This window comes from Rana temporaria, chromosome 2 (assembly GCF_905171775.1).
Source record: "Rana temporaria chromosome 2, aRanTem1.1, whole genome shotgun sequence".
NCBI lineage: Eukaryota > Metazoa > Chordata > Amphibia > Anura > Ranidae > Rana > Rana temporaria.
In genome coordinates, this window is record NC_053490.1 from 64748948 (window position 1) to 64890213 (window position 141266).

At 44.0% G+C, this 141266-nt stretch overlaps 3 protein-coding genes across 4 annotated transcripts in view; all 3 read right to left on the reverse strand.

Moving 5' to 3' along the window:
* Window positions 1-20639: 20639 nt before the first annotated feature.
* On the reverse strand, window positions 20640-30330 carry EBPL (EBP like). Its single transcript, XM_040340283.1, has 4 exons — window positions 30080-30330; window positions 26697-26766; window positions 24725-24863; window positions 20640-21002 (listed from the first exon to the last, which is right to left on the reverse strand). Exons 1-4 carry the CDS (start codon window positions 30257-30259, stop codon window positions 20762-20764), a joined length of 630 nt encoding a protein of 209 aa, XP_040196217.1. The 5' UTR covers window positions 30260-30330; the 3' UTR covers window positions 20640-20761.
* A 23239-nt stretch (window positions 30331-53569) lies between these two features.
* On the reverse strand, window positions 53570-118940 carry KPNA3 (karyopherin subunit alpha 3). Of its 2 annotated transcripts, none has more exons than XM_040340284.1 (17): window positions 118753-118940; window positions 89696-89740; window positions 89323-89412; window positions 86827-86856; window positions 85018-85070; window positions 82995-83090; window positions 80798-80883; window positions 78171-78260; window positions 77699-77868; window positions 71080-71124; window positions 70021-70152; window positions 65183-65311; window positions 63856-63960; window positions 63646-63717; window positions 62135-62297; window positions 58695-58789; window positions 53570-54270 (listed from the first exon to the last, which is right to left on the reverse strand). In XM_040340284.1, exons 1-17 carry the CDS (start codon window positions 118819-118821, stop codon window positions 54172-54174), a joined length of 1569 nt encoding a protein of 522 aa, XP_040196218.1. In that variant the 5' UTR covers window positions 118822-118940; the 3' UTR covers window positions 53570-54171. The 2 variants fall into 2 exon arrangements, with proteins under 2 accessions (XP_040196218.1, XP_040196219.1); XM_040340285.1 differs by having other exon boundaries at window positions 78171-78257; window positions 118753-118939.
* A 21882-nt stretch (window positions 118941-140822) lies between these two features.
* The window catches only part of SPRYD7 (SPRY domain containing 7), a 26535-nt gene continuing 26091 nt past the window's right edge, over window positions 140823-141266 (reverse strand). The window contains exon 5 of the mRNA XM_040340286.1: window positions 140823-141248. Coding sequence (XP_040196220.1) covers window positions 141151-141248 — 98 coding nt within the window. The 3' untranslated portion in view covers window positions 140823-141150. The remainder of the gene's footprint in view (window positions 141249-141266) is intronic.

Consider the following 141266-nt stretch of genomic DNA (forward strand, 5'->3'; position numbering starts at 1 on the left):
TGTTCTGTGTAGCCCTCAGAGGTTTGTTAGAGAACCTTTGTGAATAAACAGCATCATGAAGGCCAAGGAACACACCAGACAGGTCAGGGATAAAGTTGTGGAGAGGTGTAAAGTAGAGTTAGGTTATAAAAAAAAATATCCCAAGCTTTGAACATTTCACGGAGCAATGTTCAATCCATCATCTGAAAATGGAAAGAGTATGGCACAACTGCAAACCTACCAAGACATGGCCACCCACCTAAACTGACAGGCCGGGCAAGGAGAACATTCATCAGAGAAGCAGCCAAGAGACCCATGGTAGCTCTGGAGGAGCTGCGGAGATCCACAGCTCAGGAGGGAGAATCTTTCCACAGGACAACTATTAGTCATGCACTCCACAAATCTGTCCTTTATGGAAGAGTGGCAAGAAGAAAGCCATTGTTGAAAGAAAGTCATAAGAAGTCCTGTTTGCAGTTTGTGAGAAGCCATGTGGGGGACACAGCAAACATGTGGAAGAAGGTGCTCTGGTCTGATGAGACAAAATTGAACATTTTGGCCTAAAAGCAAAACGCCATGGTTAGCGGAAAGCGAATACTGCACACAAGGTGAAACGTGGTGGTGGCAGTATCATGTGGTGGGGTTGCTTTATTTAGCAGGGACAGGGAAGCTGGTCAGAGATAATGGGAAGATGGATGGAGCCAAATACAGGGCAATATTAGAAGAAAACCTGTTATGCTGCGTACAAGCGATCAGAACTTCCGACAAGAAAAGTTCGATGTGAGCTTTTGGTCGGAAATTCGGACCGCGTGTAGACCCAATCTGACATTTTCTGTCGGAATTTCCGACAGTAAAAATTTGAGAGCTGGTTCTCAAATTTTCCGAAGGGAAAAGTTCTTGTCGGAAATTCCAATCGTCTGTATTCAATTCCGACGCACAAAAATCCGACGCATGCTTGGACCATTGAACTTAATTTTTACGTAGTGTTGTACATCACTGCGTTTCTTGACGTTCGAAATTTCCGACAACATTTGTGTGACCGTGTGTACACAACACAAGTTTGAGCCAACATTCTGTCTGATTTTTTTTTACGTCAGGTTTTCTTGTCGAAAAAGATTTTCTTTTTATTATTCATACTTCTTTAGTAGGTGACATTAGCTCTGCTTACCATTCAAATATAGTAACGTGAAATAGTTACTATTAATAATACATAGCAAATTATATAATTTTTCTTAAAACACTAATAATTTGCGGTGGAATAGATGAGTTGGTTGATTACTATTTTCATGAACTGGATATTTCATTGCGTTTTGTTCACCAAATGTTCCTGGTGGTTGTTCTGCCATCTAGTGACAACTGTATCAGTTAATAAAACTGTTAGGCCCCTTTCACAGTGAGGTGCTTCTAAACTGCCAGTAAGGCCACGTACACACGGTCGATCCATCTGATTAGAATGGTCCGACGGACCGTTTTCATCGGTTCACCGCTGAAGCAGACTGATGGCCTGATGTGCGTACACACCATTGTTCCAAAAACCGATCGGGTGAGAACACGGTGACGTAAAACACACAACGTGCTGAAAAAAACGAATTTCAATGCTTCCAAGCATGCGTCGACTTGATTCTGAGTATGCGCGGGTTTTAAACCGATGCTTTTGTGTACTAACCATCGGTTTGGACCTAACGGTCAGCGGTCCATCGGTTCGATTTTAAAGCAAGTTCTCTATCTTTTGTCCGAAGGACGAAAGACCGATGGGGCGTACACATGGACGGTTTGGACCGCTGAAACTGAACTTCGGTCCGTTTTCATCGGTTTGGACCGACCGTGTGTACGCGGCCTGAGTCTGCTTTCACACTAAGGCGCTATAACGCTAAAAATAGCGCCTGCAGAGCACCTTGAAAGTGCCTCTAATTTTACTCCAATGTGAAAGTGAGAGTGCGGTGCGCTGGCAGGACGGTAAAAAAAAGCATGCAGCACTGTAGGTCGTGGATCGTCGGAAATAGCTAATTTGTATACTCGAAGAATTGCATCTAAGATCCGAAGGCGTACGAAGACGTACGCCTGTCGGATCTAACCCAGATGCCGTCGTATCTTGTTTTGAGGATTCAAAACAAAGATACAACGCAGGAAATTTGAAAGTACGCCGGCGTATCACTAGATACGCTGGCGTACTCTCTTTGTGGATCTGCCCCACAGGCTTTTAGCAGCGTTTAATGGCAGAGGCAGAAATAACACCTACTGGCAGTGCGTCCAGGAGCCGCGCCACGTTTTAACGCTAGGTACATTTTTCGCTTGAGCGTTAGTCTATTTCTGAGCAGAGTAGACTATTATTCTGGCCAATGAAATGAAGTTACGCCCAAGCGCTTCACACCTGTAAACGTGCTACATACTTTTACAAGCATCAGCTGTTTTTTCTGCCAGGAGGAAAAACTTCTAGGAGAGTTTGCAAAACATCCTGTGTGCATAAGGCCTAAAGTATATTTTTTACAACAAAAAAAGATAATAAAAGAATATAAACAAAGCTGTGCCGAGAGTGCGCGCCCTGCACGCTGCCAGCACAGTTACTGGCAGCTAACCGAGAGCTCCCGATCTCTATTTTTGCGAATAGAAGCTTTCCGATCATGTGATAGCCAATCGCAGCGGTCACATAATCAGAAACTCCGCCCTACCTTTAGAAACCTCTTCAAGGGCCAGGGTTAAGACATGCAGTGGCTCTCAGCACTGAATAGACTGTATGTAACCTCAGCTGTATACAGTATCCCAGCAGTGGGATGGGAACTTCCTGTCACGCACCGGGAGCAGCCATTCACAGGGAGCTTTGTATTTCCTGAATGAATAGAAAGCATCCTCTGATTGGCTGAGTTGGAGATTATGACACCATCTGCCTGTTCTCCAACTCAGCCAATCAGGGGAGGCTTTGTATGCATTAGGAAAATAAGGGAAAATTTATTATCATACTTACCGTAATTTTCCTTTCCTGATGGACTCCATGGCAGCCTACGTGTGGGTTAATTCCGCCTCCTCTCCAATGTTATAGGACCCCATACCCATAAGAGTTAACTCACCGCCCAGTACTGGTGTTCCGTAACTATCCCGACTCCATAATTTCAGGGTGGGAACTCCGTTTGCCATGGAGTCCATCAGGAAAGGAAAATTACGGTAAGTATAATACATTTTCCCTTTTCCTGACTGACTCCATGGCAGCCTACGTGTGGGAAATAACTAGCCAGACCACACGGGTGGGTATGCTGAACAAAAAGATATTTTAATTTGTCCTGTCAACCGACAGAATTCTTAAACCAAAATTCAGAGGAAAGAGATGCAGGCTCAACACAATAATGGGACATAAAGGTATTTATGGAAGACCAAGAGGCCGCTCTGCAAATGACATCCGGAGCCACGTGACGAGCTGCCGCCCAGGAAGCTGCCATCCCTCTGGTGGAGTGAGCTGTCACCGCCTGTGGAGGAGCCAAGCCCTTAGCCCTATAAGCCTGCTGGATTGTCTGGACGATCCATGCTGCAATTGTTCTGGTAGAAGCCTTTTTCCCTCTATTACTGCCTGAGTGCAAGATAAACAAATGATCGGAGCATCTAAAGGGAGACGTAATTTGGAGGTACTCAGTAAGGATCTTGCCCATGTCCAGAGGGTGAGTCTCGTTGGAATCCGGAGACCTGAAAGTAGGGAGGACAACTTCTTGATTTTCATGAAAAACCGACGAAACCTTCGGATTTGAGCCCAGCATAGGTATCAAAACCACTCGATCCGGGAAGAACGTAAGGAACGGCTCTTTGTGACCGAGAGACCCGATCTCCGACACTCTTTTGGCCGAGGTGATGGCGACCAAAAATGCAACCTTGGCTGAAAAGTCCTTTAAGGAGGACGGGGAAGGCCCCGACATACTGAGCCCACTCAAAAAATCAAGGACTAGTGGGAGATCCCACTTGGGGAATCTTGGCTTCCTTTGAGGTCTCAACCTTGATGCTCCTCGAAAGAACTGCTTGACTAGTGGGTGAGCTGCCCACGAGATCCCAGAGAAGGCTGACAGGGCCGAGATCTGAACTCTCAACGAGCTTACGGACAGGGGAAGATCTAACCCCGTTTGGAGAAAGCTCAGAATGTCTTGGATTTCCGGATTCCTGAAGGATCTGCCTGAGGCCGAAGAGAATTCCACAAATTTAGCCCAAATTCTTCCGTAAACTCTATTTGTGCTTGCCCTTCTCGAGCTCATCAGTGTGGAGATCACCCCAGAGGCGCAACCAAGGGATTCCAGCCTCTCCCTCTCAAGAACCAGACCGTTAGTTTCATCAGAGCCGGACAGGGGTGTAGAAGTGACCCTTGTGAGAGAAGGTCCGGTCTGACCGGCAGAGGTACTGGGTCCCGATAGCTCAGTTGGACCAGGAGAGGGAACCACGGCCTGTTCGGCCAGTAGGGAGCCACTAGCGTCACTTCTACCTCTTCTGCTTGAAGTCTCCGCAGGAATTTCAGGATTACTGGGATCGGGGGAAAGGCATATGCCCTCTGAAACCTCCACTGATCCGTCAAGGCATCCATCCCAATTGCCTGGCTGCAAAGACCTCTCGTATAAAACTTCTCCATCTTGGCATTGTGCGGGGAAGCAAAAAGATCCACTTGGGGATTGATTCCCAGAGACAAGATCCATCAAAATGATTGATCGTGGAGAGACCACTCGTTGATATCCACCTGAGTGCGTGGAAGAAAGTCCGCCTGGGAGTTCTGTACTCCGGGGATAAAGACTGCTGTCAGGTTGACCAGATTTTCCTGGGCCCACTTCATAATGGGTTTCGACCTCCTGTAGAAGAGATGAACTCTGTGTCCCCCCTTGTCTCTTGACATAGGACACTGCCGTGGTGTTGTTCATCCTCAACAGTACCGATTCTCCCTTCAGGAGTTGGGAGAAGGACTGGAGGGCACACCAAGCCGCTCGAAGCTCCAGGATGTTCGAGCCCGGATTGCGGAGGCGAGCATCCCACCTGCCTTGCGCCATGCTTGTACCACACAGGGCCCCCCAGCCGGAGCCACTGGCATCGGTCGTCACTGTGACCCAGGAGACTGGAGCAATAGAATGGCAATTCAGTAGACTTTTTGGCTGAAGCCACCAAAAGAGGCTGCTCCTCATAGATGTTGATATGCGAATCTGCTGATTCTTGCTCCCTGACTTCCACTGCCTGAGGAAGCCGGACTGGAAGGGACGTAGCCTCCATAATGCCCATTTCACCATGGGGGTTGTGGAGACCATTGTTCCGATAATCTTTAGACACTGGTACGCTTTCAAATGGCAAGTATCTAGAGCCCGGGAAATCCTCTCCTGAATCACAGGGATCTTCTCTAGTGGAAGAGAGATGGTCTTCTTCACTGTGTTGAATTGAGCCCCTAGATATATAAGACATTGAGTTGGTTCCAAGTGGCTTTTCGCTAAGTTCAGGAGCCATCCGAACTCGGACAGGATCGAGATAACCTGATCTCTCTGCGCCAGGAGATGAGTTCTGTCTTGGGATAAGAGAAGGAGGTCGTCCAGATAATGATAAAGGCGTACCTTTTTTAACCTGATGAGAGCCACTACTGCCAGAAGGGTCTTGGTGAAGACTCGCGGGGAGGTTGTCAGTCCGAAGGGTAGGCAAATAAATTGAAGGTGTTCCTGACCAACGTGGAACCTGAGATATTTGTGCAACTCTGCTGCCACTGGAACGTGAAAATAAGCATCTTTCAGATCTATAGAGATCATCCAGTCGCCTGGCTGTATGGCTTGCTGGATTGTCGACAGAGTTTACATTTTGAATCTTCTGTGTTTTATGAATTTGTTTAGATAGGTCAAATCTATGACTGGACGCCAGGCACCGATTTTCTTCTGTACCCGGAAGAGAGGGGAGTATACCCCATGAAACTGTTCGTCCTTTGGGACGCATACTACTGCTCCTTGGGATTTGAGTAGATCCACGTAGGTTAGAAGAACCTGTCTCTGTTCCGCTGACCTTGGGAGTAGGGTGGAAATTAACCTGGGAAGAGGAATGCTGGAGAAGGACCATGTGTGGCCTGATGTCACTGTCTTGATGACCCAAAGATCCGTGATCGAGGCCGCCCAAACGTGCCGAAAGAGGAGCAGTCGAGCTCCCACCCGATCCGCCTGGGCGGGCGTTATTTCAAAAAGACTTCGCCTGATCACGTCCACTTGACGCCTGGGTAGTTGATGCTGGTTTGCGAAAAGATGCTCGACCTCTACTCCAGTTCCTCCTGAAGTTCCCGCCAGGTCTATAGGCTCGAGCCTCCCTAGCGCGGTCCGCGCTATGTCTTCGGAACTGAGGTTTCTTCTTACCGGTCTGACGCCTATCCTGGGGGAGAAAACCCAATTTACCACCTGTAGCTTTAGCAATGGCGTTGTCCAGTTTGTTGCCAAACAAAGACGATCCCTCAAAGGGAATTTTACACCAATTTTGTTTAGATGAAGGGTCAGCAACCCAGGGGCGCAACCACAGGGCCCGCTTGGCTGTAACAGAAGACAGCATAATTCTTGCCAATAGGCGAATTAAATCAACGGATGCCTCCCCCAGAAAGGCGACCGCCAGCTTCAGCTCTGCCATTGCAGAACTCTTGGCCAGGTCTTCGGAAACTCCCTTGAGAAAAGAGTCCACATTCTCCGTCCAGGCCTCCATTGCCTTGGATAAAGCTGCCAGGGCTAGTGCAGGTTTGCAAGCTGTACCAGCAAGGCCATAAATTCTTTTGAGATCTTGATCCATTCTCCTGTCAAGACCATCTTTGAAGGACACTGAATCAGCAAGTGGCAGTGTGACATGCTTAGCCAGTCTTGTTACTGCCTCGTCTACCAAGGGTATGTTCTCCAGGTGCTTAACATCATCCACCTTAAAGGGATACAGTCTGGAAGCCTTGTTGGTCATAGAGGACTTCTTGTCCACTTTACTCCACTCCTCTTCAAAGATGCCCTTTAGTTCAGATAGAAAAGGGAAACTAGGGCACTCCTTCCCCAGACGTTTGAAATATTTTTTCTGTTTAGCTGGGGAAGTAGATTGCTCTTCCCACAAGAGAGCCTCTTTAACTGCCTTGATAAGCAATGTCACTTGGGAGAAATCAAACTTTCCTCGTCGCTTTCTAGTTCACCCTCCAGGGAAGCCGGTGAAGCAACGCGAGGCTGGGAAGGACCTGGATCCTCATGGACCTCCATGGTCGGGGAACCAGACCTGACGGTACCGGTCTGACTTTGTGTGTGGGAAACATTCTCTCTCAATAATCGTTGTACCACACGTTCCACTAGAGACTCGATGCGATGATCTTCTGTCTCCTTTTCCCCAACCGCACGGCCATAGCATCGATCACACAATGACTTGCCCTCTGGGACATGAGTGTCACATCCCCAGCAGACTCTGCGATCAGAGCGGCTATCGTGGCGGTGGGAGCGGTGTCTGGAGGAGGAATGGGAACTTCTCCTCTGGTGGGAAGATGTAGATGGAGATCTTCGCTTGTTCTTTGATTTGGACGAAGAATAATGTTGCGGCCTGGCAAGGTCTCTGGATTGGATTGCGGCATTAGGATCTGGATTGGTAGTGCTGAGAGAAGATATTTTAGGGGGGGAAAATGTCAGACAAAACATACTGAATGTGACTTCCAAACCCCACGCCCCACCCCTCTCCCGCACATACCTTGCGCGTGAGGGCTGGCCACCTGTAGACGGTGACTGGTCCATAACTTCTGGACCTGTGTAACACAACGATACTTAGGCCAAAGAAAACGGTGAAGAACCTATGGTGCCGGACAACAAAATATAAATACACTGCCCCTTTAAGAACAAACTTCAGGGGTTCCCGCGGCGCCATCAGGATGGCGTGCACGTGAGGACGTGGCGCGCTTGCAGGTGGGGGGAATGAAGAGCGATGGGGCTGCCTGAGGGGAAGGACGGACCGCATTGAAGGGAGGAGACGGCTGACGGACGGCTGACGGACGCCCCTACGCTGCACGCTACTCACTGACAACTGTACCGTATAGTGGAGGACCCGCACGGACACCAGCGTTAGGTAGCGGAGGCCCAGAGCCTAGCATCTGGCACTGCGGGCTACGCTGCACGAACGGGGGACGCGGGGGAGACTCGAGAGAACCCGGTGAACACCTGGTGAGTAGCGAGGACAGACGAGCGGCAGAGAGGAGGCGGGACGTGCGGCGGGAGGATCGAGCAGACCGAGCCCCGACAGACGAGCCCATCAAGGCACAGAGAACAGAAAGCTACAAACCGTGAGATCAGCACTGGGAAATCACCCACACACAGACAGGAAGCACGGAGGTAAGGCAGGGGAAACTCCTGAAGGAGGATCGGATAGGACTGCTAAGGAGCTGGAACAGGTCTGTTATACTCTATTTACCTGTCTATTCTATGTGTTGGACTAAATAGAAGTATCAATGAAGCCCGCAGGTACGAGGACTTTCTACTACTGGAAAATTTAATACTACTACTATTCGTTTTTTTGTTTTTTAACTGAAGGGGACTGTTCCTTGATATTAAGTACATAAAGCCTATAAAGCCTACTAAATTAGAGATGCACTAAGTGAGGGCCATCTGAGAACTGAGCGAGAAAAGAGCTTTGGTTACAAAGTTTAAACCCTCAAAGTATCTCAAAACGGTGCTCTTAAACAGATACCTGGGTCTATGATTTCTGTGCTTAGTATACTGAACAAATGCATGTTATACATCTAGTACAGACATGAAAATTAATGGTACGGTTTGCAAATCAGCACCTGGGGTTATCTGAACTGTGAAATCTGAACTTTACTGCTCTTTTGTTGTTGTCTTTTTCTCTCTCTCTCTCTCAAAAGAGGAGAGAAAAAAAGGGGGAAAAAAAAACCCTATGATACCCCTGATACCGGCCCGAAACATCATAGAAGAAAACTACAGATATATGTAAACAGGGGAGGTCAAGTTATTAAAAGGAGATCTGAGGATTAGTGTAATTAACAAGAGGACCCCCAGATGAATTTGCGTCCTCTCAGTGATATTACATCCCAAATCATTAACTCTCTCCCACTTTCTTCATTTTTTTTTTTTTTTTTGTCCGCCGCATGCCCTCTTGCGCTGTTACTGCCTGATTTTTACCCTAACCCCCTGACTCGGCGAGTTTTGTAGAGCCGGAGTGAGTGGAACGTAAGGGGTGAGGGAAAAAATATACCCAATCGAAAACATTCGGAAATGTATATCATCCGTAAGTAATAAACCCCAAATAAGCCTTGCTCTCCAATACGAGAATAAAGACACGGAAAGGGCGTTCTCTTTAAAGCTTTAAAGCTGCCTAAATATAGGAGATTAGAAGAGGTGGTGGCTAAGCTGAAAGAAGGAAATAAATAAATAAGGGGGGAGAAATAGGGGGTCGAGCTGGGGAAGAGAATCAGAAGAGGGAGGCAAGCAATGCACAGAATGGCGAGTAGATCCACAAAAGGGGGCCCCCCGAAGACACCAAGCGATAAAATAGCAACAAACTCCATCAGATCGTTTATGGTCAAAGACGATAGCCCACGAACACAGGGGGCTACAAAGCAACAACAGATGAATAGGGATAAAGAGAAGAAGAAAGAAAACAAGAAACCTCAGAATGGAGACTCAAGAGAAACATCAATAGAATTAAGAGAGGGGACGGCGGAGAGTGACCCAGAAAATAGTAGGACGGATGAACAGCGGGCATCAACACAGCCCATCCTAAAGGGAGAGATGGAAGAAATGTTGCTGAGATTGGAGAACGCGATCAAGGGAGAAATACAGACCCTACGGACAGATCTCGGACATTTACTTTCTAGAGTAGAGTCAGCAGAAGAGAAGATAGATCAGCAAGAAGTAGAATCAAACATTTTAAAAGAGCAACTGGAACAGATGCAACTCAAACAGAGACAAATTATGTACAGACTGGAGGACCAGGAAAACAGAAATCGGAGACAGAATCTGAGAATAAGATCTTTACCAGAGGAGAAAGGGGAGGAGCTTAAGATAATAATGCAGAAAATATTCAACCCCCTATTGGAACGAGCGCTAGAAGAAACAATCGGGGTAGAAAGAGTGCACCGAGTGGGAAATCCTAAAAGAGCAGAGACAGAGCGTACCAGAGACATTATTGTAAGGTTCCAGCTATATGAAGACAAGGATAAGATTTGGAAGAAACTAAGGGGGGCACCCCCGTTAGTGTATAATGGACGAGAGCTCCAGATCTTTGCAGACCTGGCTCCCGATACATTGACAAGGAGGCGGCTCTTAAAACCACTTATAAATCAGCTCGTAAATCAGAAAATTAAATATAACTGGGGGTTCCCCGCCTGCCTAATAGCAACGAAGGAAGGGAGGTCCGCAGTATTGAGGTTTCCGGAAGACCTCAAAGATTTTTGTAGCAGACTAGAAATACAGACCCCTGACCTGTCCGGATGGGAGTAGCGAATGGGCAGAAGTAGATAAAGAGGAAAAGATAAACAAAAATAAAAAAAAAAAAAAAAAAAAGAAAGAAAAAAAAAGGATAGATGAGGAAAAAAAATGCGGCCCGTACCGTACCCTAGATAGACGAGATAGACCCTCCACCCCCCTGACTCGAAGTAGTCAGGAGGGGAGGAGAGAAGGCAATCCCAGACCCCACCTGGAGAGATTCGAACCAAGATATGTTAGATGGCCAAGTGGGGGGGGGAGAGGAGGAGGGGGAGGGGGAGGGAGTGAGGGGGGAGGGAAGAGGGAAGGGCAGGGGGGAGGAAGTTCTCTCTCACCAGGACAGCCAATAGGAAAAAACTCAAAGGAAAATAAGATGTCAGACTCGAAGATGAAAACAAGGAGGAAAAAAAGATGACGGTAGTCAAATGTGTATCATATAACGTAAAAGGCCTCAATAGCCCGGCAAAGAGACATAAAATATTGAAAGAGTTGAAAAGATTGAGAACCGACATAGCCTTCTTACAAGAAACCCACCTCTCAATTAATTCAAATATTAGGTTATACTCCCAGGACCATCCAACATGGTACTATGGAGACACGGTCTCCAAGAGAGCGAGAGGAGTGGCGATTGGAATCGCCAAGGGGACGCGATTTAAATTATCGAGTAGAATGACAGATCCAGAAGGGAGGTTCCTGTTTTTAAAAGGGAGGATCGAAGAGAATGAATACACCCTTGTAAACATATACGCTCCGAACAATCGCCCTATAAAATACGTAGCTGAGATACTGGGGAAGTTAAAAGATTTTCGAACAGGAAAGGTAATATTGGGAGGAGACCTAAATTTCTGCATGGACGCAAAAATTGACAAGACACCACAGACACAGGAAATTAAGAATACACAGATAAGAAAGTTAAAAAAAAGCCTCCATGGAAACCAATTGGTGGATGTGTGGAGAACTTTATATCCTGATCAGAGAGACTACACGTTTTATTCACCGGTACACGGAAGCTATTCCCGGATCGACTACTTTTTAGTAGATCATAACACCCTAGAGATAGTAGTTGAAACTAAAATTGAATCGATCACAGTATCCGACCATGCTCCAATTAGCATATCCCTGAAAATAGAGGGAAACCAGAAGCCAAGACAAATCTGGAGACTCAATGGGGAGCTATTGATGGAGGAATCCAGCTTAACGAGGATAAAAAAAGATCTTGAAGAATACTTTAGGCTAAACGACATAGAGGGAATATCGACAGCAACAATATGGGACGCACACAAAGCGGTAATAAGAGGGACCCTAATATCGGAAGGAGCAAGGAAAAAAAAAGAAAAAAGCCGCAAAAAGGACGAGTTAATCACGGAAATATTCAAATTAGAACAGAAACACAAAATAACGGGAATGAAACAAGAACTATACCAGGACTTGGTGAATAAACGAAATGAACTTAAAGAACTTATGGACCAGGAAACAAGAAGAGAGTTCAACATCATCGCAAAGGAAAGATACAAATGGGGAAATAAAACACATAAACACCTCGCCAGGATGGTTCAGAAGAAGAAAACAAGGAACTATATAGAGAAGATCAAAAAAGAAAACGGGCAGGAGGCATATACAACAAAAGATATTGCTGAAACCTTTAGAGCATATTATGAAAAGCTATATGCAGTCGAACAGACAATCCGACCAGAGGAGGAGAAAAAAGATAAGACCTCAGAATTCCTTAATGCAGCTGGACTGACAATAATGAACCAAAATGACAGCTTGACGATGGACAGACCAATTACAGAAAAAGAAATTCAAACAGCCTTGATAGGATGTGCGTCGGGTAAAAGTCCAGGGCCAGATGGCTTTACGGCCATATATTATAAAAAATGTAAGGAGATTCTCCTGCCGGTACTATGCAGATATTTCAATGGCCTAGGAGGAGACTTTGGCATGAGCAGAGAGGCCTTAGAGGCAATCATTACAGTCATACCAAAGGAAGGCAAAGATATCAAAAGCTGCTCCAGGTATAGACCGATCTCTCTCCTGAATGCCGATACGAAATTGTTTGCGAAAGTATTGGCAGAGAGAATCAAACAGAATATGGTAAAACTGATCCACCCCGACCAGACAGGTTTTGTCCAGGGAAGGGAGGGAAGAGACAATGGCCTCAGAGCCCTTCTGATTCTTCAAAAAATAAAAGAAAATGGATCCCCAGGTCTATTCCTGTCGATAGACGCGGAAAAAGCGTTCGACAGGGTAGACTGGGGATTCATGATACAAACCTTGGACAAAATGGGTTTCGGACGCAGGATGTTAGAATGGATCAAGACCCTTTACCGATCCCCAACGGCCAAGATAAAAGTAAATGGTAGCCTCTCAGAATCCTTTATAATGAAGAACGGAACAAGGCAGGGATGTCCTCTATCCCCCCTTTTGTTCGTCTTGTCTCTTGAACCTTTCCTGGCTAAGATACGTAAAAACGTTGACATTGAAGGAGTGAAGACAGAGGAGGAGGAACACAAGCTATCAGCATTCGCAGATGACGTACTCTTTTACTTGGTGAACCCCATAACATCAATCCCAAAGCTGCTGATCTTATGTAAGCAATATGGGGAAATTTCAAACTTTAAATTAAATGTCACAAAAACAGAAATATTAAACGTAAATATAAATAGGATAGAGGAAAGACTATTAAGATCAACTTTTCAATTCCCCTGGATGAGGGAAATTAAATATTTAGGAATTCGACTAGCAAGTACTATAAAAAAAATATATGAAACTAATTACATACCTCTTCTGGATGAAATAAAGGCAGAAATAAAAAGGGTAAAAAATAGACCCATATCCTGGATAGGGCGAATAAATTTCTGTAAAATGGTACTACTACCCAAAATTGTATATAAATTCCAAATGATCCCTATTGCTCTACCAAGATCTATGCTTAACACACTGAAAAAAATAATCATGAATTATATATGGAACTACAAGAAGCACCGAATCTCCTTACAGACTCTGAAACAACCTAAGTCCAAGGGAGGGCTCGCAGTACCGGATATTGAAAAATATTATGAGGCGGTCATAATATCGAGAGTGGTGGAGTGGGCCAGGGTCAACAAAGAAAAAAGGTGGGTCGGTCTGGAGAACACACTATCAAAGGTGAAGCTTGAAGCTATAATATGGAATCCCCCCCAATTTAGAGAATTAAGCACGAAAACACATGAGATTACTAAAAATGCACTTAAAGTATGGAAAACGGTCTATAAAAAAACAGAGAAGGACTTTAACTCACCCCTTATAGCACTGAAAAATAACGATTATTTTGCACCAGGGAAAACACAAGTGGGGGGAAATTGGATAAAGAAAGACACGGCACAATTAAAGGACATAATTAAAGACGGACACTTGATAACACTTTTAGAACTAAAGGCCACCGAATCTCCTTACAGACTCTGAAACAACCTAAGTCCAAGGGAGGGCTCGCAGTACCGGATATTGAAAAATATTATGAGGCGGTCATAATATCGAGAGTGGTGGAGTGGGCCAGGGTCAACAAAGAAAAAAGGTGGGTCGGTCTGGAGAACACACTATCAAAGGTGAAGCTTGAAGCTATAATATGGAATCCCCCCCAATTTAGAGAATTAAGCACGAAAACACATGAGATTACTAAAAATGCACTTAAAGTATGGAAAACGGTCTATAAAAAAACAGAGAAGGACTTTAACTCACCCCTTATAGCACTGAAAAATAACGATTATTTTGCACCAGGGAAAACACAAGTGGGGGGAAATTGGATAAAGAAAGACACGGCACAATTAAAGGACATAATTAAAGACGGACACTTGATAACACTTTTAGAACTAAAACAAAAAAAAAGTTTGATGGAAATCAACGAATGGAGGTATCAACAGCTCAGTCATTTTGTGCAAAAGTTAACACCTCCACTGAGATCAGGTGACCAGCTAACGGAGATGGAAAAATTATGCTCTACAGAGACCTCTAAAGGCACCATCTCAAAGGTGTACAGGATCTTGGTGGAGAATGACGAGCGGGAGATTCCACCATTCATTGAAAAATGGGAAAGGGAACTTGGAATACACCAGGATAGGACCCAACTAAAGAAAATGTTGAAACTGGTACACTCCTCCGCGGTAGATAGCCAAACCGCCGAAATGAACTACAAATGTATTGCTAGATGGTACATAACAGGACACTGCTGGAGGGGATGCGAGACCCCAGGAACCATGGCCCACCTTTGGTGGGAATGCCCCAAAATAAAGAGATTCTGGGAGAAGATATTGGAACTTATAGAAGCAATCACAAAAAGTAAAATAAAGAAGGACCCATGGACCATTCTCTTTCACGGAGGGGAAGAAGGGATCAAAAAATACAAGGACTCCCTGGTGCCGCATTTGTTGAACGCGGCAAAGAAGCTAATTCCTAGAAAATGGCAAGAGATAGAATGCCCCATGATATGGGAATGGATAGACGCGGTGGAACAAACATACTCGATGGAAGAACTAAGGGAAGGCATAGAAGGGACTAACAAGGGTCAAAGCAAGAAATGGGATGGTTGGAGAGCTTTTAAGAGGTCTTGGAGCTATGTCGAAAATCTAAGGGCTGACACTTGAGATTTCGGAAGAGATAGATAAAGAGGCTGAGTGTGGTGAGAGGGAAGATCTGGGGAGGGGAGGGAAGGGGAACAAAAACGGGAAAAGAAGATAGCATATTTTGAACTTTGTTAAAATAAACACATAAAAATTATACTACAACAAACTATTAAATTTTAAAAAAGAAAAAAAAAAAAAAAAAAGAAAAAGAGAAAATAATGATAAGAAATATACAAAAAAAAAAAAAAAAAAGCAAGATAAAATCCCACCTTTACTAATGATGCGAAGCCAAAATGGAGACGCTAAAGGGGCGGTGAGAGAACTTGTGCGCTCCAGGTAAAACTCTACTAGGTGGAGTCTGAAGTAAAGGGAAAAAAAAAAAAAAGAACAAACTTCAGAATTGTAGCAATAAATGAAAAAATTAATTAATTAATTAATTAATTGACCCTGTCCGTTTAAATTAATCATATATTATTAATACACATCATCAATACAACAGGACAGCAAGAAATAGCACCATCATAATAAAATAAAAAGAGATCTAACCCAGCAGGGGAAGATCCTACTCACTGACCTGGCAAGCCTAGAGGTATCACTCTGACAGCTGCTCGCCTGTTAGGAGATTCCCAATACAGACAGGCGAGCAGCTGCTTTTGAATCACCCGCCGGTGACGTCACCCGTCAACCACGTACGCGCCTGCGCAGTGGAAAACGACCCGACGGCACCTGCGCGGCCGCCGCGGGTCCGACAGACTGCGCATGCGCGAACCAAGCCTCACTCTGAGAGTGGGCATAGCGCATGCGTGGGGGCTCTGGCGCTTGCGACCAGGAAGTAAACAGGCGAGCTGGAATGCAGAAGCGCTCCAGCCGCCATACAGGCACAATTTTACAGACAACACATAATAAACAAATAGGCGACTGCCATGGAGGGACACAAGACCTTGCCAGCCGGGAGTCCAGGAGTCTTCAGCACACACAGCAACAACCACAGCGTGGTAGAGAAGTTGTTGCAAAAAGCTCCCCACCCGCCCATGGCTGGGATCCGAGCTGCACCGCTTAAGGTGTGCCATCCATTTTCCTTGCTTCAGTTGAATATTTCCTGGATCCATGGAGGAGGGAAAAAAAGGAACACCAGTACTGGGCGGTGAGTTAACTTTTATGGGTATGGGGTCCTATAACATTGGAGAGGAGGCGGGATTAACCCACACGTAGGCTGCCATTGAGAACAAAGTTTCCTGAATGGCTGAGCACTGCTCAACCTGACTCCATTTTATCCGGATGTGGGAGGGGAAGTTCCCATCCCACTGTCAGAACACAGCGCTGTATACAGCTGAGGCTACATACAGGCCATACAGCGCTGAGAGCCACTGCATGTCTTAGTGAAGAAAATAGTTCATTTGGTCCCGCTTGGAACTATTTAAACTTCACAAAAGCCAAAGTGACAATCTGACTTTAATACTATATACAGTAGGGATGCACCGATATATCGGTGGCCGATACATATCGGCCGAAAACAGCTGTTTTGGGGACAGGCCGAAACAGCTTAAAAATTGCCGATAATACTAGTGGTGCAGAGCGGTAAAACACATACTGAAATTGTCTCCGCTCTGCTCGCACACAGCCCCGTCTGCTCCTAACCCTACGCTGTGATAGACAAAATGCGGGTCTAATACTGAGTTCTATCACAGCATGGGGTTAGGAGGAGGCTGGGCTGTGTGCGAGCAGAGCAGAGTCAGTTTCAGCATACCGACGGCGGTGAGTTGCTTTCTTTTCTAGCAGCCATCCGTCCCCCCCCCCCCACACACATACCTCCCTCCAGCTGGCTCTATCTTCGGGACTCTGTCCCCCCCCCCCTCCTCCTCCTCCCCCGGCTGCCTAGTCTAGGTGACAGGGTTAATAAAGAGAACCTGTCACCTCCAATTGCTATCACACAGGGAATTATTTTCTCCTGTGTGATAGCAATAAAGTTAAGTGTAAAAAAAAATAAGAAATAATAATTAAATTAATAAAATAAGTAATTAAAAAGTAAAGAATAAGAAAAATAATATTAAAAATAAGAAAATTATACAAAAATAAAAAAAGTAGGGCTGTGCAAATTAACTTTTAATTAATCGATTAATCTTAAAAATTTTTGATCGATCAAAATCTTTGATCGATTAAAATTCTTTTGATTGGTACTCACCTCTCTGCCGGCTTCTGGGCCTTCAGGGAGTTCAGTCGGAGATCCAGTAACGTCACGGACACCGGCGGGGCTTGCCGTGTCAATGTGAAGGGCTCCTTTGCTGTGTCTTCATATCTGCATGCCAGCGGGACCTCAATATCTGCCACACGCAGAAACAGGTGAAGCTCTTGGAGCTCTCAAACAACTTAATGTCGGGAAAAGCCCGGGCCCTGACGGTTTCTCAGTTGATTATTTTAAAACCTTTAAAGAACTCCTAATCCCCCATTTTATAAAAGCATTTAATTCTAATCCAGCCCAATGGACATCGACCAAAGATCTGCTCGAAGCACATATAGTGATGGTCCCAAAACCGAACAAAGACAAAAATCTAGTTTCCAACTACAGACCCATTTCACTGCTGAACGTGGATGTGAAGCTGTATGCGAAAATATTAGCGAACCGCCTATTACCCCTTCTGAATAACCTAATCTCTTTGGATCAAGTGGGATTCACTCCTGGGAGGGAGGCCAGGGATAATACCATCAAGGTCCTTAACATTCAAAATTGGTTACTGGTATCGAAGTTCCCGGGATTTGTACTTTCATTGGACGCAGAGAAGGCCTTCGATAGGATAGCTTGGGATTATATGCACGCAGCATTGGGATTTATGGGACTAAACGAACGTATGCTACAATATATCAACCTTCTCTACTCCTCCCCAACAGCAAGGATCAAAATAAATGGCAACCTGTCGGAGGCTTTCTCTGTGTCCAATGGAACTCGACAGGGATGCCCATTGTCACCGATCATATTCATTCTAATATTGGAACCCCTCCTATGTAGGCTCCGAGCCAATCAAGACATTGTGGGGATAACCATTGGAGATAAACAATATAAATTAGCTGCATTCGCTGACGATGTGCTATTATTTCTGACTAATCCTATCATTACACTCCCCAATCTGTTAAAAGACTTTTCCATCTTCCAAGACATGTCCAACCTGAAAATTAATTTTGCAAAATCCAGAGCCCTCAATATCTCCCTACCTCCAGACCAGGTTAATCTATGCAAAAAGAACTTCCCATTTGTTTGGGAAGATAGAGTTTTGTCCTACTTAGGCGTTAATTTGTCCCCCCATTTAAATGACATATACTCTAATAATTTTGTACCATTATTGAATGTGGTTAGATCCGATTTAACAAGATGGGATAAGGGACTATTCTCATGGTTTGGCCGTGCGAATATAATTAAGATGAACATCCTACCGAGATTTTTATACCTATTTCAGACACTGCCTATTTGTATCCCCAGCTCTTTTTTCACATCCTTTCGTAAGATTTGCGTAAACTTTATATGGGGTGGGAAACAACCTCGAATTAAATGGGACAAATTGGTGGAACCCAAGCATCTGGGAGGTATCGGAGTTCCGGATTTGCGCAAGTACTACTGGGCCTGCCACCTATCCAAGATAATTGACTGGCAAGTGCATGCTCGATCCAAAGATTGGATAGCATTGGAAGAACTTTCCTGTTTTTCAAGTGCACCTATAAGACACCTACCATGGATCAACCCCAAAAAGATCCCTCGTATAACTAAAACACATCCCATGGTAGGAGTGTCCCTGAAGATATTCAGGAATTTATGTAAGACGAAGAAAGTGTCTTCCATGTATGGACCAGTTACCCCAATCACAATAAATCCTGAAATTTATCTTCCTGACAGTAACGCATCGACACCCGATACTCTTCCAGTAGCCCCTTTGCTGGCGATGTATGGTCTCGCCGGGAAGTTTGATACACATTTGGTGGGAATGCAATGTATTGGCTGAATTTTGGACGGGAGTACATAAATTGATAGTACAAATAACTACTTACTCTCCCGATTTCACGGCGGGACAATACTTACTACACTTGTCTAGCCTCTCTCACTCCGTTTACAAAGACACCATTATAATACACCTCATCAACGCAGCGAGGCTTTGCATCCCAGCAAAGTGGAAACAAAATCTCCCACCTACCATTCCGGAATGGATACGTAAGGTAAACCATATTTCCAAAATGGAAGAATTAATATATCAATCTAGAGACTCTTCAAGATCATATCTTGATAAATGGTCCTGTTGGACACACTTTGTGAATTCCGCTGAATGTCATGCCTTACTGGAGTCCTGATGGATTGTTCTGGATAAGATTGACCTTTTTTCTGGACGTTTTTAGTCAACACATAACAAAATGAAATTATAGAATATGCCTATTGATACGTAATATTATTTACTCATTTCAGTAAACAGAAAAACCTTTCTCTCCTCTCTCTTATCATTTCCCCTCCCCATTTACTTAAGTTCTGCTTTAAATATATATACTTATTAAAGTTTATAATATGTCTGTTCATTTAAACTTATGTAAGACAAGAAGTCGGCGTTTCTCAACGCAAAAGTTTGATGTGTAATGCTTTATTGAAAATGCTTGTACACTAATATTTTGAAAAATTCAATAAACATAATTTAAAAAAAAAAAAAAATATCTGCCACACGCAAGGGCTGTTACACTTCCCTCTATCAACCTGGGATTCTACAACCATCCACTGGGAGTTGTGATAGTTCCCTTCATGGGACATCTACATACCGACGGACTGATGTTAACCTCTCCTCATCTGGATTCAGCAGTGGTATCGTTGTACACATTTTTATACCAGTATCATACTTGGCTACATGTTTTTATGACTGCTTTTGGTACCATTTGGTATTACTCGCATCATTTTTACAGTTTATGTAGCTACATCGATTTTATCTCCAGTGCAATATTTATTTGGTTACCTATTTGAAGACTTTTAATGCTATTCCCATCGAGCGCTGCCTTTGTGTGTTTTTTGTATCCTGCTATCCATTTTTCCAGTGGTTGGTAGCTGCACTGGGAATCAGCCTGCAAGGAGATCAGCTAAAAGTAGTTGGATCTGTATGTGCGTTATAATAAATCGAAATTAGTCGATAAAAAAAAAAAAAACGATTAATCGAACAGAAATTTTTTGATCAGTAACAGCCCTAAAAAAAAGTAAAATGACAAGCTACAAAAAAAAGTGATAAAGTAATAATAAAAAAGAAACAAGAGGCGGAAATTGGGGGCACAGTGAGGCGGCAATTGGGGGCACAGCGAGTGTATGTTTTAACATACAATTATAAAAAATAAAAAAAAAGTAATTTTTTTTATTTCGGTTTCGTTTCGGTTCTGAAATTTCCATTTCGGTGCACCTCTAATATACAGTAATAGATCAGTAAACTTCTATGTGTAACTTTTATTTTTCATAGCAGCTTTGAGTCCAGTAAGCTTTTTGAAGAAACGATTTCTGCTGCTTGGGCTCCTATCTTGTTCTATCTCCTATCTTGTTCTATCTCCTATCTTGTTCTGTCATTGCCTTGCTTAGATATGTACTGTGGATAATTTTGTAAAGGAAACAGAACTGGAAAAAATAAATACCACTGAATACCAAGACATTTGTAAATTGTTTATAAAAAATATATAAAAATTACTTTCATTCCCGAAAATAAAATGTTACAAGGAAATTATTATTAAGTGATTAAAACTCCTAACATTTTGAGTATGCTGTATTTGTTATCGAGACTTCTTTCCAGGGTTTCTTTTGCCGACATGAAGTTTCTTCAGCTCCAACCAGGACTGCCACAGTAATAGGCCAGGGATGAGCACCCATAAGCCATTGAAGAACACCAAGTAGACCCACAGGTAGAGCCAGTTGGAGGTGTTAAGGTAGGGGCTGCCAGTTATCCACTCTGGGCAAAATGTCATCCATCCTCCATACAATTCACATACACACAGTGTGATTTGTAGAAAGTGCCTGAAACACCAAAAGGAAGATCAGAAATGATAGGACATAATAATTCCATACATTATTCACAAAACCAGTGTCTCCCCAATCGTGTGAAAGATATGGTTACCCACTTAAGGACCAGTCATTTTCCTGACACTTGTTGCGTACAAGTTAAAATCAGTATTTTGTGCTAGAAAATTACTAAGAACCCCCAAACATGATGGCCCGGATTCAGAAACAATTTACGTTGGCGTATCTAGCATGCGCCGGCGTATCTTCTTTCTGTATTCGGAAAGCAAGATACGCCGAAATTTGACTAAGATACGACTGACGTAAGTCTCTTACGCAGTCGTATCTTAGTTGCATATTTACGCTGGTGGCGCTTCCGGAGATTTACGCGTAGAATATGCAAATTAGGTAGATACGCCGATTCACGAACGTAGTTGCGCCCGGCGTATCTATATGCGTCGTTTACGTAAGGCGTCGGACCGGCATAAAGTTACCCCTGCTCTATGAGGCATAGCCAATGTTAAGTATGGACGTCGGGACAGCGTCTAATTTTCCGTCGTTTACGTAAACTCTTCGCGAATAGGGCTTTGCCTAAGTTACATTCACGCAACGCAAAGCATTGACTATTTGCGGCGATTAGGAGCATGCGCACTGGGATACGTCCATGAACGGCGCATTCGCCATTCGTAAAGAGCGTCAATTACGCAAGGTCATGATAGATTAACATACAACACGCCCACTACCAGCCAAATTTGAATTAGGCGGGCTTACGCCGACACATTTACACTACGCCGCCGCAGCGTAGGGCGCAAGATCTTTCTGAATACGGAACTTGCGCCCTAAGTTACGGCGGCGTAGTGTATCTCAGATACGCTACGCCCGCCTACAACTTAGACTATTCTATCTGAATCCTGGCCGATATATGTATATATATATATATATATATATATATATATATATATATATATATATATATATATATATATATATATATATATATATATATATTTTAGCAGAGACCCTAGAGAACAAAATGGTGGTAGTTGCAATATTTTATGCAACACTGTATTTGTGCAGCTGTCTTTCCAATGCAATTTTTTTGGAAAATGAAGAAATAAATAAAAAGTAAAGTTAGCCCAATTTTTTGGGTATAATGTGAAAGATGATGTTACGCCAAGTAAATAGATACCCAACATGTCACGCTTTAAAATTGTGCACACTCGTGGAATAGCGACAAACTTTGGTACCTAAAAATCTCCATAGACGACGCTTTAAAAATAATTTATGCATCACAAACAACAACAAATCACATAGAAGTTATCACAAGGTGAACTTTTCAATAATTCAATATGTGTACTCATTGAAAATTCATCATAGCTTTTCATTAACGACCAACAAGTAGATTGCACTAATTATCTGACAGCAATCAGTAGCTGAACTTTGGGAATAAGGCAGATGTAGCTCGCACTGAAAGGGTTAAATGCAGTTCATTCTGCACTCCTGTGACCCGCTGAAGCCCTCTGTCTGCTGACGTCACAGAGCTGGTACGGGCTCGGGCAAGATCGCGACAATGCAGTGGGGATCCGCCCACATGCATGAACCTTCACCTGGCTGAGCCTCTCAGCGAGCCGCTGAGAGCCTAAGCTGGCCGCTCCTGCACCCCTCCACAGCCCAGCGCGGGAGGGGTTATAGAGCAGAGAGTCGATGCTGCATCCACCTAAGTAAGTATGATTATTAAAAAAAAAAAAAAAAAAAAAACATATATATATATTTTTTTTTACATGGTTCTCTTAAAAAAACACAACTGGACCACCACTGTCCACTAATTGATACTCCCGACCCTTCTGAAATTAAAGTGGTTGTAAACCTTCAAGTTTTTTAATATAAAAATAAAAAACAAGCCTATAAGGGTTTTGCACAGAGCAGCCTCAATCCTCCTTTTCTGGGGTCCCCTGTCCTCTTCATCGGGTGCCCCCACGGAAAACCGCTTTCCCTGGGGGCACCAGCGCAGGCTCGCTACCAAGTCCCGCTGCTGCGTTCATTGACATAGACAGCAGGATTTGGCCACATCCCCCGCATCATAGGATTTGATTGACAGCAGTGGGAGCCAATGGCTCCTGCTACTATCAATCTGTCCAATGAGGAGAGAGATATCGACTGGAGCCGCTGCGATCATGCACATTGCTGGATTGGGGAGGGCTCAGGTAATGAAAAAGGGGAGGGCTGGGGGGAGCTGCAGCACAGAAGGTTTTTCACCTTAATGCATTAAGGTGAAAAAGCTTAAGGCTTTACAACCCAATCACCAGCCAGCAAATGTAAATTCTGCTCAGTGCACTGGGGCAGCGGCTTATTAAAAACGTTCCTACTGGACTATTAGAACATTTTGGAACTTGCTCTGAGTCATGTTGCACTTATGGCTATATTTTGTTTTTTTATCCACCTGCACTGATCTTTGCTTATGTCACAATTCAGACAAAGCAATGTTTTGCTCAAACCTGTTTAAAGAGGAAGTAAACCCTTGGTAATTTATTTATTTTTTAAATACACCTGCAAGAGAAAGGCATAATGAGCTAGTATGCACAACATACTAGCTCATTATGTGGCACTTACCTGAGATCGAAGCCCCCCGAAGTCCGCCTCGGTCCCGTCCACCGCCATGTCCCCTGGAGCTTCTTCCTGTTTTCGCCGCTCCGGCGATGCGATTGGCTGGAGCGGCGATGACGTCACTCCTGCGCATGCGTGCGGGACCGGCATGATCCCTGCGCATGCGCGAAAACACGGCATTAACCCCGCTAATGCCATTCACAAAAATGGCACCGCTGAGTGCGTCTGTGCCGTTGTCTACGGCGCGTTTTTGTGAAAATATCTCCTAAACGTGTAGGTTAAGGAGATATTTCTTGCACCTAGAGGTAAGTCTTAATCTAGGCTTACCTGTAGGTGCAAGTTGTAAAAGTGGGTTTACAACCACTTTAAGGCTGGCCGTACATTATACAATTTTCTTTTTCAATTTCCATTAGATTTCCCCTTAACTATCGTATTTATCGGCGTATATCGCGCACTATTTTCCCCTTAAAATAAGGGGAAAATCGTGGGTGCGCGATATACGCCGATAGCCGCGCTCAGTTTGAAATCCTGCGCCGACATATACCGAGTGCAGTACACTCGGGTACATTCGGCCAGGCTCGGCTTCGCTCGTGCTCACGCATAAACGTCACAGAGCGTGAGCGACGCCGAGCCTTGCCGAATGTACCCGAGTCTACTGCACTCGGTATATGTCGGCGGAGGCGTTCTAACTGAGCGCGGGAAGCGGGGACTCGACTTGAGGCGCGCGCTGGAGAAGCCGGGAGGACACCATCGAGGCCGCAGACGGACGCCGGACCGGACGATGGACGCTGGGAAGACACCAAAACTGTAAGTAATGAAATCATATAACATTTTTTTTACAGGAATTTCGGGGGCAACTTTAGGGGTGCGCGGTATACGCGGGAGCGCGTTATACCGCGATAAATACGGTATGTACTGTAGTGCAAGAGACTGTCTGATTGTATACAAATTGAAAGTGTTTAGGTTTGATCTCATGTTATATGGTTTTGATAACTCCAAAGGAAAATTGTACAAGAAAATTGTATAATGTATGGCCAGCCTTAGACTATTGCATATTAAGCACCAAGAAAGACTCCAAGGTCTGTGCCTGGGAAGAGAGGAGAACTACAAACCTTGGCGTACTACACAGCACTCACCTGTAATACTTATCCTTCACAATGGCATAAATTAATGCTACAGCCAACAAACCGTCCACAACTACAGTGAGGATTTCCAGAGATACAACGGTGGGGTCTGAGTGCAGCCAACGCTCATCTGCTTTCCCATACTCCTTCCCTGGAAAATAAGAAGAGAACCTCGTCTGCTGGAAGGGATATAAAGTGCAAACAAGACTAGTACAATTCAAAAGACTGCCATTGCTTAGCTAGCAATTAAACGTGAAGTTATCTGGCTGCCATAATGATTGAGCCCTGGTTCACACTGCTGCGTTTTGACATGTCAAATCGGCGGCATTTGCCGGCAATGAGACCGTCCTAATCGGTGCCATGCTGCAAAACTGGAAACACACTAAAAAATGCATTAGGTGTGAAGCGGGTCTTAGAAGGGAGCTCTGCAATAAAAAAAGTACAGGTTTCCTCTAAGCTTCTCCTATTGTAGTGATTCCCCTAATTTAATCCAATTTTAGATTTTATACAAAGGGTTTGTAAACCCTTGTTTTTTTGTTTTTAAATAAAAAACATGTCATACTTACCTCTACTGTGCAGTTTGTTTTGCACAGTGTGGCCCCGATCCTCCTCTTCTGGGGTCCCCCGGCAGCTCTCAAAGCTCCTCCCACATTGGTAAACCCCCTGGGGAGGGGTTACCTTCCGCGTGCGCTCCTGAGTTCAGAATTTGCATCTATTGACACAGAATGTCGGACTCGGCCCTGCCCTCCTCGTCATTGGATTGGATTGAGAGCAGCGGGAAACAATGGCTACGCTGCTATCAATCTATCCAATCAAGAGACGAGAGCCCCGGGCCGAGAGGAAGAGCGTGTCTCCGCCGAGGGATCGAAGGGCTCAGGTAAGTAAAACTGGGGGGCTGGTCACTGTCATTGATACGAATTATTTTTTTAAAATTCTGCCCAAAATATACTGACCGTGACCTTTGAACCTTATTTGACCCAAACACTAACCCTGGCACTGACCCCATACACAGCTTCAGGCATGGGCCCCCTCAAGCAGAAAACCGGGGGGGGGGGGGTGCTGCCGCTTGAAATTGAGAAGTGGGGGGGGGGGGCTTTTGCAAATTGAGAAACGGGGGGGCCTTTACAAAAGAAAGAAGAAATAAAGAAAAATATGTATATATAAAAAAATTATAAAAAAAGGGGGGTAGCTATCCGGGGCCCTGGGCCCTTTAATAAAAAAATAATATATAAACAAAAATTAAAAAATTAGAAAAAATAACCATTTATAAAAAAAAAGGGGGGGGTTGCCACATGGGGCCCTGGGGACCTCTGAGCCCTTTAATAAAAAAAAAATATATAAAACATTTTTATTTATTTTTTATAAAAAAAGGGGGGGTTGCCATTCGGGGGCCCTTTAATAATAATAATAAAATATATATATATATATATATATATATATATATATATATATATATTTTTTTTTATAAAAAAAAAAAGGGGGGGTTGCCATCCGGGCCCCTTACATGTGTACTGCCTGTACCCCCCTGATGGCGGCCCTGACTGACCCCTAGATCTAGGTATTTTTTTATTTTCCTTTAGTTATTTTTTTATTTTAGTTTTTACACAGTTGTTTGTTTATCTCTCTCTACAATATATCTTTCCTTTCCATTCACAGAGAGAGAGAATCACCGGTGTGGGCTTCACAGTGACTAATCGCCGTGATAGCCAATCAGAGGCTATCACAACGATCAGGTCCCGATCATTAGTATGGGACCTAGGGCTCCCAGTGAGACCCCGGTGTCTGTGCGGCGCGCTCACAGCACAAAGACAGATACGCATATACAGTCCCACGCAAAGCCCAGTCCAGCAAGGCCGCATATATGCATTAGGGTTAAAATGTGCAAATTTGGGGTAAATCACAATGTACAGTATGTAAAGCGCTGTGTGCATTGTGGTAGTAAAACAAATACCTGTAATAGATAAGTACAAAGAAACAAACTTACACAATGCGGCCAGCGCTCCCTCCGAAGTGGCCACCGTTCCCACTAGAGACATGTAAACAAAAGGTCCCTCCTACAAACAACAAACAACAAACTCATTAGAATCTATATTAGGAATAAGTGAGGCAATTTATAAGAACATTTCCCTTTGTTAACCCTTGGCAGGAAGATGCGCTTTAAATGGGCCAATGACCCCTGGGGCCGAAAAGAGGGGCTCCTGATCATGATTGGCTGCACAGTGCTAACATCATTGTGAGCCCGTCCTTCCAGCTCCCAATCATTGGTAGTTGACTATGAACTGTCCATGACAGCTCGGTCACAGTTCTTGGGGCACCAATGGAATGCGCCCCAGAACAAGACAGCCAAGCGTACCGTATATACCCGAGTATAAGCCGAGGACCTAATTTTACCACAAAAAAATGGGAAAACGTATTGACTCGAGTATAAGCCGAGGGTGAAAATGCAGCAGCTACTGTAAGCGGAAAAGAGGCTCAACAATGCTTATTTGCATGCCTCACTGTGCCCATTGCAGTCTCACTGTGCCATACCTCACTGTGCCCATTGCAGTCTCACTGTGCCATACCTCCCTGTGCCCATTGCAGTCTCACTGTGCCATACCTCACTGTGCCCATTGCAGTCTCACTGTGCCATACCTCCCTGTGCCCATTGCAGTCTCACTGTGCCATACCTCCCTGTGCCCATTGCAGTCTCACTGTGCCATACCTCACTGTGCCCATTGCAGTCTCACTGTGCCATACCTCCCTGTGCCCATTGCAGTCTCACTGTGCCATACCTCACTGTGCCCATTGCAGTCTCACTGTGCCATACCTCCCTGTGCCCATTGCAGTCTCACTGTGCCCGAGTACCTGAATTCTTGACAGGCGTCCATTTTTTAAAAGTCGCGGCTTCCTCGTGGCGTTCCGTTCCGTGATAGGCATTTGACACTGTGTTCCGCCTATCACGGAGGTTCTCTCATCTTCGGACAGTTTCCCAGCAGACACTGTGTTCAGTGTTCTGCCAATCACGGACATTCTTTCATCCTCGGACAAGAGGACGTCAGTGATTGGCTGAACACTGACAATGCTGGATACTCTGGGCAGGGGAGTATCTGAATCCAGGAACAACTGAAGTTCCTCTTCAACCACTCTGGAAGGTTTACCCCCCCTTCATGACCAGGCCATCAATACGGCAAGCATTACTTTAACTGACAATTGCGCGGTCGTGCGACGCTGTACCCCAATAAAATGTTTGTCCTTTTTTCCCCACAGATAGAGATTTATTTTGGTGATATTTGATCACCTCTGAGTTTTTTTTTTTTTGTGCTATAAACAATTTTGGGGAAACATTTTTTTGCTTTCTGCTATAAAACATTCCCAATCAAAAAAATCTTTTCAGGCGCTGCCCATTTATTCCAATGGGCAGGGCGTTTTGCGAGCGCTAAATACAGCGCACCCAGATTGCCCCAAAGATTATGCTTGCAGGACTTTTCTAAATGTCCCGCAAGCGCAGCGCCCCGGTGTGAAAGGGGTCTTACATGTATTACAAGCCCCTTCACTCATATGACAAGGTGTAGGCAAACATTATGCTAATGAGAAAAAAACATTTAATAAAAGTAGAGGGTTAACCCCTTAATGCCAGCAGCACAGTCGTGGAGCCCAATACCAAGCTGCCCATATATATGTGTACCGCGGTGTCCCTTGTTTGCGCTGGGAGTGCCGAGCTGTCACTGACCATTGTGGCCAGTCACCATGTTCAATTGGTCACTTCCAGTGGGTGAGATCTCTAGCACTCCCATGCATAGCCACTCCCAGTGGGTGGGACCTCTAGCACATCTATGCATAGCCACTTCCAGTGGGTGGGATCTCTAGCACATCTATGCATAGCCACTTCCAGTGGGCAGGATCTCTAGCACTCTTATGCACAGACACCCCCAGTGGGCGGGACCTCTTGCACTCCCATGCGCAGGTGTATTGTCCTCAATGTTCCACTGTGGGAGAAGTTCCTTCACTGACTGCGCAGGCGCAAACTTCCCGACGGAAATCCCCGAACCTCGCCCGACTGGCCACTTACCTCAAAATCCACGTCGCCCTGGATGCCGGCCGCCGTTCGGGGATTTCCGTCAGCAAGTTTGCACCTGCGCAGTGCTTGAAGGAACTTTCCCGACAGCTGGAACCAGCTCAGCGCATCAGTTTGCGCATGCGCTGGAACTTCCAGGACACCTGGAACCAGCACGGCAGATCACAGGCATTCCCAGTGGGTGGGATCTCTAGCACTTCTATGCACAGACACTCCTATTGGGCGGGATCTCTAGCACGCCTATGCACAGACACCCCCAGTGGGCAGGATCTCTAGCACTCCTATGCACAGACACCCCCAGTGGGCGGGACCTCTAGCACTCCTATGCACAGACACCCCCAGTGGGCGGGACCTCTAGCACTCCCATGCGCAGGCATTCTCAGTGGGCGGGTCTCTAGCACATCTATGCACCCAGTGGGTGGGATCTCTAACACTCCCATGCACAGCCACTCCCATTGGGTAGGATCTCTAGCACAGCCACTCCCAGTGGGCGGGTTCTCTAGCACATCTATGCACTGACACTCCCAGTGGGTGGGATCTCTAGCACTTCTATGCACAGACACTCCTAGTGGGCGGGATCTCTAGCACGCCTATGCACAGACACCCCCAGTGGGCGGGACCTCTAGCACTCCTATGCACAGACACCCCCAGTGGGCGGGACCTCTGGCACTCCTATGCACAGACACCCCCAGTGGGCGGGACCTCTAGCACTCCTATGCACAGACACCCCCAGTGGGCAGGACCTCTAGCACTCCTATGCACAGACACCCCCAGTGGGCAGGACCTCTAGCACTCCTATGCACAGACACCCCCAGTGGGCGGGACCTCTAGCACTCCCATGCACAGGCATTCTCAGTGGGCGGGTCTCTAGCACACCTATGCACCCAGTGGGTGGGATCTCTAACACTCCCATGCACAGCCACTCCCATTGGGTAAGATCTCTAGCACAGCCACTCCCAGTGGGCGGGTTCTCTAGCACATCTATGCACTGACACTCCCAGTGGGTGGGATCTCTAGCACTCCTATGCACAGCCCCCCCCCCCCTGGACAGGGACCTCTAGCACATTATGCACTGACACTCCCAGTGGGCTTGTTCTCTAGCACATCTATGCACTGACACTCCCAGTGGGAGGGATCTCTAGCACTCCTATGCAGACACACCCCCCCCCTGGACAGGGACCTCTAGCACATTATGCACAGACACTCCCAGTGGGCGGGGTCTCTAGCACATCGATGTAGACGCTCCCTGTGGGCGGGGTCTCAAGCACGCCTATGCACAGCCACTCCCAGTGGGCGGGACTGACACTCACCAGTGTGAAATGTACGATAGCATCATAGAAGAGCCACACCAGCACCCATCTGTCCGTCGCGGAGCTCCTCCCCCCCAGCCGCTGTGCCAGGACATAGCCCAGTGCCAGCTGTGCCGCACAGGCCGCCAAGGAGTACAAGGTCACCGAGCTCAGCAGTGCCGGAGCCGCTCCGTCCGCCATAGCTGCCAATATCGCTATACCACAGTATACTATACTGCGGGCAGCGGCTGGAATACGGAGGAGGCGGGGCGCTGTACGGCGAGGTACACACCCCCAGATCTCAGCCAATAAAAAGCGACTGCACTCAGGATCTCCCCATGTGTAGCCCGCCCACTCTTCATAAACGCGACCTCTGGCCACGCCCACCCGCCAGCCTGCTGGAGAGATAGCGAGAGATGTGATTATTGATTCCCCCCCGGGACAATGCAGGAGATCCGACTTCTGTAACAAGTTCCATTAACCCTTTCATTGCAAAAGGCGGTTTTGCTTTTTGTTTACATGTGTAAAAAAAAATTAATAAAACCCCCAAAACATTCTTGATTTTGTGAAAACAGACACCCCAGAGAATAAAATGGTGGCAGTTCCAATTGTTTAGGTTACACCATATTCACACAAAACTTTGGGAAACACAAAATGTAAGCAAAAAAAAATCCCGAAAGTTCAGTAAAGTAAATTGTACAGTAAAGAACCTAACATACCGCTATACACCTAGGGGCAGATCCACAAAGAAATTACGCCGGCGTATCTATTTCAAAGTTCCCAAGTCGTATTTTTGTTTTGTATCCACAAAACAAGATACGACGGAATGAGGGATCGATCCGTCAGGCGTACGTCTTAGTACGTCGTCGGATCGTAGGTGTAGATTTACGCTGGCCGCTAGGTGGCGTTTCTGTCGAATTCCACGTTGAGTATGCAAATTAGCTAGATACGGCGATCCATGAACGTACGTCCGGGCGGCGCATTTTTTTTACGTCGTTTGCGTTCGGCTTTTTCCGGCGTATAGTTAAAGCTGCTATATGGTGGCGTACTCAATGTTAAGTATGGGCGTCGTTCCCGCGTCAAATTTTTTTTTTTTTACGTCGTTTGCGTAAGTCGTTCGCGAATAGGGATTTGCGTAGAATGACGTCACCGTCTTAAGCATTGGCTTGTTCCGGTTTAATTTCAAATATGCGCACTGGGATACCCCCACGGACGGCGCATGCGCCATTAAAATAACGTTGTTTACGTCGGGTCACGACGTATTTACATAAAACACGCCCCCATCACATCGTTTTGAATTGCGTGCCCTTACGCCGCCAAAGATACACTACGCCGCCGTAACTTACGGTGCGCATTCTTTGAGGATTCTAAAAAAAAAAAAAAATAAGTTACGGCGGTGTAGTGTATCTTAGATACGCTACGCCCGGCGGAAAGATGCGCCGCTGTACGTGGATCTGTGTCGCTTTAACTGATAATTACGCTGTACCCAAACGAAATTGATGTCCTTTTTATCCCACAAATAGAGCTTTTTTTGGTGATATTTACTCAGCGCTGCGGTTTGTATTTTTTGCGCTATAAACAAAAGAAGAGCGACAATTTTGAAAACAAAATATATTTTTTACTTTTTGCTATAATAAATATCCCCCCAAAAAATGTAAAAAAAAAAATTCTTCATCAGTATAGGCCGATATGTATTCTTTTACATATTCTTGGTAAAAAAAAAAAATGTAAGTGTATATTGATTGGTTTGCGCAAAAGTTATAGCGTCTACAAAATAGGGGATAGTTTTATGGCATTTTTATAAAAAAAAAAAATATATATATATATATATATATATTTTTTATTATTAGTAATGGCGGCGTCCTGCAATTTTTAGCGGGACTGTGACATTGCGGCGGACATATCGGACACTTTTTTGGGACCACTGACATTTATACAGCGATCAGTGCTATAAAAATGCACCGATTAGCAGGGAAGGGGTTAACACTAGGGGGCGATCAAGGGGTTAAGTGTTCCCTCGTGTGTGTGTGTGTTTCTAACTGTGTGGGGATGGGACTGACAAGAGGAGGAGCCAGATCGCTGTTCCTATTTTGTAGGAACTCACAATCTGTCTCTCCTCCCCTGTCAGAACAGGGATTTGTGTGTTTACAAATCCCTGTTCTGGCTCTCGTGCCCACGATAGTGTGTGGTGATCACGCCCGCTGGCCAAGCACGACGGGTCTGCTATGTCTCTTAAAAGAGCAGCCATCTTCTCTAAAGGAGCACCTAGGAGGACTTCAGCACTTTCAGAGCATATTGCACATCAAGCACTTTTCACATATATATGGAGTATTATTTCATTTGATTTATTGATTGTTATTGTGTTTTTGGACATATTGGGCTGGATTCACGTAGATCTGCGCATTTTTACGGCGGCGTAGCGTATCGTATTTACGCTACACCGCCTTAAGTCAGAGAGGCAAGTGCTGTATTCACAAATCACTTGCCTCCTAACTTACGGCGGCGTAGCGTAAATGGGGCCGGCGTAAGCGCGCCTAATTCAAATGAGTATGAGGGGGGCGTGTTTTATGTAAATGATTGGTGACCTGACGTGATTGACGTTTTTTACGAATGGCGCATGCGCCGTCTGTGTACATATCCCAGTGTGCATTGCTCCAAAGTACGCCGCAAGGACGTATTTGTTTTGACGTGAACGTAAATTACGTCCAGCCCTATTCACGGACGACTCACGCAAACGATGTAAAATTTTCAATGCGGGAACGACGGCCATACTTAACATTGGCTACGCCACCTAGGGGGCAGCTTTATCTTTACGCGGCGTATCTCTTACGGAAACGGCGTATCTTTACTGCGACGGGCAAGCGTACGTTCGTGAATCGGCGTATCTAGTCATTTACGTATTCTACGCCGAAATCAACGGAAGCGCCACCAGCGGAAAAATTGCACCCTAAGATACGATGGCGCAGGCTGTTGTATCTTAGCTAGGTTTAAGTGTATCTCAGTTTGAGAATACACTTAAACTTACGACGGCTTAGATTCCGAGTTACGTCGGCGTATCTACTGATACGCCGGCGTAACTCTTTGTGAATCCAGCTCATTGTTGGCATATTACTGCCTAGAACCTGCATGTGGGACATTCAAGGTTCATATCACTGTTATTTTGCACATTATCTTTGTTTGCACTTCATGTATTAATTACAGTACAAAATTTATTTTTAAAAGAACAGCGCACTTTTTTTTTTTTTTGAGGATTTGCTATGTTGTCCAGTGCCAGGAATATATGTAGGCTGCAACAGTCCCATTAGTGTATTCATCTAAATCTTTATATTATTGCGACCTACGTAGATATATGTAGATATATATTTGTTGTTTTATGTAAACACCCCTTGTAATAGGAATAAGGCATGACAGGTCCTCTTTATGGAGAGACCCCACATCTCTCCTCTATGCTGGAAAGCATGAGATAAAAAAAAAAAAAATAGATCTCAGGCTTTCCAGCAGGGCAGTGGGTGTCCCCTCTTGCTGCCTGTAAAAGCAATCCAGCGGCTAATCAGCCATTAGGGTGGCTTTTACAACACAGGGGATGGCTGCCTGTACAAAAAAACATATCAGGATGATGCCCGTAGCTGCAGGCATCATCCAGATATACTATATTGTCAAAAGTATTGGGACACCTGTCTTTACACACACATGGGGCCAGATTCACAAAGAGATACGACGGTGTATCTACATAGAATCAGTTACGCATAGATAGGGCTAGATCCGACAGTGTTACAATGTGTTACACTGTCGGATCTTTTTTTCAATTTAAAAATGGCGCCGGGGCGTTCCCGCTGATTTACGATAAATAATATGTAAATCAGCGAGATACGCAAATTCACGAACGTACGCAGACCCGTCGCAGTGTTCTTACGTCGTTTCCGTAGCGGTTTTCCGTCGTATACTTACCCCTTCTTTTATCAGGCGCAGCCAATGTTAAGTATAGCCGGCGTTCCCGCGTCGAATTTAAATTTTCCTACGTCGTTTGCGTACGCCGATTCACGAACACGCGCGTCGCAAGTCCCGCTCACGTCGCAACCACTGACGTCCTAGTGACGTCAGTGGGAGCAATGCACGCCGGGAAATTCCCCGGACGGCACATGCGCATTTAAATCGGCGCGGGAACGTGCCTGATTTAAATAGTACACTCCCCTAGCCGCGGAATTTGAATTCCGCTGGGGGATTTAGGATCCGCCATCGCAAGTTTGGAGGTAAGTGGTTTGTGAATTAGCCACTTGCCTCCTAAACTTGCGGGAGTGGATCTTAATTCACGTAGATCGAGCGGATCTATAGATCCACTGAGCTACGTGAATCTGGCCCATGAACTTTATTGGCATCCCAGTCTTAGTCCGTGGGGTTTGATATTGAGTTGGCCCACCCTTTGCAGCTATAACAGCTTCAACTCTTCTGGGAAGGCTGTCCACAAGGTTTAGGAGTGTGCCTATGGGAATGATTGACCATTCTTCCAGAAGCGCATTTGTGAGGTCAGGCAGTGATGTGGACAAGAAGGCCTGGTTCTCTTTGTTCTCTTCATTCAAAGTCCAGGACATCATATGACCCAGGGGAAGTGGCTAAAAAGAAATATAAAAAAAAAAAACTAAAACACTTTAATTGGACGAGACGTTGTTGCCCTGCCTCTCTACCGCAACCATTCACAGAACACCTTGCATTTATTGAGAAAATGCAAGGTGTTCTCCGATTGGATGAATGCAAATGGCTTCCATACCAAGTGAGCAACCTCCTGTGGTTACTATGCAGCAGGAAAGACAGCAGCGATCACTGAAGTAGCATAGTATGACATTAGCACGCTTACATTTGTCCAGGAGATGAGTCAATGGGGTGATATGCACCTCATTGGACTTAAAGCGTTTGTAACCCCAACATTTTTCATATTCCTGAAATGTGCCTGCTGTACCATGTACTTGCTGTTCTCTTTGTATTGTATCTCTTTGTCCTAAAACACCCCCACTGCACAGCCGTTCACTGGGAAGCTCAGTGTGCTGCTCCTCCCCCTAGCTCTTATGTAGCTGAGAACAGAGGGAACGTGATCATTTAGAACAGGGGTCTCCAAACTGTGGCCCTTTTGTTAGCCTTTATCCGGCCCTTGGGCACTATTCCTCCCACTGACACCAACAATGTGGCACTATATCTTCTACCGATACCAATGATGGGATACTATTCCTCGTACTAATAGGGGCACTACTCCTTCTATTGACCATCAACCCTGAGGCCATATTTATTTTCACTGATGCTGAGCCCGTGACATTTTCTGCCCCTGCTGGCCACAATCCGGCCCCCCTAAATTGTGAAGGACAATAAACTGGCCCTTTGTTTGAAAAGTTTGGAGACCCCCTGATTTAGAAAAAAGTGGAAAAAGGTATTTATTAGGGTTGTCCCGATACCACTTTTTTAGGACCGAGTACAAGTACCGATACTTTTTTTCAAGTAGTCGCCGATACCGAATACCGATACTTTTTTTAAATGTGTCCCCAAATGCAGCCATGTCCCCCACATATGCAGCCATGTCCCTCTAGCCATGTCCCTCACATATGCAGCCATGTCCCTCTAGCCATGTCCCTCACATATGCAGCAATGTCCCTCTAGCCATGTCCCTCACATATGCAGCCATGTCCCTCACATATGCAGCAATGTCCCTCTAGCCATGTCCCTCACATATGCAGCCATGTCCCTCACATATGCAGCAATGTCCCTCACATATGCAGCAATGTCCCTCTAGCCATGTCCCTCACATATGCAGCCATGTCCCTCACATATGCAGCAATGTCCCTCTAGCCATGTCCCTCACATATGCAGCCATGTCCCTCACATATGCAGCCATGTCCCTCACATATGCAGCAATGTCCCTCTAGCCATGTCCCTCACATATGCAGCAATGTCCCTCTAGCCATGTCCCTCGATGCGGCGGCACGATGCGGCAGGAGCGGCGGGGGGGGGGAAGGGGGGGAAGTATTCTATCTTAGGTATCGGGGGTATTTGCGCGAGTACGAGTACTCCTGCAAATACTCGGTATCGGTCCCGATACCGATACTGGTATCGGTATCTGGACAACCCTAGTATTTATCATTTTTTTTCTTTTTATAACTATACAAAAATGTTTTCATCTGAAGCTGTAAAACACTTGTAATACAGTTCTAAAACGCTTTTAAAAAGCTTGTAAAAGGCTGCAGAAAAGCTTAAAAAAAACTGAAAAACGTCAATTAAATCGATACGCTCAGGTGTAAATGGAGCCTTAGGGAGGGTTATAAAACGCATCAGTTTTTTGCCATCTGTGTCCTATTGGGGAGATTTCCCTTCACTTCCTGTCCCATAGCCAAAACAGGAAGTGAGAGTAAACCCCTCCAAAAGTGAGGGAATCCCAGAACTAACATCCCCACTGGAAGAATTTTCCCTCTATAACTTTTCTGATGTCAACCCAAAATGTTTTCTTGTATTTTTACTTTTGATGTTAATGGTAAACCAAGGGCGGATCCAGAGTCTAGTCTCGGGAGGGGCACTGCCAGAAAATAAGGTGTTGCTTACAGAACTCAATTAGGTGTCCGGTGTGTCCGCTACAATGTTGCAGTACCGCTAAAAAATCAATGATCGCCGCCATTACTAGTAAAAAAATATTTAAATATAAATGCCATAAATCTATCCCATAGTTTGTAGACGATTGTCAGGGACTGCAGACATGGTACAAGAGATGGTCAGAGACTGCAGACATGGTCCAAGAGATGGTAAGAGACTGCAGACATGGTCCAAGAGATGGTAAGAGACTGCAGACATGGTACAAGAGATGGTCAGAGACTGCAGACATGGTCCAAGAGATGGTCAGAGATTGCAGACATGGTACAAGAGATGGTCAGAGACTGCAGACATGGTACAAGAGATGGTCAGAGACTGCAGACATGGTACAAGAGATGGTCAGAGACTGCAGACATGGTACAAGAGATGGTCAGAGACTGCATACATGGTACAAGAGATGGTCAGAGACTGCAGACATGGTACAAGGGATGGTCAGAGACTGCAGACATGGTACAAGGGATGGTCAGAGACTGCAGACATGGTACAAGGGATGGTCAGAGACTGCAGACATGGTACAAGGGATGGTCAGAGACTGCAGACATGGTACAAGGGATGGTCATGGTACAAGGGATGGTCAGAGACTGGAGACATGGTACAAGAGATGGTCAGAGACTGAAGACTTGGTACAAGAGATCAATGCAGCCTCATCAGTGCCCATCATTGCAGCCCCACTGTATATATGAACGCAGCCCCACTTTTGTATATTAATGCAATTCCACTTTTGTATATAAATGCAGTCCCACTTTTGTATATGAATGCAGTCCCACTTTTGTATATGAATGCAGCCCCACTTTTGTATATCAATGCAGCCCCACTTTTGTATATCAATGCAGCCCCACTTTTGTATATCAATGCAGCTCCACTTTTGTATATCAATGCAGCCCCACTTTTGTATATCAATGCAGCCCCACTTTTGTATATCAATTCAGCCCCACTTTTGTATATCAATTCAGCCCCACTGTATATATAAATGCAGCCCCACTTTTGTATATGAATGCAGTCCCACTTTTGTATATGAATGCAGTCCCACTTTTGTATATGAATGCAGCCCCACTTTTGTATATGAATGCAATCCCACTTTTGTATATAAATGCAGCTCCACTTTTGTATATAAATGCAGTCCCACTTTTGTATATAAATGCAGTCCAACTTTTGTATATAAATGCAGTCCCACTTTTGTCTATGAATGCAGTCCACTTTTGTCTATGAATGCAGCCCCACTTTGTATATTAATGCAGCCCCACTTTTGTCTATGAATGCAGCCCCACTTTTGTTAATTAATGCAGCCCCACTTTTGTTAATTAATGCAGCCCCACTTTTGTCTATGAATGCAGCCCCACTTTTGTCTATGAATGCAGCCCAACTTTTGTCTATGAATGCAGTCCCACTTTTGACTATAAATGCAGTCCCACTTTTGTTAATTAATGCAGCCCCACTTTTGTTAATTAATGCAGCCCCACTTTTGTTAATTAATGCAGCCCCACTTTTGTCTATGAATGCAGTCCCACTTTTGTCTATGAATGCAGTCCCACTTTTGTCTATGAATGCAGCCCCACTTTGTATATGAATGCAGCCCCACTGTGCATGGCACTCACCATAGCATTGCCTTGATGTGTGTCATGGAACAAACAGGAGCTGTAGGCCTGTGTTCGGCAGGGCAGTGTGCTCTAGCAAGGTCCCCCCCTAGACGGGCTTGTGTGATAGACAAAACACTGATTCAATCAGCGTTCCATCTCCATCTACTATCACACAAGCAGGTCTAGCACAGGCAGCACAGCCGAACACAGACCCAGCTCTCACACACAGCGAGAGATGCCCGGTGTCATACATGCAGGAGAGAGGGGGAGCGCTGCCGTCAGCTACAGCTCAAAGCAGCCTCAGGACAGGCAGCCTACCGGGCTGGGCCAGTCCGGCCCTGGTGATGAGAGAGAGAGTGAGAGACTCGGCAGCGGCAGCTGCAGGCACCGCAAAGCAGTTTTTTTTTTTAGAACAACGAATAATAAAATATATTGGTTGTTCTAGTCCCTCTCCACTCTATCCAAATCTTAAGTTACACTTTCCATACACCGTACAAAGCAAAACAAAAGTTTTGACTTTAGATACCTTTCAGCTATTTTGCAAGGTGATAACTATGGTAGTAATTGTGAGTATATTCTGGAAAGTAGAATAAATTGCCCTGCACTCAGTCCTTCATGGTGTCGCTCCTAGGCAGGCAACCTTGACATAAGTCACAAGGCAAACAAGCGCAGCAAAGATAACACAAGAGACCTTTACCCTGTGGGTTATAGGTTATTGCCGGTGCATTGGGAATAGCAGAATAAATATATCTGTTTATGGCCTTTGAGTACTACTACCGGTATGAAAAAAAGAACACTAAAATGCAAGACTTAAAATAAAAAAAAACAAGAAAAAAAAAAAAATGTTCGTCACAGAACCATGACTTTATTTTTAATGCAGTGCCATCGGTAGGCCGGAGGTTACGGGCATCCAATATTGTGTTTCATCATTGTCCCCGGAGTACAGAGATTTCTTCAGATTCTCTGAATCTTTTGATATTCTAGAATATCGCCCAGAGGCGATTCAGTTCGCATGTGTTGCGCTATATACGTTTCTCACTCACTCAGAACCTTCAGGGCCCCAATGTAAGAATTTAGAAAGGGCCCCTTCCCTCTGAGCCCAGTATTTGTTTTAATCATTAAATCTGAATCCGGCCCAGTGAGTCCTTGCAGTTTGGGAAGCAAAAGAGACCATATTACGCTGGATAAAAAAAAAAAAGAAATGCCGGCAAACTAAAAATACAGTGAGTGGGGGGGGGGTCCCCCCTCCCCTGAACCATACAAGGCACATGCCCTCAACATGGGGACAACATTGGGTATCCCCACCCTCTTGCGGGCCAGGCACATGCTAGGTCAATGATGTCACAAGGGTGCAGAGTCACCAATAGGTTATTTAAGAATTTTTTTTTACAATACACATTTTTTTTTTAGGTGAATGAGTAGGGGTACTATGTACAAGGATAATCCCTGCCCGCAGATCCCCACAACCACTAGCCAGGGTTGTGGGTAAGAGGCCCTTGTCTGGGGGGGAAAAAGGTACTTTGGGGGGGGGGGGGGGGGGGGGGCACCCACGTGTTTACACCAGGTTGTTCACTGGTTGCTGGTAGCAGCTGGTTCCTTAAATATCGCATATAACTACTTATTTACAGCATGCATTTTTTTTTTTTTTGTGTGAATTGAGTTTCACTCCTGCTTTATATGGTATTTACTGTGCATTTTTCCTTTATGCCGTAAATACCGCATAAAGCAGTAGTGAATTGACATTTTCAAAATCGCATGCCATATTTGGGGAAAAAACACCTAAATAATGCATGCGATTTAGTTCTGTGAATGGAGCCCAATGTTTGAACAATTTTTAGGTTCGCTAAGCCCCACAGCCACAAGTGATGCCTATCACAGACTGGATGACAGCTGTTGGTATCTTTTAGGTGTCTACACTTCAAACATTCAGCAGCTTGCCCCTTTACCCTGTTTCTTTAAAATGTCAACAGCTTTTTCCACCACCATAAAGCCCCATGCAAACTCTCCTAGATGCCTCTCCTTCTGGCAGAAGCGTTGTGGCAGCAACAAAATCCCGTTGCTTGTAGTGTCTAAAGCTTTCAGAAGCTTTTAGGCACGTTTATAGGCGTCAAATGTTTAGGCGTTAATTAATTTTATTGGCCAGAATTATAATTTATGCTGACTATGGAAAATAATACTCAAGCTCTAATCACATGTAGCAGCATCCAGTCGTTTTTCAGTCAAAATTCTGCTGCCCCCTGGACGCACTTGTTTTTCTTTCGGCCTCTAAAAGCCCCTGCATGGACACACATACTAATGTGCAGGGAGTTTCAGGAAAACAAAAACACCGACACCCCCTAGGAGCAGCTGCAGATAGTCCAATGTAAATGAGGCCTAAATACGGATGTATGGACACTTAAAGGTTGCATATTGTTTGTTGAAATTGAACTAGAGCTTTGAAACAATTCCACATAGTTGAGTAGAAAATTAAAGAGTATATTAAAAAAGTACATGGGGAATAATGTCCGGTATAACAAGCATTTTGTTTTCATCATGTGATCATTACCATCATAGGTCAGCTTATCATTGAATAAGGGAGCTGGTGGCAGCATGAAAAAGATTCTAGAAATATGGTAGACAACGGTGGAAGTGACCCGGGCATTGGGGGAACAGATTTTCCCAGAGGTACATTTGCCATAACATACAGAATCAATATTGCAAATTCTTATCGTGTGGGGGAGGGAATGATTTTTAGGTCTTTAACCACTTGCCGCCCGCCAATGACAGATTGACGTTGACAAAGTGGTTTCAATATCCTGAGTGGACGTCATACGACGTCCTCAGGATATAGAGCCGCCGTTGTTGCAGGGTGAAATCTGACACCCCGCAACACCGATCTAGGTAAAGAGTCTCTCATGGAGACTCTTTACCACGTGATCAGCCGTGTCCACGGCTGATCACGATGTAAACAGGAAAAGCCGGTAATCGGCTTTTCCTCACTCGAGTCTGTCAGATGCGAGTTGAGGAGAGCCGATCGGCTGCTCCTCTGACAGGGGGGGGGGGGGGTTTGTGCTGATCGATTATCAGCACAGCCCCCCCGAGGATGCCCACTGGACCACTGTAAAACAAAGGTATGCCACCCTAGACCACCAGGGATGACACAAATAATGGATGCCAATCAGTCCCCCCAACGGATGCCAATCAGTGCCCACAATGGTCATGACTGATTGGCAGGCATTGTTTGGCACTGATCGGCATCCATTAGTACAACACATACGTTAGTGTCACCTATCAGTGCCCATCCATGCCACCTATGAGTGCCCATCCATGCCGCCTATCCGTGCTGCCCATCAATGCCACATATTAGTGCCACTTCATCGGTGCCCATCAGTGACGGAGAAAACATACTTATTTACAATGTTTTATAACAAACAAAAAAAATCATTTTTTTTTCTAAATTTTCGGTCATTTTTTTTATCAGAAAAAAATATCCCAGAGGTGATCAAATACCACCAAAAGAAAGCTCTATTTCTGGGTACAAAATGATACAAATTTAGTTTGGGTACAGTGCAGCACGACCGCGCAATTGTCATTCAAAGTGCAACAGCACTGAAAACTAAAAATTGGTGCGGGAGGGTGTATAAGTGCCCTGTATGGAAGTGGTTAAACATTTGCCGTTTAGGTTTTCGCAACTCCGCCACCCATAATGGCTTTCCCAATGCTAAATTCTCTCATGCTAATCTTACTATGTCCGACGCTTTCATCAGAAACTTCCTCTAGAAGGTTTGAACCTGCCATCTATTCACACTTGTTAAGCCAAAGGAAAACACAGCAGCCCTTGCCAAAAAATTGACCCGTGTGAGCAACTGAAGACTATTTGATGACAAGGTCTGTGAGGATATTCGCTTGGCACAAAGTTCATCTGCTTTCAATATACTGATAGATTTACTCAGTTATCTTTAGTTCACGGAAGATAAATGACCCATTAACACTTGTATACTACATTTATGAAAATAATAACCAGTGCCCTAAATGTACTATTGCTGCAATATTGGGTACTTAAAGAGGAAGTAAACCCTGATGGGTTTTACTTCCTCTTAATTTCCCTGCAAAGGTAAAAGCATAATGGGCTAGTATGTGCCGTAGACACCGGCGCACAGCTCTATTGTAAAAAATCTCCTAAACCGTGGAGGCTTAGGAGATATTTCCAGCACCTACAGGTAAACCCTAAAGGGGTTGTAAAGGTAAATGTTTTTCACCTTATTGCATCCTATGCATTAAGGTATAAAAAAAAACATCCGACCGTTACGCGCGCGCCCCCCCCCCCCCATTTTACTTTGGATATAAAGGTGAAAGGAAAACCACGCTGTCAATGAATGTAAGTAGCTGCCTGCACAACAGATATACTGTATATAAAGAAAGAGGAAAAGAGAAAGTGCGGCGCTCAAAATATTACTCTTGGTATGCTCAAAAGATATAAGTGTACATAAAACCTCCGTGTTATACTTAATAAATAAATTAAATTGCACACATATGAAAACGATGCAAATGATTACTCAGTGATAATATAACGCAATCATTGACTGAACAAAATTGTGTTATTCAAAATTTGAACATGATCCAAAATAATGTGTAGGTTGAAAATGCACCACATGAATATAGTAAATAACCAGTATTATATAAATAAAATAAATACAAAGTGAAGCACCAAAGATGGAAATAAACCAAAAAAGGGCTAGTGAACAATGAAAATATAAAATCCAAAATTGATCCACTGTGATAAAAGTGACTCTGTATGTAGTTGTCTGTAGGAAATCCACCACCATGAAGATCAAAGGCTTCCCAGACAAGATGGACCCAGCAGTACATTTGCCTGAAGAATCGAATGAGCTTGTTGGTGTAACACACCCAGGGAGAGGTACAGCGAGCACAGCTTCCAATGGGGCCAGGCAGTGAGACCAGGCGACGATATTCCACTATATTGACATCACTGGGTATCCACCATAGGTTTATGCAACGTTACTTCATACACATATCCTCCCAGTGCAACATATGTTAAGGAGAGAAATTGGTCCACATAGTATAATTTCGTTTAAAAAAATGGTCATTTATTAAATAAAATATAAAATGGTCACTCACATTTGAGAAGACAAGTAAAAGCAAGTGGGATCAAAATAACGCAGTGGCATCAGCAGAGCCCTTCCCGATGCGTGTCTCCTAATAAGGCATCATCTGGGGCTCTGCTGTTTTTTTTCTTCCAGTAAGAGAGTGAAACCAGAAGTCTTTGAAAGAGAATGGACAAGGCCAAGATCTGTCTTTTGAGGGTGCTTACAGGCAAGTTCTGATCAAGACGGGATTGTAGGAAGGCAGGCATTCCCAGTATGATGGTAGATCTTCCTGTAGGCAGCTTTTCTTGTTTTTAATAGGTAGACTCACCCCTCCATCCGCCATGCTATTAAAGCCAGAGACTACAGCAGGATGGAATAAAGGACCTTGAGAGAGTAGATCTTAACTGTTGGGAAGAGGCCTGGGAACATCTGTTAGGGCCCTTTCACACATACGGACAAACGGTCCGTTTATTACAAGTCCGTTTACGGACTTGTAATGTATCCCTATGGGATTGCAGACGTTAGCGGATGATGCACCCACTAACGTCCGCAACCATCCGCAAAGATCCGCTTTTGTGGACGGAAGAAAACCCTATTTTTCCTCCGTCTGGCGAAACGGATCGGATGAATACGGACACACGGTCCGTATTCATCAGATTCCCCATAGGGGAGAGCGGAGGAGAGACAGGGCGGTCTCTGCACAGTGTGCGGGGACCGCCCTGTCCGCCGACAGCTCAGCGGGGATTTACGGAGGAATCCCCGCTGAGCCAAACGGGCTAACGGAGCGGATCAATTACGGATCCGCTCCGTGTGAAAGAGCCCTGAGGGATATATCTGTGTACCAGGTTCTTGTGGGGCAGTTCAGTGCATGCAAGGCAGGAAGGATCACTATGGCATGTGGAAGGCAGGATCACTAGGACATATTGAAAGCCAGAAGGATCACAAATAGGTATGATGTCTTGAAGCCCTGGGCAAAAAAAAAAAAAAGGGGGGGGCGTATTAAGGCTGTTATTTGTCTGAGGAATTGTAACAGATGCAGAAAATTCTTGCCTACCTGAAATAAAGTTGAATTGGATGGAGTGACCAATGTAAGAGCTGGTTCCTGTTCCTATGTAAGGAACACATCACTCGAGGTTGAGTATTTTGCAGGCCTTCAACACAACACGTTCACCTGCGGTTTTGTACTGGTTCCCTTTCGCTTGGTCTTTACCATGGCCACATGCAAGGGTAATCCCCTATGCAACCCAGGTGTTGACCTTCCTGTAGTGAATCCCAGTGGCGAAAGGGCAGGTGGAAGCAGTCCTGTGGTGGGACGTCTTATTTTGTCATCCACCTGAGACTGCACTAAGTGGTCAAGTTAAAGAACCCAATTTGAAATTCAAATATTGCACTGAAGCATGCAGGGTGACCCTATCTTATCTGTCCATGGTGCTGGACCTTCTAATCCAGGCTCTACTTATCTCAGTAGACAGACTCTTGAAGGGGTCCAATAGAGATGGACCACAACCCTGGACCTGTACAGTACCTTGCTGCTGATGACACACGCTGTATGTGCCAAGGTGAGCACCTAACACAGGATCCAAAGCAACATTACATGCCACAGTCTTGTATTTATTAGAATGGGCTCTGGGAATAGCTCCCAACGTTTGAGTTTGTACCGATTCAATTTGTGGTATAAAAAGACAGTGAGAAGTTGAACATAAAAATAGACATAAATAAAAATGGTTAAGCCAGCGGTAACTTTCTCCATGAAGAAGAGGTCCATCACCCCAAAACAAAAAGTGAGGACTCAAAGTGGCAAACGGTTAAAGGTTTAATGCCCAGAGGGCATGTTTTTGAAAGCTTTACCAGTGCCCAATCACCTGAAGGTACAAGACTTTTCAGAGTCTACAAATACTTTGCCTGTGTCCTGCACTTTGATTAAGAAGTTTTTTTTAAAATAAATCAATAAAATGTGCTTTTAAAAACACCTGAATTTGGTTTTGCCTTTTGTAATCCCATGTACAACTACACTCAGACTGGGAGATAGAAAGGGGCAACACTTCTAGCCAATCACACTCCACTACATGTGCAAAGGTTAGAGCAGAGATGACCTTATTAGCCCACTGCTGCTCCAACAAGAACAGAGAAATGAGGCGTAGCTTAAAGCGGGAGTTCACCCGAAAAAAATGTTTTAACATTAGATTGATGCTCATTTTGTCAAGGGGAATCGGGTAGTTTTTTTAAAAACGAAGCAGTACTTACCGTTTTAGAGAGCGATCTTCTCCGCCGCTTCCGGGTATGGTCTTCGGTACTGGGCGTTCCTATTTGATTGACAGTCTTCCGACAGTCGCATACATCACGTTACGAGAAGCCGAATGTCGGTGCGGCTCTATACGGCGCCTGCGCACTGACGTTCGGCTACTTTCGGAAAATTGTGATGCGATAGATGCGACTGCGGAAGCCTGTCAATCAAATAGGAACGCCCAGTCTTGCAGCCCATACCCAGAAGCGGCAGAGAAGATCGCTCTCTAAAATGGTAAGTACTGCTTCGTTTTTGAAAAAAATACCTGATTCCCCTTGACAAAATGAGCATCAATCTAATGTTAAAAATTAACATTTCCGGGTGAACCTCCACTTTAACTGCAGTAAAGCAGTCAGGCCACTAGGCTGGTTGTCCAGTCTGACACTGTTGAGTGGATGCATAGAAAAATAAATCCTTTGGCAGATAAAATAGCTCAAATATACAGTGATGAAAATAAGTATTTGAACACCCTGCTATTTTGCAAGTTCTCCCACTTGGAAATCATGGAGGGGTCTGAAATGGTTATCGTAGATGCATGTCCACTGTGAGAGACATAATAAAAAAAAAAATCCAGAAATCACAATGTATGATTTTTTTAACTATTTATTTGTATGATACAGCTGCAAATAAGTATTTGAACACCTGAGAAAATCAATGTTAATATTTGGTACAGTAGCCTTTGTTTGCAATTAGAGGTCAAACGTTTCTTGTAGTTTTTCACCAGGTTTGCACACACTGGAGGAGGGATTTTGGCCCACTCCTCCACACAGATCTTCTCTAGATCAGTCAGGTTTCTGGGCTGTCGCTGAGAAACACAGAGTTTGAGCTCCCTCCAAAGATTCTCTATTGGGTTTATGTCTGGAGACTGGCTAGGCCACGCCAGAACCTTGATATGCTTCTTACAGAGCCACTCCTTGGTTATCCTGGCTGTGTGCTTCGGGTCATTGTCATGTTGGAAGACCCAGCCTCGACCCATCTTCAAAGCTCTAACTGAGGGAAGGAGGTTGTTGCCCAAAATCTCGCAATACATGGCCCCGGTCATCCTCTCCTTAATACAGTGCAGTCGCCCTGTCCCATGTGCAGAAAAACACCCCCAAAGCATGATGCTACCACCCCCATGCTTCACAGTAGGGATGGTGTTCTTGGGATGGTACTCATCATTCTTCTTCCTCCAAGCACGGTTAGTGGAATTATGACCAAAAAGTTCTATTTTGGTCTCATCTGACCACATGACTTTCTCCCATGACTCCTCTGGATCATCCAAATGGTCATTGGCAAACTTAAGACGGGCCTCGACATGTGCTGGTTTAAGCAGGGGAACCTTCCGTGCCATGCATGATTTCAAACCATGACGTCTTAGTGTATTACCAACAGTAACCTTGGAAACGGTGGTCCCAGCTCTTTTCAGGTCATTGACCAGCTCCTCCCGTGTAGTCCTGGGCTGATTTCTCACCTTTCTTAGGATCATTGAGACCCCACGAGGTGAGATTTTGCATGGAGCCCCAGTCCGAGGGAGATTGACAGTCATGTTTAGCTTCTTCCATTTTCTAATGATTGCTCCAACAGTGGACCTTTTTTCACCAAACTGCTTGGCAATTTCCCCGTAGCCCTTTCCAGCCTTGTGGAGGTGTACAATTTTGTCTCTAGTGTCTTTGGACAGCTCTTTGGTCTTGGCCATGTTAGTAGTTGGATTCTTACTGATTGTATGGGGTGGACAGGTGTCTTTATGCAGCTAATGACCTCAAACAGGTGCATCTAATTTAGGATAATAAATGGAGTGGAGGTGGACATTTTAAAGGCAGACTAACAGGTCTTTGAGGGTCAGAATTCTAGCTGAGACAGGTGTTCAAATACTTATTTGCAGCTGTATCATACAAATAAATAGTTAAAAAATCATAAATTGTGATTTCTGGAATTTATTTTTTTGATTATGTCTCTCACAGTGGACATGCACCTACAATGACAATTTCAGACCCCTCCATGATTTCCAGGTGGGAGAACTTGCAAAATAGCAGGGTGTTCAAATACTTATTTTCCTCACTGTATGTACTGCAATAGTTATTAAACCTGTGTGACTTTAGTTCCACTTTGAAAGTTTGCATTATTGCACATTATTATGATTGCAAGTCATGGGGACCTCAAGTACAGTATATTTTTAGGTTTGGTTATCTGAAATGACACAGGTGTAATGCAATGAGTTTGGATATGAACGATTCCAAAATTTGTTTCATAGGAAATAATGAAAACACACAGAAAATGCATCAGTTTGCTAAATCTAGTGAAATGTTCCCAGGAAAAAAACACAAATCAAACACATTACACAAAGTAATAGTATATAGTATTTGATAGCAGCTTTTTATTGGTTACAAAACCTAAGCCCATATACAAAATTAGGAACACATTTTGATGCCTCTTTTGAAAGAACATTTTAGTCTATTTAAACAATTAAAAAAAAAAAGGAAAAAAAATGCATTTCAAACACTGTTCTGAAAACAAAAAAAGTGCAGCAAAAGTCTGTTTTTGTAACTATCAGATGATGCAATCCTACCAAAACTTCATAAGGTCACAAAGGAGAGCTAAACCAAAAACACAGAACAGAGTTACCTACACACACTAGCAGAAGCAATTTTGTGAACGGAGCCTGTAGCCTAGCAATCCACTAGATGCTAGGTTGGCTGTACAGCCCTAAAAAGGTGCTCTGCATCAGTGGCATCACTATGGGGGTTCAGACTGCACCTGAGGTGACAAATGCCAGAGGGGAGAAACCCAGGCTGGATTACCTCGGCCACGGTCACCAACACAGCAAAGCGGAGAGCAGGAGGCAGAACACTTCTGTACACACAGCGGTGCTGAAATAAGGGGGGAGCTGCCGGAGTTAACTTCCCCGTTTATCAGCAAGTAACTGTTTGCTAGGTGGTCCAAGCAACCAATCACCAGCTTGTTAATATGAAAAGTTAACTCCAGCCCTCTATACAGTGCTGCTGCATCTCCCGCTCTGTCTGCCCAAGCAAGGTAGGAAGGGGCAGAGCTGTGGAGGTTGGGTAATGTGTAGGGGGCAATGTATTGTAAAGGGGTGCCAGGGGCTGTGTAATGTAAAGGGAAGCTAGAGGTGCAGGGGGCTTTGTAACGTAAAGGAGGCCAAAGGTGCATGGGGCTGTGCAACGTAAAGAAGTGCCAGAGGTACAGGAGTCTTTGTAATGTAAAATGAGAGAGAGGTGCAGGGGACTGTGTAACGCAAAGTAAGAGGTGCAGGGGGCTGTGTAATGTAAAGGGAGAGAGAGGTGCATGGGGTGTGGAACGTATAGTTGGCCAAAAGTGCATGGGGCTGTGAAATGTAAAGGGGCCAGAGGTGCAGGGGGCTTTGTAATGTGGAGGGGTGCCGGAGCTGCAAGGAGCTGTGATGTGAAGAAGTCCCGCAAGCTGCATCTTGAGCGCACTTTCAGAAAATGGGGAAAAATTGATTGGGGGCGACACCATGTTTTACCACACCAGCCTTAGTGATGCCACTGCTCTGCATGAGTAGAGATCTTTAACCCACATCTTCCTCTGTGTCCTCCAGGCTCAAATAGTCTCTCTGCCATATGACACATCAAGTAGGGTCAGAAGCTTTTGGCCCCTGCCACACACAATAGTTGCATCCTCTGATCCCAACGTAGTGGTATGACACAGCAGAGACATAGGGATCGTAGAATGGAGCCATGGCGCTTGGAGGGCTCAGGTATCTGACAATCCAGAAGTGTTGAATGCTGAAATACAGGGGAGGAGACATGGGCCACTATGCCAGGTGGGTATAAGAACTCTTCTTTTGCAGGGCACCTTATATTAGGATGTTATGCTGCCGTAACAGAAAAAAATGATTAACTCAAAAAATAATAAAAAGGATAAAAAAAATGGCTGCTTCTGTTTCAGTAGGTGACCGGCCCTCTAAGGTATTGAGGTATAGTTGGAAGCTTTACTACAGATTAAAACAGTTTCCTGGAGAGGGGGGAAAAAAATAAAAAGTAGACCAATGCAGCTGATTTGTAACAAAATTTGAGAAATTAAGGGAAAAAATAAAAAAATTTCAGGAAAATTGATAAATTGGAAATCATAAAGTGACCGTATCAAGTTCTGCTATAAACTGTCTACGCTACGTAAAACACCACAGAATTTAGCCTATTATTGTGTGGATGGGATGCGGTTATGATATGAAGCCAGCTCTAAAACTCTTGGGATGGGGAAAGAAAAAAAGGCACAATGAATTTCAACTCATTTTTTTTTTATGTGCACAAGAGAGAGAGTTGAAAATGTTTTGAGCCACCTTAAAGAGAATTTTAATCTAAAATTTATAAAACCTATAAATAATCAGAGGCCAGACTGCTATATTAAAACAGATTCTCTAGCAAGTAAAAATCTTGCAGTTTAAACATACGCTTGTATCCTCCTGGGGATACAAGACAAACCCCACCCCCCTCTTTAAAGTGGCTCCACCTTGGCAGAGATATATATTATATATATTGTAATGAATGCACACCCACTGTGTTGTTCATAGGTGAAAAGCATTTAAAGGCCAAATCACCAAAGAACAAAACTTCAGTATTGTTTAAATTCTAGAAAGCTGCACATGCCGGCTGCCTATATCCCAGAGCTTCCTCAGTGCCCTTTAAGCCTTCTCCAGCTTAATGAATTGGCCAAGTTATTAGTCCTAGATGGACGTGAACAAGCCATTGTGAACTCTATGGGGTCGATTTACTAAAGGCAAATAGACAGTGCACTTTTTAAAGTGCAATTGATCCAGGAGGTAAAGATTCACTTTGCAAAAACAAATACCCAATCACATGCAAGGAATATTAACATCTTGCCGCATGCAGATATACGTCTGCAGAATGGCATGGGCAGGCAAAAGGAGCGGTTGTTGCGGACGCGCGCCCGCCACGATCTCCCTGAGCCCAACTGCGGGTCCTGCGGACTCGATCGCCGTGGGCATACCTGCGATCGTCTCACGGAGACATAGATCGGGGAGATGTTAGTGCAGGGGTCGACAATATCCGGGCGCCAGGTCGCAATTGTGACCTGGTGCCCGCCGGTAATTGAGGCCGCGAAGCTGCAGCCTCAATTACCGACCGCGGCGGGGGAGGGAGGTGGGGGCGCACGGAGGCACCCGTGTCTCCATGCATCCCCACCGCGCATTTGCGGCGGGCACGCAACGGCCGGTAATTGAGGCCACGGCTTTGTGAAGTCCCAAGCTCTTAGTTCTGTGAGCTGGCGCCATTTGGTGGTGGCCGTTGGCATTGCACGTTAAACAGCAATTCTGTGTAATTTTTTTACGATTTTCACTGCCATCTCATTCCCTCACATTAGAACCCCCAAAACATTATATAGATTTTTGATTCCAACACCCTAGAGAATAAAATGGCGATCGTTGCAATACTTTCTGTCACGCCGTATTTGCGCAGCGGTCTTACAGTTACAGGTGCACTTTTTTGGGGGAAAAAACACTTTTTTTAATTAAAAAATAAGACAACAGTAAAGTTATCCCAATTTTTTTTTATATTGTGAATGATATTACGCCAAGTAAATTGATACCCAACATGTCACGCTTCAAACTTGCGTTCGTTCGTGGAATGCCGACAAACCTTTACCCTTTAAAATCTCCATAGGCGACGTTTAAAAATAAATCTACATGTTGCATGTTTTGAGCTACAGAGGATGTCTAGGGCTAGAATTATTGCTCTCGCTCTAACGACCGCGGCGATACCTCAAGTGTGGTTTGAATACCGTTTACATATGCGGGCTCTACTCACACATGTGTTCGCTTCTGCGTGCGTGCTCGTCGGGACAGGGCGCATTTTCTGGCTCCTAACTTTTTTAGCTGGCTCCTAGATTCCAAGCAAATTTGTCAAACCCTGTGTTAGTGTAAACACAACATCTCCCCGTTCTGCCTAGTGACACCGTCACTAATTGTGTTCCCCGTCATCTGGAACAACGATCAGTGACGTGTCACAGCAAGCCACGCCCCCCTACAGTAAGAATCACTCCCTAGAGAACACTTAACCCCTATTGCGCCACCTAGTAGTTAACCCCTTCACTGCCATTTTCACAGTAAACCAGTGTATTTTAATAGAACTGATCGCGGTAAAAATGACAATGGTCCCAAAAAATGTGTCAAAAGCGTCCGACGTGTCCGCCATAATCTCGCAGTCACGATATAAAAAAATAATAAGCCACGTGTCCCACGACCGCACAATTGTCAGTTTAAGCAACGCAGTGCCGAATCACAAAAAGTGGCCTGGTCAAAACACACAGCATATTTGCTTGCACATGATTGGATGATGGAGCTTCTGCTCATTTACCAAGCTATGGAGCAACTGCACTTTTACTAAAGGCAAATAGACTGTACACTTTCCAAAGTGCAGAAGCTCCATCATCCAATCATGTGCAAAATTATATATATATATATATATATATATATATATATATATATATATATATATATATATATATATATATATATATATATATATATATATATATATATATATATATATATATATATATATTCCTTGAACGTGATTGGGTACTCTTCGCAAAGTGAATCTTTACCTCCTTTACTAAGCTCTGGAGCAACTGTAAAGGAGGTAAATTGCCTATAAGATTTGATTTACTAAAAGGTGGTACCCACCAACCTCTTCCAGGTAAAGATATGAATGGCTCCAAAAAGGTGCCTATGCCAAAGCTCAGCGGGAAAGACCTTATGGTTAGGGTCTCCATAAGATATAAGCAGCCACCAAGTGCCGTAACACACTAGCATTTACCAAACACTGAAGATTTCTATTTTGGGTAGACCAAGCCTTTAAAGAAAAGTGGATCCACAAATTTTGGATGGCATCTTTCATTATCACAGTAAACACGACCCAAGTCTGCTAACTAAAAAGTTTTTAAATTTAAACTATCCCTTCACATCAAATCATTGGGAATCTGTTAACACAATAAAATGTGTACCAGTATCCCTGCTGTAAAATGTTCCTAGTCACTCAGGCAATTGAGCTCCCACCACAAAAAAAAAAAAAAAATACATATTTATATAAAGGAAAAATGCACATTGGAAACTGGGGCTTCTGACAGCAAAAAAAGCCAAATATAAACACCATGTTGTCTTATCAGGGTCCAATTACTACCACTTGGGCAGACCTGCTAAAACAAATATAAATGAAAATATAGCTTCTTAAGCTTGTCAGAAAAACACGGGGTTATTGATAACAGCCCTGTACAGCCAAATGAAGAATGCTAGCGCCCCACGCTAATAGCATTACTGCCCAATGGCCAGAGATGTGATGCTGCCCCCCTTTGTACAGGTATATGCGTTAATGAGCCCTATGATTTGTAGCACACCTGCTTTCAGCAAAATAAAGCTTTCGGGGAGCTTGCATCCAAGGTCGTGTCTTGCCATCTAGTCGGGTTCCCACTAACCTGCAGGCATACACAGCCCCTAGCGCCACTTCAACTTCCTGTTATGTTACCAACCATGTACTAGAAAGCACTTATTACAAAGTAGAGATTAAGACTAAATTACAGAAAACAAGAAAAGCTCCACAGTCTGACCCCAAGTCAAAAATCACCATTATTCACCTAACATACCATCTCTACTGAAAAGCAAGGGTTCTCCCTCTACGCCCCCCACAGTATTTCAGGAGATCTTTTTGGAGAAAAATCTTCCCTAGACTTTTAGGGATGGTCGCTTTCATCTTCAAATCAGGTGTTCTAAGGAGAACATTAATTCCCATGCACAGCTTTTGGTTACTTCAAAAACAGCAGGAGAAACAAGTTGAAGCGGTCAAATAGGGCATGATGTTCAATAAAAATAAAAAGGAGCTTTGCTTTTAAATCCGTTCCATATTCCAATCATGACTTGGGAAGCAAGCTTGGGAAATACTAGAGAGACTTAACAGTTTTCTCTTACTTTTTTTTTTTTTTTTCTTCAATAATTCACCCAAGATAATCTTTTTTTATTCAGTTTCAAACAAAATCTTTTGGCTTGCATGATTTTTTTTTTTCCAATAAATTTATAGTTCCTCAAAATATGAAAATGTCTATGGAGAAGATGGAGGCTCAGAGGAGACTGTACCCTTTGCAGAGTCTTCCACAATGTATGCATTATAGCAAAGTCTTGATATACAGTGCACCAGGTTCAAGAAAAGCTACTTTTCCACAGGAAGCGGATATGCCATCACTATGAAATCATCTTAACAACAGAAAAAGAAACGTTGGATGTTGTGGCAGTCAGCACACAGTGCCAAATGGAAAAGGTAAAAAAAAGAAAAAAAAAGAAAAAACACAGCTGGGACTGTTAGGGTTTCAAAGAAAACCGAGCTCATGCATATGCAATTACAGTCCTTGTGAGTGTGACGTTTGGCAACTGCAAGTGACAGATACATGGTTTTGCTTTAGAAGCATCAAAATGAAGAGGCGTGTGTATCTTGAAGCTTTTAAGGTTTCTTCAATTGGTGGACATCTGGTGGTACTACTTGTCGTGGGATAGAGAAAAGCTGCACTGCAACACACTTAGAAGTTAAAGTCTTTAGTCTGAAGGTTGGCCGACGGCTCAAAGTTGTAGGTACCTCCCTGGGTGGCTTCAGGAATGAGGCTTTGATCTTCATCAATCTGTGAGGTGAAAAGGAAAACCATTAAATAACCTTGCACACTAATGCTGAATATAGACATGTAAAGGATGATCGATCCCCGATAGTAGGGTTGTCCCGATACCACTTTTTTAGGACTGAGTACCGATACTTTTTTTCAAGTACTCGCCGATACCGATTACCGATACTTTTTTTTAAATGTGTCCCCCCACAAATGCAGCCATTGTCCCCCCACAAATGCAGCCATTGTCTCCCCCCCCATACCCAGCCATTGTCCCCCCCCCCCATACCCAGCCATTGTCTCCCCCCCCACATACCCAGCCATTGTCTCCCCCCCCACATACCCAGCCATTGTCTCCCCCCCCACATACCCAGCCATTGTCTCCCCCCCCCACATACCCAGCCATTGTCTCCCCCCCCACATACCCAGCCATTGTCCCCCCCCCCCACATACCCAGCCATTGTCTCCCCCCCCCACATACCCAGCCATTGTCTCCCCCCCCCACATACCCAGCCATTGTCTCCCCCCCCCACATACCCAGCCATTGTCTCCCCCCCCCACATACCCAGCCATTGCCCCCCCCCCCCCATACCCAGCCATTGTCTCCCCCCCCCACATACCCAGCCATTGTCTCCCCCCCCCACATACCCAGCCATTGTCTCCCCCCCCACATACCCAGCCATTGTCTCCCCCCCCACATACCCAGCCATTGTCTCCCCCCCCACATACCCAGCCATTGTCTCCCCCCCCCACATACCCAGCCATTGTCCCCCCCCCCCACATACCCAGCCATTGTCTCCCCCCCCCCACATACCCAGCCATTGTCTCCCCCCCCCACATACCCAGCCATTGTCTCCCCCCCCCACATACCCAGCCATTGTCTCCCCCCCCCCACATACCCAGCCATTGTCCCCCCCCCCCACATACCCAGCCATTGTCCCCCCCCCCCACATACCCAGCCATTGTCTCCCCCCCCCACATACCCAGCCATTGTCTCCCCCCCCACATACCCAGCCATTGTCTCCCCCCCCACATACCCAGCCATTGTCTCCCCCCCCACATACCCAGCCATTGTCTCCCCCCCCACATACCCAGCCATTGCCCCCCCCCCCACATACCCAGCCATTGTCTCCCCCCCCACATACCCAGCCATTGTCCCCCCCCCCACATACCCAGCCATTGTCTCCCCCCCCACATACCCAGCCATTGTCTCCCCCCCCCACATACCCAGCCATTGTCTCCCCCCCCCACATACCCAGCCATTGTCTTCCCCCCCCACATACCCAGCCATTGTCTTCCCCCCCCACATACCCAGCCATTGTCTCCCCCCCCACATACCCAGCCATTGTCTCCCCCCCCCACCTCCCCAGCCATTGTCTCCCCCCCCACATACCCAGCCATTGTCTCCCCCCCCCACATACCCAGCCATTGTCTCCCCCCCCCACATACCCAGCCATTGTCTCCCCCCCCACATACCCAGCCATTGTCTCCCCCCCCACATACCCAGCCATTGTCTCCCCCACATACCCAGCCATTGTCTCCCCCACATACCCAGCCATTGTCTCCCCCACATACCCAGCCATTGTCTCCCCCACATACCCAGCCATTGTCTCCCCCACATACCCAGCCATTGTCTCCCCCACATACCCAGCCATTGTCTCCCCCACATATCCAGCCATTGTCTCCCCCACATATCCAGCCTTTGTCCCCCTTACCTGCATCCCGCTGCCGCCGACTGGTTAATACGCGCGGGGAACATTACAGCTTTGAATAGCTGTAATGATTCGCGCCGTGTATAGACACTCCCCCTTGCTCGGGATTGGACAGTTCACCCGAGCAAGGGGGGGGGGGGTGTCTATACGCGGCGCGAATCATTACAGCTATTCAAATGAAAGCTGTAATGTTCCCCGCGCGTATTAACCAGCCGGCGGCAGCGGGGATGCGGCGTAACGGCGACGGGGGTATTCTATTTCGGTATCGGGGGTATTTGCGGGAGTACGAGTACTCCCGCAAATACTCGGAAACGGTCCCGATACTAGTAGGGACAACCCTACCTGATAGGTAAAGATGAGATACATTATACAATTTGTTCTTTAGGTTTGACCTCATCTTATATGGTTTGGTAAATCTAAACACCTTCAACCCGTATGCAACCAGGCAGGTCCTTGCAATACATAAAAGGCAAATCTAAAAAGGAAATTGAAGAAAAATAATGTATGGAAAACCTAAAACTTGCAAGAGGAAGGCACAATAGAGATACACACGCACGCACATGCTTTTATTTCTTCCAAGGAAAAAAAAACCTTGTGCCTCTGATGAAAAACATAAAAAGGTATTATAATACAATCTACACAGAGTTCATTAACCACCTCCCAGACCTAAAAACCAGGAAGTATCTAATGCGACATGTAACAATTAGGCGTCTTGCACACAGCAGCTTATTTGTTACGGAGCCAATATACAACCCATTAATTGTAATGTACACAGGCACGTAAACAAGCGCTGTGTATTCTTCAGAAAACAAAAAAGCTGCATTTTTGGTCAGTAATCTCTGCTTCATTCGCATGCAAAATTCACACAAATTTGTGCATTGACAGTCAATGCGAGAACAAGCTTATGCGCAAACGCATATGCGTGTGAAAATTATATATATATATATATATATATATATATATATATATATATATATATATATATATATATATATATATATATGTCTGAAAAAGTAGATGCTCGAACAGGAGTATTGTGTGTAAGATGCCTTACTACAAGAAAATGTCAAACATGAATGAAAAAAAAAAAAAAAAAAAAAAAAAAAAGAAAATAAAACTTTCTTGAAGAGGCACGCAGAACACACAGGGCACCAGTTAAAGTGGAGGTTGTAGAATGAAAAACAGTGCAGAGGACAATAAAAAAAAGGCATAGAGGACATCAGCTATTACAGAAAGCTTTAAGTAGAACTATAGACAAAAAACACTTCATTTTGATAGAGCACCATCCGTGTCCCAATGCACAGATTTCCCGTCACTTCCTGTTCCATAGCCAAACAGGAAGTTAGATGAAATCCCAACAAATTAAAGGGAGTCCCTTGGGGACACCCAAACTAGTGTCCTCATTGAAAAAGTTCCCCTCTTACTTTTCTGGGGACAACCCAACATTTTGGGGTTTACTTTCACATTCAATAATAGTAAACAGGACAAACAGAGGGTGAAGCTCCCTAATGGGGGCACAGACATCAATAAAAACTCCCTCCCCACTCTATCCAAAAATAAAAAAAGTTTATCCTTAATTATACTTTAAACACAAGTGCATTTTTTTGCAACTGGGAAAGAGGGTTTTAACCCCCACATACAGTAAGGGTTCTTATTGTGAAGGCTATAAACAGGTGGAAGGGCTGGATGTGTTCCTGAACGCCCAAAACAAAGACTACAAAATATTTTTGTAAAATATTGATCCAGTGAGCTTGCCCACTGCCTCTGGGCATAACTATTGTCTAGTCCAGTAATTCTCAACCAGGGTACCGTGGCATCCCTAAGGTTCCTCTAGAGCAGGGATATGCAATTAGCGGACCTCCAGCTGTTGCTAAACTACAAGTCCCATGAGGCATAGCAAGACTGACAGCCACAAGCATGACACCCAGGGGCAGAGGCATGATGGAACTTGTAGTTTTGCAACAGCTGGAGGTCCGCTAATTGCATATCCCAGCTCTAGAGGTTGCTAGGGGTTCCTTCAGCATTGGGCAATTTCTGCCTCTCAGATAAGTTTCCACTGACACCATTGATCTTTTTTAGCCATCTGTAAAGGAGCAGGGCTTTTTTCAGCAGGATTTGGAGGAACAAAGTTCTGACACCTCCAGCACTGAATGTATGCAATGACAAGGGGTGCATGGGTATCGTCAGTTGCTGGGGAGGTCTATTATTGTTGCTAGTGGGGGGGGGGGGGGGATCGATTGTTGCTGGGGGTCAATAGTTGTTGGAAGTGCTCTACTGTTGAGTGAGGGGTCTATTGTTGCTGTGGAGGTCTATTATTACTAGTGGGGGATCTATTGTTGCTGGAGAGGGGGCTTAAGTTTCTGGGGGTTCCATTGTTGCTGGAAGGGATCTCCTATTGAGGGAGGGGTTTGGACGCCAATTTTTTTAGTCCGGGGGTTGAGTGGTTAAAGTGCATCACTTCCACCTATCAAAAAGTTTTAGCTGGAGTTGGGTTTTCAAGTCCTACTGCCTGTCAAGGACACAGATTTAAAATTCAAGACAAAAATGAACATTCTAACAAGCCTGTGAAATTTTACAATTTGCCAGAAACGGGCAAAGTAGCTAATAATTCAAACAGAACTATACGTTACACAGAAATGTCACTGGCATTTTATAAACCGTAGATAAAAAAAAGAAAAAGATCAAACTGCATAAAAGAGGAACAAGTGAGGAAATGTTTTCGTTTCAACTTACATCATCGCCAGAAAAATACTGATCTATGATTTCAAACGCTAGTTTGTAAATTTCTTCATTCTCATGCTGCTGCAGTGCTTCTATCTTTTCCAAACCTAAAAGAGAGAACCAAGTGAAAATACAAGATATAGAAGCTTACCCATAAAAGAGACCATTATCTGATGCCGCTTTTGAAAAGTAGCTTTTCTTAAACCTGATTTACGCATCTCCTGCCACTAGGCAGTATAATTCTTTATATGCACATTTACTGTGGATTGATACATTTTAAACAAGCATGAACCCAAATACATTTCTGTATGCATGGCCACACGCACCTAATCTGAATATAAAGTGCCTTGTATGACCCACCTATTACGAAGGCTGTGAAACCTCAAGAAAACAAATAACTGCTTTTCCAACTCGTCTTAAAGCTGAAAAGGAGGCCATTTTCTTGGAGTACATCGCAGGATACAGAGAGCTTCATATTTATGATGATTTGGGTTATGTTGGGAATCCCCAACCTGAAAAAAAATTCATCCTAGCTCAGCTAAGCCTATGGCTAGCAATTGGGAACAGACAAAAAGGGGAAGGAAGGATCTGTGTCCCGAGATGTATCCCAAGACATTTTTTTTACTGTTAAACCAAAAATCTTAACTACTTAATTGTACATCACAGAACACAGGGGACTTTATATTGTATGGGTGGGTGTGGGTATATTGGGTGTTTAGTGTGCTCCTGCTCCTTTGAGGGTTGGGCTTCCTCCAGTCATCTGCCCTTTATCCATCAGCATACATGTACTTCCATTGAGGAGACTTGGGACTACTTGGGATGTCTCAAAAAGCACTGAACCTGAGAGGTCAGCAACAAGGCAAACATGTCCAAACAATCGCAGGAACCTCTGATGAGGCTGAGATAGGTATGTGTAAATACGCGTCTGATATCGATGGAGGCTAAGAAGTCTCCCATTGGGAGCGAGGCTTGGATTAAAAGATGTTGGTTCAGGGATCTTGGGTCCAAGATGGTTTGGTTTTAGAACAGTGTGCTCCAAATGTCTGTAAATTGGAGCAGCCTTCCCCCCCACCCAATAGAGTGGGGGCATCCCCTCAAAGAAGGGCTTAATGCTGGGTTCAGAAGAGTTTGGGACCCAGGGTTTTTTCTGGCCCTGGGGCTTGCCCCTGGCTCCATCATCCTGTTGGCGGTGGAACTGCCTTGTCGCTGAAATACCAGAGAAAGTCTGAGGTTTTAAAACGAGGAACGTCTGGTGCTTCTCTTTACAGGAAGTAAAGAACTCTTTCCTCTGGAAATCTTTTGGATGTACTTATGCAGATCCTCACCAAACGTTCCCCATAGAAGGGGATCCCTGCCAATAACTTCTTGCATGGAAGCTCAGCTGACCAGTTCTTAAGCCACACAAGTGGTCTGTGCATGTGTACAGACAGGAGAGCCAAACAAGAGACTTGCTGTATTGAATCCTTTAAGGCATCTACAGCAAAACAAAAAGCACACAAGAAATATCTGCCCTAGTTTCAGCAAAATCATCCTCATGGTTAGCCTATCAAGCCATCTGACCTGATCTTTTAAAAAGGTCCAGAAAAGATCAGACATCTTCACTGGCTTGGAAATCAACAGGTTGGAATAGAACCTGTAAAACGTCTCCCCGTCCGGTACAAGTGCGTTGACCCCTTGGATTAGCATCCATTCCAGAGCCATTAAGAAAGCCGCTCTTTTTGTGGATTCAAAAACGCCCTTGAGTGCATAAAGTTTGGAGGGGGAAAGCAACAAAAGTTAAGCCTGAACCTCTGGACACCACGTTGTAGACCCAGTGGTCTGACTTCCTGGGTCCAGATGGTAGTGAAGGCCAATAATCACCACCACACCTGCAAGTGTGGGTGCCCTTTTCCACAAGGAAACGATTTTCCTCCAAAAACCGAAAACTTGGTCTAGTTATTCCAGAACAGGAATGTAAACGTTTGCGTTTAACCCAACACTTGTTGTTTAAGAAAAACTCTTCTTGGTTTCCAAAGGCGTTACTGGCTTCTGACCCATCACCTTCACTTTCAGGGGTAAGAATGCTTTTACCCAAAGTCACCTTTTCGGTGAAGGCATCCAAAAGGATGGTTCAAACAGTTTGCCTATTCAAAAGCCTCGGAGTTATTTTTGACTTAGACATGACTATGGACGCACAAATGGGAGCAGTAGTCAGCGGTTCTCACCACTTTCTCCGCATGCTACGTAGACTCATCCCCTTCATCCAGGAAGAGGATAAAGCAGTAGTGGTTGGTACAATCATCAATTCCCGACTCGACTACGCAAACTCCCTCTACTTAGGACTACCCAAATACCAGATTTTGCGTTTACAAGTCATCCAGAACACGGCAGCCAGACTGGTAACAGGTAAAAAACCGTGGGAATCTATCGCCCTGGTCTTAAGGTCCCTCCACTGGCTAACCGTAAAGGATCGGATCACATTCAAGACACTCTGCCTCACTCACAAATGCGCACAAGAAAGCGCTCCGCAATACTTAAACGAGAAAATTAAACCCTACGTCACCAATCGGTGCTCCGATCAACTAACCAAAACCTTCTCGAAATCCCCACAGTCCGCTACAAATCTAAGGGAGAACGTAGATTTTCAGTCCAAGGACATCGGCTTTGGAATGCTCTACCCACGACCATTCGCATGGAAGAAAACCATTGGGCTTTTAGGAAAAAACTGAAGACCCATCTCTTCTGAAGGATCAGCACGACTCTGGATACAAGTGCCTTGAGGCGATTCGGTTCGCATTTGTCAGCGCTATACAAGTTACTCACTCACTCAAAAATGCAGTGTCTCAATGTGCTTCTTGCATAGCAGTTTTGCCAACCAACACTTAAAGGGGTTGTAAAGGTTTTTTTTTTTTTTTTTTTTTTCTAAATCGGTTCCTTTAAGCTAGTGCATTGTTGGTTCACTTACCCTTTCGTTTGATTTCCCTTCTAAATGTTTTTTCCTATGTCTGAATTTCTCACTTCCTTTCACCTCAGTAAGCTTGCCCCCATCATCCAAGCCATTCTGGCTGGGGGTTAGTCAGCGTGTTCGCCCCCTCCCTTGGAACTACATCCCTGCGGGGAGATGCTGTGTTCACAGTTCACAAACTCCCACACCCTCCCATCTATTTAATTTGCACACAAAACAGCCCATGCTGCCCCTACGTAAGGTGATCACCTAACACGAGTTAAAAATAGGCCTAGTTGAGCGTGAATGTTTTAATAGTTGTGCATGGATTCTGGCTTTGTGTGGCCAGTGTTAACTCATCTGAATGAAAGCAGCATAACCAAAGCAATCATGAATATGACGTGCTCCGTGTCCTGTGATGTACGATTAAGAAATACAGTTCTTTTAGACAATTTCCACCACTGCTATTAACAGACATTAAATAAGCTGTAATTTCATCTAGGAGATATAAAGAAAAACAGGTCCTTACCTCCGCACTCCTCTATGATCTCAGCAATTGTGCTTGCTTCTTCCCCGGCCATAATCAAAATGTTTTTCAAGCCATCCAAAACCACCTGTACAACTTGGGAGTCTTTCACGGATAATAAATTGCAAAATGGTGGGATGACATTCTGTTGTACAAGGTACTCCACCTGATAAAAAAATAAATAGATAAATATTATACAGGCATGTTTGTTGTGTGTGGATAGTTTCAAGAATGACATCATACAGAAAGGGTGGTCAGATTTAGCAGCTTTCGCCATCTTTTCTGATATCCACAACAGGGATAAATTTGAACCCCTCCCCTTCATGAGCGTAAAAGAAATCCCAACGCCTGAACAAAGTTTTGCAACTTTGACATGCGTTAGTAAAACCCTACATATCACAACTACTTTATGTATCCAGGTGGAGAATACCTTGTTTTTTTTTCAGGGCAATATGGGTTTTCTTTTGGCAATAAATGGTAACTGACATTTCCTGATATAAAATAACAAAAAATTTTTATTTTTATTTTTTTTAATAACAAAATTTAGCTGTATGTTTCTTGCCATTATCATAACATACCAAACCAACCACAATAAATTCCCCCTCTTCTTTGACGATTGCAATACCACAAAAATACTGTAATTTTCTTTCTTTTTTACCTAAAACATTGACACTATTTACATTTTTTTTTTTTTTTGTTATTTAAATCCTACCCACCCTGATCAAAGCATCATCTGCCCATTTCTTGAATTTTACACTTTTTTTTTTTACATTTTTCTCCTAGCAGGAGAAAAAGATACAACATATTTTTCTCCATTAAAGAGGAGATAAAAAAAATGGGGGGGGAAATAGGCTGCACAGTGACTGGTTTACAGACAAGAAACACAAACTCCTGCGCACAAGTGGGATCCTTGATGATTGATCAAATATCTACATACAGATGTCCTTGAAAGTCAAAAAACCGTAGTGACAGAGGCCTTGCTGCCCTTCATGGATGGGGAAATCGCAGCAACGCACCTCGCCACCCCCCCTACATTCCGGAGTGTGGGTCGAGGGGTATTTTAATTATCGTTTGACAAGCATTTTATCATTCTTGGTTTGTGAGTAGTTTTCATTATTATGTTATTCCATTAAAACTGTCAAACGGTAGTACACGAGGCTGTACACGAGCCTTCCTTTCTCCCTTTTTGCACAGTGACTGGTCGCTGTGATAGCAAATCAGAGGCTAACATAGCGATCATGTACCAGGCTTCTTAATTGTTAGTATGGGACCGGGGGCTCTCAAAACATGTATGCGGCCCCGCGAAAGACCTGCCTCTATGAAGCTGCATGTGTGCACCGAATGTGGTGGGAAGGGGTTAAAAAGCAAACTTCCTCCAAAAAGACAAATGCCAAAAGACCATAGTGCACACCTGATCACTCTAACAGAGGAGTGACTGGGATTTTAACAGTAGCAAAACCTTGAGAGGGCCACAGCCATTTGACTTTTATATTGCGAAAAGAATTCCTTCTCACCTGGTCTTTTCGTCCGCTTATTGTCAAGTTGCTGATTGCCCAAGCAGCTTCTTTTTGAGTTCCAAAATCACCCTGAAAAAAAAAAGCAAAATTATTCTATGCCATCTTAAACACACACCACTAAGTTGCATACATTTATATTATTTACAGCATTGCCATTTATGACTGAGCAGTAGACTTGAGTTTCAAAATCAGAGGCCACAAACTCACCTTAGCCAGTTGATGTATGATCATTGGGATTAGTCCAGCATCAATAACCGCTTGAACCTGTTGCTGATTGCCCGCTGTGATATTGGACAGGAACCAAACTGCTTCCTAAAAAACGCAAAGTATTTAAACAGTAAGTTTATAGTAATAAGCAACAGCAAACTTTTCAAAAAGAGCTTTAATCACTTCAGCCCCTAAAGTCCCCCCCCTTAATGACCAGGCCATTTTATGTAAAACAGCACTGCGTTATTTTACCTGGCAATTGCACGGCCATGCAACGCTGTACACAGTGGTATTTAATCACCTCTGCGGTTTTAATTTTTTAAGGAAACCAAGGATTGGAAGCCACACATTGTGGGTGGCCGCGGACATCAGGTCCAACAGACCCGCCGATTGGCATCCCATGTCCAATCATGCGCCACCCGGTGGCTAGTGCGTGAAATGACTTACAGGTAGGCGATTTTGCGCAATAGAGCCGACCTGCTGCAGCAAACATACGGTAGGCAAGTGGTTAACCTACCCCACCTTATGTACAGCTCACTGAACATTCTTGGTTTGCCATGGTGCCAGGATAAATTAAAACCCAAGTTCACCTTTCACATGTTACACCATGAATACTCGTGTAACAGGTTATGAAGGGTGAATCGATCTTTTAACTGCCATGCACATGTGCCCTGGGAGGTTCCACACAGGTATCTTCTCCATGGGTACTTGTTTTTGGTCGTTGCGATTTAGCAAAGAGCAATGACATCACTCCTGTGTATGAGAGGAAGTGCAGTCCTGCCAGCATATCACCAGTGTGCTGCAATGTAATCCGACCGAGCTGTACATGCACAGCTCAGTGTACATTTTTCAGAGGACTGTATATTAGGCAAGTGTACTTTATTGCAATACATGTCTTCTGCAATAAAAAGGACAAGTATGTTTACAATTAGTCACAAGAATCGCAAAGAACCTGCATTTCAGCATTTTTATTTTATTTTTTTCATTGAATTCGAGGCATTCTCTGATTGGCAGAGTTGGAAAGGAGGGGCGGATGACATCACAATCTTTATTTTGCCAGACGAACCTGGCTTCTTTTGAGTGGCGAAGATGTGGAAAAGCGACCAGAAAAGGACGCAGCTTACTGTACGCACCATAAGTCACAACAGTGAATTCCAACTTCACCATCAGCCAGAGGTGACCTCTGGATAATTAGTTTGAGCCAAGCTGGCCTAAGCCGATGTTAAAAATTGCTCATTCTTAGAGTTCTCCTTTCAAAATTAAGACTATTTGACCACTTTGCTTTCTTGTATTTCTGGTTTCAGATAACTTGGACACATTAAACTACCTTGTTGATTTTTTCTTTAGGATGCGTCAGTAGATTTTGAAAATGTGCAAGGACATCGCAGTTCAACACCACCTGAGTCTGTTCATCGGTGCCCGTCACTATATTACCCACGGCTCTTAGAGCTGCTGTCTGAGGACAAATGAGAAAAGAAAATCATAATACATAACATATACATCAGATCTTATTATAGGGGTGTAAATACCACTAAAGTGGCTTCTCAAAGTTATATTGTATATAGACTGGGATCCTTTTACTGCCATGGGCCACACAGCACAGACTTCAAAGTGACAAAGTACACCAACCCCAATTCTTTAAAAGCACTTATATAAAAAAAAAAAAGTTTTTCCCAAGGCACTCATATGTCAAGTCTAAACTAGTAATAAACATTGCATACAAATTGATACAAAAAAACCCACTCTAATACAGTTTCTCTCAACTTCTTTTCCTGCTAAACTGAAATCCTTGGAGGTCAGTGGAAAGAACACCCCCTAGGACAAATCAACGTAAGGACACAGAGCACGTTTTCCATGTGACCTGTTTACCCCACAGGTGCATTAGCGTGTTGCGGTCTGCATTTAAACACAGCACAATACAATGTTCCAATGCACTGCACACCAGTGTGCACATTATGTGTGTGGGGGCTGGTATGAAAAGGCTCTTACAGCAGTGGTCAGCATGGCACCCTTACAGCTAAAAGGATAGAGGTTGTCATATAGATGGCTCTGCTAAATGGTGTTGGACCCAGACCTTTGCAGGCATCAAGAGATGGGAGATCAGCCATAGTTGGGGAAAACCCCAACAGCCTCTGGAGGAACCATGGTTGAGAAATGCACCAATGGCTACAAGGAGTATAGATTACCAAGAGGCAGGGGGTTCATTTGCGGTGTATATCTACTTTTTGTGGTTTTTATTTGACAATTTCATCTCATCACCGTCAAGGGGCAGATACACCCTATTAATATGCAAAGCTCCAAATTCCACAATTACGCAACTTTTGGGCTCTGGTTTGGTCCAAATTAGTGATCGGGTGGCCATAAGGTCATGTGATCACGGTCAGTGGCATGACTTGCACCTCCTCACTAAAGCCACCATCAGTGTGTTTGGAAGGAGAAGCCAAAGACCATTTAACGGCAGTTAGCTGGAATTTGTGCAGTTCTCCAATGAATTAACATCTTTTGGCAATGATGTGCTTTATGTATGAATATACAAAAGCATGCTTCCATCTATATCAATTGCACAGAGTTCAAGCCAAACACTATTAATAGCTGTAAATTTAAATCAATTCACGACCAGGCCAGTTTAACATATCTATACAGAATGATAAAGTCAAATTTGTTATTTTTTTTCAATAGCTTACCAAAAACACAATTTTGGGGGAACACCAAATTCAAATAAGAACATAATATCAACCACGATAAGTGACCTAAATCAATGTTTCTCAACTCCAGCCCTCAAGTACCCCCCAACAGGTCACGTTTTCAGGCTTTCCATTATTTTGCACAGGCGATTTGATCATTAGCTTCACTGCCATAGTAAATTACCACAGCTGTTTCATCTGAGAGAAATCCTGAAAACATGACCTGTTGGGGGTACTTGAGGACTGGAGTTGAGAAACATTGACCTAAATGGTAAACACAAAAACCTCCTGCGCTCTGGTGTTTCGCCAAACCGGGTACATCAGTATAGTCTAACGGCAAAGTCTGAAGTCTTGCAGCCCTCCACAGAACAAAGGGTGTTCATATGGCTAAAACAAAAAGAAAAAGGAGGGCGCACCGACCTTGTGCATTACCACTTAATTTTTTTTTATTAAAACAGAATAAAAAACAATGGTTTTAAGACAATCATACGTAAGCGCTTTTCAGACAGCTGGACTGGACCTCACGGCACCTGCCAGTAGAACTTCTGACATCCATGGACCATCTAGGCTTTGAAGAAGGGGGCACGCTCCAGAAACGCGTCAGCCGTTCAGATGTCAGAAGTTCTACTGGCAGGTGACGTGAGGTCCAGTCCAGCTGCATGAAAAGCGCTTACTTATGATTGTCTTGTGAGTAGGGACGAAACTAATCGATTAATCGACAACTAATAAATTATGAAGTAGGATCATTGCTTTTTATTCTGTTTTAATAAAAAAAATATTAAGTGGTAATGCACAAGGTCGCCCTCTTTTTTTTTTTTTTTTAAATGGTAAAGGCATTTCCTGACTATTTGTATGAAGTGATTCCTTTTTTGTATTTATATTGTTTTGGATTACTGTACACCTTTTTGGGACAACCATTGACCCAACAATGAACTTACGTACTTACAATTAAAATAAAGAAAAAAATTAATGCATCAAGATATTTGTGTATTGGCCTGGGTAGGGTATTGGTGTGATGCACTGAATAAGCTTACCAGTTGCAAATCCATTCAGGTGTCACTAGAAAGTGGTATCCGAGTATTTTGCAGCCAAAACTAACTTTCTCCACAAAACAGATTTTCAATCTGGCACCACCCCCCACAAGAGAGTCACTGTGCCTTGTGGCTGCTGGTCATCTCCAGTTGAAGGACAGCCAGAGTCATCCAACCCACTTCCTCTGAGCCCGGGCTGTCATGGACCCACACCTGGGGAAGCGCAATCACGCAGCCTGGGCTTAAAGTACACTTCGAATGAGCAGTGCTTACATATCGTTAAAGCGGACTTCCACCCAAAAGTGGAAGTTTCGTTGATATGCTTCCTCCTCCCCTCACATTTAGCACCTGTCAGTGTGGGGGCCGAGGGGGACAGGTACTCAATTCCAACTTTCGGGAGACTGCGCAGCCATTCTTATAAAGTTCAGACCCCTCCACCTCTTCTAGCTGCCGGGCCAGTTAAAAAGAGCAGCGCACTTCCAGCATTTGCAGTAGGGAACCGGCTGTGAAGCCGAAAGGTTTCATTGCCGGCCTCCTTACCACAAATGGCGGCAACCGAGAGGCGATATGAAAATCAGCTGGGGTGCAAACATTGCGGGCTCCCTGGACAGGTAAGTGTCCTTATAGGAAATAAAGAGCAAAATGGGGTACAGAATGAAGAAAAATAAGGGGGGGGTGGTGGTATGCATATACCACACATCTCAAATATTGTAAACAGATGTGCAAGTGCTTGAAACAGTTCTTAAAGTGATATCCATATTACTTTGGTTACAGGTAATAATATAATGTATAACTCATGAGCCAAGTGTCCTTATATTAAAAGGTGAGCAACTACAGTATTTGTAGCTGCTTACTTTAAAAGAAAAATTCCCTCAGGCATGAACACCGCTTTAAGTGAGCTACACTCTGTCCAATAGAGAATGCCCACCGTGAAAGAAAAGGACCCATGACAATCAGGTTTAAAAGCACCGACAAGGATGCAACAAGCATGGTAATCCTACACATTCTGGGTGTGTGCAATCAATGGGGGCATTTCTTCTTTTGATGCATCAATGTACATTATAGGGCCTATTTATGACAGTGGCAACACATGGAAATGCACGGTTGTTAAAAGCACTTTAACCACTTCCAGACCTTAGGTGTTTTTCAGATTCGGTGTTTGCAAGACTAAAACATTTTTTTCTGCTAGAAAATTACTTAAAACCCCCAAACATTATATATATTTTTTTCTAACACCCTAGAGAATAAAATAGTGGTCATTCCAATACTTTTTGTCACACCGTATTTGCGCAGCGGTCTTACAAGCGCACTTTTTTTGGAAAAAATTCACTTTTTTGAATTAAAAAATAAGACAATAAATTTGGCCCAATTGTTTTATATATTTTGAAAGATAATGTTACGCCGAGTAAAATGATGCCCAACATGTCACGCTTAAAAATTGCGCCCGCTCGTGGCATGGCGTCAAACTTTTACCCTTAAAAATCTTGATAGGCGACGTTTAAAAAATTCTACAGGTTGCATTTTTTGAGTTACAGAGTAGGCCTAGGGCTAAAATTAATGCTCTCGCTCTAACGATCGCGGCGATACCTCACTTGTGTGGTTTGAATACCGTTTTCATATGTCGGCGCTACTCGCGTATGCGTTCGCTTCTACGCGCGAGCTCGTCGGGACGGGGCGCTTTAAAAAAATTTTTTTTTGCTTTTCGCATTTATTTTTATTTATTTTAGAATTTTTAACACTGAAAAAAAAAAAAAAAAATTATCACTTTTATTCCTATTACAAGGAATGTAAACATCCCTTGTAATAGAAAAAAGCATGACAGGTCCTCTTAAATATGAGATCTGGGGTCAAAAAGACCTCAGATCTCATATTTGGGCTTAAATGCAAAAAATAGAAAAAAAATAAAAAATGTCATTTTTTCAAATGACCAAAAAAAAAATTTGTCTCTTTAAGAGGCTGGGCGGGACTGACGTTTTGACGTCACTTCCGCCCAGCCGAGCTATGGGGACGGGCGAAGGAGATTTTTCCTTCAGTCTCGTCCCCGCTCACCAGCCGACAGCATCCGATCCCCTCCGCCGCTACCGACGGCTCCGGTAAGTGGCGGAGGGCGCGGGAGAGCGGCGGGAGCCCCTCTCCCGCCACCGATAACGGCGATCTTGCGGTGAATCCGCCGCGGAGACCGCCATTATCGGATTCCAGACCGCGCACACTAAAGATGGATACCTCGGTTGTGACAGCAGCTGCTGCCGTTACCGAGATATCCGTCTTTAAAAATAGGACGTACATCGTCGTGCGCAGGTCTGGAAGTGGTTAAGATGTGCATCTAAAAAAAATAAAAAGTTCATTCAAAACCCTGAATATTGCCAAATCAATATGCAAAACATGATGGTTCTTTTTTAAATCAAAAATCACACCTCCTGCCTAAAGACAGAGCACTAAAGCGGTTTTACCTGAACTTTTACTTCCTGGTGGCTCAGAAGCGGTACTAGAAATGGCACAACTCCAGAATCTATCACCATCTGTATTTGTTCATTACCACCATCGGTTAAATAAGACAACGCCCATACTGTATCCACTAGAATCTAAAAGAAAAAAAATAGAAGGGACATTATAAACCTGTGCAGAATAAGCAACAGTAAGAAAGTACATGACAGCAGGTACTTTATGATCAGATTGAAAATAACATTACTCTCACCTACAATAGTGTCAGTACCAATTCAGATCAAATACCATCAAGAGAACACAGATGTTGTTCTATTTTAAAATAGGCTAAAGATATACTACTGTAACCAAATCCAAGTACAGTAAAACCTTGGTTTGAGAGCAACTTGGTTTGAGAGCGTTTTGCAAGACAAGCAAATTATTTTAATACATGTTGTCCTGATATACAAGTAGTGTCATGTCACGTGCCGCCCCTGTGTGAACCGGCTCTTAGCAACATATTGCTACACTTAGAGACGGCTTGCTTCTCTTTTATACTCTGTAGCTCCTGCAGGATTTTGCTTCTAATCCCCTTGTGGATGGACATTTATTTATGGTTACACAACCTGGTCACATTGCTATAATCTTTTTATATAGACTATAAACTGAAGAACCTATGAATAAATAGTTGTGGAACAAATCATTTGAGTTTCCATTATTTCTTATGAGGAAATTTGCTTTGATATACAAGTGCGTTGGATTACAAGCATGTTTCCGGAACAATTTATGCTTGCAATCCAAGGTTTTACTGTATACACTTCAAGGCCACTTGCATCAACCAGTAATAACCTAAAACCGCAAATGGATGGACTTCAATGACTTACTAGAAAGCAGTGACAGCGCGTAGACAAAGAAATTGGAAAAAGTTTTGAGCGTATTGGAAAAAGGGTGTACTTGCGCCTCGTTTCAATTACAGAACACAAAAAAAACTAACATTCGGCCACACTTTGAGGCACAGAGGCATCATCCATTTATCTACTACACATTAACCTGTCACATATTAAAACTGAAAACATTAACATACTTACATTAATATCTGTATGGTAGATTAGGACACACAAAGCAGGCAAAATCTAGGAAGAAAAAAATAAATAATTTAAATCTCAGACGGTAGTGAGAAAAAAAAAAGAAAAAAAAACCCACACACACACACACACTTACTAAATCAATTTAAATACAATTTTGGACAAACTGGTTAAATTTGTTCTAACGCAATCCTTTAATTATGGTCTTTAATTTAATTACAGATCTCAAGGAAAGTTGCTTCTGTTCCTTTGAGATATACTTGCATATAATGCACTTGGATATTCAGTATGTAAATAGAACATTGAATGACAGAATTGCCATCATCTTTGCCAAAACATAGGACCAGTAGGCACCGTCGCCAGGACAAAAGCCGACATGCTTTAAAGGCCTGCAGTGGACTTGTGTATGAATCAATGTGTTTTTTTCATTTCCATACAAGTCTATGAGAATGCATAACTTGCTTGAAGCAGTTCGAATGCAGGCCAGGAGGTTTACTGCAGGGTAAATACACCCGCCAATGAATTCAATGTCAAATCCAATCGGAATCTAAAAACTGATGCCATTAACACAAGCTCAAAGCCTATCAAAGTTGGTCCTTAGAGGCAGCATAAAATGCATCAGGAGTACAGCATTCTTATGGAGTTTAGACACACTGTTACCATGAGCAGTGTACTGCAAAAAAAAGTATGGGAGCAAAAGGGAGATTTCTCCCCCAACAATGAACAGCTAGAAGGTTTACCGGGAAGAGGAGTACTCTTAAAAGGCAAGAAACAAAGTACAGAAAAAAAATAAAAAGTATTAAAGCGGTAATAAAAGTTAGTGAGCAATCAAAGGAACCCACTTCCTCAGGGTGTCTCCTCCTGATCTTTTGGTGCTCCACCAGTGGTGGTTCGTTGATGCCCCTGGACTGGGAGGACGTGTGGGATTAGCCATTCAAAATTTTGGTTTCAGCAAAGCTAGTACATAGGGGCCCATCTCACTCCTCATTGCCTACATAAAAATGGAGCCTGTCCACTCCTCAGCATGCTGGCACTGCGACAGTCAGCAAGGAGATTTTTTACACATATTTTGATCCTGTCCTGCAATTACAGTATACTGGACACAAGTACTCTTATTCGACCAGTAGCCAATATTCTGGTTTCCCCTTCCCCCACGCTGTGCCCACTAGGCCTGGTGGAGGGTCTGGCTCCTAGAGTGGCGGACAGAACCTTGATTGGCCTCCTCTTGTTTTATGCTAGGAAATCCATTACGTGCTAGCTGAAAAAAGCAGACCCCTCCTAGTCTACCTTTCTGAAAGCAGTTGGTTAATAGGGCCGAAACTAATCGATTAAATCGACAACTAATCGATTATGAAATTAATCGATTACAATTTTCATAATCGATTAATCGGCCAGTAACATAATGGGGTTAAAAAAAAAAGTTAGCCCTTTATAGTACAAAAAAGCAAATCGCTACTGTAAATATTACTTTCACTGTCCCACAGTAAAAAAATGAACGCCTTACAGTAGCGATTATTTGCCCTTTGTACTTTTTTTTGTTTTTTTAACCCCATTATGTTACTAAACGTCTCAGGCCTGGGTTCACGCCTCTGTTTTTTTGGTGCTTTTTGCAGAAACACACTACAGTTCAGTTACATGTTTTCCTATGGGACAAATTGGCCGAAAATAATGTTTTTTTTTTTTTTTTTTTTAAGGCTATCCGATTAATCGAAACAATCGCCCAACTAATCGATTATGAAAATAATCGTTAGTTGCAGCACTAGTTAATAATGCCCTCCCCACTACAAAGATACATATGCTCACAGGGGTTGCCCCAGGAAGTACAATAGGGTCTGGGCCAAATGACTAGCAGAACCTACAGCAGCTGTAGATAGTTAACAAGTGTTCCCTATTGTTAGCTCGATAAATGCACTAAAATCTCCCGGAATACAGCGATTACTATTGGCTAGGGTGGTTGAAACACAGGTACTTGGAGTGGTTTTGTTTGGTTGGTACTACAGTCCTTAGGCTAATATTTATTGCCTCCAACGGCTCGTCTGCCTTTGTGCCCCTGCGTGGGCTCAATGCCTGTGACTGGAAGACTATTGTTATACTGTCTGCACTACATTAAAACTTAACAGAAAAAATTAAAAGCCAATGAGCAAAGTAAAGAAATCCAGGGGAGGGGGCATTGCCCCTAAGTAGTATATCCGTTTGTACATGCATTTCAATTAACAGTCTGTTTTCACCCTGCATTGAGTTACGGCTAATGACTGGGTGCTCTGAGGGATCTTGGATCGTGTGGTACCAGACAGAGGAAGCATTTACGGAGAGCAGACTCATCTTGAGTATGGGAGTCCGTCACACATTGCATTTGCAATACTATCCAAAACTAGTTTCACCTATACAGGCAGTTTGCAAGTTACAAACATCCAACTTACAAATGACTCGCTGGCAACAGGAAGGGAGGCAACAGGAAGGGAGGCAACAGGAAGGGAGGCAACAGGAAGGGAGGCAACAGGAAGGGAGGCAACAGGAAGGGAGGCAACAGGAAGGGAGGCAACAGGAAGGGAGGCAACAGGAAGGGAGATTCACTCTTGTAAGAGTTATCATGGGAAAAAGGTTATCACGGGAAAAAGGTATCTCCCCTGAAGCTTTATCACCAATCCTTGTTTCCGCAACAACCCCAAATTTTCAAAATCCAATTGTCACAGGGACAGAAAGTGAGGTGAAATCTTCTGAACAGGAGCAAAGACCCCAGCATCACTGCATTTGATTGACAGCAGCCAATGGCTCCCACTGAGTCCGTAGAGGAGAGAGCACTGCTCTTGGGCACAGCACTAGATCAAGATCAGGCAAGTATGAGGAGGGGGGGCTGCTGCACGTAAAAAAAAAGGTTTTACCTTAACGCAGAGTTCATCAAGATAGAAAAACTCCTGCCTTTACAACCACTTTAAAATACAAGGAAACAACGGATGCAATTTTAAGAAATAAGCCCAGTTAGTGTGCCATTGTGATATGCCGCTTTATTGAAACACGAAGGCTGGTGGCATATTATAGAATGTATGGCAAATGAACGTTCTTCGCCTTGCAAACAATATTCAAACTGTCCTTTCGATCCACTTGTCAGCAACAGAATTACTGCTCAACATACAGATCCGTTTTAGCCCTGGGTCACATTGGCACCGATTCCCAGAAGTTATTTCTGTACTACTTCAGGGTGCGATTTTCTATAGACATCTGTGCAGCAACCCACACAGATGTCTCTGAAATCGACCCCAACTGAAATGCGGGAATGGAATTGCGCAAGTTCAGCTGAACTCACAATTTCATTCCTGTGGTCAGTGTGAACCTAGGCTTAAAGACAGCTTGAAAACAATCTGTCACGCCAATCAGAAATGCCCAAGATATCCACTCCCTCCCACCTGATCTATGCTCACAGCTCCCGGTTTTATCCTCTGATCTGAGCCTTACATTGACAAGAATCCCTTCAGGACTGACAAGTTACTAAAATCTTTACAAGCTCTACATGCAAGTCTTAGAAGTGATGATTCCATACATATAGAACAGATTAGTCACGATGTCCCCTTGATCTTAAAAGAGTGATGAGTAAATCCTCTCATGGAGGTATCCGTAACAGAAAAACTATTTCACCAACACTCATTCAGAAAACTGTTAGAACAAATGCAGCGTGTCAATTCCAAGATACGTCAGTAACCTTAAAGAGGAACTTCACCCTCCCCTCCCCCCGCTGCTCTTTTCAGGCTGCACCAATACATTTATAGATCCAGCATAGTCCTCTATCACACTATCCTCCTACAGGTCCTGTGTCACCATATTTTTATATAATGGTGAAAAGGCTCACTCTTTCAGCCAGGGACACAGCACTAGATCTCACACATGCAGTCAGACCTGGCGATGTGTTTGCTTAGATATTAAATGAATGGTGGAACGCGTGAAAACAAAGTTGGGGGGGGGGGGAGCCTCAGTTTGGGGCTATAAACTAGAGCTGCACGATTAAACGTCAAGAATCGTTATCGCGATCTTTTTCCGTTGCAATTCTTGACACAGGGTTTCACAATCTTTGGCATGAAAATATTTTCTCTCTGCACGTTGGTATGCAAAGAATTTCTTGTCTGCTCTCAGCCAAACGTCAGTCTGGGCAATCTGCCAAGTTTTAAAAACATTCTTTATCAGTGGAAAGTCAAGTCTAAACATTGTATCACTTCAAAGGAATAAACTTCTGTATGTAAATTAGGGAACGTTTAACCACCAAACCTTTTTCTGACAAGTTAAAATCATTTTTTTTTGCTAGAAAATTACTTAGAACCCCCAAACATTATATATATTTTTAGTAGAGACCCTAGAGAATAAAATGGCGGTTGTTGCAATATTTTATGTTGAACTGTATTTGCGCAGCAGTCTTTTTAAATGCAATTTTTTGGGGAAAAAATTACTTTAACCACTTCACCCCCGGACCATATTGCTGCCCAAAGACCAGAGTACTTTTTGCGATTCGGGACTGCGTCGCTTTAACAGACAATTGCGTGGTCGTGCGACGTGGCTCCCAAACAAAATTGGCGTCCTTTTTTTCCCACAAATAGAGCTTTATTTTGGTGGTATTTGATCACCTCTGCGGTTTTTATTTTTTGCGCTATAAACAAAAATAGAGCGACAATTTTTAAAAAAAATGAATATTTTTTACTTTTTGCCATAATAAATATCCCCCAAAAATATATAAAAAAACATTTTTTTTCCTCAGTTTAGGCCGATACGTATTCTTCTACCTATTTTTCGTAACAAAAAAAAAATCGCAATAAGCGTTTATGATTGGTTTGCGCAAAAGTTATAGCGTTTACAAAATAGGGGGTATTTTTATGTCATTTTTATTATTTATTTTTTACTAGTAATGGCGGCGATCAGCGATTTTTTTTCGGTATTGCGACATTATGGCGGACACTTCTGACACATTTTTGGGACCATTGGCATTTTTATAGCGATCAGTGCTATAAAAATGCATTGGATTACTATAAAAATGCCACTGGCAGTGAAGTGGTTAACACTAGGGGGCGGGGAAGGGGTTAAGTATGCCTGGGTGTGTTCTTACTGTGGGGGGGGGGGGTGGCCTCACTAGGGGAAACACTGATCCTCTGTTCATACATTGTAGGAACAGAAAATCAGCGTTTCCCCCGCTGACAGGACCGGGAGCTGTGTGTTTACACACACAGCTCCCGGTCCCCGCTCTGTACCGAGCGATCGCGTGTGCCCGGCGTCGATCGCTCCCGCCGGGCACACGCACGGGAGTCGGGGGCGAGCGGGGGGCACGCGCGCCCCTAGTGGCGGCTGAAAGAGCCGACGTAGAATGACGTGCTCTCGCCCAGGAGAGCCAGCTTGCCGACGTAGAACGGCGGTGTCCGGTCGGCAAGCAGTTAATGAATTAAAAAAAAAAAATAGCCAGTAAAGTTAGCCCATTTTTTTTTTTATAGATATAAAAGATTCTTTCAGGGGGAGAAATGACTGATCGTATGTTCATACAATGTATGAACAGCAATCTGTAATTTCCCCTAGTCAGCCCCACCACCCCACCTTCAGTTAGAACACAATGAGGGAACATATTTAAACCCCTTGATCACCCCCTAGTGTTAACCTCTTCCCCGCTAGTGACATTTTTACAGTAATCAACACATTTTTATAGCACTGATCGCTATAAAAATGCCAATGGTCCCAAAAATGTGTCAAAAGTGTCCGATGTGTCCGCTATAAGGTCGCAGTACATATAAAAAAAAAAAAAAAAAAAAAACAACGCAGATCGCCACCATTACTAGTAAAAAAAATAAATTAAAATGCCATAAAACTATCCCCTATTTTGTAGACGCTATAACTTTTGCGCACACCAAACGCTTATTGCAATATTTTTCACAAAAAATATGTAGAATACATATCGGCCTAAACTGAGGAAAAAATGTTTTTTATATATTTTTGGGGGGATATTTATTATAGCAAAAAGTAAAAAATATTGCATTATTTTCAAAATTGTCGCTCTATTTTTGTTTATAGCGCAAAAAATAAAAACTGCAGAGGTGATCAAATACCACCAAAAGAAAGCCATTTGTGAAAAAAAAAAAAAATAAAAAAAAAAAAAAAAAAAAAGAGTACATTTTGTTTCGGAGCCACGTCGCACGACGGCGCAATTGTCAGATAAAGCGACGCAGTGCCGAATCGCACCAAGTGGCCCCGTCATTGACCAGCAAAATGGTCCGGGGCTGAAGTGGTTAAAGTAAACTTGCAGTAAGAGAAACAGTCTTTCATGGTGTACTCCGCGGAAAAGGTTTATGCTGATCACTGTTTTTTAAACTGGAAACAAATAATGCAGATCAGGAAAGTTAAAACGTGTTAGAAGACCTAATTTACATACCCGTTCTAGGTTTCCAATCTAGAAATATTCAAAGATGGTCAACATGACAGCCAGGCAACTTGCAGTTTCAAAAGCAAAGATCAGCAATGGCAGCCTACCCAGCTTCTTTTAAAACCAGTACAGTATGTTTTCTGAACACCAGTGGAGATTTTCTCTACTTCAAAAAAAAAGCTACTCAAGCGCATTTCAAATGTTCATTGTACACAGCAAAGTTCACATCTTTTTTACCTCCTGTACAGTCTCCATGGGTGGCGGGGGGTCCTTATTCCTGCACAGATTGACAATGACCCATGTGACGTTCCGAAGGAAAGTGATGGGGATGGAAGGGTTGATGAAGGACAAGAGCGGTTTAACAACTCCAAGTGAGATGACATAATCTCTACACTGTGGACCATCACCTACAGAAATGAAAGGGTTCAAAAGAAATTCCATTAAAAAATGGAAAATAAAAAAGGGTGACCTTGAAATGTATGCATGAGTAATTATTGTGTCTTGAAGAAATGCTGTGAAATTTTTCAGCAGCTAAAGTTTAAATCTTAAAGACTATATATTAGCAATTAAAAAGGGTACATTGGCCAATCAATGCATTTCCTTACCTTTTAGTATAGTACAAAGGATTAAAGATTTGTTGACCGATCAATAAGAATTTCTACAACATGACCACACTGTCCCATAATGTCAACCAAGAATGATTTCTTACCGATAATATTTCCAAGTGCCCACACTGCTTGTTCACAGACATTTTGATGCACGGAATGAAGGAGCCTCAAAAACAGCGGAACAGCATCTGCTCAAGAAATAAAATTGGAGAGAAGGGTTTATAGACAACAGACTAAACTTTTCATTCTAGACAACAGTCCTATCACTGGCAACAATTTTACTATCAAAAGTACAGCATTTACACAGCGTCAACAATTTACACAGTATTTGTATACATGCATAACAGTTCCCGCCCTCAAGGAGCTTACAGACTAGAGTCTGACCAAACATGCATACACAAACATACTAGGACCAAATTATCTAGGATCCAATTATACCAGCAGCATGTCTTTTGCATGTGAAAGGTACCCCGAGTACCCAGAGTAAACCCACCCAAGCCCAGGGAGGACATGCAGATACTGTCCTGAGCAGGATTCAAATGGAGAACCTCAGTGCTGCAAGGCACTGTGCCAATTACAAGTTTAAAAACTGATGTTTGAGATCTGATTTTAAATATAACATGTGCTTTCATGACAGCACTTGCAAAGCCTACCGGCTTTAAAATTCAGACAAGGCTTTATGAGCGAGGAGACAGAGGGGGGCGTGTCCCTCAGACATCTTCAGCTGTGTTTGTTGTCAAAAGACCTGAATAAAGCAGGACAGGCTATTCACAGCACTGTGGCCAAGAACTGCTAAAAGCAGCAAATAAATAGTCACAGTATTTCATAGTTGCAGGAATATAAATATATACACCGATCAGCCGTACCAATATTGAGTAGGTTCCCCTTTTTCACCAAAACAACCCTGACCCGCTGCAACATGAACTCCACTAGACCTCTGAAGCTATGCTGTGGTATCTGGCACCAAGCCATCGGTAGCAGACCCTTTCATTTCTGTAAGTTAAATGTGGTCTTCATGGTTCAGACCTGTTTCTCCAGCACATCCCACAGATGCTCGAGTGGATTGAGATTTGGAGAATTTGAAGTCCAAATAAACACCTAAAACATGTTCTGTTCCTCAAAACATTCAACCATTTTTGTAGTGTGGCAGAGCGCTGTATCCCGCTGAAAGGTCATCCAACAAATACCATTTCCATGAAGGGGTTACTTGGTCAGCAACAATGTTTAGGTAGGTGGTACGTGTCAAAGTAATGTAATAGTAAATCCACATGACTGACGGTATCAGGGTTTCCCAGCAGAACATTGCCCAAAGCATCACATTCCGCAGGCTTGCCTTCTTCCTACACCACATCCTGGTGCCATCTCTTCCCCAGGTAAATGATGGGCACCCACCCAGCCATCTACATGAAGTACAACAAAAAAACACGATTCATTGGACCAGGTCACCTATTGCTCGGTGGTCCAGTTCTGATGTGGCCACTGTAGGTTCTTTTGGCTTTGAACACGGGTTAGCATTGGCACCCTGACTGGTCTGTGGCTATACAGCCCCATACAAACTGCAATGCTTTTTCTGCTATGAACACAAAGTCAGGGACAACATTTCTACTTGCTGCCCAATGTATCCCATAGACTTTCAGATGCCATTGTAATGAGATAAACAGTGTTAGTAACCTGTCAGTGGTCAAGGTTATGGCTGACCTGTATATATGCCAAATAAAACCAACATCCTATATTGCAACTTTTGCTATATCCAGGTGAAGGTGTTAAAGCGGTTTTGTGGTTACTATGGTGCACGCAACTATAATAGATATATCTCTCATTGTCTTGACTATGCAATCTAAAAAAAAACAAAATGGCACTATGGCACTTAACCAGTCAGTGGTCATTACCACTTAAGGACCGGAAGGACTATGCCATTTTTTGCGATACGGCACTGCGTTTAACTGATAACTGTGCGGTCGTGCGACACTGTACCCAAACAATATAGGAGCTTTCTTTTGGTGGTATTTGATCAGCTCTGGTTTTTATTTTTTGCACTATAAACAAAAAAAGGGCGACCATTTTGAAAAACACAATATTTTTTACTATGATCAAGGTTCTGGTGGGAAACCTTGATCCTGCCAGTCATGTGGATTAACTATTACATTACTTTGACACGTACCACCTACCTAAACATTGTTGCTGACCAATACAAGGACATAAGCATAGCTTTACCATATGAATGTTACTGCTGGTCAAGTCCTTGAGAGGTCATATTGCCAAGGGAGTTGTCTGGGGCGGTGGGCTTTCAAAGTTTCTATATTACCACAGCCGAAGCCTATACAAGAGTTTAGTCTTACCCAGAATGGCCATGAGGCAAGTGTCTGGTCCCGATTACCTGCGCCATGCCATTTAATGGGGGGGGACGGGGTACGGGACCCATGGCCGGAGAAAAAGCACCTCTAGTTAAGCATTCTTGATGTTTTCTTTATCTGTATCGTCATTACTTTTAAGCATTTGTGTAATCGCTCTTTGCAAATATTGAACACAACCCAAAAACGTGACAAAACTGCATGACTGATTTTACTGTTGTAGGTGTAGTAACACTAAGTTATGACGGATTGATGTACACACACACACACACACACACACACACACACACACACACACACACGTTCCAAAACAGAAAATATATTATAAACAATCCTTTTTTATATTAGAATTGAAGCGGCAAAAAGGAAATACTTACTGGACTGGACCACCGCTTGAGTTTGTGCCGACGTCCCTGATGCTATATTAGTTAATGCCCAGGCAGCTTCGAACTGTAAAGAAGGACTGGAACACAAGACTTAAAGATCAATTTTGTTCAATATCAAACATTTCATCAAAAGTAAATCGGTCACGAGAAAAATGAGGAGAGGGGGTGCCTGCTGATGAACAGCCATTAAAAAAAATTACTAGTTGCCAAGCCATTATGCTTGCTCTGACCTTAAAGCGGGGGTTCACCCTTAGAGGGCACTTTTTCCCCTTAGATTCCTGCTCGTTTTCTCTAGGGGAATCGGCTATTTGTTTTAAAATATGTGCAGTACTTACCCGTTTACGAGATGCATCCTCTCCGTCGCTTCCGGGTATGGGCTGCGGGAATGGGCGTTCCTTCTTGATTGACAGTCTTCCGAGAGGCTTCCGACGGTCGCATCCATCGCGTCACGATTTTCCGAAAGAAGCCGAACGTCGGTGCGCAGGCGCAGTATAGAGCCGCACCGACGTTCGGCTTCTTTCGGCTACGAGTGACGCGATGGATGCGACCGTCGGAAGCCTCTCGGAAGACTGTCAATCAAGAAGGAACGCCCGCTCCCGAAGACCCATACCCGGAAGCGACGGAAGAAGATGCATCTCGAAAACGGGTAAGTACTGCTCATATTTTAATACAAATAGCCGATTCCCCTAGACAAAACGAGCAGGAATCTAAGGGGAGAAAAAAAAAAAAATTTAATAAATGGGTGAACTCCCGCTTTAAAGTGGAGGTTCACCCTATAAAAAATTTCTAACACTACATCCAGCCCAGTTCTGCCTATAAAATGACACTGACCTTTTTTTCCCCGTAGATAGCGTTTAGCTGTGGAATTCACCGCAGCTTCCGGGTAGGGAATCCCGCGGGAGTGGGCGTTCCTATTGACATGCCAATTGATTGACATGCTAAACGACGGCGCACACATCGCGTCACGACTTCCCGAAGGAAGCTCGGGTCGGCTCTATTCAGGAAAAGTGACGCGCTGTGTGCGCCGTCGTTTAGCATGTCAATCAATTGGCATGTCAATAGGAACGCCCACTCCCGCGGGATTCCCTACCCGGAAGCCGCGGTGAATTCCACGGCTAAACGCTATCTACGGGGAAAAAAAAGGTCAGTGTCATTTTATAGGCAGAACTGGGCTGGATGTAGTGTTAGAAATTTTTTATAGGGTGAACCTCCAACTTTAAGGACCTCTAAATCACTAACCCAGAACAGATATGCAGACTAAGAATCAACATGATTCATTGCCATGATGTTTTCATTGTGTTTCTTTACACATGAATATGGTCTACAAAATTACAAAGAAACTACAATAAATCTAAAAAATAAAAATTTCTTTAAAACAGTTGATTCTTCGCACTAAAGATTACAGCTGTAAAGCTGGCTATACACAGATTGCTTCAAACCTAGATCTATACTCAGACAAAAAATAAAAGAAACACACACATACATTTATATTATGTAATAAACTGCAGACGCCACAGGGAACTGGTATAAACTACTCACTTGTTACAATGCATACAGGACTTTTCGGAGCCCAACTTTAACAAGGCAATAGTATGCATCATTTTTCTTTTTTATTTAACAAAAAAAAAAAAAAAAAATTCCCCATGTTACTTATTTTTCATTATTCGTACAAGATCTAACTTGGATATAAACCATCAATACGTTGAGCTTTCATGACCCTTGCACTTAGCGCATACAGGAGCTTCTAATACGACACTACTGAAACAGACACTTTTTTCCAACACTCTGCATGAAACACTACACCAGAGTGTCCCAACACAGATCATTCAGGGCGACACATTTTACTTGTCACAGCATAGAAAATAAATATAGCAGCAAGCAGACTTTAGCATCCCAGAAAGCAAATCTGTACAGATTTCAAACGCTAGATAGGCCAAACTTCCTAAAAGATTTCTCTTATTCTTTAAATGCCAATTACCTGGCTGTCACGCTAACCCTCTGGCTTTAATACTTTCGTTTTTAGTCACCAAATCAGAAAAAAAAGGTATGCAGATAAAAGGCTTTAATCTTTTCCTGATCGGCATACCGGTTCCTGGGTCAAGGAAGAACAGCCAGGTAACATGTTCAGAAGATCAGTGACAACCTCCATAATTTTAAAAAACAAGTGAAATCAACATTTCATACTTACTTATCATCTGCCTCTAAACATTTCACCAATATGGGCAGAATTCCGGATTTTATGAGGTCATCAATGGGTGGATTTCTGTCACTGGATAACAGCTTTCTGCAACAGAACATTGTACAGAAAATGATCAGTGTGTGTGCATGCTTTAGAGACCATGTTCTCGTGTGTGGTCTGTAAATATATATGTTGAGTTGGCCATACTTGCACATTAGATATAAAGATTATTTTCTTTTGTCTATCTCCTTATCTCACCAATGCCAGCCATATTAAAGCGGTTGTAAACACCAAAATATATATAAAAAAAAAAAAAAAAAAAAAAAAAAAGACTAGCATGCTAGCTCATTATGAATTACTTACCTTAGATCAAAGCCCCCAAAGCTGTCCTCGTATCCCCCTCCGGCACTCTGGCCAGAGCAGCGATGACATCACTCCGTCAAAGCCGGCATTATCCATTGATAAAAACGCCATTCTCAGTGCAAATGCGCCATAGACAACGGTGCATTCTTTGTGGCAAATATCTCCTAAACCGTATAGGTTTAAGAGATATTGCAAACACCTACAGGCAAGCCTTAATCTAGGCTTACCTGTAGGTAAAACATGTCAGAGAGGGCTTACAACCACTTTAACACTGAATATGACTTGCATGAGTGAATGTCACATTGTTGGAAATTCTGTTGACTATCACCTTCCAACCACAGCATTCATCCATGGTTTAAATCATCTCCCAGTTTCAAGCGACTTAAATTTCAGGAAGATTAAGACAAAAAAAAATGCCTTTTAGTTATCACTGCAGTGATTTTGACTCATTTCAACAATGATTTAAAATTCTTGGCCTCTTAAAGCTAAAAGCAAAGATAAGACTGCTGTGGCCAAAAGGTCCAAAACATCTTAAAGCAGAGGTCAACCTTTTATTTTTTTAAATAAAGGACATTTGCATGTCCTGCGTGCCCGAAGCCAATCTATCCCTCAGCTCAAGGGTTCTGCCGCCGTCATCTTCGGTAAGGGAATCAGGAAATGAACTTACTGGTTCCCTACTGCACATGCATGACTCGTGCTGCGCGATCCCACTGGTCCCTGCTGTCGTCTGGGACCTGTGTGTCTCCTAGAAGGCAGTGGGGCGGAAAAGGTGCCGAAAGTGGCGTAGATACCTGCAGGTGGCTCAAGTATCTATGCCCGGAAGTGGGAGCAAAATACCTGTATTAAAAAAGGTATCTACTCTCACCCCTCCCCCCTGAAAGGTGTCAAATGTGACACCGGAAGGGGGTATCCGAAAAGCAGAAGTTCCATTTTTGGGTGGAACTCAGCTTTAAGCGGATGTCGCATTTGTAGGCCCTGATCAGTAAGTATATAGAGGGCGAACTCCCATCTGTTTGTACGAGTCATTCCGTTGCAAGCTTTAGCAGGAAAGCATTGCTCCCTCATTGTCAAATACCCAAACTGTACGTTGTCAGCGATACAAAACCTCCCTCATCACAAGCAGGTCAGTGTTTCACCTCCTTGCTGGATCCTCCATAGCGATATTGAAATAGGCTGGCCATATACAAAAATGCTAAACTAATCCACCCCTTGAAAATAAATGCACTTTAATGCAGGTAAAAAAAAAAAAAAAAAAAAGCATATTTTTTGTTTCTGGAGTCTCTAAAGCAGGGATAAGCAATCAGCGGACCTCCAGCTGTTTCAGAACTACAAGTCCCATGAGGCATAAGACTGACAGCCACAAGCATGACAGGCAGAGGCAGATCGCCAAGACATGTAGGTCTGTCAGTGTATCTGTGTACCCATACATCTGTGCTCTCAGAGCAGGGGGCGTTTAGATTGTATAATGTTACGCCACGAATATGGATGTAACATTTTACGAAAGGTGAACTTATCTTATCCTTTTCAAGTGGGGTGGCTGGGAGAACACAGTTTAAGTAGGGGGGGGGGGGGAGATTAGTGAATGTTATATGCATGTCATACCCCAAATATTGGTGTAACATGCCTTTATCAACAAATACAAAGTGGATCAAATTGTGGCATGTATTACCTTGCCGCCTGTACAGCGCTGAGTTGGGTTGTTGGATTATCACTGGTTGCATTCTACAAGATAAAAAAACAAAGTCATAAGTGCAGGAATTTGGACAAAGAGGTTCCTGTAAGATCAATATGAGCTATTGTAGTGCGAGAGTTTCAATAATCATTCATAGCACTGATGTTTCATTTTTAAACTAGACACTAATGCATGTTTTCATGGTAACACACTAAGCGTTTTTTCAGTCAGCAGATATGGATCCTACGTGGATATATTTTGTATAACAGTTTTAACTTCTCTTACTTGGTCTCGTGTTTAAGACCCCATTAAAAGCCTTATTTGATACATGTTTAATAAGTGCAAAGAAATACCTGCTAATCGCACCAGAAATCTTGTCAGCTGTTCTTTTTTACATTGTTCCTAATCATCTGAGGACTCCAGAACCCCACCCCTCTATGTTACGAGGAAAGGGGGAGGTTTTTTTTGTTCTGTCACATTTTTCTGATATATTAGGGCAAGTGAACATTAGCACCCTAAAACAGCAAGTATGTTACTGGGAGATGAGGCAGGGGAAAATAAAAAAAAGGGGGGGGGGGGTAGAGATTAAAAAAAAAGAAAAACGAAGGCAGTCACCACAACCAAGGATTGGTAAACTGCAAGATTACATTTTTGTTCTTGGGTTTAGTATGCACCTCTGCCTAAACTGCAACAAACGTAGACTATTACTGCTGACGACTTCTGAGAGTAAGGGTCCTTTCACACGTGCGGATCGTTCGTCCATTTTTTCATACGTCCGTTTACGGACTGCAATGCTTTCCAATGGGATAGCGTACGTTAACGGATGAGCACCCGCTAACATCCGTCTCCGTTAAGCTCCGTTTTTTTGAACGGAAGAAAACCCTATTTTTCTTCCGTCAAAAAAACGGAACGGACGAAAAACAGATGTTAGCGGACGATCCGTTTAACATCCGATCCGCTAACATCCGTTTTTCATCAAAATATGTAATAAAAATAAAGTTCGAATGAACTCAAATGCTTGTTCTCGGGCCAGTGACTTGGATCAAACAAAATCAGCAATGACAGCCTACAAATATGTCTTATTACAGAAATACTAAGGCATGGTGGCAAACAATGGCAGTCTTGGCACAATACAGCCACGAAATTCAACAGGGAGATTTTCCTTTGTTGGCTGCTAGATAACAGCGAGTGGTGACCTGCTTAAAGTGACATTAAAAGCTTCCTTTTTTATTTTTAAAACAAATAAGTCATACTTGCCTGAAATGTGCAGTTAATTTTGCACAGAGTGGCCCCGATCCACCTGTTTTGGGGTCCCACGGCGCCCCCCCCCATAGATAACCCCCTATGGGAAGCTCTCTCGAGGGGGTTACCTTGCGGGTGCGCTCCTATGTCATACACTTGGAGTCCATAGACGCCGAGTGTATGACTTGGCCCCGCCCCCTGGTGCCCACGTCATTGGATTTGATTGACAGCAGCGGGAGCCAGGACTCCAAGGAGAGGACAGCTGGGACGCGCCCACAGAAATTCGGGGCTCAAGTAAAATGGCAATAACTCTTCTAAATATTGTCATGGCTTTCAATCAGCTAGTGTTCAGCTACAAAAATAACTGGGAGTTTCCAAACTTACAATAGTCATACGATTGTAGAGTTAAACAGTTGGAAACTGCTGCTTAGTTTTAACTGAAGCGAGTTACGTTACATGGCACCCTGGTTGAGAAATGCCTCTTTAAAAAGGACAAATTTGCCCTTAAAAAAGCTAGGTTATATAGCTTTCAAGTAGTCAACAAAAAAAAAAAAATGCACATACCTGTAGTATTGCTTCTAGTGTTACGTTTTGCTGAAAAGAAAGCATAAAAAAGTTAAATTAGTTTAAGGAGAGCAGTGAATGGGTACATTCAGTAGGTAACAAATTTACGCTTTTATTGAAGGTTTATATTTAAACTAATGGTCAAAACCAATGGACACTATTCTATACTCCTACACCTTTCTGCTGCCTTTGTTATGGTTGACCACCCCCCTCCTCCAAAAACTCCACGTCTTTGGTCTCAGCGACTGACTGTACTCTTCACTGGTTCTCTTCCTACTTATCCAACCACACCTTTAGCGTTACTTACAATTCTACTCCCTCCTCTACCTTTCTCTGTTGGGGTCCCCCAAGGTACCGTTCTTGGGCCTCTATTTTCAAGCTACACTTCCTCCCTGGGTCAGCCGATAGCCTCCCATGGCATCAAAAACCACCTCTACACCCAAATCCATTTCTCTACCCCTCAGCTCACTCCCTCCATCTCCTCACGCATCATAATTTACTAACAGATATCAGTCTGGATGTCACCCCACTTCCTCAAACTCAATCTATCCCAAACCAAACAATTTTTCCTCCGCCACGTCTTCCCCTGATCTGTCCAAAAAAAAACAAGCAAACAATCTCCACATGCCAAGGTCCTAGGTGTAATCACCTTTAAGCCCCGCATCTAAATCACTGTCCAAATCTTGCCGCTGCAACATCTCCAAAATACACCCCTTTCTAACCAATGATACAACAAAGCTCTTAACTCACTCCCTGGTCACCTCGACTATTCCAAGTCCCTCCTCATTGGCTTACCTCTACATATGCTACCCCCCCAAATCCATTGTGAATGCTGCTGCCAGACTCATCCACCTTACCAATCGCTCTGTATCTGCTACTCCTCTGTCAATCCCTGGGATCAGGCATGTAGCTTCAGCCATGATACCCGTATAACCACCGCAATAATAATATATATATATATATAGCCAAAAAATAGCCAAAAGTTTTGAGAATGACACAAATACAAATTTTCACAAAGTCTGCTGCCTCAGTTTTTGAGATGAGAAATTGCATATACTCCAGAATGTTATGAAGAGTGATCAGACGAATTGCAATTAATTGCAAAGTTCCTCTTTGCCATGAAAATTAACTTAATCCCATAAAAAAAAATTCCACTGCATTTGTGAAGAAGGCTTCAGGGTGCCCAAGAAAGTCCAGCAAGCGCCAGGACCGTCTCCTAAAGAGGATTCAGCTGCGGGATCGGAGTGCCACCAGTGCAGAGCTTGCTCAGGAATGGCAGCAGGCAGGTGTTAGCGCATCTGCACGCACAGTGAGGCGAAGACTTTTGGAAGATGGCCTGGTGTCAAGAAGGGCAGCAAAGAAGCCACTTCTCTTCAAAAAAATAAAAATAAATCAGGGACAGATTGATCTTCTGCAGAAAATATGGTGAATGGACTGCTGAGGACTGGGGCAGAGTCATATTCTCCGATGAAGCCTCTTGCCGATTGTTTGGAGCATCAGGAAAAAGGCTTGTCCGTAGAAGAAAAGGCGAGCGCTACTATCAGTCCTGTGTCATGCCAACAGTAAAGCATCCTGAGACCATTCATGTGTGGGGTTGCTTCTTTTCCAAGGGAGTGGGCTTACTCACAATTTTGCCCAAAAACACAGCCATGAATATAGAGTGGTACCAAAACACCCTCCAACAGCAACTTCTTCCAACAATCCAACAACAGTTTGGTGAAGAACAATGCATTTTCCAGCACGATGGAGCACCGTGCCATAAGGCAAAAGTGATAACTAAGTGGCTCGGGGACCAAAACGTTGACATTTTGGGTCCATGGCCTGGAAACTCCCCAGATCTTAATCCCATTGAGAACTTGTGGTCAATCCTCAAGAGGCGGGTGGACAAACAAAAACCCACTAATTCTGACAAACTCCAAGAAGTGATTATGAAAGAATGGGTTGCTATCAGTCAGGAATTGGCCCAGAAGTTGATTGAGAGCATGCCCCGTCGAATTGCAGAGGTCCTGAAAAAGAAGGGCCAACACTGCAAATACTGACTCTTTGCATAAATGTCATGTAATTGTCGATAAAAGCCTTTGAAACGTATGAAGTGCGGTAATTATAATTCACTACATCACAGAAACAACTGAAACCGATTTAAAAGCAGTTTAGCAGCAAACTTTGTGAAAACTAATATTTGTGTCATTCTCAAAACTTTTGGCCACAACTATATATATATATATATATATATATATATATATATATATATATATATATATATATATATATATATATATATATATACACACACACACATACATATACACACACACACACACACACACACACACACACACACACACACACACACATACATACATACTATTAAGGTGGTTAACAAAAGGAAAAACAAAAATCCAAAGCCTTTGATGAGGTCGTCGGATAACTCAAACATGCATAGAAATTAAATCACATCAAGTATGCAAAAAGAATAAATCAAATAAGCCGACATACAGATTTGAAGTCTCCGTCAACATCAGAGTCCTCTAAACTTTCTTCTTGTGGAACATTTCTCTTTTTCAAAAGGTGTTCATCTCTTTTGTTCTGGAAAGGTAAACAGGAACTGGTTACTTGACAGAAAGGTCTATAGTGACATCAGGGCTTCAGCAACTGAGCACAGATACAGCAATCCAACCAACGAGAGGCATTGCAGTTAATTAAAGCTGGACTCCAGATAAAAATACATTTCTAATGCAACTATTCTTTCAATAATACACTAAACTTATCTTTCAAAACACAACTAGAGTAAGTAACCACAGTCATTCTGACATATAGACAGGGTGGGAAAAGACATCTGACTTATGTAGCTTATGTTCTTGTGACTTACCTTTCGCAGCTCGACGGTCACTTCATTTCTGTGTCTTCGCATAGTCTAAAAGAAAGGAGATTGAAAATTAAGCCACTGAACGAAACATTTTGACAAACTGAATATTTCATATCGGATTACTACATTGAGATTCATAGGTTCCAGGCAGTCAACCCAAGTAATATTTTTTTCTCGTTTTGTCACGCTAGCGGGTGGAATCACCAACCTGTTTTCTTCATTCTTAGCCTATAGCAGTAAAATCTCAGCATCCAGTTCACACTTGTGATAAAGCCACTACACAAGGATCATTGTTTCTCCAACACTCTATTTTTTGTAATGTAAAAGTAAAAAAAAAAAAAGGTGAGAGACTTAAAGGGGTTGTAAAGGTTTGCTTTCTTTTTTTTTAAAATAGGTTCCTTTAAGCTAGTGCATTGTTGATTCACTCACCCTAGGTTTCCCTGCTAAAGGATTTTTTTCTTTGTCTGAATTTATCACTTCCTGTTCCTCCTCAGTAAGCTGTTCTGGCCGACTAACCCCCAGCCAGAACGGCTTGGATGGGGGCAAGCTTACTGAGGAGAAACAGGAAGTGAGAAATTCAGACAAAGAAAAAAAAACATTTAATAGTGAAATTTGAAGGAAAAGGTAAGTGAACCAACAATGCACTCGCTTAAAAAGGAACCCATTTAGAAAAAATAAACCTTTACAACCCCTCTAAAGCAGTATTTAACCAAAAATGTAACATATTGCAGCTTACCAATTGGATGTGGTGGCTGCATTGGTGATCTGGACAAGAACACATTCTGTATTAGAATGCCATGTGCAGCCCTACCAAAAAATCTTTAGTAGTTGACCCCCTTCGCAGGATGGGCTGGATGTATTAAGTTCTCCCCCAGTGACCAGCTTGGTTCTTTCATATGAGCTCCCGCTGTAGCAGCAGTGCCGGAGAGAATGCTCTGCCCATGTGCAGTGTTTGAATGAGCCATTCGTGATGAATGCCGGGGTGCACGATTGTGTCCCAGAGTGGCAGAACGGGGGAGATGCCCATGTAAATAAGGCATTTCCCTGTTCTGCCTAGCAATATGACAGGGATCTACTGCTCCGTCATTGGGAGCAGTGATAGCCCATCCCCTCTACAGTTAGAATCACTCCCTAGGACACACTTAACTTCTTGATCGCCCCCTAGTGTTTAACCCTTTTCCTGCCAGTGTAATTTACACAGTAATCAGAGCATTTTTATAGCACTGATAGCGCTGTATAAATGACAATGGTCCCAAAATAGTGTCAAGTGTCTGCCATAATGTGGCAGTCCCGATAAAAATCGCCATTTCTAATAAAAAAAAAAAAAATTAAAAAAAATATCATAAATCTATCCCCTATTTTGTAGACGCTACAACTTTTGCACAAATATACGCCTGTTGCGATTTTGTTTACCAAAAATATGTAAAACACATACATATCGGCCTAAACCGAGGAAATTTTTTTATATATATTTGAGGATATAGCAAAAAGTAAAACATTTTTTTCCCCCAAAATTATTGCTCTTTTTGTTCATAGCACAAAAAAAATAAAAACAAACACAGAGGTGATCAAATACCACCAAAATGGGAAGGATGTCAATTTTGTTTGGGTGCAATGTTGCACAACCGCCCATTATAGCGACGCAGTGCCGTATTGCAAACAATGCTCTGGTCAGGAAGGGGGTAAATTCTTCAGGGGGTGGAGTGGTTAATAGACAAGCTGTGAACTGAGCTTTCCTCCCTCCCCCTCACAAAATGTATATTAAGGCCCCTTCCACACTGGGGCGGGATGTGCGGTGGCGGTATAGCGCCGCTATTTTTAGCGGGGCTATACCGTCGGAATTGCAGTGGTATTCAGCCGCTAGTGGTGCGGTATTAACCCCTGGTAACAGCCGAAAAAAGGTTAATACCACCAGCAATGTGCCTCTGCAGAGGCGTATTACCGCGGTTTCCCATTACTTTCAATGGGAAGAAGCGGTAAACACACCGCTCCAAAGATGCTGCTGGCAGGACTTTTGGAGCGGTCCCGTCAGCGCATCGCCTCCGGTGAGCATGCAGTGCAGGAGTTTTTCAGGCGAAATATAGGCGCCATTTTTAGCGCTAAAGACTCAGTGTGAAAGGGGCCCAAGTGTCGAGAAAACTCAGAAGCGACTCATGCCAATACACACTATAGGAAAATCGGGCATTCGTCTGATTTTTCTCAATGTTTCACAGCAACGGAACCAATAAAAGAAAATTCTTGCGAATATTCTCGTACGACAAAAGGCTTTTTTGTTGATTGTTTCTGATCATGCGCAGTCTCTTCAGATTTTTCTTGTATGAAAGCGGTACACAAAAACGAAAATCGTTTGTTCTGTTGCAGTACGAGAAGTATGAGGAGTTTGTCCAGTAAAGAATTTGGTACGAAAATTCACAACCAGCTGCCGAAAATTCTTTGGATGAAAATGTTCACCCGATTTTCTTAGTGTTTACGAGTCTCAGAGAAACAAAAGCACCAGAGACACTTAGGGCTCATGTACACTGCAGAAAGAAAAAGGCTGCTTTTACAGGCGTTTGAGCCTGTATTTGTCTACCTAAAATCTTGACGTAGCTTGTGCATCGTTGTGCTTCTTTGATCATAAGGTTTTTTTCACAAACCCTCCACAAATTTTTATATATTTTTTTGTGCATTTTTCAATCTTTGAGCTTTTTCACGTTTTTTTTTTTGAGCACCTTGACATCTTTTTTTGCTCGAAAGCTCCTCTCAAAAAACGCAAGTTTGGTAGGGGTTTTTTTCTGCCTGTAAGCATATGCCTGTAAACTCCTGAACAGGCCATAGTGTGCATGGACATATTGGCTAACAGAGGGGAGTTTCCAGGAAGAGAAAAAAAAAATCCTGTAGGAGCCGATTCTTTGCGATGCGCCTTCATGAGCCCTAAGGCAGGAAGTCGGCAGAGATTCAAACCATTAATGGGCAGTCTAAATGTACCAAATTGATCGATCAGCTGGATTCTCTTGTGATTATTACTAGCGGCTGCTGTAGTTGCCTGCAGTAATCACTGTCTTCTCCTGGCGAAGGCTGTCCTTGCTGGGAGAAGACAATTGCCCCGTCTACGTTGATGGGGCGTATTTGCAGGAAATAAATTTACACAGCCTGCCTTAGAGCTTTTAAGATAGAAAAATAAACGACTGCAGATATACAGTACAAGCTCATTTCATGATTGAGGTTTACAACTACTTTATTAGGAGAAGTCCAGCCTGAGCTCATTTGGCTGTAATTCTCCTATGGGTCACATGAGTGGAGAGTGTTTTGCACTCCTGTCCTGTGACCTGTTTTCAGCAGAGAGCAGTCTGAAGTCCGCTCTCTGCTGGCATCACCAAGATCAGTCCAGGCATCACGTCATTCCGACTTCGGAAGTCTGGGTCTGCCAGGTACCTAGACTGATGGCAGTCTAAGCGAGCCTCTGAGATGGCCGCTCCCCGTTCCTCCACAGCTTAGCGCTCCAATGAGCACGGAGGAGCGCTGCTGACCGTCGGGCAGCAGCTCTCAGCTCAGGGAGGCGAGAGAACCAAGCCATCGGTGGTGGTCGGTTACTCGGTTCTGAGTGAAGAGGCGGTGGGGGACAGATGCATCAGACCGATGCTACATGCACTTAGGCAAGAATAAATATGGGATTAAAAAAAAAAAAATCCCATACTTCTCTTTTAAGCCTGTGGGCTGTACATAAAGAAATCTGACAGATTCCTTAATCCAAATAGGCTGACGACAATTTTCTGCCCAGTCCCTTCAATCTTCTGATTAAGGTGGTCAAGCCGAGTGGTGCCAGCATAGCCACCTGCAGATTTCACCCTGCTCAGCCAAAATGTTATACATGTATGGCTGCTTTAGTACCCAGTCACAGCTGTATCACAGTGAACAGCTAGATCAAACAGAGCAGGTCTGCAAACCCTGAACATTTATGCAGCGATAACCGTGTACATAAAGAGAAAAGCATTTGCAAAAGTTCTACTTTTCATAACACCCCAAATTCCAACACTTCGGAACAGAGCAGAATGTTACAAGACAATTTGTACAGTTCCAACCTTTTCTCATGGGGCGTGTCACACCATGCTACCTTGGCTCTGAAGCCCATACACACTAAATGGAAGAGAAGGTACAAGCTGTACTATAGGTCGTAAACAACCTTCACGTGATTCGAAAGTAAAAGAAAACCACTGGAACCTCAGTTGGAAGAAAGAAAAAAAAGTTATTTTTTTGCATATTAATATAAAATGGCTGTAAACCCTTACATATACCCAGTGAAGTGACTGACCTCAGGTGAAAACACAGATGGAAAAATAAATGAATCCACCTACAAACGTTGTACCAGTTTATAAATTCTGGACTTTGAATGGAAGAAGAGAAGACTGCAGAGAAAGTTTGTCTGAGAGTTTAGGAAAAAAAAGGGGGGGAAGAGAGCTGAAGTTATACACCGAGGTCTGAGAGCCGATTGGAGGGAAGGGACACACTCCCCTTCACACAGCAGCTCGGAGGCTGTCAATCGGCTGGAGATCCCTCCTGTGTCACCACTTTTCTCTTGGTGCCAGAAGTGACTCATTGTGATAGAGGAACAAAGCAGCAGACAGAAATTACACTTGGTGTTCTTAATTGAGACAAGTACACCACTATAGGGATATGCTTTATTCATATTTCATGTCTGATCTTTGCAAACACTCAAATCTACTTGAGAGGTCCAAACTAAGATTAAAGGGGTTGTAAATTCAGAAGGTATTTTAGGCATCAAGATAAAAAGCAGCCCCCCTATTACCGTCGCCCCACCTCTTTCAACAATTCTCTTTGCTGTCCGGGACGCTTCTTTCTCCTGATTGGCTGAGACAGCAGCTGCGCCATTGTCTCCCACTGATGTTAACCAATGTCACTTAGCCAATCAGGAGAGAGAGAGGGGGTGGGGGCTGAACCGCAGCTCCATGTGTGAATGGACACAGGGATCTGCAGCTCAACTTGGGTGCCCCAAAAAGCAAGCTACTTACTGTGCAAGGATGGGCCCATAGGCACAGAAGAGGGACCCGAGAAGAGGAGGATCCAGGCTGTTCTGTGCAAATCCACTGCATAGAGCAGGCAATAACAGGTTTGTAATTTTTATAGAAAAAAAAAAAAAGAACAAGACTTTACAATAACTTTAACCACTTGATTACCGAGCCTGTTTTTCAGATTCGGTGTTTACGAGACTAAAACAGTTTTTTTTCCTAGAAAATTACTTAAAACCCCCAAACATTATATATATATTTTGTTCTAACACCCTAGAGAATAAAATGGCAGTCATTGCAATACTTTTTGTCACACCGTATTTGCGCAACGGTCTTACAAGCGCATTTTTTTTGAAAAAAAAAAAAAAAAAACACACTTGTTTGAATAAAAAAATAAGACAACAATAAATTTTGCCCAATATTTTTATATATTGTGAAAGATAATGGTACGCCGAGTAAAATGGTACCCAACATGTCATGCTTAAAAATTGCGCCTGCTCGTGGCATGGCGTCAAACTTTTACCCTTAAAAATCGATAGGCGATGTTTAAAAAATTCTACAGGTTGCATTTTTTGAGTGACAGAGTAGGTCTAGGGCTAGAATTATTGCTCTCGCTCTAACGATTGCGGCGATACCTCACTTGTGTGGTTTGAACACCGTTTTCATATGCGGGCGCTACTCGCGTATACATTCGCTTCGGTGCGCGAGCTCGTCGGGACGGGGCGTTTTAAAAAACATTTTTTTTGCTTTCTTATTTATTTTTATTTAGTTTATAATTTTTTTACACTGAAATAAAAAAAAAAATCATCACTTTTATCCCTATTACAAGGAATGTAAACATCCCTTGTAATAGAAAAAAGCATGACAGGTCCTCTTAAATATGAGATCTGGGGTCAAAGACCTCAGATCTTATATTTAGACTAAAATGCAAGAAAAAAAAAAAAATTTGAAACTCATTTTTTCAAATGAAAAAAAAAAAAAAAAAAAAAAAAAAAAAAAAAAGGCTTCTTTAAGACGCTGGGCGGGACTGACGTTTTGACGTCACTTCCGCCCAGCAGAGCTATGGGGACGGGTGAAGGAGATTTTTCCCCTCACTCGCAACCCCAGTCAACAGCCGAACGCACCCGATCTCCTCCGCCACTACCGACGGCTACGGTAAGCGGCGGAGGGCGCGGGAGGGGGGGCCCTCTCCCGCCACCGATAACGGCGATCTCGCGGCGAATCCGCCGCGGAGACCGCCGTTATCGTTTACAGGACCGTTGGCACTAAAGATGGATACCTCGGTTGTGGCAGCAGCTGCTGCCATTCCCGAGATATCCATCTTTAAAAACAGGACGTCATTTGACTATGGGCCAGTAACCAAGTGGTTAAATGATGGTTCTCCAGCTGTGAAATAGTTTTATTATCCTGTGGCCTGGTTTCAAAGTTGCCACCCTGCTCTTCTACCAAGATAACCACCTTCACAAGAACAGCACAGCACAAGGCATGGTAAGTTAGTAATGGAAAAAGGATCATCTGCAGGTAGAGCGCAGACAATACTGGCGACTACTGCGGTCGTGTCTTGGCCACAGCTGATTTTATGTCCATCACCATTCCTGCATGCATACATTGCTCCAGATGAGCGACTATCAGGATAATAGACACAGAGCCTGGAGTCTATGAAAAATGACAATGGCAGTTCTCATATTTCTCTCCTCAAACTGCTCTTGGATGTACTGCGTCTTTAAAGTAATAACTCATTACTACACCATAAAGTCCTTTGAGAAACTGATGACATTTAAATGAACGAAAATAGCTTTTGCTCACAGAATGATCACAGCACTTTTGCTTTAGAAATGCATTATGACCTGGCATAGTCAGCATAGACTGTGGATTTTAAAATGTTCAAATATAACATGGCGTTATGACAAGAGATTAAAAGGAAATTAGCACCTTATTAGCAGATGTGTTTGATAAACACAGTGCGGGTTGTCCTGTGGGCTGATCGCAGGCCTCAAAAGACTCTTATGGCATGCGGCCTGACAGCCTCTGCTGCATGGAATGTTTCTGAATAGGATCAGTATGGAAGAACACGCCGATCTCTCTGGCACTACAGGAATTCCAAATGCAGTCCGCTTCGGATGCATTTCCTGTTTTTGCACAGCTTCAAAAATCGCACTATAATCTCAATACAAAATACAAGAAAAGCATATTTCCACAAAACTCTGCATGACCACTTGAAACTTGGCTCCGCGTATGTAAATGTGACCCTAGCAATACCCTACAGAGGTGAATGACAAGACCTACGATATACTAAGGAATGTCTGCCAGCACAGGAAACATTCCAAGAAAAAAAAACACCCTAAAGTGCATTTCTACTTTTGTAGCCAAACTGGGATGCACCTACTTTATATTGTTACATGTCCTCATTCACATACCTCAAAAAGAAAAAAAAATTGCAACTTACGTGCCCCAAAGCACCCTCGTGCATGTGCCCTGGTATGAGATTGTGTCAGTGCTAGGTGGGTCAATATGTCAGCATGGAATGTGTGTAGCTATACAGACAAAACATTTAGAGATACATGCAATCATTTCATACATCTCAAATAAGCATTAAAGTGGAGTTCCACCCATAAATATAACATTACATCAGTAGTTTTAAAAAAAATGTCATTAGTCCTTTAAGAAAACAAAATTTTTTTTTTAGATGCCTTCAAAGTGTTGTTGCTAGGCAGAATAGTTAATCTTCCCTCTTCCTGCACCTAGGTGCTTAAGCTTCCTAACCTACACCGCACAGACTCCTGGGAATGTAGTGGGTGTAACTTTCCAGGAGTCTGTGCACTCCCCAGTCTCGAAGAATTATGTTACTTGGACAGTACAGGTGCTGAAACCTGATCTGAAACCTATTACACTGCTTGTGCAGCACTGAGCATGTGTGAGATCTGCAAGGCTGAAATCCAGGAAGTCATACAGTCTGGCTTCATGATGCCCACACTTAAGATGGCCCCAGTCAATTTCTATTTTATAAAGTGTCTAAATGCTGTAACAACCTAACAAAACGGACCTTAGTTTACAGACTAACTTTACTAGAATACATTAAGCTTGTGTATTACAGGGGTATTTATATTTAAAAAGTGAAATTGTGGCCGGAACTCCGCTTTAAGTTAAAGGCCTAATACACACGAGGTGGCTCCGTTTCAGCAGAGTGCTCCAGCTCAGCAGGAAATCTCTCCGTTGAGCCGGCAGATGACAGATCCATCTCTGCTCACTGAGAGGGGAGGGGCCTGTCAAAGCACCACCGATTCCCATGGAGAGATAGGACGAAAAACGGACAGCACGACGGTTTTCATCCGATCTCATCCAATCAGATGGATGGCAAACGTATCGCCATACGTCTGATTTTAGTGGATCGGATGGCAGACGGGTGTCAGCGGACACATCTACACTGAGCTCTGCGGAGTCAATGGATGGCCCGCTCGGATCGGCCTGTCCATTTTTCACTTGCCATGTGACAGGGGCCAAAGTGAATATTAGCAATCAATACTGTGAACAAAACTGAAGTGACGAGCTATGACACCACATACATTGTGCCCAAAAAAAAAAAAAAGAGACCTTTAGGCCTGGTTAACACCTATGCATTTTTCATTTTGCAGAAACACACTACAGGCCATTTAACATGGTTTCCTATGGATCACCTTCACATCTGCATTTTATAGAAAGGGCCAGGGACTTTTTTTCTGTTTTTTGGTTCCATAGACTTCAATGGATCAAAAACGTGCATTGAAAAACAGCAGCCTGCATAGGTGTGACCAAGGCCTTAAAGAATAAACAAATAGTAAAGTTCATATCAAAACAAAAAGGTAATAAAAAAAAATAAAAAAAAAATAAAAGAATTCTAGACTAAAATAATGCATGCACAGAGTGTTATCCTATTTGCTTCCAATAGCAGGGAAAAAAACACACACACACAAAGCTGTTGCCATGTGTGTTTTTTAAGCTAGTGTGCATGAAACCTAAAACATTTCCTAAAGTATTCAGCTGCAAAAAAAATGTATGTACAGACAGACGTACAGTGCTTATCAACTGTCAGCTGGAGCCTCAATCAAAGTTCTTAAACCACTGAGGGCTGCAAAGAAGGAGTGCGAGGGTAGCAGGAGGCCCACAAAACACCGCTTTGACATGCCCGCTTTCAAAAATGCATCTACTGAAAAGTGATCTTCAGCTTCGGAGAGATGCTAGCAGACCATCTCCCACGAGCTTCTCATGGGGCCTCCAGCAGGGAAGACAGGAACTCTAGATGAAATAGCTCACCCCGGAAGGTCCCAACAGATGTAAAATTGAGTGGGTGCCTTCCCATAGCCTACACCAGTTTTATGGAGCTTTAAAAATAAACCAATGATGAGCGAAAGACTGGCTATAACTAGTTAGAGACATTTAGCTGAACAAAACCAGCAGTTTAAAACCAGTGTTCCCCTGGCAACACTAAAAGCATCAGAATCTGAAATCTGTATGTATAACCTTTAGCATACTCGCTATATGGCTCCAGAAGGACGTTGTTTTAGATAATCATACAGGTGATGCACCAATTAGAATCTTATTTCGAGCTTATATCCAAAAGGTATAAAGAGGTAGGCCCCGGGAGCTGCGGTGGCTCAACGCGATTGGCACTGCGCTGACAAGCCATTCACCTCTGCAGCTAGGGGTTCGGCTACATGTGAATTGAGTTTGGTGGTCTCAGCCCGGCTCCCGGTGGGTGTGCTATGCGAGGTAAGCCTGCGCTTAGTACGACCCCCCCCCCCCCCCAAAAAAAACACCACACTTACACGCACTCGAAATTGGGTTAACATGCACGCACTTTGACCACGCGGTCTCTAAAAAGAGAGGCGAAGGACTAACGGGGCTGGTTGAGCGGGCTAGATCCTCTCACTCCCTTATAGGGAGTCCCTCTGCCCCGTTGGGCTTCAAAGCGGAGCAGGTAGGGCGGGCTGTGTGGGAGGACCCACTCACACACCCACCATTGCCATCCAGGGCATGGAGAAAGGTGGCATATTGCTTCTGGGGGAGGCCTGCCTACTCCCAACTCCTGCAGTCCGGCTCCTCTCTCGAGTACACGCACAAAATACACTTTTTTTATTTTTTTTTTTTAAAGAGGTAGGCCCTGTAATACACATCATAAATACACTGCAATGCATGAATGAGCTTTGGAAAAAACAAATACCGTATTTATCAGCGTATAACATGCACTTTTTTTACCCTGAAAATAGAGGGTAAACCGTGCCTACGCGTTCTACGCCAATATGTTTTTTTGTTTTCGTTTTTTTTAACAGGGGGCGAGTACCACCCATTGGGAGGGTGTCAGGCCGGCCATCCCGCTGTAAAAACGTTATAATTTATTACTGCCAGCTCTTTGTCATACACTCCTGTGTAACTCTCAATATAAATATGAGCCTCCGAACCCCTCAATTAACACCACTCATTGTGGCTGCTCTCCTCCTACCGTTCCATCTCCTCGTGTGTAGTTTTTGATTGGAGAGCAGCGGTCACATGACCGTAAATGAAAGAGGGGAGCAGTCACAAGACTGGGTCCGGTGTTAATCGAGGTATTTAGAAGCTTTGATTTACAATGAGAGCGACTGAAACTTCCCTCTTAAATTTAAGGTGCGCGTTATACGTCGATAACTACGGTAAATAAAACTTCCAAACCAAACATTTCCAATTAAAATGTTTTATAGTTTTTGATGAAAAGAAAAAAAAAGCTATACTGAGTTCTCTTAAGCTGCAAGAGGCCTAAAACGGAGTCCAAATAGGTTAAGGGGGGGGGGGGAGAGTATGACCTACACAGCAAAATACAGTAAGTTCCCTAGTATGTTCAGCCCCCCCCCCCCTACACAGCAGGGGAGATCACTGCACCAACATGGCTTGTGTTGGTATGGTGATCTGTCAGTTTTTTTTCCGTTCAGCCCGCACGCTGGGTGTGACTGCTGGGGTGTGTATACACAATAGATTCACAGGATTGAACATGCCAACACGTTTGCATGTAGGGGACTTACTGTACAATAATGCATATACCATTAAGCTTCATTTATTACAATTTAAAATTAAACTACCGGTAATTTTATTTTAGATTTACCTGAGCACTGTGGAAAGAATGTGTTGCCTCCAGACAGGTGGGAAGGTCCAAAATTAGATTATACTCCAAACATCAAGTGGAGGAGGATGGGGCCCCATTAACTGGCAAGCAAATGCAAAAACCTCATGTTTCTTGCAAAACACAAAAAATATTATACATTTTTTTTGCAAGGCGTTGTACAGCCTGTACAACCACTTACCTAAAGTTGAGCCTATATTAAAAAAGGTATACCTGTAGGTAATGGAAATATCTCCTAAAGCTGTATGATTTAGAAGATATTTACCATATACACTTCGATTTCAATCAGCACATGTGCACTATAGGGCCTGTGCCATGACCGTTAGCTCCCGAACGCGACTCGGGCCAGTCAGAGCTGAATACGCGGCCCCCAGAAGGAAGAGGGGTGAAGATTGACGCTTCCACGGCGATGACATCGCTGGCTTCTTTTGCAGGCAAGTGCAACATAATTGGCTAGTATGTGTTGCATACTAGCCCATTATGCTTTTACTTTGCAGGGGGAAAAGCAAAATCCATCAGGATTTACTCCCACTAAGAACCTGTCCAATACAGTCTGTACAAAACAGCCAGTATATAGCAGGCCATAGATGAAAGGAAAACACAAAGGATACAGATCCCCCGCCCCCACATTCAGGCTGGGTAAAACACTTGCGCGATCAGACAACGCATGTGATTCGCACCGCAGTGCAGATCACATGCAATGTCTGTGCGATGCAAATTCAGCCAAACTGTATGGCTACAATTTCAGTCGCACCATAATGGTGTAGAGCTTTTTTTGTACACACTGGAATTGGATCCCGTGTGTGTGTTCACACCTATGCGCTCCGATTCCTACACCATTAGACACTTCACACTGCAAATCAATCTGGAGGTGTCATTAACTTTACATTGACGAAGAAAAAAAACCTAATTTGGTGTGCATCAAGCGTAAGGTGATAATACGGATGCACCGGTATTAAATGTGCCACCGCCCCGATATTGTAGAATTGAACTAAGGACTAGTGAGTTGGGCTTTGAAGGCACACGATACAAAAATTGTAGAAAACTAGAAAAATTTATTATAGATATAGAAATATCATAGAAACCGTTATAAATAAAAAATCACAAAGTGAAGTTCAATTGACAACTGGTTTACCACACACGGTTCACATACATTGTATAGTTCTAACATAAAAGGCTTAAAATAAAAAGCATAATTATAAAAAACGTTATATCACAAGTGACCAGATGGTTGTCCAGAGGACTAGGAGGATTTGCTCGACATGTTGCGCGCTTATGGAATTAGCGCTTCCTCAGGAGCATAGATATTTCATTAAGGGGTATCCCGCGTTGGTGGTAATCAACGAACGGTCTTTTATTGGCCTATCACTGATTATAATTCACAAGGAAATTGTTTCAACCAGATAGGAGAGTATAATCATAAAGAAAAAGCAGAACTAAATTGCATGCGGTGGTATGGCAGTTGATTGCTGGTAAGCAACGAACAATGAATCTGATCCAGGTATATGTTCACACACACAGCTAGTGCATACAGTGTATTAATCGGACATAGAAAAACAGATGGGTAAATCTGTCTAAATAATCGCCTACCTAACTGACCTTAGTCCATGGGTATGGAAAGGATAATAGGCAAAGGCGTTAAAGTCCTTAGTGTTGCAGTACAGTGTATAGCTGAGTGTGTCCCTGGTAACAGAGTAGCGCCAGTACTGGCGCTACTCTGTTACCAGGGACACACTCAGCTATACACTGTACTGCAACACTAAGGACTTTAACGCCTTTGCCTATTATCCTTTCCATACCCATGGACTAAGGTCAGTTAGGTAGGCGATTATTTAGACAGATTTACCCATCTGTTTTTCTATGTCCGATTAATACACTGTATGCACTAGCTGTGTGTGTGAACATATACCTGGATCAGATTCATTGTTCGTTGCTTACCAGCAATCAACTGCCATACCACCGCATGCAATTTAGTTCTGCTTTTTCTTTATGATTATACTCTCCTATCTGGTTGAAACAATTTCCTTGTGAATTATAATCAGTGATAGGCCAATAAAAGACCGTTCGTTGATTACCACCAACGCGGGATACCCCTTAATGAAATATCTATGCTCCTGAGGAAGCGCTAATTCCATAAGCGCGCAACATGTCGAGCAAATCCTCCTAGTCCTCTGGACAACCATCTGGTCACTTGTGATATAACGTTTTTTATAATTATGCTTTTTATTTTAAGCCTTTTATGTTAGAACTATACAATGTATGTGAACCGTGTGTGGTAAACCAGTTGTCAATTGAACTTCACTTTGTGATTTTTTATTTATAACGGTTTCTATGATATTTCTATATCTATAATAAATTTTTCTAGTTTTCTACAATTTTTGTATCGTGTGCCTTCAAAGCCCAACTCACTAGTCCTTAGTTCAACTTTACATTGACACTGCCAGCAGTTCAGAGGGCAGTGTGAACCAGTGTGCAATTCAGGTGCGATGTGGGAAGCGGCACTGAATCGCAGGGTTTCCCACATCACACCAGTGGGATCCCAGCCTCAAGGTGGATGGAAAAAAACTGCCTGCTGCAATATGGTATTCTGCCAGCAGGGCTTCTCCGTTGTCAGAATACACCGATAGGCACTGCAGAAGATCTGCTGATCACATATTACACAAAAACCTTCCAGCTTGCACACAGACAAAGAAATGATCAGTCTATACATTTTAAATGGTAGATTTTAACAGTGAGAGATGGAACAAAAAAAGTTATAAATTGATTTGCATTTTAATGAGTGAAATAAGTATTTGACCTCTTTGCAAAAAACATGACATGGTGGCAAAACTCTTTTTCCTTATTATAGGCTTACCTGTAGGTAAAAGTTATAAAAATAACTTTACAACTACTTTAAGGTCTGGAGACTGGCTAGACAATTCCATGACCTTAATGTGCTTTTTCTTGAGCCGCCACTCTGTTGCCTTGGCTGTGTGTTTTGGGTCATTGTCATGCTGGAGTACCCATCCACGACCCATTTTCAATGCCCTGGCTGGGGGGGGGAAGGAGGTTCTCACCCAAGATTTGATGGTACATGGCTCCGTCCATTGTCCCTTTGAAGCGGTGAAGTTGTCCTGTCCCCTTATCAGAAAGACATGTTTCCACCTCCATGTTTGACGGTGTTCATGGGGTCATAGGCAGCATTCCTCCTCCTAACACAGCAAGTCGAGTTGATGTCAAAGAGCTTGATTTAGGTCTCATGTGACCACAACACTTTCACCCAGTTCTCTTTTGAAACATTTAGATGTTCATTAGCAAACGTCAGACGGGCCTCTACATGTGTGGTCTTGTGCGGGTGCTGCAGGATTTCAGTCCTTCACGGCGTAGTGTTACCAATTGTTTTGCGACTATGGTCCCATCTGCCTTGAGTTCATTGACCAAGATCAAGATTCTCCTGTGTAGTTCTGGGCCGATTCCTCACTCTCATGATCATTGAAACTCCACAAGGCGAGTTCTTGTATGGAGCCCCAGATAAAGGGAGATTGATAGTCATTGTTTCTTCCATTTGCAAAGAACCGCACCGACTGTTGTCACCCTCTCACCAAGCTGCTTGGTGATGATCAGGTAGCCCATTCCAGCCTTGTGTAGGTCTACAATCTTGTCCCCGACATCTTTGGTCTTGGCCATGGTGAAGAGATTAGAATCTGATTGCTTTTGTGGACATGTGTCTTTTATACAGGTAACAAGCTGAGATGAGGAGCACTCCCTTTGAGACACGTGGGAGCCAGAAATCTTGCCGATTGATGGATCAAAATTTTCACTCTTTAAAATGCAAATATATAGCTTTTTTTAATGTTTTTCTGGATTTTTGTGTTATTCTGTCTTACTGGTAAGATAAACCTACCATTAAAATTAGACTGACCATTTGTCAGTGGGCAAACTTACAAAATCAGCAGGGGATCAAATACTTATTTCCCCCTCAATGTACATTATAAATCAAACAGAACACTTATATGGAATCTGACAGATCCAAAGAACACATTTGTGGTAAGGACACCTAGCAAGAGGAAGCATTTTATTTTCGCACCTAATAACAGTATGCAATCCAGAATTAGAACTGCACAGATCACTGTCTGGTCTATAAATAGGAAATCATATCACTTTTCTTCTATGTACCACGTCATGAGGTTGAGAAGTTACTTTAATTACTTAGACGTGGGCCAAATCATCTCAAATGAGATCAAAGATTTCCTCTGTGGCATGATGTAAACACTGATCCATTTTCTTAGCTTTTTTTTTTTTTAAATTTACAAAATAGTAATGTCTAAAAAGTATATAGAAAAATGAAATGTGGGACTTTAAATGCAGGAGGTGAGAGTAAAACGCACAGAGGTAAGACGCACCGATAGGGTATTTTCAAGCGCACAAGTACTTAAAGCGGAGGTTCACCCTAATTGACATGTATATCTGACCAGCTTCCTTATATTCGTAACAAGTACAGTCCGAATAATTATTATTTATTTATTTTTCTCTTTACGTACCTTGTAATCCATGTTTTCAATGTACTTCTCCCCGCGTAGGCATTTTTTCTCCCCGCATAGGCGTTTTTTATCCCTAGGGGGATTGTCATCTGGGAGGTCGGCCAGAAGATTGACGGCCGTTCCCCCCCCAGGCGGTTAAGGCCCCGACCCCCGTATTGCGTAGGCACGCACGAGTTACGGGGTTTCCGAAAGAAGCCGAACATGCAGAGATGCGAGTCGGCTCTATATGGCGCCTGCGCTCTGCATGTTCTGTTCATCTTTTTCCGGAAACGCAGTGACTTGTGCGCGCCTACGAAATACAGGGGGCGGGGCCTTATCCACCGGGGGGGGGGGGGGGACAGCCGTCAATCATCTGGCTGACCTCCCAGATGACAATCCCCCTAGGCATAGAAACGCCTACTCCCGCGGGGAGAAGCAGATTGAAAAAAAGGATTACAAGGTACGTGCGGCATTAAAAAAAAATAAAAAATATGCGGACTGTGCTTCTTACAACTATAAGGAAGTTGGTCAGATGTAAATATATTAGGGTCAACCTCTGCTTTAAGATGCTCCCGATACCAATACTCTGCGGTGCAATTTGCATCCAAACAAAATGAATGGCGCATTGTTTTTCGCACCACTCCTGTGTGAAGTCAAAATCACTGACACACCTGGGTTCATACAGGAGCAGTGCTGAAAGCGCATTTGATTCAGACAGGAAACGCACCGCATTCCTGTCCAAATTGCATGCAATTCTTTGCACTGAGATTTGTGCTCACTCATTTTGAGGTGTGCTAGGTGTGAATGCACCCTTAAAGTGGACGTAAACCCTCACATACACCCAGTGAAGTGAAAAGCCCAAGATGATACACAGGGGTGAAACAAATCCATCTACATAAGTTTTACATGTACAACTGCTGTCTTCAGCTTGATATATTCTTTAAAAAGTAAACATCCTGTTAGAGATTCTCTCTTCCTGTTGAGCATTGGAGTGGATTATTGGCATACAGCCAATAGGAGGAAAAGCTCACACCCCCACTCTACATTGGCAACGGAAGGAAGTAAGGTGCAGAGCTTGGCTGTGAGAAGGCAAGCTCTCTGCCAAGCTATTTATAGCAACCTCCCACAACACAAGTATAAAAGGCTGATTCTATCTGCCATCTCTGAGAACTTGTTAAAAGTTATCAGGCTGATAACAGCTTACGGAGCAGGAGAAAGCCACGGGACTCAGTGCTTTGGAGAGAGATAAGAACACACTACAGATATATGTGCCCAGTTCAAAATTTCATGGGGGTGCCAGCAAGACAAGGGCACCCTGCTTCATGTACTCTGGACCTGCCCACGAATCAGGGGCTTCTGGGGAGAGGTGCGCCGGATCACCCAAAAATTTACAGGGTACACGGTGCCGGACGACCCGGCTTACTTCCTCCTGCATGCAACCAACATACCATCAGGAGTCTATAAGAAGTCAGTGGTGCGCCACCTTCTGGACACAGCCAAAGCCTGCGTACCTCTCCGCTGGAAGTCCCCTCACCCTCCGACTATTGCTCTCTGGCTGAATAAAGTAGATGAGATCAGCCGCATGGAAGACTTGATACTTTCCAGCCAACAACGTCAGGAGACATACTCCGAGACGTGGCAGCTGTACAACCTTTTTAAATATTCGGACGAAGGGCAGAGACTCAGAGAGACCGATGACCCATCGTCAACCCAGTAACAGGTATAACACCTGTTCTCTCTGATATGCCGACTGTTCATGAACGAAATAGACATACGTTACGCCCTTAGGGGCGCTTTACACCAGCCCTGCTCGTGCAGGAAACCCCCCCCCTCTCCCCGCCCTCCCTCTAATATACCCCTCTCTACTATTCTCTCTAACCTTTACTCTATTTCATCTACCGAAAACGCAAAATGGATCGGGAGGTCGGTCCAACCTGGCCTCCACACCGGGGCTTTTGGGGATAGTCCTACTTCCTAATAGACACGCCCTAAGGGGGCTCAGTTACATCTTACTATCCCATTGAAATACTGTCTGTATGATCATAGGACTACGCTTATTCCTGTAACTGTAACTAAGTCATATTGCTTTAACTGTAATTTTTGTATGTTGGTGGTCCGTGGGGACTGACTTTTTGATGATAAATAAAAAATTAAAAAAATAAAAAAAAATTCATGGGGGGAAAAAAAAAAAAAAAATTGTATTTACATCCACTTTAATCAAAGAAAAAGATAAATAAACCATTACATGCAGTATTTTCAGTAAAATAGAAAGTCACAATACATAATAGTGTGCTGGAGCACAGCTGCATTGGCAGCCAATGTATGAGTGAATAGGGATGCAGTTCTAAATGACTGGCAATGCATTCTGTACATATTCAAAGCATTCCATCTTGAACGATTACGCGCCAATCTAACATGAGTCACATATGAGACCATATTGTCATTGTATGGTCATGCCGACTCCGCAGTGACCTCAGTTTTGTTTGCTCTTAATAACGGGATGTGAAGTCATGCTATAGATCTACATTAGCAAATGAAAGCATTCGGTAGCATATAGCTAATTAGATATTTCTCTGCTAGGAAGTATTGTAATCTGGGACATTAGTTAATTGCCTGTGTAGATTTGAAATTTTACCGAGTCAGCAGAAGCAGGAAATAATGGAGAAGGCCAGGAAGCCAAAAAATAAACTGCACACTCAGACTGCGGGACTGTAAAGGGACGAGGATTAGGATTTTATTTGGAGATGTTCAGAAAGATTTCATCCAGTTTTATTATGTGCAGGTTTAGCAGCATTTCCTTATTCAGCATTCCAATACAAACCCGGCACAGAAGCAGAAACAAATCATAGCAAGAGGACATGTCATTAACCCAATGATGATGGCAGGGTGGATATAAAGCAATGATTAAAAAAAATATCTGACTGATAAAAAGCAAAAATCTGATTTAAATCAAATTTTAATAAAAATGCTCTGAGTAAAAAAATCTAAAAGATAGATAAAACCATGCACTGCATTGATGCGGTCACACAATTTTTCAGTAACCATGAGAAAAAGGTTCAGGAATATTCCTTTATCCTATTGTTTTGCAAATCTATGTACACTACAAACTGTATGATTGTATTGGTTCCGATATCGCTGCTTTACTAACCTGACAGCCGATTATTCTAATTAGGAAACCTTAATTTTTAATATGCCTACTATACAAGTCAGATCTAGCAAGTGCATCGATTTTAGAAAAAAGGTCACAGAAAAGAAACCCCACACAATACTGGGATGATGTCTGCAGCATCGCCCCGGCATAACCACTTGAAGTCCAGCGATGTATGAGATTCTGCCCATACGGGTACCGTGATAATTGTGCATAATTTGACCATAAAGTGATTAGCGAGTAACAAATCAAAGTATTAAGAGGAGGAATGAGAACCAAGTATAAGCATTTAAATGAGAACTGTGGGAATCGAAAACAAACATACCCACCTCCCCTAAGCTATGATTAAGCACTGTATGACAGTGTGAAACGCGTCAGCTATGTCTTTCTGATTTTTGCTGTGACATGTCAGTTTTGTGACTTATTTTATTAAAAATAAACGCTTTTTTGGAGTGCGGCTGTCATCTTCTTCAACATATTTTGCATACCCACCTCCCCTGCTGCAGCTTTGGTGTGATGCTGCATCTGTCCCCCGCTGGCTCTAAGCCCGAAAACTGAGTGATCACATGACTGATAATCGCTCAGTTCTCGGTCATCCTGGAGTATAAACCAGTGACCGTCTCTGCTCTGCCTCTCCAGTGCTCACAGAAGCGGCGTGCTGAAAATAAATAGAAGGAGCCGGGCTAAAAGTTGCCAGCCAAATATCACAAGCATCCAGCTGCAGGCCCTGTTCAGGCATTATGACAGCAGATTGTAAGAATACAACAGCCACAGGAGGAAATGTAGCCATAGAAACCTGACGTGGACAAAAGATCAAGTGGTCCACGGAGTCTGCCCTTTTATTTTTTTACATTTCTTCTATATACACGTTTTTGCATTTTGTCAGAGTATAGATCTAGGTTTGTCCCAAGCATGTTTGAAGTGAAGGAAACAATCTGTGTATATCGCCAGCTTTACAGCTGTAATCTTTAGTGGACTGTTTAAAGAAAGATGAAATCTTAACCAGAATGGGGGGTGGGGGGGGGGGGGCATGCAGTCAGTGAAGCATGGCATGTAAATGCAGATTCCCGGCATCATGCGACTGGATGTGATCTTGTCCCTATGAGTCACATGATGTACATAAATTGGGTGTGAGTGGGGGAGATTAGAAGTACAGTATCCTGGTCGCAGGAGACCTTTCTAGTTGCCATGGTAAAGCTGAAACCCGGATTTGTCCAGCACATTACATGCCACTCCTTAATTGTTCAAATAGTTTTGTCCACCTTCATACATGTAGGTCACGCTAAAACCTATTCCCCAAAAAAATATATAAAAGAAAATAAAAAATTAGTAGACAGCTCTGAATACCTTTTGCAGCTTCTGTGCCGTCATGTGGGTTTCACTCTTTTACGAGCACAAGGACTCCAGTGGGATGGGCTGCTATTCCTCTCACATGTACAGCTGTGGCCAAATATTTGGAGAATACATTTTCCCAAAGTCTGCTGCTTCAGTGTTTCTAGATCTTTTTGTCATATTTAACTATAGTATACTTAAAGCGGAGCCTATAGTGGAACTTCCGCTCATCGGAACCCTCCCCCGCCCTCCGGTGTCACATTTGTCACCTTTCAGGGGGAGGGGGGGTGCAAAGGTCTGTGGGTAGACTGCGGGCAGGACGTCAGATCCCGTCCCCTACCGTTGTGTTCTGGGAAACACACGGCTCCCAGAACACAGCAGGGACCAGTGAGCACAGCGCACACGGCTCGCAAATGCGCCGTAGGGAACCGGGCAGTGAAGCCGGAGCGCTTCACTTCCTGGTTCCCTCACCGATGATGACGTGGGGGCAGCAGAGTGATGAGCGATCGCTCGTCCTCTGCTGCCGACGCCACTGGACTCCAGGACAGGTAAGTGTGCTAATATTAAAAGTCAGCAGCTGCAGTATTTTAATATTTTTTTTCGACGGACATCCGCTTTAAGTATAGTGAAGGAACTACTTTGAAGTCGGCACGACTTAGTCGTGCTAAATATGAATGGTAGTCATTGAAAATCATGGAGAATGACTCGTCATGTGATTTTTTTGTTTTCTTATCTTAATGCATTCTATGCATCAAGAGAAAAGCCTATGTGCAGCAGCTTTCCTTTTACCCGAGATCCCTTTAGATGGTGCAGCAGTGTCTCTGCTGCACAGGCCTCCCCTTCTCATTGGCTGAGACAGCGGCACAGCCAGTAGTGCATTTAGGTTTTGTGCTGCCCTAGGCCTGACTAAACTCGTGCACCTCCCAATTTAAATTTGACCCACCCCTTCCTGTCAATGCCACACCCCTTTTTTCAAGTGGGGACACTAGTTCTTAGGGCCTGGGGGGGCATGAATTCCCTTAATTTGCATAGATTTCCTGCAACTTCCTGTTTGGCTATGGGGCAGGAAGTGAAATCTCTGCAATGGGACAGGGATGGTAAAAAATAAACTGACAGGGGCATATAAGGGCTATTTTAACAGTGGGTCAGTACCCCAGATGATGTTAACTTGAACAAAACGCGTCAGTAAGGACTATTGATGCTCCCGTTATTATCGATTGTAAGCGCTTTTTATATTCATCGCAAATGCGAGTGTAAATTTTAATAAATACTGTAAGTTATCTTGCAGAGTTATGCTATGTGCCCCCCTGTTTTTTTCCCTCTTTTATATATCCACAACATTGATTGGCTGATCTAATGTCATTATTGGAAGTCTCCATCGGTGTAATCCTGGTAGCTTTACTTGCTGGATTTCCTACATGCAGTATGCTATTCCTACAAATTTGAATGTTCCAGAAGTCTTATCAAGAATTCCTGGTGTCTGAGCAGATTTGGTCTTATCTTTGGGAATATTGACCCCAAGTTTGATTGGCCTAGTGAGTGTAAGCTTACCTGGGTCCAATCCTGGTAAGCCTCTCATTTTTTGATCTTCTATCAATCTTCTTCGTATAGCCACTTTGGCATGGGTCTATTCACCCAACGTTTGGAATGTTCCACGGACTTTTTATGCACATCCTGTTTCATTATATGATCTTTTCACTTCGGAGAACACATGGTGTTTTTTTTAAATGTTTACTATTTTTGTTATCAGTCACTAGATATCTTGTCATATTCAGCGCTGCAGTTGTTTTTCTAAAGGGCTATAACCCTCCCTTACTCTATCCAAAATGAAAAAGTGTTGTCTATAGTTATACGTTAAACACAAATTTCTGATAATTTTATGGAGAGGACTAAGAAGATATAACCATGCCAATGGTGCAGCAGTGAGGAAGGTTTGTGGTCCAGGATCATAGGACAGTAAAAATTAGAAGCAGCTTGCTTTACACTAACAGTGTAGCACAAGCCGGCAGGGACTCTTTCCGTGCTGCCCCCCTGCAAAGTGCAGCCCTAGGCCTGGGCCTTGTTGGCCTAGGCCAGGATACAGCATTGAGCGCAGCACCATTGGCTGCCGCTGCTGTCAAAGTCAGTCGGCCAATGAGAGAAAGGGGGCAGGCTGTGGGTTCACTCAACAGAAGGGCCGGGAGAGCCGAAGAGACACGAGAAGAGGATCTAGGCTGCTCTGTACAAAACCCATTTCACAGAGCAGGCAAGTAGAACAAATTTTTTTTTTTTTGTTAAAAATAAAAACTACAAGACTTTACAAATCACTTAAATTTTCTGACTAAAGTTCCACTTTAACTACTTGCCGACCAGCCGGCGGGACGGCTGGGCGAGATCACGTAGCTATACATCATCTCGCCTGTCAGCCAATAGGGGCGCACCCCCCGCTCGTCCCTGACCCTGGTGCGCGTGCCCGGCAGGCGCGATCGCTCGTTACAGAGCGAGAACCGGGAGCTGTGTGTGTAAACACACAGCTCTCGGTCCTGTCGGGGGGGAAATGACCTATCGCCTGTTCATACAATGTATGAACAGCGATTTTTCATTTCCCCAAGTCAGTCCCACCCCGCCTTCAGTTAGAACACACCCAGGGAACATACTTAACCCCTTCCTCGCCCCCTAGTGTTAACCCCTTACCTGCCAGTGGCATTTTTATAGTAATCAATGCATTTTTATAGCACTGATCGCTATAAAAGTGCCAATGGTCCCAAAAATGTGTCAAAGGTGTCCGCCATAAGGTCGGAGTACCGATTAAAAAAAAAAAAAAAAAAACGCTGGTCCCCCGCCAAGTTAAAAAAAAAAAAAAAAAAACATAAAACTATCCCCTATTTTGTAAACGCTATAACTTTTGCGCAAACCAATCAAAATTGCGATTTTTTTTTTTTTTTTTACAGAAAATATGTAGAAGAATTTTTTTTATATATTTTTGGGGGATATTTATTACAGCAAAAAGAAAAAAAATAATTTCAAAATCGTCACTCCATTTTTGTTTATAGCGCAAAAACTAAAAACCGCAGAGGTGATCAAAAACCACCAAAAGAAAGCTCTATTTGTGGGGAAAAAAAAGGACGCCAATTTTGTTTGGGAGCCACGTCGCACGACCACGCAATTGTTAGTTAAAGCGACGCAGTGCCAAATCACAAAAAGTGGCCCAGTCATTGAGCAGCAATATGGTCCGGGGCTAAAGTGGTTAACATGCAACAAATGTTAACAAATCTTGTCCAAAAAGGAAGAGAGCAGGAAGTTATCAGCTCACTAGATTTCTGGCTGGATAGCTGTTTTTGTAGAAACACTTTTAACTGGGAGAACAAAAGGGATGAAATATTAGAAAATGTATAGAGTTTACATACAAGCATATCACAGAATTCGTATGCAAAGTCTTGTCACTAGCATGGAAACGCACTGCAGTGTATGAAGAGGAAATGTCCAATGAGGATGCTGCACCACCCAGTGTGACAATAGCTCCATAACAAGTTCATTAGTGACATCTAAATCAGGACAATAATAGCACATGTCCCTATCCTCCCTGACATGTGAAGGAGTCACACTGTCTGAGCTGTGTACTCTTTATAGATGGGGCCCATGTGACGCTGGTGTGTAAAATGTTGGAGAAGTCGGTCAGGAATCAGATAGATGGGAGCACTGTAAGGAAGATGTTCCCTAAGGAAAGGCCAGTTCATGGGCATACAACCTACTTAAGCTTTGTGAGGAACCGACAATACAGAACAATGACTGCCACCAAGTCATATCCTCCTAGGTGACCAACCACAGAAGAAATCTGTACACAACCTACCTCTACTGACCCACTCATCACCTGTATTGCTGTGGGTTTACAACTCAAACACCAAGCGGTCACCAGGACAGCCATTGACTCGTCACGTAGAGCTCTGTACAGTCACTGTCACACACGGATCTCACAACTTTGGCACTGCACTGAGGTATCAGAGCCTCTTCTCTGCTGCAGCTCAGATAGATCTTATATCCAAGTACAAGAGGAAACCCCAATGTCCAGGATAGTACTCTGGTCCTGGCCGTTATCCCGTTAGCTGTCCAATGACCATTACAAAACAACCCCCAGTATACTGGGGTCCCCATCACAAGGCTCACTGTTCCCCAACAAAAACCTATCATCATTTCGGTCTTCCTATATAAACTCCGACCTTATCTGTGCAAAGAAATATCCTAGCCAAAAGGGTAATTCTCAAGTCTCTAGAAATAAACATGTACAGTACTTCTCCCCATTAGGGGGAAGAAAAGACCATTGCAGATCATGTGCGCCCTACTGTACTGTCCCCCAATAGAAGACTGACCTAGTAGAGCTGCACGATTCTGGCTAAAATGAGAATTACAATTGTTTTGCTTCGAGGATAGATCACGATTCTCGCGGTGTAACATCTTTTACATTGAAACAAAAAAAAAAAAATAGTCTAACTTTACGGTTTATTTTTCCCAAATAAATTGCATTTGAAAGACCACTGGGCAAATGCAGTGTGACATAAAATATTACAGCAATTGCCTTTTTATTCTCTAGGGTCTCTGCTAAAAAAAAATATATGTTTGGGGGTTTCAAGTAATTTTCGAGCAAAAAAATATTGATTTTAACTTAAGAAACAAGCGTCGGAAAAAGATTTAGACTTTTAGTTAAACTTCCTGCATTTACACACAGACTTCCTCTAAGAAGAAAGTTACAATGTTTCATGTTATTACAAACTTGGCAGACTGCCCAAACAAGTTTATCCCTTTGATCCAAGAAGAAAGCATTAGTTACAATGTTTCCTGTTAAGAACTTGGCAGACTGCATTTTCTTTTGACAGCTGATAAATCTCTCCACTTGTTATATGAAAGAATCGGCAAACTCTGCATTGGAGATAGTCAGGCCGATTTTTTTTTTTTTTGGTGGCACTAATTGTCACTGGAAGATGGCACTAGCAGAAGGCACTGATTGGCAGGTGGCACTTATTGGCACTGGCAGGTTGCACTGGATGGTACGGAAGATGATACTAGCAGATGGCACTGATTGGCAGGTGGCCCTTGGCACTGATTGGCAGGTGGCACTAATAGGCACTGGCAGGTGGCATTGGCAGATGGCACTGGATGGAAGGTGGCACTATATGGTGGCACTGGTATTGGCCCTGGCAGGTGGCATTGGCAGATGGCGCAAATAAAAATGGTGTCACCCCCCTCAGTACAGACCCCCTCTCCCCTTCCTCAGTACAGACACCCCCCTGCCCCCCGTAGTACAGACACCAGAGAGCGGTGTGTGTCCCACGAGCGCGGGCCCCTCCTCCTCTGGGTGTAAACAGAGGAGGGCCGCCACGCTGGGTGTACCAAGATGGCCGCGGCTCCGGAGGTAGGCTGAAGCCTTTCCTGATGCTGTGACCGCGGCGGCAATCCGCAGATTGCCGCCACGGTCACATCAAGAAAGGCCGCTGCGGAGGCCTAGCTCCGGAGCCGTGGCACTGCTAGCGGCCATGTTAAATATCGGCCTAAATTAGATAAAAATCCTGCCAATATAATCGGTCGACCCGAGATCACAATTTAACGATTAATTGTGCAGCTCAAAGGCCTAGGTCACAAACGATTCTGTTGCAGGTGACACCTTACCATCAACCCAATCACTAAACGTCCACTAACCTGCTCATTGACCCGACCAGCGACATTTCACTAGCCTCACTAGCCAAAGATCGTGCATTGCTCCATCCAGGAAGACATTGACCGCCATTAGGTAAAGTAGTAGCTGCATTAACTTTTTCCATAGAGCTGGCAAAAATTCCTACTTGGAAATCCCCAGCAGGACTTGGCTAGGTCCACACTGCTGTGATCAGACATTCAGTGCAACATTGATAAGGTTTGTATATCCTTTGTAGCCAATATCAAGATGGAATCACACGAAAGTAGTATATGAACCTTTTCCAAAAATCGCTTCATGCCGAGTGGCATTGCTGTGAACGGGCACCACTGAAAACAATGCGATTTCCATTGCCATGCAATTCTGTGAGATTCAAGCCACATCTGAAAATGGGACCAGGGGCTAGATTTTTTTTTTTTTTTGCCGTACATACCGTTGTATCTCTATTTTCCCCGCCGGCTTCCGGGTAGTGGGCGTTTCTATGCACAGGATAAGTGATTAACGTGATGACAAAAGCTTCCCCCCGGCGCATAAGGCGCGTCACGAGTTGCCGAAAGAAGCCGAACTGCGAGTCGGCACTATACGGCGCCTGCGCACCGACGTTCGGCTTCTTTCGGCAACTCGTGACGCGCCTTATGCGCCGGGGGGAAGCTTTTGTCATCACGCCAATCACTTTGTTTACATTAACAGATCCCCATTCTGGCCACCAGCCGCGGGCCCACCATACAGCTACTGCGATTCGTGGGAAAGAGCCGACCTGCCATCGTACAATGGTCGGCAAGTGGTTAACCACTTAAATACCAGACACTTTCACCACTTGCTGTCAAAGTCAACTTTCAGCGCGTCGCTGTTTAAATGACAATTGCACCGTCATGCTACAAATTGTTATCATTCTGTTCCCACAAAGAGCGCTTTCTTTTGGTGGTATTTGACAACCTCTGGGGGTTTTTTTTGCTAAAAGAAAAAAATACGTTTTGTTTACATTATAAAATGTTGTAAATAAGTCAGCACTGATGGACACTCATGGTCATCACTGCTATGGAGGCACTGGCAGGTATTGCTAATGGGCACTGATTGGCATATGTGGGCACACATTGGCATCCCTGGTGGTTCTGGGTGGGCATCCTAGGGAGCTGCATTGATAATTAGTGCAGACCCCCCCCCCCCGTCAGGAGAGCAGCCGATCAGCTCTCCTCGCACCTGTCAGACGCGAGTGAGTAAAAGCCAATACATGGCTCTGTTTACATTGTGATCAGCTGTGATTGGATACAAGTGATCACATGGTAAAGGGTCACCATTAGAGACTTTACCTAGATTGGAGTTGCGGTGTGTCAGAGTAACACACAACAACAGCGGACGTGTGGCGGCTTTTTATTCCGATCACGTCATATGGCATCCGGTCAGGATGGCAGACGTCATGCTATATGGCGGGCGGGAAGTGGTTAAATGGCTGCTGATGGCACCTGATCGCTCAGGGGCCGAGTTACTAGAAAAGGACAAGTTTCTTTTTAGGGAAATGTTTTTTGAACATCTTACAGAGCTCTGTTCAATCCATCATCTGAAAATGGAAAGAGTATGACAACTGCAAACCTACCAAGACATGGCCGTCCACCTAAACTGACAGGCCTGGCAAGAGAGCATTCATCAGAGAAGCAGCCAAGAGGCCCATGGTAACTCTGGAGGAGCTGCAGAGATCCACAGCTTAGGTGGAAGAAACTGTCTGCAGGACAACTATTAGTTGTGCACTCCACAAATCTGTCCTTTATGGAAGAGTGGCAAGAAGAAAGCCATAAGAAGTTATATTTGCAGTTTGTAATAAGCCATGTGGGGGGACACAGAAAACATGTGGAAGAAGGTGCTCTGGTCAGATGAGACCAAAATTGAACTTTGGTCTAAAAGAAAAACACCCTGAACACACCATCCCCACTGTGAAACATGGTGGTGGCAGTGAAAATGTTTTCAAGGCATTGTACCACAGATCCCTGCACTGATCCACCCGGCAGATCACTACACACTGCAGGTCTGATTCACCCGGCCTGAATGATAGAAATCATTTAAAAAGAACTGTCAGTGTTGCTCCTTAGACTCTGCCCGTGTCACTTGGCAGGAAGTAGATGCTGAGAGACCTATATCAGACACCATTAATGAGGATTACCTGAATAGAGCTGGTACTGATCAGACCATACCCTGATGAAAGACAGCCAGGCACACGGCCCATACCCCGCCAAGACAGCCAGGCACAATTGCCTAAACCCAGCTATAAGCCAGGCACAAATCCATACCCAGGTAGAAGACACCAAGGAACAGTAAAGTAGGCCTGGGTGTCCCCTGGAGTAGGCCAGGGGGCAGCCAGGCCCACCCCTGCCAGGGGGCAGCCAGGCACACAGGCCCACCCCTGCCAGGCCTACCCCCACCACTGCCAGCCAGACCTACACCCACTCCTGCCAGGCACACAGGCCCACCCCTGCCAGGCCTACGCCCACCACTGCCAGCCCTACAGGCCCACCACTGCCAGCCCTACACCCACTCCTGCCAGGGGGCAGCCAGGCACACCCCCACCACTGCCAGCCAGGCCTACACCCACTCCTGCCAGGGGGCAGCCAGGCACACAGGCCCTCCCCTGCCAGGGGGCAGCCAGGCACACCCCCATTACTGCCAGAGGGCAGCCAGGCCTACACCCACCCCTGCCAGGGGGCAGCCAGGCCCACCCCTGCCAGGGGGCAGCCAGGCCCACCCCTGCCAGGGGGCAGCCAGGCCCACAGGCCCACCCCTACCAGGGGGCAGCCAGGCACACAGGCCTACCCCACCCAGGGGGGAGCCGGGCACACAGGCCCACCCCACCCACCTAGGGGGCAGCCGGGCACACAGGCCCACCCCACCCAGGGGGCAGCCGGGCACACAGGCCTACCCCACCCACCTAGGGGGCAGCCGGGCACACAGGCCTACCCCACCCACCTAGGGGGCAGCCGGGCACACAGGCCTACCCCACCCACCTAGGGGGCAGCCGGGCACACAGGCCTACCCCACCCACCTAGGGGGCAGCCGGGCACACAGGCCTACACCCTTCCAGAGGACAGCCAGGCACTCGGGTAGGATAATCCCCGGCGGTGTCCTTGGTATGGGAGACGAGCCTCCTCCCCTCCCCCCTCGGATGACTGAGGCCTGGCCCTGTCCCCTCGGTTCCCCGCCTTTGCTCCGGTACAGCCGGCTCAGCCATCCCCATTCCGGAGGCCGCCATGTTGGAGACCGGCAGCAGGCTTATCAGTATCAGCACTCCCCTCACCTCCACATCTCGCCCCTTGTTCTTGAAGCTCTTGATCCGGTGGTTCTCTAGGCCGGCGCTCTCCGCCATGGCGGCTGTGTGAGGCTCTCGGTGATCTCTTCTCCCGTTACCGGCTGCGACACCACAAGGACCGCGCGAGCCGCACTCCCCCGCCCTGCGCGTACTCGCCTCGAGGAGGAGGGTGAAAGGGCGGAGCCGTGGCGTCACTGGGGGGGGGGGCTGAGGCAGCGGCTGGGTTTCTGGAATCGCGCGGCGCTTGCTGGTCAGGCGCGGGCAGTACTGTCGCGTGCCCCGTTACGCCCCCAATCCTCCCCAGGCCGTTCCCTTTATTACAAACCCCCAAACAGAACAACTTTGAGGTGTACGTGCTGAGTAATGTTTATTGTAAGTGTCGCGATAAAGTTACGAGAAGAAAAAAAAAAAGTGTTCGGAGGTGTAGCGGCGACGTTCCGCGTCAGGTGATTAGAAAAAGGAACGCGCCAGATATTGCAGAAGTCACCGCCCTCTGCCGCGAGCTGCCGGCCCCGCCCACCCGGGTAAGCCCTCTTATGAGGGGGGCGGAGGGAAGGCGGGTGTTCCCCGTGTTGTGCTGCGGGAGTTCCGTCACTCCGCATTCCTCCCGCCACTCGGAATAAAACCCGCGTCTTCCCAGCATTATAGACCTTCCCCCATTCGTGAGTCAGCGCTGAGCTATTTATACAAGTCATACCTGACAACCCCATCCCGAGAGCTCAGCCCTGACCGGCGCTCACCCGTCCCATCCCCCCTCATGTCCTAGTCACAGGGCAAGAAAAACTATGTGAACCCCCGGGACTGAGTCATCACATTGGTTGTGACACTTCTCATGTCTTTATTCAACACACCCCATTAATCTCTTTCCATGTGGGCAATGGCCGAAAGATGGCTACAGTGTGGTCTCCAGTTCTGGAAGGATGCCCCCCCCGGCCACTCGGTGACCTTCCGACACAGACTGCACTAAAGGGCCAATCACAGCTGGTTACATGCAAACAGACTTGCCAAGTATTGGCTTTTCTTTCTTCACATTCTGTGCCAGTGTGAGGAAAGAAGAGCTGATAACCGACATGTCTGGCAGGGCACAACATTGCTTACAGTAATCAGTGCTGCCTCATTAGTGCCCCCTCATCAGTGCATCCTCCTCATCAGTGCAGCCTCGTCAATGCATCCTCCTCATCAGTACAGCCTCATCAGTGCATCCTCCTCATCAGTACAGCCTCATCAGTGCATCCTCCTCATCAGTACAGCCTCATCAGTGCATCCTCCTCATCAGTACAGCCTCATCAGTGCATCCTCCTCATCAGTACAGCCTCATCAGTGCATCCTCCTCATCAGTACAGCCTCATCAGTGCATCCTCATCAGTACAGCCTCATCAGTGTCTGTCTCCTCATCAGTGCAGCCTCATCAGTGTCTGTCTCCTCATCAGTACAGCCTCATCAATGTCTGTCTCCTCATCAGTACAGCCTCATCAATGTCTGTCTTCTCATCAGTACAGCCTCATTAATGTCTGTCTCCTCATCACTACATCCTCCTCATCAATGTCTGTCTCCTCATCAGTACAGCCTCATCAATGTCTGTCTCCTCATCACTGCATCCTCCTCATCAGTACAGCCTCATTAATGCATCCTCATCAGTACAGCCTCATCACTGCATCCTCATCAGTATAGCCTCAACAGTGTCTGTCTCCTCATCAGTACAGCCTCATCAGTGCATCCTCCTCATCAGTACAGCCTCATCAGTGCATCCTCCTCATCAGTACAGCCTCATCAGTGCAGCCTCATCAGTGTCTGTCTCCTCATCAGTGCAGCCTCATCAGTGTCTGTCTCCTCATCAGTACAGCCTCATCAGTGCAGCCTCATCAGTGTCTGTCTCCTCATCAGTACAGCCTCATCAATGTCTGTCTCCTCATCAGTACAGCCTCATCAATGTCTGTCTCCTCATCAGTACAGCCTCATTAATGTCTGTCTCCTCATCACTGCATCCTCCTCATCAGTACAGCCTCATTAATGCATCCTCATCACTGCATCCTCATCAGTATAGCCTCATCAGTGTCTGTCTCCTCATCAGTACAGCCTCATCAGTGTCTGTCTCCTCATCAGTACAGCCTCATCAGTGCAGCCTCATCAATGTCTGTCTCCTCATCAGTACAGCCTCATCAATGTCTGTCTCCTCATCAGTACAGCCTCATCAATGTCTGTCTCCTCATCAGTACAGCCTCATTAATGTCGGTCTCCTCATCACTACATCCTCCTCATCAATGTCTGTCTCCTCATCAGTACAGCCTCATCAATGTCTGTCTCCTCATCACTGCATCCTCCTCATCAGTACAGCCTCATCAATGCATCCTCATCAGTACAGCCTCATCAGTGTCTGTCTCCTCATCAGTACAGCCTCATCAATGTCTGTCTCCTCATCAGTGCAGCCTCGTCAATGCATCCTCATCAGTGCAGCCTCATCAGTGCATCTTCATCAGTACAGCCTTATTAATGTCTGTTTTTTGCCTCCAACATCCCTGTTTATCGGGATGTTACTGAAGATGTAATAGGAATTATGCTGCATTCACACCTAGGCATACAAAATCGCGGCGTTTTGTCCCGCGAATTTGGGCCGACAAATTGCTGCGTTTTGTACCGCGATTTACGGCGAAAAAACGCTGCGATTGTGAATGCAGCCTTCACCCCCTCTATGGACATGGTTCACGTCTCCTATGCCGAACGCCGAAAGCCGCCTGAAAAAAAGGTCCGGGACTTGTTTTCAGGCGGCAGGCGTACGGCATTCGGCGTTCAGCGTGGAGATGTGAACCATCTCCATAGAGGGCAATGTGAAATCATCCCTCCAGCGTCTAAGGGGCGGCTGCGGCGTCGCACTACAGGCGTATATACGCATAGGTGTGAACATGGGGGGTTAGTGTCAACAATGGCCATCCTATTGTTCTGCCCTAGAAGGCCCTGGTCTCCAGTTCACTGGTAGACATTATCAGCCTCCACCTGTGGCCTCACCTCTGCAGGTATAACGACTTTTGCCAAGATGATGTTTTATCTGGAATACTTCAATTTGATGTCCTGGAGAATGAGAAGCAAAGGCTATGTAGGCTCAACTTATGATCTAAGGCAGGGGTGCCCAACCTTTTGAAGAGCGAGGGCCACTGAAGCGACTTGGTAACTGGTCGCGGGCCAAAATGAGTGGAATGGGCAGATGACAGGTCTGTGTCCACACTGTATATGCTGAACGAACAACACAGCCCACGCTACTATAAGGGCCCTCCAATTCAATCCGCCCAGGCGGAAGGGGACGGATCCCCTTCCGTTTTTCTTTTTTTTAGCAGATCGGATTGGAAGTAAGTGGGGGTAAATGGACATAGAGGTGAATGGAGATTCCGATTGGGTCAGAGGCTGCTTTTTACACTGATGCACCACATGCACCTATGGCTTTCCTGCGAGTTAGCTGCACTTTGCCATAGACTTCTATTATATCCTGCAGGTGTGGTGCAATTTCTAAAAGCGCACCAAACCTACAGGTAATAACAGAAGTCTATGGCTTAGTGCAGGTAACCCACAGGTGCACTTCTCTATACCTGCGGATTAGTTTGAAAGCAGCCCAGTAACCACTGCAGAACACATATGCCCATATATACACTGTGGCCCGGATTCACTTAGGAGATACGATGGCGTATCTCCAGATACGCCGCCATATCTCTGAGTCTGAGGCGTCGTATCTTGGCGCCTGATTCAAAGAATCAGATACGCCAGAATTTGTATAAGATACGACCAGCGTAAGTCTCCTACACAGTCGTATCTTAACTGCATATTTACGCTGGCCGCTAGGGGCGTGTACGCTGATTTACGCCTAGAAATATGTAAATCAGCTAGATACGCCTATTCACGAACGTACGCCCGGCCGTTGCAGTAGAGATTCGCCGTTTACGTAAGGCTTTTACCGGCGTAAAGTTACCCCTGCTCTATGAGGTGTACCAATGTTAGGTATGGACGTCAGAACAGCGTCAAATTTTATACGTTTTACGGCGTTTGCGTAAGTCGTTCGCGAATAGGGCTGGGCGTCATTTACGTTCACGTCTAAAGCATTGGCTTCTTGCGGGTTAATTTGGAGCATGCGCACTAGGATACTTTCACGGACGGCGCATGCGCCGTTCGTAAAAAGCGTCATTTACGTGGGGTCACAATAAATTTACATAACACGCGCCCACATCTTCCACATTTGAATTAGGCGGGCTTACGCCGGCCTATTTACGCTACGCCGCCGCAACTTTGGTTTGTGAATACTGCACTTGCCTGTCAAAGTTGCGGAGGCGTAACGTAAATAGGATACGTTACGCCCGCACAAAGATGCGCTCTTCTACGTGAATCCGGGCCTGTGACTTCAGTAATAAACTTACCTTTAATAACAGTGGTCCATTCAGTTTTACCCGGCTGTTGCTGTCCCAGGCAGAGTGCATTTGGTATCGATTGTGACAGGAGCTGGTGCTATACAGGAAGCATCAGCTTATGTGGCTCTGCTCTGCAGCTGCTTGCTTTCTCTACCGCCGGTGCATTGCCATGAAATGAGATTTGCCATGGAATGAGATGGTCCGCCTCCATCTCATCCTATTGGCTCACTCATGTCACGTGACAAAACATCAGTCACAGCTAGGCTATCATAGGGAGAGGATCTCCTCTCCCTGTGATAGCCCGATAGCACTGTCAGCAGCGTGCCTCCCGCTCCCCGATTAAGTACACCCCGCGCTCGCTCTACTCCCCGTCCCCCGCACTCTACTCCCCGTCCCCCGTTAAGGCTCAGGGAACGGGGCGAGTCTACGCTATTAGCGTAGACCTAGCGTTGGCTACGTTAGTAGCGTAAACGTCATGCGCAGGTTTACGCTACTAACGTAGCCTACGCTAGGTCTACTGGGCTGGTGTTGTAAATACTGCGCATGCGCAGGTTTACGCTACTAACGTATCCAACGCTAGGTCTACGCTAACAGCGTAGACCCGCCCCGTTCCCTGAGCCTTAACGGGGGACGGGGAGTAGAGTGCGGGGGACGGGGAGTAGAGCGGGCGCGGGGTGTACTTAATCGGGGAGCGGGAGGCACGCTGCTGACAGTGCTATCGGGCTATCACAGGGAGAGGAGATCCTCTCCCTATGATAGCCTAGCTGTGACTGATGTTTTGTCACGTGACATGAGTGAGCCAATAGGATGAGATGGAGGCGGACCATCTCATTCCATGGCAAATCTCATTTCATGGCAATGCACCGGCTATATTCACAACACTGATGCTCTGGGATGACAGGTCGGCAACCAGCGATCTGGGCTTGCCAAACCACCAGGGCTCAAGTCCTGCGGGAACGCGTGGGAACAGAGTTCCTGCACTTTTTTCACAGCAGGAACTCAGTTCCCTTTGCAGGACTAGAGTAGCCGAGAGCAGCCGAGCCGCCCGAGCCAATCCTTCACTAAGCGGCGATGCCCAGCTCGAGTCACTGTCAGGGGCAGGTGAACCTTGGTAATCCTTTATGTTACTGGCCGCTTCCTGTATATGGATTCATCGGGTAGTGTGCGGGTATTCCGTCACTTCCTCGATGCCGCAATGTCTCCTAGGAGCTTTTGTCATTGTTCCCAGGAGACATTGCGGAGGTCTGCCGCGAGTTATCGCAGGATTTAGAAAGAACTTGCTCCCAGGAGACATTGCGGCATCGAGGAAGTGACGGAATACCCGCACACTACCCAATGAATCCATATACAGGAAGCGGCCAGTAACAAAGGATTACTAAGGTACAGTGGATCGAAAAAAAATAAATAACATGCGGTTTAGTAATTATGCATATGAGCATATCATTTTTTTTTTTTTTTTTGGGGGGGAGTGGATCTTGGGTGGGAGTTCCCACACTTTTTTCCCCAGGACTTGACCCCTGCAAACCACCATCCCAAAGCAGGAGGTCGCGGGCCACCTTAGAGGGCTCCGCGGGCCACTGGTTGGCCACCCCTGATCTAAGGTGACTAGCATGTTGGTGAACACAAGAGATTGACCAGTGCTACCTACTTTATTATTCTTGTTTTTGCTCGAGGGAAGTCTTATGATTCCTTGCCTCTGTCAGGCAACTGTTTTGGAATTTCTCTAGTCATCGCTGAATACAGGTTTAGTTTCAGCACTAAAGGCTATAACCGGTTACAGTTGTCATCTCTCTTGTGAAAGTAATAAAAAAGACATATAAAGTTATTTTAAAAAGTGTTTTAAAATATTATATTGAACAAAAACACAAAGCAAGTATATCAAGTAGCATTGTGCATACTGTAATGACCTTACCTCCATTTCTGGGGTCCCCTGCTAGCGCTGTCCGCTCTTCCTCTTTTACAAGTGCCCCCTTAGCAAACTGTGTGCTGAGGGGGCACTTGTGGGGGTGCGGATCCTGAGACAGGCTGTGTGCATCCATAGACACACACAATGCGGCCCCACCCTCCCTGGATTTGAATGGCTCCTGCTGCTCTGAGTGCATTCTGTGAGAAAAAGCCTAGAGAGCAACGCTGCTGCAGACGGGCACACACTGGTGATGTAGAAGCTTTGGGAGGAGGTGGAGCTACAGCACCACCGTCTGACACACCCAGAAGTGTCAGGTGAAAAAGGTTCTGCTAATGAGTGAAACTCTGAAAAAGCAAATTTCTACAGGTAAGTGGGCAGTGGGACCAGTAAGCATTAATGCTGTTCCTTTTATTGACTTTTTATTTTTTTGGTTGCTTTAAAGCACCTCCAGAGGCCAAGTCAATTTTAGTAGTACTTGATACTACACCTGGCATGTGTAGGTCTTACAGCTCCAATTGCTTTCCCCCTGTGAGGTTAAAATCAGTTCGGAACTGGAAGCAGAACATGCCAAGTGGATGTGCTGCCAAGCGCTTGGCAAAAAACTATTCCGTTAAATAAGGAAAAAAGAAATACTAAAATCAGACATGCACAGGATGTAACGCACACTGAAGTCTTCCTAATGTGTGCAAAAAAAAATGGACAATTGGAACTTCACTGTAAGGGTTTTATAACAGAATGTAGTATACTGCAGTTTTCCACAACTGAAGTGTATCTTAGGGATTTTGGGCCAGATTCACAGTGGAGATACAACGGCGTATCTCCTGATACGCCGTCGTATCTGTTGTTCTATCTATGCGACTGATTCATAGAATCAGTTACGCATAGATAGCCAGAAGATCCGACAGGTGTAATTGTTTTACACTGTCGGATCTTAAGATGCAATACCGCGGCCGCCGCTGGGGGGAGTTTGCGTCGTAAACCAGCGTCGGGTATACAAATTAGCAGTTACGGCGATCCACAACGTTTTTTTGCGTTCGCTACGTCGCCGCTACGCTAGTTTCCCGTCGCAAAGTTAGTCGTTTTTTTTTGGTGCCTTAACTTTAGTCAGCAAGCGTATTGCTGTCTAAAGTATGGCCGTCGTTCCCACGTCAAAATTCAAAATTTAACGTCGTTTGCGTAAGCCGTCCGGGAATACGGAAGTACGCTACGCGCCGTTCGAAAAAATGACGTCACGGCGCGCAATGCACAGCTGGAGTTCGGAAACGGAGCATGCGCGGTAGGTCTGGCGCGGGAGCGCGCCTAATTTAAATGGCACACGCCCGTTTAAATTGGCCCGCCTTGCGCCGGAGTCCGCCGGCATAGGTTTTCATCGCAAGTGCTTGGTGAATCAGGCACTTGCGATGAAAAATTGCGGCGGTGTAACGTATCTACGATACGTAATGCCGCCGCTGCCCTACGTGAATCTGGCCCCTGGTGTCTACCACAATGATATACAAAAATGTGTTGCGTTAAGGATGACCATTTATTTGAACTGCATACTGCACCAAAAACACACAAAAAAATGTGCATGTATTACTTTTAGCAATGAAGTGCACAATAATGCTTTAGCATTTTTCAAGACGGAACTCGGGCATTGAAAAGGTGCTGTGGGTTGCCACTCCTTTGTTATCTTGGCTGTGTGCTTAGGGTCATTGTCCTGTTGGAAGATGAATGGTTGTCCCAGTCTGAGGTCAAGAGCCCTCTGGAGCAGGTTGTCATCAAGGATGTCTCTGTACATTGCTGCCTTCCTCTTTTCCTCGATCCTGACTAGTCTCCCAGTTCCTGCCACTGAAAAACATCCCCACAGCGTGATGCTGCCACCACCATGTTGCACTGTAGGGATGGTATTGCCCAGGTGATGAGCTGTGCCTCGTTTCCACCAGACATGACGCTTGCCATTCAGGCCAAAGAGTTCAATCTTTGTTTCATTAGACCAGAGAATTGTGTTTTTCATGGTCTGAGAGTCCTTCAGGTACCTCTTGGCAGACTCCAGGAGGGCTGTTACGTGCCTTTTACTGAGGAGGCGCTACCGTCTGGCCACTCTACCATACAGGCCTGATTGGTGAAGTGCTGCAGAGATGGTTGTTCTTCTGGATGGTTCTCCTCTCTCCACAGAGAAATGCTGGAGTCCTATCAGAGTGACCATTGGGTTCTTGGTCACCTCCCTGACTAAGGCCCTTCTCCCCGATCGCTCAGTTTGGCTGGGCATCCCGCTCTAGGAAGAGCCCTGGTTGTTCCAAACTTATTCCATTTACGGATGATGGAGGCCACTGTGCTCATTGGGACTTTGAATGCTGCAGAATTCTATGTACCCTTCCCCAGATCAGTGCCTCCATAGAATTCTGTCTCGGAGGCCTACAGCCAATTCCTTGGACATCGTGGCCTGGTTTGTTCTCTGACATGCAATGTTAACTGTGAGACCTTATATGGACAGAAGTGTGCCTTTCCAAATCAAGTCCAATCAACTGAATTTACCACAGGTGGATTCCAATCAAGTTGTAGAAACATCTTCAGGATGATCGGTGGAAACAGGATGCACCCAAGCTCAATTTTGAGTGTCATGACAAAGGCTGTGAATACTTATGTACATGTGATTTTATTTTTCGCTTGTGACTTTTAATACATTTGCAAAGATTTTAAACTTCTTTCATGTGGTCATTATGGGATATTGTTTGTAGAATTTTGAGGAAAATAATAAATTTAATCCATTTTGGAATAAGGCTGTAATGTAACAAAATGTGGAAAAAGTGAAGCGCTGTAAATATTTTCAGGATGCACTGTAATTGGCTCCCATTTAAATTGGCCCTAGTGTGTCTCTTTTTATATATATATATATATATATATATATATATATATATATATATATATTCACTGGATAAAAACTGACATCATGAAACTTCACAGGTTTACAAAGTATCCGATGAGAAGCATGAAAACAAACAAACCAGCCGCAGCATGAGCTGGCCAGCTGGGGACGTGGTGACGTCAGTTGCTACCGCTCCACCCGACGCTGCGTTTCTCCCTAATGGGCATCGACAGGGAAAGGAGGCATTTTTTTTTCATGTTTCAGAAGTTTCATGATGTCAGTTTTTATCCAGTGAATTAAATAAAAGAAAAGTTTTTAAACGTACTGCACCATGAAGCACTTTTTTCTTCCTCTGCCAACATGCTTCAATAATACATCCTGAGGCCTACCATATTTCTAGAAGGAATCTGCAGGTTTTTTTTTTTTTTTTTACTAGGGTTTACAACCACTTTAAGTACACCCATTTGAACAGGGCCTTACTCAAGAGGAGCTGCAATAGGGTTAAAAGAAACATGTAAAGACAGCCAAGGCTCCCACAAAACAATGCAAGCTTCCATTGCCCAACTCAGAAGTGCTGCTAGCTCTGGGGAAGGATGTTGCAATGGATGTGAGCCTCAGATGCAACTTGTAATAGTTGGCCTTGCATGTTCCCTTCAAACATATATTAAACATTTGGCATGACAGCTTGCACCGGCAGCAAAGCTACAAAATGAGCAGGTATAAAATAAAAATCATATGATCATTCCCTCCTCCTCCAAAACTAAAATATCACAAGATAAATACGAGAGATTACAGAGAAGTCATTTGAATTCTTCGAATCCAGAAACAAAATGAAAAAGTTATAGCTTTTACCATAAATTAGCCTACACAAAACACCACCACATCCCTATCATTAGCCGATAAATGTACTTAGATTTGTCAGATCCTACAAAGCGTGACACCAACACTACTGATAAAGTGCTGCCTGTACCTATGTCTACTTTCAAAGCCCTTCCTGCGTACAGGTTTCTCAGGCCCAGGTTGTACATTGTGCCTCAACCTCTCTACAAGTTGCACTTGAGCTGCATTTTACCTGTACTGTTAGTTTATGCACTGTGGGAACTGAGAGGTTCAACTGCACTCAGAAATAATTCATCACTGGGTGGACATCTGAAGAGTTTTAGACCCGGTTCACACTGCTGTGTCTTCAAAATCGCACAATTTTGCAGCGATTCACGCCCGCGATTTCAGGGAATGCCAGTCTATAGAGCTGAATTCACATTGCACATGGATCAAACTCGCACAGGAACCTTTTTTTAACGCGGCTTAGATTCGCAACAGGAACACATTTTATAGCAAGCAACTCTACTTTTTATAGAATGTCTTTGTATTCATAGACAAAGTCAAGCCTAGGATAACATGTCTTACACCATAATTATAGTCATCACATCATACATAAAACTGAAAATATATTTACAGAGCACCAAAACCATTACATGAAAAAGTAAAAGTAGTTCTGCATAGTGCACAGTGAGCTCATCCCTGACGTCCAGACCTTATCTGTGCACCCTGTGTATCTGTTGAAGTATGTGCCACTTTAGATATGCAAATGTGGACCTACTGTGAAGGTTGGCAATTTACCCAACTTCTATTTAGAGCAGCTATGCTTTCTCCGTGACAGCGTTTATGTTGGCGTCCCTTGATGACCAATCTTCCCAAGCATGTGACTACTTCAGTGTATCCCTTCTAACGTTAACACTCATGGTGAGACTGCCCCCCCCCCTCAAATTCTTGAACATGTCACCAAGCTTGATCCAAGGAAAGAAGTTACTGACCCCTGTAGCAAAATTTCCATAACATTCAAAGATGGTCTTGGTGACAGCTCTGCTATGGTGTGAAGGCAGGACGGTTCTAGTATTGGTGGACTGATATTGCTAATGCTTTTCGGGAATAATAGTGTAAAGTTTTTCATTAATATTTTATAAATTTAAATGAATATAAAATATGCTCAATGTATATACACAATAACCACTTCAGCCCGGGAAGATTTTACCCCCTTCCTGACCAGAGCACTTTTTTACAATTTGGCACTGCGTTGCTTTAATTGGTAATTGCACGGTCATGCAATGCAATTTGTGTCATTTTCCCCCCCACATATACGAGCTTTCTTTTGCTGGTATTTGATCACCTCTGCGGTTTTATGATGGTCAGTGGGAAGAATGCACCTTACCCTTGTGGTCATTGAAAATAATTTCCCCCCCCTTACAGATTGCTAAAAAGATGGATGGTGTCAGTGGGAACTTATCTGATAGACATAAATTGCTCAAGGAACCCGATAACCTCTGGAGACCCTAAGGTTCCATGGAGCCCTGAACTATAGAGTGCGTGTGTAGCTTCTCCCCCCTATACCAAAAAAAACAACAAACACACACTATAGTTAATGCAAGCATAATCCAGAAGGAATACGTGCATTTTTGCTGCATATTGAATAGTGGCAGGAAGGAGAGCCGCTCTCACGCTGAAAGGCAGGGAGGGGAGAGACTCACAGCAGAGAGCGGGATGACGGCGGCACATAATCTGACCACGGTATCATGGCTTAGCAGCCATGATTACCGTAGTCAGCACAGACAGGGGGACACAAGTACAGGCAGGTCCAACCAGGTATTTTACAACATAGGAATGGCCAAATTACACAGCACAAGCACTGTGCTAGAAGTGGTTGTAAACCCTCACATGTACCCAGTGAAGTGACTCGCCTCAGGTGATAGAGATGAAACAAATCCTCCTACATAAGTTGTTGTACCCCATGTATCTACAGTCTTCTCTTTACAGCTGATCAAAGTCCAGAATTTATAAAGTTTGCCTGAGCTCTCAGAAAACAAAGGGTGGGGACACTGCAGAGCTCACAGAGGAGAGCACCGAGAGCCGATTGGAGGGAAGGGACACTCCTCCCCTTCATACAGCACACAGGAACAGAGCCGAAGCTGTCAGTCACATGCTGTGTGCTGGAGATGCCAGAAAACTTTGTCAAAAATTGACTCATGCAGATAGAGGGACAGGGAGCAGACAGAAATGACATGTAGGTCTCTGGATTGAAGTACGTACACACTAGAGGGATATGCTTTGCTCATATTTCATGTCCGAGGTTTACAACCATTTTAAAAGAAGCAACTTTAAAATAAGTCATATCACTTGTGCATTTACATGGGAAATTATTTTTAAGAGAAGTGCAGCCACCTAACTAAAACATAGCTGCTGCATAAAATCCATATTTTAAATTCGATTTTACGTAAGAACACTACAAAAAGTACACAGACGTTCTATTTTGCCAATATTTCATTGTTTATAGGACTTTAGGAGAACTTTAGACAAAAGAAATATATAATTTCAGTATTAATTATGCAACAAAGATATCTACTGATCTGCATCAGTTTTTTGTTTTTATATGCAATGTTTAACCACTTAAGCCCCAGACCATTTTGTTGCTAAATGGCCAGGTTTTGCGTTTCGGCACTGCGTTGTTTTAACAGACAATTGCGCGGTCACGCGACGTGGCTCCCAAACAAAATTGGCGTCTTTTTCCCCCCCACAAATAGAGCTTTCTTTTGGTGGTATTTGATCACCTCTGCGGTTTTTATTTTTTGCGCTATAAACAAAAATAGAGCGACAATTTTGAAAAAAATGCAATATTTTTTACTTTTTGCTATAATAAATATCCTCCAAAAACATATATAACATTTTTTTCCCTCAGTTTAGGCCGATACGTATTCTTCTACCTATTTTTGGTAAAAGAAAATATCGCAATAAGCGTTTATCGGTTGGTTTGCACAAAATTTATAGCGTTTACAAAATAGGGGATAGTTTTATTGCATTCTTATAAAAAATTTTTTTTACTACTAATGGCGGCGATCAGCGTTTTTTTTTTCGTGACTGCGACATTATGGCGGACAATTTTGACACATTTTTGGGACCATTGTCATTTTCACAGCAAAAAATGCATTTAAATTGCATTGTTTATTGTGAAAATGACAGTTGCAGTTTGGGAGTTAACCACAGGGGGCACTGTAGGAGTTAGGGTTCACCTAGTGTGTGTTTACAACTGTAGAGGGGTGTGGCTGTAGGACTGACGTCATCGATCGAGTCTCCCTATAAAATGGATCACTCGATTGATGCAGCCGCCACAGTGAAGCACGGGGAAGCTGTGTTTACATACAGGCTCTCCCCGTTCTTCAGCTCCAGGGAGCGATCGCGACGGGGCGGCTATAAACGAATAGCCGTGCCGTCGTCCGGGATCGCTCCCCGCGGGTTACCGACCGCCGCATGTACCGGGGGGGGTCCCGATCGGACCTGCGGAAAGGCGGGGACGTACATGTACGCTCATATGCCTGTACGTGCCATTCTGTGGACGCACATATACATGCGGCGGTCGTTAACCAGTTAAAAGCCAATACACACTATGCAATTCAGTCTTCCCTTATCCCCAAAACGGGGCAATTAGAATACTGAACTTGCCCTTAAACATCTGTAAAAGTGTGGGCACTTACCCCCCCAGCAGTTTACAAAACAAAAAACACAGTCTTTCCACTTGCATGTTATCTGTAATATTAAATACGTTTTTTTTTTTTAATATGAAGTTCTCCTTTAGAAAAAAAGATCTGCTACAGCTTGTGGGATGAATGCAGTCTATTCACCAGGACTATTGCTCTGTGCCTCAACGTGTAACATTAGGTTCTTAGACTGGGTATACACTAGAAGAATTTCATTCATTTGTTCCTCCGGGTAAAAAATAAATATAAAATCAACATTTGTTTTTAAACCATAGTGACAAGAAAATTGAAAGGATAGAAAAAAAATAAAAAAAATAATGACTGCTGCAGCCGAGTGTTATAATTAAAGCAGTATTAATCTCAAAAGCAAACATTATATTGCAGCTTGCCAACTCCTAGATGTGATGGCTGCATTAGTTCCTTTTTTTTAGGGTTTCTATTTTCATCTGGTGATCCAGCCTGCAAGTCTGTTTTTCAAAAGAAAAGCTCTTTTGCAGCAGGTGCATATATTTATACACAAACTAAAAGTAATTCCAAATCCCTGGATCTCACAGGACTCTTAAGATGTAGTGTGTGCACACAATGTCCATTTTATTCATGACAAAACATTTTACTTTAAATACAAAAGTAATCATTAGAGTCCGATCACCAGGTGAAAAAAAAAAAACGAATACAGCCATCACATATTTTTTTTAGGTTTAATGCCACTTTAAAGCTAGCTTTCGAATCATTACAACTTGAGACATCTTTAATGCTTTTTTTTTTTTTTAAACGGAAATACATTCAAAACGAAACAAGCAGAAAAATCACACACAAAATTCTTTGGTAACTTTAAGTAAACCAAAAAGGACAGAACATATATTTAAATCATATTAAGTCACAGTGCAATTGATCACATCATATATGTGCAAGCAAACAAAACAAATTATAAACAAAAAAATAAATATAGCTCAATAACCTTAACCGAAATTTAAATTGAAAGGAATAATCAATCCAGCCAGTTCTTCGCACCGTCTAACCACAAGGATTTCTGCTTTAACTCAGCAGGTACAGATATTTATACAGAAACTGAAAAGAATTCCCAATCACTCCCGCTACTCCTAGGATGTAGTGTGCACATAACATCTTATTCATAACAAAATAAAACATTTCTCTTAAAATACAAAAGTAAATTTTAGAGTCACCGCAGTTGCCAACTTTAAATATGTCCTCCAGGAGCAACTGCAAATGGCCGGACACAATTGCAATATTTGAGAGAGTCTTCAGGCTGCTCCATTGGACCCTGTTCACGTGTGCATGGTCAGTACAGGTAAATGCACATGAAGTTGCACATAAAAAAGGTACTAGATCTGTGCACCCTTTATAGTGAATGCATTTCCATCCAGTGTGTGTTTGTTTTAATGTTCTACAAGCAGCATTTTTCCTGCATTTAGACCAAAATTGCACTCGATATAAATGCTTGAAAAAATTATGGAAATAATGTATGCCTTTTAAAAACACAAGAGTGTTACCCAGCCCTCACAGTACAGCAATTATTTTGTTCTTGAAGAAAAGACAGGCCAACAAAGATTGATTGTAAAAAATGTGGAATATTTGTGAAAATGGTTAATTTATAGTACATATCGACAATATTTAAAATTACCACTGCCCTATTGAATGGGTGATGTATCAGACCATGGATCTTTTCTCCAGCGTAATGGCAGAGGACAGGCTCCGCTAAGCAGCCCACAATTTATAATATATATATATATATATATATATATATATATATATATATATATATATATATATATATATATATATATATATATATATATATATATATATATATATATATATATATATATATGTGTGTGTGTGTGTGTGTGTGTGTGTGTGTATCACACTTGGATGAGGGAATCCTCCCCACTGAGCTATTGTGTTCCAACAGCAAGGAGACTTCCCCGCCAGCAATACACTGATCATCATGGGCTGTTGGCTATACCCAGTGGCACTGATCGAGTCAGAAGAAAATCCAGCTGGCTGGTTGTACATAAGTGGATCATGTATGGTCAGCTTTAGGGAAGCTGAAAAAAAATAAATGGAAAGACTGTGCATTTAATAAATTAAAGATATTTACATCATTTTCTAAGAAGCTCCAACTGTGCTTTAATTTTTTTTTTTATATAATCATCTGTGCATTACATTTCACTTACTGCCAGGGATATTGAGGAGCATCTCCACAGAGTGTTCCTCCATGTTTCAGCATTTAACAGGAAGGACCCTTTTGCTCGGCCAAAATGATAGAACAATCAAATAGCTTGCTAAGCTGAACTCATTCATTTGCGGCAGCTGCCACAGCCTCCTGTCTACCGTATTGAGGGATTTCCCGGCTGTGAATCAGACATGCAAGAGTGGGCACGCAGATATGGATTGTCATTTAATGCGCAACTCCACTTTTGTGGAGGGAAAAAAAAAAAAAACACACCATTCCCCTCTGGGTGATCTATGTATATTGCAAGGATTATAACAACCTTTGTTGCATATTCCTACCTTATGTTATTCTGAAGAAATCACAATTAGTTCCTCTGTTCTTAGTGGGTCTAATGGGAGTGGTTTCCTAATTATCAATCAGCTGTGCAGCTGCAGCGCACTATTGGGAAAGCTGCTGGGTCTGCATCCCTTTAGACGTGTTGCTATTGGGAGTACCTCACCAAAAACAACATTTTTGTTGCAGATGCCTGAAATCTGACTCGTATCTTAGGCAGACTTCTGGGAACGTCAGTGAGCCAATCCACAAGCAGGAAATTGTGTTTCTGGGGGTGGTCAGTCCACATTGTGTACAGAACAACTCCAGGTAGCCATATTGCATTGCATTCTCAGAAAGTACAGCAGCTGCAGATCGTCAGAAATGTAATAACTTAATATTTGTATACAATATATTTTTTTCTTTATTTACAAAGTTGGAGCTACCCTTTAAGCACAGTAAAAGGGCCCTTCCTGATGAGTGCCAGGAAATGGGACAAGCAACCAATGCTGCAAGCGGGAACAGCAAGGTGCTCTCTCTATATGTTTAATCCAGTGTTTAGAGAGTGTGGAGAATCAAATTTACGCATATGCCGATTTACCTGGAATTGCTGTTCAATTTATAAATCCCTACAATCAGGAATTTACCAATTGTGTAATCATCAGGGTTTTTACCCAATTTAGAGCTTGCCTATATAAAACTTTGGAATTTCAATATGCCTGAACATACAAGAATGGCTCAAAGCACCCAGTTGGCAGAACATCAACCACTGAGTTTGGCAGAACCTGCACCCTCAATGTGCCATGAGCAGAGAATGATCAGCACTGGACCTCTACAATTTTTCAGCATTTATTACACATGCCAAGTGGCCTTTAGGCTCTTAGAGTTGATGTATATATGGTAGTCTCCTTTGTGTGTAGAAAGACTACAGATGGTCTTCAGTAAGAAACCATAAGAAAAGGGGACATGCAAGCATCAAGAAATGCAATGAATTTAAAGAAGATTTCAAACTGAGCTTGCTTTGCCAGTAGGATTATGTACAATAGTCCCCCTTTAGGACGATCCCACTGGTAGACGACAAGACTACAGTCTAAATTTTCAGAAAGAATACTTCCCTTAAAGTGTCCCCACACTGCAAGGGTTAAACACTCGTTGAGGTCTAGGGAGGTCTACAAAAAGTCGTTTCATCTGATCCCCATTCCCACAGACTCCCTTCAGGTTAAGGAGTGGTCCGATCAGCTTGCTTTCCCTTATATTTCATTGTTCACAGGTCCTCAACGTCATCAAGTTCAATGCAAAGCCAGTAGCTCTGAATGGACCTAAAGACACTGATGGACAGTCCACTGCTGGAGAGTAAGGGCGGAAAGAAGAGCGTCGGCCGCTCAGGAAGAGGCGAATCGGATAGGTAAAGCTGCTTTTTGAGGCCCCCAGACCAACAACAGGCATTTAATCCTTACAATGTGGGGAGAGTCCCACTGCAAGGGAGCCTTTTTCCTTTTCTATGAAAATGGGCTTTAAGCCCAGGTTCACACTAAGCTGCAGGAATGAAGCGATTTCACTCCTGCATGTCAGTCCCGATTTGGGCGGCGATTTCACAGACATTTGTGTGGGTCTCTGCACAGATATCAATGGAAATAGGCTGAAATCACAAAAAGTAGTACAAACCTACTTTTTTCAAATCGGTGCAGTGCCGCAAATGCAGCGTCGCACAGATTCGGACCTTGCAATTGCTGCCATTTGACATGTCAAAATGCACCAATGTGAACCAGGGCTAAATGTTGCACCTTCTTGTTTAAATTTACATCTTTCCAGCTTTCTGTGGTACATGCCGTGCTCACTAAGGATCGTGCTAAACTGGTCATTTGCTATCAAATAGCAGCTGACACAGAAGTTGCAAAACTGAAACTGTAAGGCCACATGTACGCAACTACCCAGGAGACACAGGTGCCAGCAGCCTGTCCAACATTTTGACGGCTTGATGCATACTCATATTTACAGTTGTATGTGTTCAGGGAAGTAAGACTGCAACTGCAGAATGTCTGCATTTTGGGCATAGGTCCCAGAATGCATATGGTCCTAAACCCAAGCACCATTCAATAAAGCATCCAGCCAACATATTTTTGCCTTTCAGATTTTGACAGGCTGCTAGCCGTGGGATTGGACACATCAGAGGCCTTGTGAGCACCAAAAACACTCATGTGACGCATATGGTCAAACCATCAGTGTGGCAGAGGTGTATTTATTACTAAATCATGCAGGAATGACAATGACACCTGGAAAGATTTACTTCAAGTGCATAAAATAGTCACGCGTCATTCAGCATGCAGCCAGTGGAACTGCTAAAAGGGAGAGACCACCATAACACAAGGGAGATGTAGGGTCTGGCAAACACCCAAGTTATGTAGGGCAACAGATTGTAAATTAGCCTCTTAATCAATCTGGCCACAATGTTTTGGGAGGATTTACTCCTTAAATCCCCTGAGATATTAACTCATCTAGGAACCACCATACATTCTGGATGGTCCGAGGATTGGAGCACAAATGAAAAAACACAGTGACCGGTAAAAAGACAAAAAAAAAGTAAAAAAAAAAAAAAATCAATGACATCCTGAATTGGCAAAAGCCATCAACTCCTTCCAGTGCTGCTGATCAAAAGCTAGCTAGGTTTATAGGCTTGTTTAGACAGACATTTTATAAACGGATGTTCTTAGACAAACCATATAAAGAAGAACGTTTATCAGAGTTGTATGAATCCCAGTGTGCCTCATGTGACTACTTTTTTTGTGAAACCTAAACAGAATGCAATGGACAAAGATAACTGGCCTTTTTGTGCACGGTAATGTGGTAAACGTAAAAGTACAGTACAAACATAACGGGATTTCATGCAGGCACACTGTGGTATGTTTCACACCAAACACTTAACTAGATACCCCAAGTCATGCTCTCATCAGCATAAAAATTCATAAGGCACTCTGGGACTAAAGTATTAGAGAGTAGGAAACAGTCAGTAGAAGTTTGTGTTACATGAAGGACGAGACCCAGCTACACTATATACATTACACTCCACTAAAACTTAAAATGTCATTATGAAAAATAAACGTGTGTATTCATATGTGTGCAAAATATGTCAATATCACTGAGAAAAAGAAGACTGCAAGTAACACTGGGTCAATGTGAATATTTTAAAGAAGTTCTCTAGGAAGAGCGTCTTTTTGTTTTTGGAGGAGACTCATCTGATTTGTAGCACACAGCTTGGCGATGGAAGCCAAGAGCTGTCAGAATACTGACCACAGTTCTGAAATAAAAAGCACCGATACGGACTTGTATTGTAGCCCAGCTGCTTCCACAGATCTGTGAAGAAATTAATAGTTCTCCCCAAAACACAACCCCTACCAACCCAGTAGTGGTGCAACGGATCAAAAAACTCACGGTTCAGGTCAGTCACGGATAGGATCATTTTTCGGATTAGCAAAACAAAAAATAAATAAAGTAGAGGCAGGATGTGGAGGCGCTTCGGTAGCTGCCACAGGCAGCCAGGAGGCCGTTCCAGGGAAGGACGAAACACTGGGCAGTCAGTCAGGGAATCCTGTGTGCAGATCGGCATCCCATGAAAGATGGTATCCCTTCCCGCGCCTGTCATCTTGTGTGCCCCGCTACGGTCATCCTGTGTGCAGATCAAACTTTCCCTTAATGTCTTGTTCGCACCATCTTTCATGGGATAAATGAGGTGAGCAATGCTGGGGGACACTGACCACTGTATGATGGAGGAGGAGCACTGACCCCTGTATAATGGAGGAGGGGGCGCACTGATCCCTGTATGATGGAGGGAGGGGGGACTGACCCCTGTATGATGAAAGAGGTGTCAGTGTGCACCCCCTCCATCATACAGGGGTCAATGTGCACCCCCTCCCTCCATCATATCCATGGTGTGCCCCCATCCAGCCTGTGTGTATGTGATACAGCTTGTTGCTGTCCCCTCCTCACAAGCAGCCTGTGTGTCCGCCGTGAGCCCTCGCCATGTCCCACAGCTGCTGTCATCTAGATGGAGCTTGTGTCTTCCTGTGTGTAGCCGATCGATCGGCGAGTGAGGGGTTAATCCGAGTCAGCTGTCAGCTCGTGAGCAGCTCTCCGCTCGGTTTCTTTTGTCCAAAACCAGTAGCGTCTTTCACGGGATAGTGATTTTCATGCTAGAACGGCAGCGGAGCTCACACATCCGCGGATCACCTGTGCCGAACCGAGGATGTTGATCCGTACGGTTTTACAGATCAATGACGATCCATTGCACCACTGCCAACCAGTTCATTTCGATACTTTTCATTTCAGTCTTCCTTCCACAGACGAAAGCTGTCACTTTCTGAGAACTTCTTTAAAGTAAAACCGTTAGCCTTTTTAAATGGTTTAAAAAAACAACATCATAAGTGCAGGCACCACAAGTTGCTTGTCAATACTCCTATTACTCACAAAACCCTCCGCCATGTGCTTCTCTTACACTAGGTTCACTTTACTACTTCAAGCGATTACAGTATTGCCAAAATTGAAAGTCCCAATTACGGCCGTTCCTGCAAGTCAGCGGTCTCCAAATTGCGGCCCTTCGCTTGCTTTTATTTGGCCCTTGGGGCAATACTTTAGTCGCTGACACCAGCAATGAGGCACAGTTCCTCCCAATGACACCAAACGATGGGGCACGATTCCACCCAATGACAAATGATGGGGCACAAGTCCACCCAATGACAAATGATGGGGCACAAGTCCACCCAATGACAAATGATGGGGCACAAGTCCACCCAATGACAAATGATGGGGCACAAGTCCACCCAATGACAAATGATGGGGCACAAGTCCACCCAATGACAAATGATGGGGCACAAGTCCACCCAATGACAAATGATGGGGCACAAGTCCACCCAATGACAAATGATGGGGCACAAGTCCACCCAATGACAAATGATGGGGCACAAGTCCACCCAATGACAAATGATGGGGCACAAGTCCACCCAATGACAAATGATGGGGCACAAGTCCACCCAATGACAAATGATGGGGCACAAGTCCACCCAATGACAAATGATGGGGCACAAGTCCACCCAATTTGATCAGTAATGGGGCCCAATGAAACCAATTATTGGGCACAATTCCTAAAAAGAAACCAACAATGGGGCACCCTCACTGTTACCAAAGATCGGGCATTGTTTAAGCCAGGGATCTTCAAAACTATGGCCCTCCAGCTGTTGCAGAACTACAAGTTCCATGAGGCATTGTAAAACTCTGACATTCACAGACATGACTAGGCATTATGGGAATTGTAGTTCCTGAACAACTGGAGGGCTATAGTTTGAGGACCCCTGGTTTATGCCATCTGATGCCAGGACATTTTCTACTCCTGATGGTCACAGTCCCGCCCCACTAAAGTCTGAGGGACAGTAAACTGGCCGTTCCAGAATGTTTGGAGGCCTCTGCTGTAAATTACCTCTCGTGCAGCTGAAGCTGCTCCATAGGAAGAAAAACGGTCAGCTAAAATGTTTGTGCCCAGTGTCATCTCCAGCCAACCCCTACCCTACATTATACAGGACACAACAGTGAGGAGGGTTTGGTAGAAGGAACCACTGAAAGTTCAGCAACGTTCTTTACAGAGACAGCTTGTATTGGGACCTTCAGTTTGGTGACAGATGCCTTGAGTGTCTTACTTCTGGGCTAAGCATTAATAACTACCACTTTATTTGCCCAATGAAGTGTTCCTTACTGGCCACAGAGATACCTTCATTGGAGAAGAGAACCGTAATGTGCAGGACAAGAGCCAAGTTAGATCCCAATAACAAGTGAAACTAGTTTCGGAGCAGCAGGTAGAGGAGGAATTCTGGCTAATAAAGTTCTCAAGCACTTTGCGGTGTCTGAATTTATGAAGGAGTTTTATTTTCACAAGTTTAAAATGGCCAACAATTTCACATTAAATCACTGGCTAAACTACCATATTTACAATTAACACCACTAACAATTTGCCAAAATCTACCAAATATATCACAAAAATATCAGATAAGATCTACACGGCTTTGTGGACAGTGGAATTTGCAGCTAGGCAATACTTTGTAAAATACTTACACACACACAAGATCTGAAAGACCTGCACCCACTGAGATAAAAATACAAAGCACAGTATGCATCGTGCAGCTTAAATATTAATCAAACAGCTTTGGGAAAAGTGTAGAGAGATACAGTCCTTAGAAAATCTGCTGCTCGAATAAGATCTTCTCAAATCCAGGTGGAGGAGTATGGTAGAACTCACTGAACTGGCAGTCCAGGATTGCACTGTCGTCCACTGCAAGAAAAACAAAAA

Bases quoted from the DNA above. Each gene is read 5' to 3' on its own strand.
- EBPL (XM_040340283.1), bottom strand. From the start codon at position 30,259: ATGGCGGACGGAGCGGCTCCGGCACTGCTGAGCTCGGTGACCTTGTAC. The intron at 26,767-30,079 runs GTGAGTGTCAGT...TGTTGTTTGTAG, and splicing joins CTATCGTACATTTCACACTG to GAGGGACCTTTTGTTTACAT. The intron at 21,003-24,724 runs GTGAGTGCTGTG...TTGGTGTTTCAG, and splicing joins GTGAAGGATAAGTATTACAG to GCACTTTCTACAAATCACAC.
- KPNA3 (XM_040340284.1), bottom strand. From the start codon at position 118,821: ATGGCGGAGAGCGCCGGCCTAGAGAACCACCGGATCAAGAGCTTCAAG. The intron at 80,884-82,994 runs GTAAGTATGAAA...CTTGTGTTCCAG, and splicing joins TGTTTAGAGGCAGATGATAA to TCCTTCTTTACAGTTCGAAG. The intron at 77,869-78,170 runs GTAAGAAATCAT...TCATTTCTGTAG, and splicing joins GGCACTTGGAAATATTATCG to GTGATGGTCCACAGTGTAGA.